General features: G+C 35.8%; 1 protein-coding gene across 1 annotated transcript; it reads right to left on the bottom strand.

The window, feature by feature from the left end:
* Nucleotides 1-71,084: 71,084 nt before the first annotated feature.
* Nucleotides 71,085-129,898, bottom strand: LOC120248743 (spermatogenesis-associated protein 31D4-like). Its single transcript, XM_039257203.1, is given in 12 exon segments — nucleotides 71,085-71,647; nucleotides 71,649-71,798; nucleotides 71,843-72,412; nucleotides 72,414-72,588; nucleotides 72,590-72,888; nucleotides 72,919-75,405; nucleotides 75,407-75,419; nucleotides 75,680-75,805; nucleotides 76,199-76,332; nucleotides 77,355-77,478; nucleotides 109,915-110,210; nucleotides 129,845-129,898. Coding segments are annotated over 12 exon segments (4,557 nt in total). The 3' UTR covers nucleotides 71,085-71,518.
* Nucleotides 129,899-144,179: the final 14,281 nt, after the last annotated feature.

The raw sequence follows: 144,179 nt of genomic DNA, 5'->3' as shown, positions 1-144,179 counted from the left end.
ATTTGTAGTTACATTCCAAGGCATGTTAGAAGTAGAACCATGGAAATGAAAAAGAAGAAATGACATTTTAAAGCATACACAGTAGAATATATGAGGATATGATAGGATCAAATAAAACAGAAAAAGCATCATAACATAAAATAACATAGCATACAAACTGATAATAAATTGAGTATAAGGAATGACCCAGAGTGAAATCTGATTATGACTTCAAAGTTCCCTGACTAAAATTCTCTTCAAATATCAGCTGTTCTGGGAGGAAGTAATACAGTAGAAATTATTGAATTTTTTTCGAAAAGAGATAATGAATTCTGTTCTGCATATGTAGAGAAGTTTGTGACTAAAATCATAAGTTATATTTTAATTTGTCCATGTTCATTACCTTGGCTTTGTTTCAGAACACAATGCCTTTGTTGTGCTGAGTTGATTGATCTAGTAGTCTGTCACCAAGCCAGTATTTCCAGAACCATTACCCAGTTAATGTCTTTCACTAGCTTTTTTCTCTCCATCAGCATGTGTTGGGTAATGAAGCACAAAAATTGCATATGGTGCCTTAATTTTAATACACAAATATATAGTACTTTACTACTCATTTATTGTCTTTCTTTTCCTAATTGAGGCTCTAATTGAGAAGATTGAAATAAACCAGTTTTTACCTTGAATAAGGACTTTCCAGTATTTGCTCTTCTTGAATAATATGAGCTATATAGCCGATGAGAAAGAAATTAAATTTATTTGGGAGATTCTGAACAATATGGCTAGGATTTATTTTCTTTAAATAATAACTTTAAATATCTAAAGAGAAAAAGAGAACACCAAAAAAAAGTGTATATTGTAATAATGAGTTTTACATGAAGTTACTTCAGATTTGAGACTTCTTCATTTATTCCATCAATGAAGTAATATACTGCCCTGTTAGACAAGGTCTTTAAACCAATTATATAAGGTTAATTGTATAAATTAGCATACCTAATATGATAGCAACAGCACTAAGCGGGAGAAAAATTAGTGCTACCTAACTGACTGTATTAAATTCATCTCTGTGGGTCTAACAAAAGCAATAATCTCTTAAGCATTAAATAGAATAACCATTATTTATAAGTATTTGATTTTTAGAGAATGAGAAGAGCATATATGATTCATGCTACTTGTTTTTTATTTCTAATTTTGTATACTATAATGATGTTCTCTTAGATCACAATTTCAAAACTAAAATCACTATCCAATGAGTATTGCAAACTACATTTAGAATTCTCTTTATATATTGTGTTCTTAACAATGGTTTGCTTGATTTAGGCAAACCTAAGACCACTGTATTAAAATCTGTCAAATGCTATAAAAGGACGTTCAAAATATTTCCCAGTTTCTCCAAAACTGTTTCTTCTCTATACCCCTATGTTCCTGCCCCAACTACTTCCTTCCCACTGCCAGAAAGTGGCTTGTTCTTTCATGACTATGAATTTGTTGAATGTCTTTACTCCTTCTTGAATTGCCAGATCTCCCGTTTTTCTATTTTGAGGTCCTACTCCCTCCTCCTTTCCCATGCCATATTTCTATTAAGCTTCTTTCCTCCTTCTCATCTTCATCTTTCTCCTCCTCCTTCTTTACCTCACCAAAGATATCTTTTTCAGATACCCAATTCCTTTCCTAACAAACCACCTAATTATAAATAATTCTGTACCTCTCTGTGCAAATCCAAGGCTGTGATTTTATTATTCTTAGGGCATAAATCACCATCTCCCTTGCTTTGGGCTATAATTTATTTTTTTAATCTTCATTTATTTTTGAGAGAGAGCACATGCATGGGAGGGGGTGGGGCAGGAAAAGAAAGAGTCCAAGGATTGAAGACAGCTCTGTTCTGACAGCAGAGAGCCTTATGTGGGGTTCAAACTCATGAGACTTGAGATAATGACCTGTGCGGAAGTTTTACACTCAACTGACTGAGCTGTCCATGTGCCCCTCTGCTAAGCTGTGATTTCTTATATAGACACGAGCTTCTTGCTGAAGATATATATATTTATTTATTATAAATAAATGTTTTTATTTATTTCTGAGAGAGAGAGAGTGATAAGGGAGGGTCAGAGAGAGAGGGAGACACAGTATCTGAAACAGGCTCCAGGCTCTGAGCTAGCTGTCAACACAGAGCCCGACATAGGGCTCAAACTCACGAACTGTAAGACCATGAGCTGAGTCAAAGTCGGACACTTAACTGACTGAGCCACTCAGGCGCCTCAAATTTTTTAATCTTAGTTGAAACATTAGAAATCAGAGGATAGAAGACTATCAGCCAACTATTATCATTTGAGTCATCATCATTCTCATTAATATTTCCTTACCCTTAACTCTAATTTCACAACTCACTCCACCCAAAATACTCCTCTGCTATATCTCTTGGAAGTACAACTCCAGAAGCAGTAAACTTCAATTTATTCCAAAACTTTTTTGAAACAGTATGATCAGTAGTTCTTTTCTGAACATGCCATATCCATTGTTTTCCTCTTAAGTTGAAGTTTTTATTATCCACTACTTTATACTTCAGAGTTAACAGAGGTGCCCTTGCTCCCCATTGATTTTATAATTTATTATTTTCCACTATTTTGTTGAAAGCAATTTCTGTTCCTTTGATGCCCATGCTAATTCCTTTGATGTTTATTTGGCTATACAAACCTTTCTCTTCCTAGCAATTATTTGTCAGTATCATTATTACTCTTATTCATCAAAATCTTTACATTTGACTTTAAAGTTTTTTTTTAATTTTTAAAAATATTTTATTTACTTTTGAGAGAGAGAGAGTATGAGTGGGGGAGGGGCAGAGAGAGAGAGAAACACAGAATCTGAGGCAGGCTCCACTCTCTGTGCTCTCAGTACAGAGCCTGACACGGGGCTCAAATTCGTGAACCGTGAGATTATGACCTGAGCCGAAGTCAGATGCTCAACCGACTGAGCCACACAGGTTCCCTGACTTTAAAGTTTTCAACAACACTTTTCATTTCTCAACTCAAGTCATGTTTTCATCCTAGATGCATTCAATGTCCACATAGATAATTATCTAATATTCTTCTTGTTGGATTCTTTATCTCCTTAGTACAAGGGATCTTTTCCAAATAAAAGGTATGCATTGGTGTTTTAATAAACACTGTTGGAACCCTAAACAATGGCTTCCCTTTACATATTTTTAGTTAAATGGATCACAAGATCACACTTAACAATAATAAAATCATGGGAGATGAGTATTTTTAACTGGGAATATCACCATGCTAAATAATTGAGAATCTGGTTGTGTAGAAGAGAATGGAGCCTGTGTCAATCACATACTTTCATATCTCAAAAAGTTTATACTACTGATATTCTTTCTCTCTTAGGTTTACCCCAGCTATGTAATTGAATCTTATTTGTCTTTTTTTAAATTTGAATATAGTTGATACATAATGTTACTTTCATTTTGTGTGTACAATATAGTAGTTCAACATGTCTATATATTATACTATGATCATCAGAAGTGTATCTCCCACTCATCACATAAAACATTATTATAATATCATTGACTTTGGTTCCTATGTTGTATCTTTTATTTTCATGATTTATTCATTTCATAACTGGAAGTCTGTATCTCCCACTTCCCTTTATTTCTTTTGTTAATATGTCATTCCCTCCCTTCTGGCAACCATCCAGTTTGTTCTCTGTATTTATAGGTCTGATTCTGCTTTTTGTTTGTTTATTCATGTGTCATATTTTGCATTATACATATGAGTGAAATCATAATGGTATTTGTCTTTCTTAGTCTGACTTATTTCACTGAGGGTAATGCTCTCTAGATCTATTCATGTTGTCACAAGTGGCAAGATCTCATCCTTATTTATGGCTGCATAAGATTCCATTTATTTATGTAGAAAAAGAAGAACTCTCCTGCATCTTTGTTGAGAATATAAACTGGTAAAAGTGCTGTATAAAATAGTATATACTTTCCTCAAAAAATTAAAAATATAAATAATATATGATCCAATTCTTCCACCACTGGGTATTTACCACCCCCCAAAAAAACCCACTAATTCAAAAAGGTGTATGTATTGCTATTTTATTGCAACATCATTTAAAATAACCAAGATATGGAGATTTCCCATTGTATTTTAAATATTCTCACATCTATCCCATTTGTATAACATAAATTCCATATTCAAGCACTTAATCTTCTTAAGCTACATTTCCTGCCTCCATTTGCATTCAAACATTCCTGAAAGGGTTTCTGAATTTGAGTCTCCACTTACGTGGCTCTCATTTATTCAGAAGCCTAATTCAATCAGGTTTTACAAATTTTATGCAACATCTCCTACTGAATTTATCAATGATATCAATGTCACAAAGTCACACATGATATTTCGTTATTCCTCTTTCTTTACACTTTTACCTCTTGACCATCTTGACCACTGCCTTCTTAAGAAAAAAAAATCTCTTCCCTTGGCCTACTTAACAGAATAATTCTCTGAGCTTTAAGCCCACATCTCTGACTTAAGTATCTCTTTTTTTGGAAGCTCTTATTCTTTTATATAACCCTCACATTTTCTTTTTCCTTCAAGGTTACATCTGTATTTCCAGCTACATTATCTTCATAAGCCATATAATACATTCACTTTTTCATTACACATTTACTTAACTAACTATTCTGTGCCAAACAGAAAGACAAGAAGCAAAAATAAACAAATAAAATAAAATAAAATAATAATAAAATAAAATTAAAATAAAATAAAATAAAATAAAAATAACAAGCACCAGGGAGTAAGAAGAAAGTGGGGACATGGAATAGGTATTTTCAGGATAGAAAAATTAAATTTTAAAGGGAAAAAACTGCCTCAAAGGAAACATGATATTTGAGAAATTTGAAGGAGGTAAGAGAAGTTATATGAATATCTAGAAAGAGATCATCCTGAAAGGGGAAACCTGGAAGAAATATTAAATAAATCATATACAGAGCTTTTGCTGCATAAATATTGATTATATTCATACATTTATTCTTGAATGAATACATGAATCTTCATGGTTACTATTCAACATTAGAAGACTTAAAACAACTATTTTATAATCAATGAAATATATTTTATTTCTATTATTTTTAGTCATTCTTTCATTGCTAATAATCACATCTCATTATAGTTTTTAATTTCCATTTCTCTCATGCTAGGTGATATTGATCTTCTAATCATGTATCTGTTAGCCATCTATATGTCTTCTCTAAAGAAATGTCTGTTCATGTCTTCTGCCCACTTTTTTTGAATTATCTAACTTCCTTTTGAATTATCTCCTTTATTATTACTGCCCTACTTTATCTCTTTTTTCCGTTTTTGTTTTAAAATCTATTTTGTCCAGGGGTGCCTGAATGGCTCAGTAGATTAAGCGTCCATCTTTGGGTCAATTTATGATCTTATGATTCATGGGTTTGAGCCCTGCATCAAGTTCTGTGCTGGCAGCTCGAAGCCTGGACTCTGCTTCAGGTTCCTTGTTTCCTTTTCTCTCTGCCTCTCCCCAACTCGTACTCTGTATCTCTGTCAAAAATAAATAAAAATAAAACATTTAGAAAATAAAAATAAAATAAATAAAATCTAATTTGTCCAGAATAACACTGCTAGTCTGGCTTTTTTTTTTTTTTTTCCTTTTACATTCATTTGCTTAATAAATGTTTCTCCATCCCCTCATTTTCAATCTGGAGGTTTCTTTATTCTTTTTCACATTTCAAATTGTTATTTAAATTCTACTTACTTACAATATAGTGTCATATAGGTTGCACGAGTAGAATTTAGTGATTCATCACTTACATGTAGCACCCACTGCTCATCACGATAACTGCCCTCCTTAATACTCATCACCTATTTAACTCATCTTCCACCACCTTCCTCCAGCAATGCTCACTTTGTTCTCTATACTTAAGAGTCTATTATGGTTTACTTCCCTCTTTCTTCTATTTTCCTGTTCCCCTATATTCATCTGTTTCATTTCTTGATTTCCACATGTGAATGAAATCATATGATATTTGTCTTTCTCTGACTGACTTAGTTCACTTGGCATAATACACTCAGGCTCCAACCACATCATTGCAAATGTCAGACTATAATTTTTTTGATGGCTGAGTAATATTTCATTGAATATATATACCACCTCTTTATCCATGAATCAGTCAATGGACATTTGAGCTCTTTCTATAAGCTGGCTCTTGTAAAAAAATGCTATCATACATATCAGTGTGAATGTGCCTCTTCGAGTCAGTATTTTCATATCCTTTGTGTAAATACTTATTACTGCAATTGATGGGTCATAGGGTAGAACTATTTTTAACTTTTTGAGAAAACTCCATACTGTTTCTCACAATGGCTGGACCAGTCTGAATTTCCACTAACAGTGTAAAAGGATTCCTCTTTCACCACGTCCTCATAAATATCTATTGTTTCCTTTTTTTTTTTTTTTTTTTTAAATTTAGCCATTTTGGCAACGGTGAAGTAAAATATCATTTGTATTTCCCTGATGATGAGTGATATTGAGCATCTTTTCATCATCCATTGACCATCTGGATGTCTTCTTTAAAAAAATGTCTACTCATCACTTCTGCCTGTTTGTTAACTGGATTATTTGGTTTTTGGATGTTGAGTTAAATAAGTTCTTTAGAGATTTTGGATACTAACCCCATATCAGATATATCATTTGCAAATAACTTCTCTCATTCCGTACGCTGTCTTTTAACTTTGTTGATCATTTTCTTTCCTGTGCAGAATTTTTTTTTTTTTTTGATGAAGTCCCAGTAGTGTATTTTTGCTTTTGTTCCCCTTGCCTCCAGAAACCTGTGTAATAAGAATTTGCTACAGCCAAGGTTGAAGAGGTTGCTGCCTGTTTTCTCCTCTAGGATTTTGATAGCTTCCTGTCTCACATTTCGTTGTCTTTTTTTAATAGTTTATTGTCAAGTTGGTTTCCATGTAACACCCAGTGCTCATCCCCACAAGTGCCCTCCTCCATGCCCATCTCCCCTCCCCCCCACATCCATCAGTCTTCAGTCTTTGTCAGCATTCAAGAGTCTCTCATGGTTTGCCTCCCTCTCTCTCCCCACTATTTTTCCCTCTTTTCTCTCCCCCACGGTCCTCTGTTAAGTTCCTCCTAATCCTCCTATACGTGCAAACATATGGTATCTGTCCTTCTCTGCCTGACTTATTTCGCTCAGCATAACACCCTCAACTTCCATCCATGTTGCTACGCATGGTCAGATTTCATTCTTTCTCATAGTTGTCTTTTTTTTTTTAATCCAAGTTAGTTAATATATAGCGCAATAATGATTTCAGGAGTAGAGTTTAGTGATTCATCACTTATATATAACACTCAGTGCTCATCCTAACAAGTGCCCTCTTTAATACCCATCACCCATTTAGCCTCTCCCCCCACCCAACACCCCTCCAGCAACTCTAAATTTGTTCTCTGTATTTAAGAGTCTCTTATAGTTTGCCTCCCCTTGTTTTTATCTTATTTTTCTTTCCTTTCCCCAGGTTCATCTGTTTTGTTTCTTAAATTCCATATGTGAGTGAAATCATATGATATTTATCTTTCTCTCAATGACTAACATCACTAAGCATAATATATTCTGGTTCCATCTACATTGTTGTAAATTGAGAGATTTCATTCCTTTTGATCACCAAGTAATATTCCATTATATACACACATATTTACATATATATCACATCTACTTTATCCATTCATCAGTCGATGGACATTCTGGCTCTTTCCATAATTTCGCTATTTTTGATAGTGCTGCTATAAACATTGGGGGTGCACGTGCCCCTTCCAATAAGCATTTTTGTATCCTTTGGATGAATACCTGTTAGTGCAATTGCTGGACACATTTTAAATTTATTTTGTGTATGGGTTAAGAAAGTTGTTAATTTTCATTCTTCTACATGTTGCTGTCCATTTTTCCCAACTTCATTTGTTGAAGATACTGTTTTTTTTTTCCCACTGAGTATTCTTCCCTGCTTTGTAAAATATTAGTTAAAAATATAGTTGTGAGTCCTTTCCTGGATTTTCTATTCTGTTCCACTGATCTGTGTGTCTGTTTTTGAGCCAGTACTGTACTGTCTTGATGACGAAACTTTTGTAATATAGCTTGAGGACACGAATTGTGATAACTCCACACAATTTGCTTTTTTTAAGACTGCTTTGTCTATTCAGGGTCTTTTATGTCCCATACAAATTTTAGGATTGTTTGTTCTAGCTCTGCAAAAAACGCTGATGGTACTTTGATAGGGATTCCATTAAATGTGTAGATTACTTTGGGTAATACAGACATTTTAACAATATTTGTTCTTTCAATCCTTGAGCAAAAAATGATTTTCCATTTCTTTGTGTCATCTTTAACATATTTTAAAGATTTCTATCGTTTTCGAAGTATAGATCCTTTATCTATACTTTGGTGAGGTTTATTCCCAGTATCTTGTGGATTTTGGTGCAATTGTAAATAGGATCCATTCTTTGATTTCTCTTTCTGCTGCTTAATTATTGCTGTATCAAAACACAGCAGATTTCTATACATTGATTTTATGTTTTGTGACTTTGCATACTTTGTGTATCAATTCTAGTGATTTTTTGGTGGAGACTTTCAGGTTTTCTACATAGAGCATCATGTCGTCTGTGAATTGTGAAACTTTGCCTTCTTCTTTACCAATTTGGATGCCTTTTATTTCTTATTGTTGTCTGATTGCTGAGGCTAGAACTTCCAGTACTATGATACATAAAAATGCTGAGAATGTACGTAACTGTCTTGTTCCTGACTGTACAAGAAAAGCTCTAATTTTTTTCCATCGAGGATGATATCAGCTGTGGGTCTCTCATGCATGTCCTTTATTATGTTGAGGTATGTTCTCTCTATCCCTACTTTGTTGAGGATTTTTATCAAGAATGGATGCTATATTTTTTCAAATGCATTTTCTGCATCTCTTGAGAGGATCATATTGTCCTTATCCTTTCCTTATTAATGTGGTGTATCATGTTGATTAGTTTGGAACACTGAACCACCCTTGCAGTCCAGGAATAAGTTCCACTTGATTGTGGTGAATTTTAGTGTATTTTGGATTCAATTTGCTAGTATCTTGTTGAAAATTCTTTTTCACATTCATTAGGGATATTGGCCTGTAATTCTTCTTTTTATTGGTTCTTTGTCTGCTTTTGGATTCAGGAAATGCTGGCCCCACAGAATAAGGTTGGAAGTTTGCCTTCCATGTCTATTTTTTTGGAACAGTTTGAGAAGAATATGTTTCTTTTAACTCTTTTTTAAATGTCTGGTAGAATTTTCCTGGGAAGTAATTGGGCCCTGGACTGCTATTTGTAGATTTTTTAGTACTGATTCAATTTCTTAGCTGGTTATGGACTTGTTCAAATTTTCCATTTTTTTTGGTCAGTTTGAGTAGTTTATATATCTATAAAAATTTATCCATTTATTCCATATAACCCATTTTTTGCATAATTGTTTGTATTGCTGCGATGTTGGTTGTGATCTCTCCTCATTCATGATTTAATTTATTTGGTCCCATTCTCTTTTCTTTTTGACAAGTCTGGCTAAAGATTTATCAATTTTGTTTATTCTTTCAAAGAACTAGCTCTCAGTTTCATTGATCTATTCTACTGTTTTGTTTTTCTCTGCTTCTTTGTTTATTATTTCCCTTCTGCTGTTGGCATACTCTTTATTTGCTGTTCCTTTTCTAAATTTCAAGTTTCATAGTGTTGTGTTTTCAAAATATACGTGGTATGGTCTCAATCTTTTTGTGCTTGTTAAGGTGTCATTTGTGACACAGTCTGTGATTTATTCTGGAGAGTGTTCCACATGCACTCAAAAAGAATGTGTATCCTGCTGCTTTAGAATGAAATATTATGTGTATTATGTGTTAAGTCCATCTGGTCCAATGTATCATTCAAAGCCATTGTTTCCTTGTTGATTCTTCTGGTTAGGTGATTGTCCATTGCTGTAAGTGGGGTGTTAAAGTCCTGTACTATTATTGTATTATTATCAATGAATTTCTTTATGTTTGTTATTAATTGATTTATATATCTGGAGACTTTCAAGTTGGGTCCATAAATATTAATAATTGTTAGATCTTCTTGTTGGATAGACCCTTTTATTATGATATAGTACACGTCTTCATCTCTTGTTAGTCTGTGGCTTAAAATTTTGTTTGTCTCATATACATATGGCTTCTGTGACTTTCCTTTGATATCCATTAGCATGATAAATGGTTCTTCATCCCCTCACTTTCAATCTAGAGATGCCTTTAGGTCTAAAATGAGTCTCTTGTAGGCAGCATATAAAGGAGCCTTGGCTTTTTAATCCATTATGATACCCTACTACTTTTGATTGGATTATTTAATCATTTACATTCGGAGTGATTATTAACAGACATGAATTTAGTGCCATTGTATTACCTGTAAATTCATTTCTGAAGATTTTCTCTGTTGCTTTCTACTCTTTGTTGCTTTTAGTCTTTCCTTCCCACTCAAAGAGTCTCCTTTAGTTTTTCTTGCAGGGCTAGTTTAGTGGTAACAAATTAGTTTTATTTGTCTGAGAAACTCTTTATCTCTCCTATTCTGAATGACCGCCTTGCTGGAAACGTACTCTTAGCTGCATATTTTTCCCATCCAACATATTGAATATGTCATACCACGCCCTTCTGTCTGGCCTGCCAGGTTTCTGTGGAGAGATCTACTGCTAAACTTATATGTCTTCCCTTGTAGATGAGAGATTTCTTTTTCCTTAATGCTTTCAGAATTATTTTCTTAGGTCTGTATTTTCAAATTTTTACTATGATATCTCTTGCTATTGGCCGATTTTGTTAATTTTGATGGGAGTTCTCTGTGCCTTCTGATTTGGCTGTCTGTTATTTTCCCCAATTTAAGGAAGCTCTCAGTTATAATTTGCTCAAATAAAACTACTTCACCATTCTCTCTCTCTTTTTCTGGGACATCTATGATATGAATGTTATTGCTTTGTTATGAGTCAAGAGTTCCTAGCTCTACATTTGTGATCAAATTTTTCTGTCCCTCTTCTTTTCAGCTTCATTATTTTCCAAAATTTTATCTTATATATCACTTATTTGTTCCTCTGCTTCTTCCATCCTTATGATCATTACATCCAATTGTTTTTGCATCACTATTATAGGACTTTTGATTTATTTTTTAAAATGTTTTATTTATTTCTGAGAGAGAGCGTGAGCAGGGGAGGGTCAGAGAGAGAGGGAGACACAGAATCGGAAGCAGGCTCCAGGCTCTGAGCTGTCAGCACAAAGTCCAATGTGGGGCTCGAACTCATGGACTGTGAGATCATGACCTGAGCCAAAGTCGGATGCTCAACTGACTGAGCCACCCGGGTGCCCCTAGGATTGTTTCATTTAGCCTGACTAGTTGCCAGGTCTTTTATCTCTGTGGTAAGAGTCTCTCTGGTTTCTTCTATGCTTTTCTCTAGCCCAGCTAGTATCCTTTTATTGCTGTTTTAAATTCTGATTCAGGCATATTACTTATATCTGTTTTGATTAGATCTCTGGTCTTGAGCTTTCCTTATTATTTCTTTTGGAATGAATTCCTCCATCTTCGCATTTTGTCCAATGTTCTGTCTTTTGTGTGTTAAGAAACCCTATTGCATTTCCTGCTCTTGAGAGTAAAGGCTATATTAAAAAGAGATCATATATTGTCCATGGTCTGACACTTCAGGAAGTGTTTCTAGTGTAAGTTGTGTGCACTCTGCTGTTGTTTGGTTATTTCCCTCAGATCAGCCCTCTGTAGAGTTTCTCCTTGCCTGCAGTGGAGAGTCTTTGGACCTTGTCATGTGTGTGGTGGGTTTTAATTACATATGCTTTTATCTGCTTGTTAAAATAAGCCTGATTCTATTTCCACAAGAGCTGAAGCTTTGAGCACTCTATGATAGGACCTCGTGGATGCAGAGGCTTTGCGTTGAGTTTCTGGATGAGGGACTCTGTGGTGAAATGTCTCTCAGGCACGCTTGCCCTATTAAAAAGGCACCTGCAGAGTGCAAGGGGGCAGGGTTTGGCGTATAAGCAGCTCAAGCTTCTAGTATGAGTGTTGTGCCACTCCTTGAAGTCTTTCCATGCTGATGGGAGGGCTGAAAATGGCATTGGTCCACTTTCTTCCCCAAAGAGGGGAGTTCACACCAGACACTCTTGAGGAAGTCCTTACTGAAATGCGAACAATCACCTTTTCTGTGCCTGAGCCATCTTCTTTCTTGGTGGTACAGAGCTCCTGTGTTTTATTCAGGTAGATGGCTTGGTTTCAAACCTCCAAATTTTAGGGACTGAGCACGGTGCAGACCTGTGTTGATCCTCTGAGTGAAGGCCTTGCCATGCTATGGCTAGTACTAGTCTGTCCCAGAAAAGCAGTCACATGACCATTCAGAGGCTTTGAATTTCTAGTGAAGTGTAGCAAAAAGCCAGTGTCCAGGTTAGCTGCCCTCAGCAAATACCCCTGCCGCTATGCTAATGTATGCTAATGAATAGGGCACTTCAGTGGTGACTATAGGCTCTTTTCTCATTTGAGAGGCAGTACCACCTCTCCCAAATTCATTCCAAGAAGGGGAAATGTCTTTCCAGTGCTACCCAGGGGATTCTCAGAGCACATTGTCTTCTTCAGAGTCCCTGCCCTCCTTCTCCAAAGGAGCACCACTATGCTTGCCATCCTCGAAACTCACAATGACACAGAATTCTAAAACTTCATATTTTGAGCTCTGTTGCTTGTAAAAATGTGTGTTAATGAGTTCCTCTCATTTTTCCAGTCAATGATTTTGGAAGAGTTTTGTGTGTGTGTGCAATCCCCTGTACTGTGCTTAATCTCTCTCTGTCCCTCTCTCTCATTCTGTCTCTCTCTCCTTGATGTTCAGGGCTCCCTCTTCTGCACAGCACTTATGATTCTTTTCTCTGCCAAATCACATCTATTCACCTCCTATTTTCAGGAATGTGGTCTCAATTTTCATTCTAGTTATGCTGTCTGTTCCCTCAGTCTCCAGAACGACTTCTTGGATGTTCAGAAGACTTTTAAATTTATCTAGATGTGTTCAAGGGATGACGCAAGCATAAGTCCCCCTACTACTCCACCACCTTCACTCCCTCTCCTCATGCATGTATCTTTAAGTCTAAATTGAGTCTCTTCTAACCAGCATACAGGTGGATATTGTTCTGTTTTTCTATTGTTTTATTTCAATTCATTTTGTCACCTTATGTCTTTTGATTGGAGTATTTAATCTATTTACATTCAAAGTAATTATAGATAGACATGCATTTATTTTCATTTTTTTATTGTTTTTTGGTCATTTCTGAGGATATTTTCTGATCCTTTCTTGCCCTTCTCTCTTTCCTGGCTTACTGAATTTCTCTAGTGGTATATTTGTTTTTAGTGGAAATCTAGTGGATTTCTTTGTCTTTATTCTTTGCTTATTTATTAATGTATTTTAATTCGTCTTTACCATTAGGTTTGTATATAACCTCTTCTGCCTATAACAGTATATATATATTTTTTAATTTTTAATTTTTAGTTATTTCTGAGAGAAAGAGGGACAGCGTGAGCAGGGGAGGGTCAGAGAGAGAGGGGGACACAGAATCCGAAGCAGGCTCCAGGCTCTGAGCTAGCTGTCAGCACAGAGCCTGACATGGGGCTCAAACCCACGAACCATGAGATTGTGACCTGAGCCGAAGTCGGCCGCTTAACTGACTGAGCCACACAGAGCCCCTGTAACAGTCTATATTAAGTTGAACACATTCTTTATCCTCTTCTTCACATCTTTTAAGTAAATGTTATTATAATTTATATCTTCTTCTTTTATTAGTTCTTTGAATGATTTTTTACAGAAATAAAAAATCCACTTTTACTGCTTTTGTGTTTCCTACCTCCATACTGGTCTTTCCATCCCTTCAAAGTGTCCCCGTTAATATTTCTTACAACTCTGGTTTACTAGTCATGAATTCCCTTAGTTTTTGTCTGAGAAACTTTTTATTTCTTCTTCTATTTGGAATGATAGCCTTGCTGGATAGAATATTTTTGGTTGTAGATTTTTCCATTCAGTACTTTGAATATATTATGCTACTCTCCTCTGCCTTGCAAAGTTCCTGCTGTAAAATCTCCTGGTATACTTAAGGGTTTTTCCTTGTAAGTTAGTGTCTTCTTTTGTATTGGTGCTTTAATTTTTTATCACTGTATTTTTCAAATTTAATTATAATATATCTTGATTTGAATCTGGTTTTGTTGGTTTTGATGGGAGTTTTCTGTGTCTTGTGGATCTGGATATCTCTTTCCTTCCCAAGATTAGGGAAGTTTTCAGATATTGTTTCCTCAAATATATTTTCTGCCCTCTTTTCTCTCTTATTCTGCAACTCATATAATACAAAAATTATTATGTTTAATGGAGTCACTGAGTTCCCTAAGTCTGTTTTCATTTTGTATAATTCTTTTCTGTCTCTTTTGTTTGGCTTGATGACTTTTTTGTTAACCAGTTTTCTAGGTTACTAATCCATTCCTCTGCTTCTTCCATTGGCTGTTCATTCCATCAAGTTGTTTTTCATTTCATTTATTGAGCCCTTTATCTCTATTATGTCATTCCTTTATTGCAATGTCAAGTGTCTCACACTCGCGTCTTCCACTTTTTTCTCAAGTCCGATGAGTATCATTATGATAATTGATTTAAATTCTCTATTAAGCATGCTACTTATATCAATTTCACTTAGCTCTCTGGCAGTGGCTATGTCTTGTTCTTTCCTTTGGGATTTTCTCTATCTCTTTTTTTTTCCTTGGTCTATCTCTCTCTGCTTCTCTGTGTTAGGAAAGTCAGCTGTATCTTCTGGTCTTGGAAATCATGACTTTGTAAAGAAGAGTTTCTGTAGTACCTGGAAGTTAGTATCCTGTATGTGTAGTTTGTGCCCTTTTTTGTGTTTGAGAAACTTTTCCTTGTTGTGTAGTCATCTACATTGACTCTCAGGCTTTTGTGGGCTCTGTTCGTTCTCTATGGTGTTAGTGGTAGCCAGGAAGGCCAGCTCTGAAGGGGTATGCCTACAGAGGATATGGGCAGCATGGTGGTGGTGTTAGCAAAATTTGCACTGGGCCACTAGTCCTATCCCAGATCCCTTGAAGTGCTGTTCGGGCTGGGAGCTGCATTCATGTCAAAATAAAAAGTTATTTCAAAGTTAGTTTTTAAACAGTTGGGAATGAGATCCTATTTCTAAAATCCAGGAGATAAATTTACAATTTTATCTAAAAATCTGTAACATTAATTATATGGTTTTTGTAAATAAAAATGTGTATCTGAGTGAAACTTACCTATTATAATGACTTAAGAACATGCTGTTTTTAAATATAATAATCATGTATAATCATCAAGGACTATCTCTTTATGTGGATTATAAAATAACTACTTACTTTTTTAAATTTTTATTTCCTTATTTTGAGTGAGAAAGAGAGAGTGGAGGGAGGGACAGAGAGAGAATAGAAAGAATTCCACTATGAGAGTGCAGAGACTGATATAGGACTCAATCTTATGAACTGTGAGATCATGACCTGAGCCAAAATCAAGAGTCAGATGCCTTACCGATTGAGCCACCCAGGAGCCCCAGTTATGTAGCAACTCTGAATAATTTACATTTAATATCCATAGTAATACAGACACTATAGAGTTTTTCAAATTACCCAAATTTGTGCTGGCCCAATAATTTTCAGATAACCAAAAAATTATGAAAACACGCTGTTTGAAATATATGAATAAAGAATAATTTAAGTAATAGTTAATATCTTTTAATTAGAATTGATTGAACTTATTTTATTTATTACTTTCTGAAATTGTATACAAGGATATTTTGCATATCTTGTTCTAATCTGTTCTGAATTTGCTGTTAACCCCAAATTGTACTGTTATGATTTGAGGTCTCTGTCTTTGGTTAAATATTAAGTGAGATATTATGCATTAATCTCATTAAGTAAAATGTAACACTAAAGTTAACATTTTGGGGAAAGATTTATATAATAATGTACATTTGAGTGGTTGGGGATACATTTTCAATTGAAAAGTGAATAATCATTATATTGATATTTCTAATGTCAGGGTGAATAAATTGGTACTGTTGACCCTCAAGGTGTGGACAGGAATGATTCTCTAGAAAGGAAAATGGAAAATACACACACAGAAAAATGTAGCTACAGATGCTTCAACTTTATTTTAAGGAAGCCCCAATATTAGACAAATGTATAAAACATACATTATTATTGATACTTCCTTTAGACCAGCCTGTGGGTTGATTTTTAATCCGATTAAAAATGGAAATATAATTTGAAAATGTAATCAACAAAATTGCCTTTCTTAAAGGAAATATATTTGACAGTTCCTTAGGCTACTTTATTTGTGACTTATAGATCAATGAAATTAAGTTTCTTGGAAACTAGACACTTTTAACATTTTTTATAGTTTTATTTATTTTTGAAACAGAGAGAGACAGAGCATGAGTTGGGGTGGGGCAGAGAGAGAGGGAGACACAGAATATGACGGAAACTAGACAGTTTTAGAAACTGAGGGCAGAAAGTAAACCTGGAGGTTATCTTGTCTACCTCATCTACCCAGAAAGCCAGCCTTATGTCAAACAGTGAGGAAGTACTCCTTGAGTGAAGAAAACAGTCTTTGTCTTATTAAATTGTTACTGCTCTAATGAACAGATGTCTGCACAAAAGTCCATGACAAATATGGGATATTTATCTTGAATGTATCCTTTTCTACATCTAATAGTTTAATTAATTTAAGCATATGTCCTAAGTTTATGGGTAACTTTTGCCTTTAGCCTATAAATGTAATTATAAAAGGCTTAACTTGTCTTTCAATGTAAAGTCAAAATTTATGTTACAGGGTTAACATAAATATACACTAATATAATAAGTATACATAAAGTTCAAATGGATTAAAAGTCTATATAGTGAAAGTAAACCTCTTCTGGCACCCAAAATTCTTCCACAGTCCCCAGAAATAATCACTATTAACTATGTCTAATGTTTTACTACAAGTGTTGTACACATGCATGGGTACTAGTGTGGTCATTTTATCATGAAACTTTATATTTCAAGTCTTCTGCTCTCAGATATATTCTATCTATTAGCATATATTATTTGATCTCATACTCATAACAATAATCCTATCATATAGACATGAGATTTCATATTAAAATTTATATTGAAGCTATATTCTATCAATGGACATTTATGTTCTGCTAATTTGTTTACAATTGTAAGCAGTTCTCCATAGCATTCCTATACACACATTTTTGTGTCTTTTACAACCTGTGATTATACTAAATTCCTACAAATGGAACTGCTTAATCAAAAGTAATGTGAATTTATTACATAGCATATTGGCAATAGACTTTAAAAATTGCAACATTTTACAAAAATACCAATAATATATGAGAACTGTTTTACCAATAATCTTGACAAACCTATCATTAATCATTTTAATCTTTGCCAATTTTATAGGTAATAAAAATAATCTAGTTGTGATTAGTACCCTTAAATATGTGTGAAACCAAAAATATTTTCATATGTATAACATCTATTTTTATTTATTTTTTGTGAACTGCCAATTTATTTTGTCTTACACCTTTCTCTCTTAGGGTGTATGTCTTTTCACTTAATTACTTTTGAAATATTAAAAGTGTATCTATTTATTTTTTATGAATTTTACAACTCAGTGTTTTTACTTGATATTATCTGTTATTGATCCAATCTTACATTTCTTTTTTTTAAGTTGTATTTATTTAAGTAATCTCTATCCCCATGTGGGGCTCAAACTTGGCTTTTCTAACATCATCTTCTATATCTCAGGTTCAGAAACCACTGTGAGAACCATTCCACCAGCTACATATGTCCATTCTAAATATGTGTTAAAATACAAAGTTAGTAAACACTAATTGTATCTAATGTGAGATCTTTGTGCTAGAACTCAATATACTATCTTATCCCATAAGTTACTTTCTAACAATGAGGCCATAACAGCAATTCAGGACATTTGGTATCAGGGTTTAGTGAGATTACATTTAACAGACAAAATATCTGGTATTCCTCTTTCCCAAAGTGCTCTCCTTGGGGGAAGAATTGAAGGGCATTGAAATGTTCCTCCTCAAAGAATCCAGCCTCCACTTTAATCAGTGTGCTTTGGATCTGGTTACAGAATTGGGTCTAAAAAGTAAAGGAAAGTTTGCAATTTTTCTCTTGTAGCAGCTGACGACAGATTTTATCACCTGTATTATAAAATTTTTAGTCACATAAATGAAGCAACATCCTCAATGGCAGCCTATTTTTATCATCAGCTCTTAATTCTATTATCTCTGCTCTTTGTCCTTCTAAATAACCCTTGATTTACTTGGCTAATTTCTAATGAAAATTTAAGATTGAGATCTCCTATTTTGTCTCCTCTAGTTTCTCACTCACTATAGCCCCAAATATTTCATCACATATTTTTTTTTAGGTATTTATAAATAGGATTCAGTGAAAAGACCTCAAATAATCACTCAACAAATTGGTCACTGGCATCTTTTACCTATTACCAATTTTCAGCAGTTTTAACCTAAATCTTACAGTATTTTAATGTTTTTAAATGTTTATTTATTTTTGAGAGACAGAGAGAGCATGAGCAGGAGAGGGTCAGAGAGAGAGAAGGAAACACAGAATCTGAAACAAGCTCCAGGCTCTGAGCTGTCAGCACAGAGCCTGATGTGGGGCTCAAACCCACCAACTGTGAGATAATGATCTGAGCTGAAGTTGGACACTCAACTGACTGAGACACTCAGGCACCTGTAAATCTTACACTGTTTTGCTTGAAAATAAGTCTCATACTACTGCTTCACTATGATATTCAAGAAAAGCATTCAACTAAAAAAATATGTAAAATCGTATTTGGAACAGCAAATAGTCACTTAAAGTATGTTCCTGTTTTACCTTGTAGAAATAATCCAATTAGGAACAAGGAGAAATTATATACAATTAGTTTTTTAAATATGTCCAAATAATAAATCATTTTAAATTCACAATTGTGATAAATTATCATGTATATACAATTATGATGGCAACTAGGTAATTTAAACCACTTAGTTTCAGAAGCATCTGTGTAGATCAGTCAGTTAAGCTTCTGACTCTGTTTTGGCTCAGGTCGTGATCTCATGGTTATGAGATGCAGCCTTCCATAATGCTCCATGCTGATAGCACAGAACTTGCTTGGGATTCTTTCCTTAATTCTCTCTCTTCTCTTCCTCCACTTGGGCTCTATCTTCTGTATCTCTCAAAATAAACTACAAAAATAAAGACTTAAGATAATTGCTTTCTTTTAGTGAAATATATTAGTGTGTGGTATAAATCAATAATTTTCTACACATATTAGGTTCTCATCCATTCTTTTTTTTTTTTTCAAACTTATTTTAATAATGCTTGGGAGGTTTTTTTTTTGGGGGGGTGGGGGGAGTTGTTGTTTTAGAGAGATAGAGAGCATGTAACCAGGGGAGAGGGACAGAGGAAGAGAAAGAGAGAAAAGAAAGAGAGAGAGACAAAGAGAGAGAATCCCAAGCAAGCTTGATATTCAGCACAGAGCCCAATGCAGGGATCAAATCCATGGCCCTGGACTCATGACCTGATCTGAAATCAAGAGTCAGACACTCAACAGACTTAGCCACCCTGTCTGCTACTACTTTAGCAAGTTCTTTCCATATGTTCACTCTCTGTGATTAATAACATGTCCTAGAAAAACATACAATTCTGGCCTACTTAAAATATATTTTATTTTCTAGATTAGAAACACAGCCACTTGAATTTTAATGCATATTTTGAGAAACATGACCCCTTTATTTAATATCACTAGCTGAAAATGAAAGCTGTTGCTGGAGATCTTCTACTACATAAAGAGTATCAAAGTTCACATGTTAAGTGTAATCGGTTTGTACAGTTGTCATCCCCTGCAAGTTGAAGAAACCATACAGAGCACCTCTAGCCATTGAAAATAATTAAGTGTTCAGTGCATGTGGTATCAGTACCCACATTTATTGAATACATATTGATTGTTATTTTATTTCCATTCTTAAAGGAAGCCTTGTAATGCCTTCTGCATTAACCTCTGGTCCTGGGCAATGGTTATCTGTTTTACTTTCTTCTATATTTAAAGCAGAAAACTAAGAGATAGCCTAGTGTGTCAGAGCTGAATATTTACTTCTTAGAAAAATGCCATGTGGAAGCAAACGGCAGTAATACTTTAACATACTTAATTTTAAGTATCAAGCTGCAGCCTACTTTTCCCTAATACACTTAAAACCATATGGTTGTTTCTGTTTTTGGTGTCAATTTGGTTGGGTGGGCAATACTTAGGCACAACATGAGACATTTTCATTGATTCTTAAAAGGTCTTTATTCACACTTGAGCTAAAGCAGCTGGTGGAGGGTTAGAGAGCACTCAAGTCACCAAATCTCTGGATATTGCTTTCTGCTGTACCATCTGTGCCCGGTTAAATATTCTTGATTTTTGCCAAGTTTGGGCCAATTTATATGTTAAATCAGTTACTGAAATCAGGATCCAAGAAGCTTCAGGGAGAAAAAAAATGATTTTAAACTGCACAACTCTTATACATTAATCATTAGTATTGGAATGGGAAATTCAAGTACTGCCACTCAAAAGACCGTTGTGAGAAATCAGCCTCCCTGGACTTTGGGAGGACTGTGAACATGAATTATTTTTCAGAAGCATTCACCCCAGAGAAATGTTCCCCATCCTAATCTTTCAAGAGACAGAGTGAATTTTGTTCAGCTGCAGACTCCAGTCTGTTCACAAATGCTTTTTAATCTTCTATGCACCACAGCCTGGTAAGACCTAATACAGTGGCTAATTACTTTGGTGGCTTAACAATTTTACAGTCTTGTACCTGACAACAGCTTCAAGTAACACAGATTAGCCAGTATGTAACTTCTCCCTTTAAGGAGTACAGCATTCTAAATTGCCACATGAAACAAAGTCTCAAGTTGGAAGTCCTACTCCCGCTGTCCTGATTTTGAGGTACTGATTTTCAACAGTGAACAAGAATATGTTGTTATTTCAAAATTAAAAGGAAGTCTTAGGACATAAAAGTCAAATTATATTACAATTTTAGTTACCCTTGATTAAATAAGATATAAAATTTCATTGAGATTAATACTCAAGAATGGAAAACTCCTGGTTTGAATCCAGAAATTTTAGAGAGTGAATAAAGGGAAAACAAACAAACAAACAAAGAAAAAAGGCCAGTGGATGGTTAAGAAATAACAGGAGGAAAAAACACAACTTGTGGACACAGTTCCCCAAAATATTTAGCAAAACTACATAACATAAAACAACACTTAATCTAATCAAATTTTTGTTCAGTGAAATATCAAGTATTCTAGCATAGCTAATGAGACTGATGTTAGCTAATATTTGCCAATTATCTTCTATGTGCTCAATGTTGTGCTCAGTGCATTAATTCATTATCTTATTTTATCTACTCATCCATACAAGTGTATACACTCTTTAGTATACCTTAAAAATCATGTAAGACATTTCTGTGTCTTATACACAAAAGGCAGTAACAATGTATTTACTGACATCAAAGCTATTTCAAATTCATTTACTACCAAAAGTGTCTATTAAATTACATACACGTGTCTTGATCACAGTTTCAACAATCATCTCATATTATCTGAGACTACAACTTCTTATATTTCGTATTAAAAAGGACTGATATTGTATTTTATTTTTTCTTTATGTTGCTCTGAAATGAGTAGTAACATATTCTGCAAAGAGACAGAGTTCAGTACTTTGTCCACATATAAGCAAAGATAAAAATGATGGCCTACTGCCAAAATATCAAAGCAAATTGGAAAAGCATTATATTTAGAATTAATTAAAACCCTGCCAAGATTTCAAAGCTTGCAGCTAAAACAACAATATCTCAAAAATTAAATGTTTAAGTTTTATTTGCCACAAGTCAAGTGAGGAATCATTTAGTCCGTACTGGGATGTCCAGGCATCTCTGTCATGATTGTCAAGATTCAAATAGTACTATTAAGTTTCAAAGTATTCTTGGAATCAAGGAAATTGTGATAAATAAAATCTGAATAGGTTAAAGAGGGATTTTTAAACTATTTTTAAAATTGAGAAAGAGAAACACATGAATTTTCTTACTGGAAATAAATATAAGTTCACAAAATTCAATATGATCTTAAAGTTTCTGAGAACATATCATAATTTGGGAAATTTTATTAAGTTTACATCATGCCCTTCAAGCTGTAAAGCAGGATCTAAATTAATGACAACATACCTAATCAATAAGAACCAAACATCTAACAAGGAGAGTGAATTACAGTTGATGGTGGTGATGCGAAGATTATTTTCCATATTAATCACAGTATCAATTAGTATTTTATTAAAGAACTCTTGAAGATCATCTCTAAAACTCATATAAAATTTTTAATTATTAAAAATTTATAGGGGTGCCTGGATGGTTCAGTCAGTAAAACGTACAACTTTGACTCAGGTCACTATCTTGTGGTTCATGGATCAGAGCCTTGCATCAGGCTCTGTGGGACAGCTCAGAGCCTGGAGCCTGCTTTGGATTCTGTGTCTCCCTCTCTCTCTGTTCCCCTTTCCCCACCCCCTTGCTCATGCTCTGACTTTCTCTTTCTTAAAAAAAAATAAATAAATAAAAATTCGAATCCACTAACGGTGAGATCATGACCTGAATCAAAGTCGGAGGCTTAACCGACTGAGCCACCCAGGCACTCCTAAAATTTTTTTTTTTTTAATTACACTGTTGACATTCTATTATTAGTGGAAAATTAATGGCCAACTTCCATGATATTTACTGAGGTTAGATGTCTACCTCTAAGGAATTTCAGTTTGGTTTTATTATCACTATATAGTAAGCCACTAAACTTAGTATGAAGATAATCCAGTGCCATGAACACTCCATAAATCCCGCTTCTATAAATTAGTTACAAAAACTTAGATAAGAAACAGAAAACTTACTCTATTTTAACTAGCTATAATTTTTAAAATACAGACATTTAAATCCAAGCCAATAAAGAATATGTGTTTGATAATCTGTGTATACATACACATAAATATTATATAACTGATTCAAAATTAAGACATATATTTAAATTTTTGAATGTATATATCAAAAGCTAAATTTCCTTTTCCTTCTTCACTACCTTTTGACTATTCCTCTCTTCTCTTCTCAAAACTATAGGTATTTTTTTTCTATACCTTTCCTCTAATTTTTTATATTTTTTCTCCAGAGGCTAAGTTATATTACTTAAAATACAAGAAACAAAGAAAAACAAGGAACAACCATCTAAATACACTAAATCTAAAAAGGGACTGAAAATGATCCATATTCTATATAATCATGATAGCAAATGTAATATTATTTAGAGACTTTAATTTATATCTGTTAGTATACAAATATTCACCATCTTTTTCAATTTTTATACCTCATATAATTTTGAAAATAACTTTAGAATATTATTTTCATGTTTAAAGACTCTCGTCTTAAAGCTACAGACTAGATCTTCACAGATATTGAAAAACTAAATAACTGCTACTATTTAAAAGTTATGTTCTCTAAAAATAGGAATAAATATTGATATTTTAGTAAAAAACAACTTACTGATTGAATAGTTTATAATGTTCTACATGTCTTAACAATATAGACTTCTGAGAAAATTTGACTAATTTAAATATATATTTTTGTATATTACAAGAAAATTTGGGGTATTATTAAGAAAATTAATTTCAAAAAATTTGATGTTTTTATTTATTTTTGAGAGAGAGAGAGTGAGCAAGGGAGGGTCAGAGACAGAGGGAGACACAGAATCCGAAGACAGTCTCCAGGCTCTGAGCTGTCAGCGCAGAGTCCGATGAGGCTCGAACCCAGAACTGTGGGATCACGATTTGAGCCGAAGCCAGATGCTCAGCCGACTGAGCCACCCAGGCGCCCCAAGAAAATTAATTGCAATATTACAGTATCTAAGACTTTGCTTTCTTTGCTGTTTTTGTATACAAATAATTAAAAATTAAGTTTATTTTTGAGAGAGATAGAGTGCAAGCAGAGGAGGGACATAGAGAGGGAGACAGAGAATCCAAAGCAGGCTACTGGCTCTGAGCTGTTAGCACAGAGCCCAACACACAGCTCAAACCCGCCCCCCCCTGAATACAATTAATTTTTAAAAGGAAGAAAATATTTCAAAATAATCATGAATGTAAAAGTCTCAAAATTGAAAGTTACATTGTTCCAAAAAGACATTTTTATAGAAGTGGATTGGTCGATGCCATAATTTAATACTAGTATGTTGTGTATAAAAAAAAGAATCATTTTCTAAAGAAATCAAAATGATTCTCTGAATTCACTAGACCTAATAGTAGGAGAAAATTGGTTCATCTAATGTGTAATTTCTACATAGATTATAGATACTGATTGAAATAGTGAGGTATAATGGATTTGTTCAAAGGTGACTTTAGATTACCAAGAAAAAGAAGCTAATGGCTCAAAATAAAAATTTTAAACCACTTTCAAACTAATGTCTTTCTTAAAATAACTTAGAATGATGTTCATTCTAAGTTACTTTTAAGTAAATAATCTTTATGTTGAATTAAAAATTTTTAATGTTTATTTATTTTTGAGAGACAGAGAGAAACAGAATGTGAGCAGAAGAGGGGCAGAGAGAGAGGAAAATACAGAATCCAAAGCAGGCTCTTGGCTCTGAGCTCTCAGCACAGAGACTGCTGCAGGGCTCCAACTCACAAGCCATGAGATCATGACCTGAGCCAAAGTCTGATGCTTCGACTGAACCACCCAGGCCCCTCATTGATTTAAATATTCGAACATGAGTGCTCAGGAATACAGACTGATGTTTACTTTTCCATAGTTATTAATATTCTCACTGATATCTGAAACACAAAATACCTGATAATGATAAGAATTTGTTTAAAAACATAAATTATAAAAGTTCTGAAATAATGGCTAGCCCTCCTGCTAATAAAATTTTAAATGAATTAATTTCTGTGCAGTCTATTTTAGTGCAAATCACCATTTTCCAATAATAAAACTTTTTGTTTTGTTAAAATATCAAGGTAGAAACAAAAATATTTTGAAGAAATATAGACAAGTTCATTATCTATAGAGTATTAAAAAAAACACTGTCATTTTTCTCATTTAGCAAAACCAAGACCGAAAATATTTCCAATCATACTCTTACTTTTAAATGTCTCCAAAATTAAAAGTGAGAGTCTCATGGCTTAATTCTTAAAGAAGTTAAAATATCTAAGCAGTGTTATGTAAACCAACAAACAAAAGCTTTTCCTAAATGTAGATACTCAGTAGCCTTTAAAGTGATTTTATTTTATTTTTTAAATGTTTATTTATTTTTGTGAGAGATAAAGAGAAAGAGAGATTGAATAAGCAGGGGTGGGGCAGAGAGAGAGAGAAATAGAGGATCTGAAGTTGGCTCTACGAACAGTAGGGCTCAAACTCAAGAACTAGAAGATCATGACCTAAGCCAAAGTCACACTAAACCAACTAAGACACACAGACACCCATAAAATTTTTCTATAGAGTTGTAATGTGTCTGCAAATAAGGTAATTAAACATAATAAAACTAGAGGAAGAATATTTTGAGATATGTGAAAAAAATTATGTTGTACCAAGCAGAGTATTGGAATGAATGACGGAAGTATAAAACTTAACTCAGGTCCCACTTTAAATAATTATAAAAGTAGTAAAATAACATTGTCTATTAGGTGAAACTGAGTAGAGGCAGTTTTTACTGAAAGAAAATGAGTATGATTAATACAAAGAAATAAAAATTTAGATGCAAAGTGTGGAAGTGGCATCAGGATCAGTGATACAGATGTAAGAGAAATCAGAGTTAACATTTGAAAACAATGTAGTGAGGTGGAAAGACCTGAACAAAAAGCTTCAAAAAGGTGAGATCTTAATTATTACCTTTTCTTATATTTTTTTCAAATATACCTTATAAAGTAGGAGAAACCCTCCCCCCCTACACACACACACATACCATGTATCATAGGAAACTAAGGCTCAGAGAGTCAAATTAACAGCTCAGGTTTATGCAGATAGTACGAGTAAATCAACATTTAAGATTCCAAGACTTCAGCTATTTATAACACATCATTACACTATTAAAATTTTATTTAAAAGTAAGGAAAAGAACTAGTGTAAAATATTGTTATTCTAAAGGTTTAGCAAATATTACTCAAATGAATAAAACAGCCAAGAAATGATACAATTTAATGAGTCACTACTTGTAAAACTAGACTTAAAAAAATTCAGATCTTATATGTAATATGATCCAAAGGGAGGTTGGAAGTTCATCAACATTTATCTAAACAAATGCTTAGAAGTGAGAGTATATATAGATATTGATTCAAAATTAATGAAGATCTGATTTATATTTTGGAGAGAGTGAATTAAAAGTTGATATATGTAGGTTTAATGCAGCTACAGGTGATGGCATTTGTACAGTCAGATCTTAATTGAAATTTTCAACAAGGTTATTACTGAGTACCAGCCACCACACAGCCATGGGCAGATGCCAAGTCTGTCTCCAAATTCAGATGTAAAACTGCTTCTTGATAAGATTGAAGACTTGTCTGTATAGACAAGTTACATTGAAGAGTCCTATAGCGGATAAGTTTAATTTACTTATTTATTCTTTGAAAGATGTTTTTTAAAATAAGAAGATATTTTTTTCCTTATAGCTACTAGTATTTTAACACAATGCTATTATTTCATAGTGTGTTGATGATGTTAGTAACTAACTAGAAGACCAGAATTTGAAGTGGATAACTGGTCTACTTGTTTCAATCTGTGCTGTATCTGAAATATTCTGGCTCTGACTCCATTTCCCTCCTGGAATTTGGAAATCAAGACCTGCATTAGGATATGGGGAAATGTTCTTCCCACATGATTCACTAGACTGACAATGGGTAATAAAACCTTACAAAATCTTACAAGGCAACAGAAGTACAGTAACCAGCACTAAGCTAAAAAAAAAAAAGAAAAATGAGCTCCAACAATATACTTAATATATTTGTGTATGCTTGCAGAATAATGAAATGAAGGAAAGACATTGTTTTGAAGGACCAATGAAGGCAGATAATTGATTTTATCATTAGCATACATATTTAGCATAATTTAATGAATACAAAGCAGATATGTTTATTGTACAGTCACAGTGTAATAAAAGCAATACAACAGAGAAAACAAGAACAAGAAAACCAACAGATTCTGAAATCAAAAACTCGAAAGTTACTAAAATTAAGGAAAGTAATAAGCTCTTTAGTTTTTATATGTAAGTATAAATGCAGATCAAAAATAATTTTAGAATAAAGGAAATTCTAAGCGTAGACTGAAAGACTCCAGAAGACTTATTAATGTGTTTAATTTTTTTAAAAAAACATAAAAACCCTTTTTGAATTATGGGTCAGAATCTCACTTAGGCTATATTAAAACGTGTTTTAAGAGAGGCCAAGAACTCTTAGCATAATAAAATAAAATTACTAAAAACCACAAAGATCAGCACAAAAGCTGGATCTCCTCCAAGAAACCTTGGCATGACAAAGTAGATCAATTTATAAACTGAATCTCCTTTGCTAGAATGCCAGCCATTTAGACGGAACATTTTCTTGAATATACATTACAGTTTTACAGAGGCAAAAATATGAAGCACTTATTTTATCAAGCAAGTTGAGAATTTTTTCTTGAAAATCTGATTAATGGCTACTAAAATCACACTTTGAAGCTTTCTAACCTATATAGGGCTATGAGTATAGGAGTTACACTGGGTCATTTCCTGGCCCCTATTCTATAAATATGAAGGTATTACTTAATTCTTGTTCAAATATATTTTCACGTCAATGTATTGTAAAGTAACTTTTTATTAAGTATAAAAGTTTTATCTAAAATCTTCAATTAATAGCTTTGAGAAAATATAACATGCTAAAAAGAGAACCACAAGTATATTAAATATGAGCAAATGGAAGCCAAAGGCCAGTTATAAGTGTCTGTGTTATTTCCATTCAATTCGGTTATTTATTGAGAACCATTTATGTGTCAAGAACAAATAGGATTGTGATGATGAATAAGGCCATATTTATTGTATCTACTTTAATTTTAATTCCAAATAGCTGTATTTGAATTAGTCACAAAATGTTGGTAACTGGCAGCAAAGTTTGCATCCTGTACACTTATTTCCCTTATCCAAATTAAATCTGGGGAATTAACTCATTTTTTGAAATTTATATTTTTCATCTTTCTATTATGAAAGTTTCCAAAAATACAGAGCAGGTTAAAATAATAAAATTATCATATAAACACGTTAATTTTGTTCACATTTCCTTTACCATCTATTGCTATCTCTCTATACACATCATCATCATCATCTATTTAAGCTGTTTATACTTATTCATCTGTCCATCCAACTTTGCTTTTTTTGTTGTTTTATCAAGTCATTTGCATTAAGTAGTCCATATTTAAATTTGTTGACTTTTTCACTCAAAAATCACACATTACATTTGACTCTTAAGTTTCTTTAGATTCTTCAAAAGATTCTTCAAATGTAATATAAGTATTACTACATTATTCAGTTTTTGAAATGATCAAGATAGCTGCTTTGTGGACTATACTAAAGTATTTGTCTGCTTCTATCTTTGTAGTGTTCACTGAAGCTAGTTCACTGAATCTCATGACTTCCCATTTACTGTCAAATTGACCTGCTACTAATCATGCTAAATTGGTTTGCTTGATTTTGTTGGAGACAGTGAAATCCTTCCATTGTAAAGGTTCATTTTCACCCCTGATATTAGTAAATAGCATTTAGGATGTTGCCTAACCAATTAATGATATATCCTTGAATAATAATTCTTTTTGAGGGCTAACTCATAAAATCTTCTTAATTCATCTTGTTTCCCTATTTATTAATAAATGTTCTTTACAAAGGACTAGAGCTAATCTCATAAAGCTAATCTCATCAACTGATAAACCACAATATTTTAAGTAAGGTACAAGTTTATTTCTTTTTCTTTAAAGTTTCTTCAGTAGAATTTGTTTGAGTCATTTATTTTCAGTTTATTTCTTTATGAGCATCAATGTGTACTTACAAATATTTATATATTTAGTGTATTACAGTCAAATAGAGTAATATGCTTTTTAATGCTCACAGTATTCCTAATTTGTCCAGGGAAGTCCAATTTAACATCTGTGCCTCAATTAGTCTTTAAAAGCTTTTTGTTTTCTTTTGATGGACAAAAGCGCCAGTTTCTCTTGTAATTTCCCTGCTTTACATATAGAAATATCTATTTCTCCAAGATAATCTTTGTGCTGTTAGTGAAGAATGCAGTGGTTAACTCTAACATTTTATTTTTCATGGTGGAAATACTTCAGTTTTTCACATCAAGAAAGATGTTAGTCCAAAATAAAGTATAAGTGCTTTATCATGGTAAGAAAGATACTATCGTTTAATATATTATTCTGCATGTGTGTATTAATCAGAAATGGGTATTGTTGAAAAGTTTTCTTTGGATTTTATGAAAATAATCATAATAATTTATCTTGGGCCTATTAATATAAAGATAATTTTTAAGTTTATTTATTTATTGAGAGAAATGGGGGAAGGGGCAGAGAGAGAGAGAGAGAGAGATTTCCAAGGAGGCTCAGTGCACAGAGCCTGACTTCAGACAGATCTCACAAACTGTGAAATCGTGACCTGAACTGAAATCAGGAGTGGGACACTTAACAGACTGAGCCACCTCAGTGCCCCAAAGACAACAGGGTTTTTTTAAATCTTCTATTTTCTTATTGGAAAACCTCATAATTGTGTTACTAGGTATTTTTTTTAAATAATAGATTTTAGGCCAAAAAACAATGTCCATATCACTTTCATAAATATAAAAAATAAATAGAACTAATAAATTATATTTTGTGTTTCACAAATAAGGTCAAGATGGACCTCATTTGTAAGTTAAATTGGACCCATTTTCTGAATAAGACATCATAATAATTTTCAGTTGTATTTAACAGATATGGACCATAAAGCATCATTTTATACTACTAAAAAGCTATCCTTTTTGTTTGATAGTTGTTCTGTATTTTGGAGTTCTGATTTTCAGTTAAAAATTTATATTTACTAAAAATATTAGCAGGTCTCACTAAAGTTACCATAGAATAACAGCAACTGAAACTAAATATAAGAATCTGTCTATATCTATAAGAGTGTTACATGCATATACATTTTATTTCAGCAAGTTCACTTTTATAGTGTCATAAAATATAATAAGTAGGTAAAAATATATTGACAATATTGTACATTATACCTCATTCCTTTTAACATATACCAAAAACTAGGGAGACTCAATTTATTCATCCAAGATTTCTTTTTTTTTTTTTAACTTATTTAATGTTTTATTTATTTCTGAGGGAGGGAGAGAGAGAGAGGGAGTGAGCCTGAGCAGGGGAGGGTCAGAGAGAGAGGGAGATACAGAATCTGAAACAGGATCTATGCTCTGAGCTAACTGTCAGCACAGAGCCCGACACGGGGCTCGAACCCATGAACTGTGAGATTATGACCTGAGCCTAAGTAGGACGCTTAACTGACTGAGCCACCCAGGCACCCATGTTCATCCAAGATTTCTTATGTAAGTTAAAGAATATCTATATAATGGAATACTATTGAACTGTTGAAGTGAAAATTAGCATCTGTTGCATGGAAGGATCGCAGACAATTGGTAAAAATGAAATGAATCTTAAAATATGTATAATATAACCCCATTGGAAAATTAATATATGTCCCCATAGAATATCTGAGAGGGGGAAATGCAAGAAATTTTACCCTAAAAAGAGGAACATAAGACAATGGGAAAGAAGTCTTTTTAAAAATTTATGAACATTTTAAGTGTGCATATATTGCTTCTCTAATAAGCAGTTTAAGTGAAATAATATATATGCAAAGGTAAATCCTTAAATGTTTATAAATTTAAAAAATAATGCATAGAAAAGCCATGATTCAATTTTTTTCATAAATAGTTTATTGTCAAGTTGGTTTCCATATAACACCCAGTGCTCATCCCAACTGCCCTCCTTCATGCTCATCACCCAATCCCCTCTCTCCCACCTCCATCAGCCCTCAGTTTGTTCTCAGCATTGGAGAGGCCCTCATGGTTTGCCTGCCTCCCTCTCTGAAACTATTTTTCCCCTTCTCATCCCCCATGGTCATCCATTAAGTTCCTGGTATTCACCTATACGTGAAAACATATGGTATCTGTCCTTCTCTGCCTGGCTTATTTCGCTCAACATAACACCCTCAGGTTTCATCCATGTTGCTACACATGGCCAGATTTCATTCGTTCTCATTGCCATGTAGTATTCCATTGTATAAATAAACCACATCTTCTTTTTTTTTTTAATTTTTTTAATGTTTTTTTAAATTTATTTCTAGGAGAGAGAGAGACAGCGTGAGCAGGGGAGGGTCAGAGAGAGAGGGAGTCACAGACTGAAACAGGCTCCAGGCTCTGAGCTGGCAGTCAGCACAGAGCCCGACGCGGGGCCCGAACCCACGAACCGCGAGATCATGACCTAAGCGAAAGTCGGACGCTTAACCGACTAAGCCACCCAGGCGCCCCAATAAACCACATCTTCTTGATCCATTCGTCCGCTGATGGACACTTAGGCTCTTTCCATGATTTGGGTATTGTTGAAAGTGCTGCTGTGAATATTGGGGTGCATGTGCCCCTATGCATCAGCACTCCTGTATCCCTTGGGTAAATTCCTAGCAGTGCTATTGCTGAGTTCTATTGTTAATTTTTTGAGGAACCTCCACACTGTTTTCCAGAGTAGCTGCACCAGTTTACATTCCCACCAACAGTGTAGGAAGGTGCCCGTTTCTCCACGTTCTCGCCAGCATCTATAGTCTCCTGATTTGTTCATTTTCACCACTCTGATCGGCGTGAGGTGGTACCTAAGTATGATTTTGATTCATATTTCTTTGATCAGGAGGGACGCTGAGCATCGTTTCATGTGTCTGTTGGCCATCTGGATGTCCTCTTTGGAGAAGTGTCTGTTCATGTCTTCTGCCCATTTCTTCACTGGATTATTTGTGTTTTAGGTGTGGAGTTTGGTGAGTTCCTTATAGACTTTGGATACTCGCCCTTTATCTGATATGTCATTTGCAACTATCTTTTCCCATTCTGTCAGTTGCCTAATAGTTTAATGGATTGTTTCCTTTTCCATGCAGAAGCTATTAATCTTGATGAGGTCCCAGTAGTTCATTTTTGCTCTTGATTTCCTTGTCTTTGGGTAGTGTCAAGTAAGAAACTGCAGCAGTGGAGGTCAAGGAGGTTGTTTCCTGCTTTCTCCTCTAGGGTTTTAATGGTTTCCTGTCTCACGTTCAGGTCCTTTATCCATTTTGAGTTTAGTTTTGTGTATGGTATGAGAAAATTATCTAGTTTCACTCTTCTGCATGTTGCTGTCCAGTTTTCCCAGCACCATCTGTTAAAGAGGCTGTCTTTTTTCCATTGGATATTCTTTCCTGCTTTGTCAAAGATTAGTTGGCTGTACACTTTTGGGTCCAAATCTGAGTTCTCTATTCTATTCCATTGGTTTATGTGTCTGTTTTTTTGTCAATACCTTACTGTCTTGATTTTGACAGTTTTTTAGTAGAGGCTTAATTCTGGGATGGTGATGCCTCCCGTTTTGGTTTTCTTCTTCAATATTACTTTGGCTATTCAGTCTTTTGTGGTTCCATACAAATTTTAGGATAGTTGGTTCTAGTTTTGAGACGAAAGCTGGTGCAATTTTGATTGGGATTGCATTGAATGTGTATATTGCTTTGGGTAGTAATGACGTTTTAACAATATTTATTCTTCCAATCCACGAGCATGGAATGTTTTTCCCATTTCTTCGTGACTTCTTCAATTTCCTTCATAAGTTTTCTATGGTTTTCATCATATAGTTCTCTTATATCTTTGGTTAGTATTATTCCTAGGTATTTTATGGCTTTTGTGCAGTTGTGAATGGGATCAGTTTCTTGATTTCTCTTTCTGTTTCTTTTTCTATAATTGTGTTTCTAATTCATCTATTCTCCTGTCTGCCTCTTCAATCAGTGCATTGGACGCCTCCATTTTATTATGCACCTCATTTATAGCATTTTTGAATTCATCACAACTATTTTTAAGCTCCATAGTCTCTGTAGCAATAGCTTCTCTGATGTCTTCCATGTCTTTTTCAAGCCCAACGATGAATTTTATGACTATTGTTCTAAATTCTTGTTCAGTTATGTTGCTTATATCTGTTTTGAGCACTTCTTTAGCTGTCATTTCTTCCTGGAATTTCTTTAGAGGAGAGTTCTTCCGTTTTGTCATTTTGATCAGCTTTCTGTCTCTTGTAAGTTTGAAAACCTTGTTATACACTCTGCACCTGCAAGTACTGCTGTATTAAATAAGGCTCATTGACTGTCCAGGAAGTGTTCTTTGAATGGTGTCTCTTGGTCTCTCTTATTGAGACTTTGGTTATTTTATTTCCCTACTTGTAGTGGTATTTGGGACTCTCCACCATGTGTACTTTGGCTTGTTTCTTGAGGTAGTCCTATGAGGTTGTTTTTTCAACGGACTCTGTCTCCTTTCCCTCACAAACTCCTGTGGTTCAGTGTCCTATGTTCTCAGGCCTTCTGTGTTTGAGAGATGGGGGTGAATGAAATGTACAGAGCTCTCTATTCTCCACCATTTGCCTCCTTGAACATGATTCAATTTTCATACTCAATTAAAGATTTGATTTTCTTCAATAGTTAGATTTAACACACATCCAAATTGTATAAGCTTTAGAAAATTTGTCATTGAATAGTCAATTAAGTTGTTCTTTTTTCTCTTTGGATTGTTTGTTATTCCTCAGAATCAGAGAATTCAAGTTAAATATATTGGGTAGTTTGGGAATGCATCATGCAGAGGTGAACCTATGTTGTTCTTCCATCAACTCTTGTTTCTCTATGAAATATATTGCCCATGGGAGCTCAGCAGAGGAACAAAAGAGCCCTAAGTATGTTCTCTCCATATATTACAGATATAGTAATCAGAGGTGTTCCTGATACCCCATTGGCTAGGAAACATTAGATTCTATTTCTGAATATCTAACTTTCTCAGCACAATTCACAAAGATTGCTTACCAAAGAGCCAAATTAGGCTATGAGGAGCCAAACCCAAGTTCAGAAGTAGCATATACATATCTAGAATCCACTAAGTCCCCACATAAGTGCATCTTAGGTCCCAAAAGTGAAATAAAGCTAATAAAAAGTACCCTCTGGTAGTAACTTTCATTAGCTACTCTGGCTTCAAACTTTTTAAAAAATGACATTATTGCTCTCTTCTTTCCTCTCAGTGCAGAAGCTCTTAACTAAGTATACTTTTTTACCCAAAAAAGACAGTTGATCTCATCAATATCTTTTGGAGTTAGTTATTGGGCACACACAATTGGAATCACTTTTAAATAACTTATTTTTTTGAGAGTCCAAGGTGGGTGAAACAAGAACATGTTATGAAGTTTAAACTAATAGATGAGTTCCTGTAAAAATAGATAGTTTCTATGTCATGTACGAATAGCCCAAATATATATAAAAGCAAGTTTGTTTACTCAAGCAGTATTAGAAGAACAATGATTTGGTTGAATATCTAAGGTGCAATGCATTTTTGGCCTTAGATGGTGCAATGAATCATAAAAATATGTAACATTTTACTTTGAGGGTGGGCTTTAGAGGTCATAGAGTGCTAGGCAAACTTTCCTTCTAAGTATCTCTTAACCTTGGAGAAATGCTGGAAAAAATGAGAATTTATTTTAAACATGAATATTTCCAGTAAGAACATCACCATATATAAGATTGGCATAATGATTAGAAACATCTATAAGCTAATTCTGTCTCTTCGTATCTCTACTTAGTCTGGTTTTATCCTCTGAACAACATAGAACCTAGTCTCCCAATTACATAATCAATACATTTAATAGCTGACTATTACTACCCTGTCTCCGCCTCTATGCTACAACTTAATCATTTCCATTCCTTAAATTAATCTCTCATGAACATGATATCGATACACTTCACTGTTAAATGTACACCTTTCTTTTAGACTTCTTTTTCTTCTGTTTTTCAAACTCTTAGCCATTCTTAAGGATCAAGATAAGCTATTTCTTGCTCTATAATACTAACTACTTTAAAATATGACTTTTTGTCCACCTTAGCATCATAAAAGTTTCAGAACATCAAGGATTCTGTATCTAATTTAAAATTTCACATGAGTTTTTATTTACTTTCAAATAAATATTCTATAACTATTATTCACAGTTTAGTTCACAAACCCATTACCACCCCAGGACACTTTCAGGAGATTTGCAATGTCATAATTATTTTAAAAATAATACTAAGATGTTATTTGTCTTTTAATGGATTTAAATTTGCACTATTAGTACAAAAATAATTGTAGACACATATGCTGACATCACTCTATGAATCAAACCATACTATTCATTATTATTGTTTACCACCGTACTCTTAAATTTTCTTAAAAAAGACTCTTTACCTCAAGATTATCTTTATAGGGGCACCTGGGTGGCTCAGTTGGTTACGTCCAACTTTGGCTAGGGTCATGATCTCACAGTTCGTGGGTTCCAGCCCCACATCGGGCTCTGTGCTGACAGCTAGCTCAGAGCCTGGAGCCTGTTTCGAATTCTGTGTCTCCCTCTCTCTCTGACCCTCCCCTGCTTAGTCTGTCTGTCTATCTGTCTGTCTCTCTCAGAAATAAATAAAACATTAAAATTAAAAAATATATATCTTTATAAAGCAGTGAAATTATTTTTATTAAATCCCAAACAGTATTATTTTATGTATTGTTTTATGTATTGAAATGAGAAATAGATATAACAAGGAAATGATATAAAAATAATAGATATGGCCATCCTAAGATGTGATCATGACAGAGATAGATGAAATGAAGAAAAACTAAATTCAAAGTGAATAGTTAAAGAAACTGAGGACACTTGTGCTCTCTCTCTCTCAAAAATAAATAAACATTAAAAATATTTAAAATGTGGGGCGCCTGGGTGGCTTAGTCGATTAAGCGCCCGACTTTCGCTTAGGTCATGATCTCGCGGTTCGTGGGTTCGAGTCCCGCGTCGGCTCTGTCCTGACTGCCAGCTCGGAGCCTGGAGCCTGTTTCAGTCTGTGACTCCTTCTCTCTGACCCTCCCCTGCTCACGGTGTCTCTCTCTCTCCTAGAAATAAATAAAACATAAAAAAAAATAAAAATTAAAAAAATAAAAATGTTTAAAATGCAAACCATTTATATTACCTGCTTCTCAAAACATCAGCTTCTTTGAACTTCATGCCATCAGACTACTAAAGCAAAAACATTAGCCTTTCTTCTAATTTGCCATTTACCAAAACCTTAGGTATCAACACTACCCTTCTTAATCACTGAAGGTTATTTTTTGTTCTACCTCACGTTTTCCTTCTTTTTCTGCTTCTGTCACCACTCCAATGACCTTAGCCTCCTTGGGGAGAGCCACAAACATGGACATTTTAAATATTTTTAAATGTTTGTTTATTTTTGAGAGAGAGACAAAGACAGAGCACAAGTGGGTAAGGGGCAAAGAGAGAGAGAGACAGACAGACAGACAGAATCTGAAGCAGGCTCCAGGCTCTGAGCTGTCAGCATAGAACCCAATGTAGGGCTTGAACTCACAAACCGTGAAATCATGATCTATGCAGAAGTTGGACGCTCTACCCTAGCACCCCAAAAGTGTTTGCATTATAGAGTAGAATACAGGAAAATATCTACACTACTCCTGGTATATAGTTATAAAAATAAAAGGAACAAAACATCTTCCACTGGAGAAGTCTATAAGTGAAATTGTTTGTCAGGAAGCAAGAGAATTCCAGTTCTCACTAAGAGTGAGAAGATTAAGAAAACATTTAGAAAAGGACTTGGGTCAGAAAGGACTCTTTAAAATCACATGTCTAAAGAGTTTGGAAGAAAGATAAGAGTGGGACATTAGATTTATGAGAATATGAGTATCCTCTGGATAACTGATGGCCTGAGATGAATAGGGATAAAAGAGATGGTAATATAAGCCCTGATCGATGTCTTGCTGTAAAGTAAGCAGTTCAATTGATTCAAACTGTGGTCATGAGCAGTTAGCATGGGGAGCTCATAGTAATTTCTCTCTCTGGAAGCTCGCAGAGATATGTCTGTGAGGATAGGAAAGTGAAAGCACCTTTACTGATGGCAGGGGAAAACAATTTTCTTTCCCATATCCTGTGTCTCACCTTCATATGCTAGTGAAATATTGCAAGGTGAAAACTATTCCCATTGTTTCAAGTGTGTCTCTGCTCCTGGTGATGACAAGGCCCTTGATGTGATGTAACAGAGTGGCTGACAAGGAAAAAAGTCTTCACTGCTCAGATCAGTGTGGTAAATGAACACAGGTGGAAAAATAGTGCCATGATGTACTTGATTGGGAGCTGAAACTTGGTGCTACTATGCAGTGGCTTACCTAAGAGATGCTGACTAAGAAGAATGAAATTGAAAGCAATGAAGTGATATTTAACAAGCATGGGAACATGACTCAATGAGGAGTAGAAATCAATGAGGCAGAAACGGACTCCTCTTGAAAACAAATGAGGCAAAAATGGACCAACTCCCAGCCCTTTTCAGGATCTTTTTTTCTGTTTGCAACTAAGTCAGCCAAGCTGAGTTCTAGTCATATTTCTTCCTGCTCTGAATTGCCTATATTTATGTCCAGTTATGGACATGAAAAATAGCCCACTAGAAGCATAATTGCCCATCCTCCTTACTCCTCAGCCACAATTGCTGTTTATACTGCACTAGTTCTAACTCACAATGCGCTTAAATGTCATCACTCAGTCAGTGTCTAGCTTAAACCAAATACATCATCCCATTTCTCTTTTCAGAATATTGGGTTTGGAGTAAACAAGGACATTAGGGAGGACACTGGGCTAATAGATAGGAGTAGAATTCACACAAAAATATCAGTATCCAAAGGAAATCTTCAGACCAAAAGTTATGTTGTGTTCCCAGAAATGGTTTTGCAATTTCATAAGGCTGCTGAGAATGGTATTTGTAGTTTGGATCAGTGTTAAGGGGCCATCTCCCAAAATGATTGAAAAGCATGGGATAAATTCATTTTTTTTTTCTGGCAAACAATCAAGCAAGGGTGTGTGGAGAGGGAGTTAGTGTCTTTAGAAACAAACTATGTTATTTGTAAGAAGGCAAGAATAATTCATCATAAAGTTTATGGTAAAAGTTCAAATTCTCTTGCATGGTTTCCAAGGCTTTCCATGATCCACTGTTACTATCTCACCAGACTTATTTTCCACTGTAAGCACCAGCCATACAGATACTGTGTACTCCCTTTTGCAACTTTTATCATGCTGTTCTCAGCATGTAATGCAAACTTAAAGAGCTTAGGATGTGAAAATCTTACTCTCCAAAGAGAAACCCAAATATTACTTCTATGTGTACAGTCCTTATAAAATCATAAATCACTTAAGGAAAATGCTGAACACATTTTTTTGACCCTACATTGGATCTAGCACAGTGATTTGAATCAACACATACTGAATACCTTCTAGGTACTTTGAGATGATTTGTAACATGAGAGGACATGCGGATTTGGAGACACAGGTCTGATAATTAATTCTGCCTCCACTATGTGCAAACTCTGATACATGAGAACAAAATAGATTCTGTGAGTTTATAATAATGATAGCAAGTCAAATGAAATATAGCATATAAAGAATTTTACCACAATATAACACTAAATGGTCAACTGATATTAATGCTTTTTTATTTTCCAGCCTAAAAAATTTCTTCCAGAAAAGTAAAAGGAATTCAGTGCTCTGAAAATAGATATCAAATTTGGCAAGCTTTGAGACAAAGTTGTAGGGATAGAATGTCTCTGAGAAGAAAGAAATTTTTTACTCTTTCAAAGCCATTTTTATCCCTAGCATTGCAATGGGAAAAATAAAGACTGACAAGAGTATTTCTCTACCCCCCCCCCGTTTTTATGTGTAATGCTAATATTATTCATACAACTTGGGGCAAGGATGGCATGACACCACCTAGGCCTCAGGGTCTCTTTCACTTTATGTGAGGAATAAAGTGGTCCTATAGTTCCTTAAAAGGCAAAGAATACACCTCTTTATGACTACATCATCCCTTATGATGTGTTAGTGTCATTGAGTAAAGAATACTGATGCAACTTATGGAGTTAGTTACAGAGTTGTAGATGCAGAGATAATGATGTTTCTCAGTGATTTTATTACTTAAAGGGCAACTTTCTTTAAGGCAGGTATATCTTCAAGGATATTTCTGATCATTTTAATTCAGAATGGACTAGTTTAGGGCTCAGAAGCAGATACTACGTAAGAAAGGGAGTAAGCATTGCAATTTACCACTTAACGTTGTCATTGATTTTAACATGATTACCTTTATTTGAAACACTAATGAGATCAATTTGTTTACATGAATTGAATCAAAGTTTACCAAACCATCTTGATGTTTAATGTTGATGGATAAACAAAATAAGGCATCACCATTCTCCCTTAATCTGAAAATGTAAAATTCTAATGTGAGATTACCTTGACCTATGTGGTAGTTAGAAGTACTTTTTATCAATAGTTATTGCTCTCCTCTATCTTGACACATGATAGGATTGCACTACTGGAATCCTGAAGGTAAATATGATCAAGTGACTTACTTGGTTAATGAAATGTGAGTGGAAATAATATACATTGCTTCTAGACAGAAGTGTTTTAAGGTACATAAGTAACTGTTGAGGTCCTTATGCCCTTCTACTCTATATAGTCTACATGTGTGAGTGAGGAACACATAAACCATACTCCTAGTTACACATAATGGACTTGTATGAATGAAAAGTAAAGCTTCTTTTTAAGTCACTCATATGGTAAAGCTATTTTTAATTACAGCATTAGACTATTCTCGGTGGTCAGGAAACAGACCAGAGATTGAGAATCTTCATAACAAAATCATAAGATGTGTTACATAAGATTAATATTTATATGGCTGATAGCAAAGAAACTAATGCAGGGTGTGAAAGGCATCCTGCAAGTTAAACAGTAGCAGATTTTTTGGTAATACTGTTGTCTTTGTTTATTAAACATGTGCTCTGGGAGAAGAAGTCAGATAACAGAATATTAATTGTATATAATGTTTATTGGAGCCTCTCATTGGTAAGGTATAAGAAAGAATTGAATTCAAGACATAAGTGGGAAATTTGGAAGCAGTAATAAAAGGGATTAGAAAAAACTTAATACTGGTAACTTTTAGGTTTGGAAGACACAATAGATTTTCATTTTGGCATAATAATTTTAAGTAAAAAACAGCCTAAAGCAACATCAATTTATCAAGGCTGTCAGCAAAGGCCATTATTCCACTGTGAAAACATCTGAAAAAACTAAAGCTTGGGAGAGTAAACATCCAACCTAGGGTGTATTGGAAGTGAAACATTACCATTGCAAATTGTAAATATGGCTCATAGAAAATTAACTAAGGAGTTGTGATTTCCACCATCATATTGATGAGCTCAAGACATTCATAGTTCCCACAGAGAAATGGGAAAAAGAAAAAAAAATAAATATAATAAATATGAGAATTATAACTCAAAGAATATTTTGATTGTGGATATTGGTATATGGTGCTGTTTGGAATCAGATAAGTTCATTCAATTTTTGAAAGAGATATAAGGCTAAAAGAAGCATCAGTCTGGACTTACCATTATTTTAAGTCTAAAAATGACCATAGGGAACCCAAATATTAGACAGAGTTGGGGTGAGCAATCAGCTGATATTTTTTTTTTAATAAGGGCAAATTTATCACCATCCACTTAAGGATAATGTAAAAGAAAAAGTTCCCAAGTGTCAGTGCCAGAGATATGAGAAGTAATGGATAGAGATATAATTAATTAAGGAAGTAGCCTAATTAAACATCATCTTTTCCAAGATAAGAAGGAAATTTCTCAAAATGTCCGCTCGTGGAGATATTATAATTCCTACTGACCAAGATTCAAGCACCAATATTTGTCTCTCCCCTTTGTTTCCCTTTTCTAAGTGGGTATTTGTTGTACTTCCTTCTTTTCCTCTGCCATTGAATATGAAGAATGGGAACATAAAGCCTTTGCCACCCCCTCACACATACTTTTCTTGTTTGTTTAATTCGTAGGACTCCAGACCAAGTAAAACCACATCTAGAATTCTAGGACCAGTTTAGCACTACTTTACAGCAACCCAATTCAGAGATTGCCATGAGCTCTTAAAAACACTGTTCTCAAGTATGGATATAATGATCTTCAGAGGAGTTGCAGATTTCTTCCTTAAAAAAGGGGTGCATTTTGGTCTGGAAAGAAGGAACTGAATATATACTGGCTAGAAGCCAGATTATGGTAGTCACTCATTTGTTTACCATTACTTCCAGTTCTTCTCTGAGAACACAGTCAGTTTACACATACTTACAATTAGGTGATGCCATGAAACCTTGTCTTGAAGAAAATTGAATAAGAACTTTCATATTGAAGATTTTAGGAGTAGATACATAATTTGCTGTGTTCTTTTTTCCTGATATAGCAACTAATGTTGCTCAAGAGAAAAATATGGAGAAAAACTGAAAATAAATGATAATATACACATGTCAAATGAACAAGTGAACCTGGGATTATTTATATCCTAACGTGTTCTAACTGGAAGTTTGAACGTTAAAACACACACACACACACACACATTGATCTATTTGTTTTAAATTACTTCAAAATATTTCTAACTGAAATGAATTTAAGATGTGGTAAAAAAAAAAAAAACAAAACTAGGCACATGCCTGCATTCAATATATGAAAATACTGGGAATCAGAAAAGAAATTGGGCTGGGATTCAATAGGTATTGGCCTTAATCCTGAATTTTTTATCTATAATCTACAATTATAGATATATTGAAGAAATTATTTGACTCTGTCCTTTGTTTCTAAAATAAGGAATGTTAACTAATTTAGTTTAAAGATTCCATTATATTATATTTTATTTTTTTAATGTTTTATTTATTTTTGAGTCAGAGAGAGATAGAGCATGAGCAGGAGAGGGGCAGAGAGAGAGGGAGACACAGAATCTGAAACAGGCTCCAGGCTCTGAGTTGTCAGCAAAGAGCCCGACGAGGAGCTCGAACACACAGACCGTGGGATCATGACCTGATGGGTGATACCCATCCACATTGGTGATGGAGATCTTTACTCTGTCTGTTAATTCAAATGTTAATCTCTTTCAGGGACACCCACACAGACACACCCAGAAACAATGTTTTAGCAACTATCTGGGCATTCCTTAGCCCAGGCAAAATGACTTATAAAATGAACTACCAAACTCCTTCTTTATACTATATTCTCCACATGTCTGTATCAATATTAATTTGGACTTACCCAGGTACATAGCTTCCTCTACCTACTCCCTTGGTGATGATTTTCTCTTCAAGTCCTTATACCATTGGTCTTAGATGTAAGATAGGAATCACTATCTTCACTATTGTTTCTAAACAGATAATTCTTTTTCTTCAGGTAATTCACCTTATTTCTTGGGTAGTGTAGCTTCTTGATCACTGTAACTATTTCTAAAATTCATTTTCTCTCTCTCTCTCTTTTAGTTTTTACTTATTTTGAGAGAGAGAAAGCACGAGCAGGGGAGGAGCAGAGAGAGAGGAGAGAGCAAGTATCTGAAGAAGGCTCCACACTGCCAGCGAAGAGCCTGGCATGAGATTATAAATGAGCCAAAGTTGGATGGACACTTAGCCAACTGAGCCACCCAGGCGACCATAAAATTCCTTTTCTTAATATTTAGTAAATTCAGAATATATATTCTCATAAAATGACTACATAAAAGTTGTGAATTTGGACTAGATGTCTTCTGGTACTTTTTTGTAAATGATTCTCTTTAGATATTATATTATCAGCTTGTTTCAGAGACATTATTAGGAGAAGTAACTGGTCACTAAATAACATATTAATGCTAACATACTGAGTATAATATTTACTATATTATATAGACCTCCTTTAAGGCCATGCTTTCCCAAACAACTGGTTTGCATTATATTATGAACAGGATAACTTTTATAGACGATTATGATTCTCTTTTGGTTTTCCTAACAAGTCCCAAACCCATTTGGAATCTACCTTCATACTGTATTATATGGAGTCTTAGTTCCAGTTTCTTCTTTTTATAGCATTATTTTTCTTATGCTCCAGTCCATTCATCTATATGTCTGCTTTACTTTACAGTAGTGTGGCTTATTTCTCTGTATCTTGACTTATATTTTCCTTGATCTGTGCAAAATATCTATCAGTTAATCCATTTAAAAAACAACAACAAATAGCCTGGCATACTGATGATATGTTTCAAAGAAAACTTTATATGGTATCAGAGATCATAAACTATCAAAACAGACCTGTGTACTAAGAAAACGACAGAGATTCAATCTCCATAAATGGGGTTCATGACTAAGGAACTCCTCAAGAATTAGGCGAAATTCTATTTATTGGGAAAATGAAATAGAGGTATTTAAATAAATGCTGTCTATGGAACAGGTCCTTAGGAAGGGAAAAGTGAGATACTTAGATGGGGCAAATAGTACTAAGAAAATTGTTGATGGAACTCAATGCATCAAGAGGAAGGAAAATCCTGACACAAGCTGAGTTTTTAAAGGACATATTATAATGGTTTCTCCTCACCATGAACCTGTACACAGGTGCCGGCTCCCTCATTTAAACCATCATGAAACTGATAATTTTAGCTGTAGTACCAAGATTATAACCTCAGAATGTTCCTATTATTTCATGGAGAGATAATACCAGAATTAAGTGGATTTTATCTTGCCTGATCACTACGCTTTCACAAGCAAGGACACCCAAAATATCTTTGTGTGTGCTCTAATATATTCAAACATGTATTCAAAATGAATAATTTAATTTTATGTTCAGCAATCATAGGACGTTTGTCATGATGTATTTTGAGAGATTACTTACTTCTACACAGATTATTTATTGTAACCAAGAATGGAAACTATCTCTTTCAACACCAGTTGACTATTCCAAAATTATTTCTTAAGAAGATAAGGCTATCAACCAAGAAATAATTTCATTACTTGGTGTTGGAAAATCTTGCAAATCAATATACTCAGACAAAAATTTGCTCACATGGGCAAACAGTTTGCTTATCAAATAACATTTATCAAGGATAACTTCAAGAACCTCTCCTTACATGAATTCTAAACTACTAGGTTATTAAATTTGCCCAGTGCTAAAAGATGCACCTTAAGGTTGCTTGAGTTCAGAGCCTGAAGCCTATAGATACACTTTTCTTACTTTCCCTTAATAGATACCACTAGTTTTTTTCAAGATTGTGTAAAGCATTAGCTGTTGTAATCAACCTAACTTTTCTTGACTGGTATTTTTCCATGGTCTTTGATGGGAGGCTGGCAGCTGACAGTATATGCCGGAAGGTACTGTATCCTTGTAAACGTGCCAGAAAGCATTGTCTGCAAACTTATGAGTAACACTAGGGGATGATGGATAGATAGAAATTAATAAACTTTGGAAAACAACAGGCTTGGTTTGAAGTCTATATTGTTTACTAAATACCTATTATCGCATATGTGTGATAAATACAGCATATTATCATTGTATATTCTGGTAGCATGTAAATCCAGAAGTTTGAAGTTAAATAAAATAAAAGGTTATAATTAGCGGGATGGAATAAAGAGTAAGAATAGGCACCCTTGGGAATGAGTGGTCTGACAGGCAGCAAAAGTGAGCATCTAGGGAATCAGATAAGGAATAAATAGCCAAATTGATAGTACACACCAAAAGACATACCATCAAAGAGAGAAGTAATAGCTATAAGTAGGAGTTTTGGTAACAATAACCTTGAAACTGAGCCAACCTCTTAAAAGAGGATCTTTGTTATCTTCCTTAGGCAGAGAGAACAAGTTGTGATAACAAACTTGCCACAGAAAACTGTACATTCTCAGAAGGAGTTTAGGGGCAGAAAGTAAAGTGTGTTCTGACAAATGCCCAAATAACATCCAGCTAAAGATTAGAACAAATGAGTCCTCTTAGCTAACAGTAATTTGACATACAGTCAGAAAAAAAGACGCAACTTAGAATGTGTAATGATTTGCTCCCTTCTTTTCAAACATTTAGCAAATTTCATGAGAAGGGAATTTGATAACTTTTCTATGTAATCTTTAATCCTCTCCGTGAAGGGATTCAAAATAAATTGTTTTCTTTTTTAGCATCTTTACTTGCCTAGGCAAGTTAAACATTTCACATGACTGACATATTTGACAGACATGACATCAATGAGGGAGTACTTTTCCAAAAGCATTATTGTGAATTTCTATTATGCCAGTTATTATTTGAAGATACAATGCTTTCTCTTCCATCAACCAAGTTGTCAGCTTTTTACTTTCATTCCATTTCCACGAAAGTAAAGGGCATCACTGACAATTTCCATTAGGAATGTTGAATAGGAGCTATTTATGCTTCTTAGCTGAGAAGTGTTAATGCTGTAAAGTTCATGTTTCATCTTATCACTATTGAGAATGTCTTGCAATCGTTTTTATCTGAAAAAAAATGAACATTTCTAAAATGAAATTCTAAGTGTAAAGCTATTTCTGTTTGTTTTATTAATAAATTCTTAATAGTAGTGGTCATCTTCAAAGAGTTTCTATTCTACATCTTTTCATGTGTCACATATTCTTGTTGAAATATAGTTTATTCATCCCAATTACAATTTTAATGTTTTAAAGCAAATATAGAACTGTGATGTTTAATTTACCCTGGTTAACCTTAGAGAAATTACTATTTTAACCATAAAATACAGAAAATTAAAAATATATAAAAAATCAGGGATGCCTCGGTGGCTCAGTTGGTTAAGCATCAAACTTCAGCTTAGGTCAGGATCTTGCAGTTTGTGAGTTTGAGCCCCACATTCAGCTCTGTGTTGACAGTTCAGAGCTGGAGCCTGTTATGGACTCTGTTTCCTTCTTCTCTCTGCTCCTCCCCTGCTAGTGTTGTATCTCTTTTTCAAAATTAAATGACCATTAAAAATATTTTAAATATATATACATAAAGAATAAAAATGCAATTTTGAGCCAAACTATACGTTTTTATATAAAGACAAATATTTACATCTTAAATTATTTACCAAATGTGACTTTTTAAAAAATTTCTTTCTTTCTACTGTATTTTGTAAAAGTTGATCTTAGGGCTTTTGTACAAGCTATTTCCATCCCTCAGAACACATTTTCATCCTATAAAATATGACTCCACTTTATAAATATACCACAACTTATTTTTTCAATTTCTTTTCCAGGTTTGTGGTATTATAAAGAGAGATGTTGCTTATTTTCTTTTTTTTTAATGTCTTCAGATCTATATGGGACAGAGTAACTTGTTTTATATTCTAGGAGTATAAATGTTGAGTCATAGGGTAGGAGGAGTTTCTCCCTTTATAGATGATGCCAAGTATTTATAACAATTCACACACCCATCGGTGTTGTATTAAATTTTTATTTCTGGTTTTAGTCCTTTCTTTAAGTCATCTTTCAGCCTAAACTAAGAACGTAAACTTGTGTACATGCTCAACCCAGAGGCTCCTCTGTTTGACATGTTGTATAGGATATTCAGTCTTAGTTGGGGTCTAACTTTTTAAATGTCTGATTTCCTTGAACTTTTTGTTTAATGATAATGTATCAATATGTGAGGTAGCTGCAAATGTAGAACAGCAAATGCAGAAAATATATATGTGAGGAATGCAACACAGATAATGATTAATATAAGGATTCTATTCATAGTGGGTATTTCACCTTTAAGCCAAGATTACAGTGTGCCCAAATAAAACCAAGATTCTTGATTTTATTTTCAAACCGAAACTCTCAGCACTAGATATGGTGGTATTACATTGCCATGGAAATAAAAAATATGAAGATTAAACCTGATAGTATGTGATTCTGCATTAGTTTCATTTTATTTATGAAGAAACTACTTCAAATACTGGGATTTGCTGGATCTAGAATGACTGGATCTGAAAGTCCTATGGGGGAAAATGCCTTGTCCTAAAAATCATTTGATATTTAGGTTTGAAAATTCTAGCTAGAACAATTTTGCAGTGTTCCATGAATTCTTGACAAATATTAATGCAATAGTCACTGCCTTATTATTTTCTTACTGTGCCTTTCTTGATAATATCCAATAATATCCAGGGTTGGCATTCAATATCTTTCTTTTCAGGTCTCTTCCAGAAGACACTGTCTCTAGATTTTAAATAACATAGAAGTTCTTTAGGAGGACAATTAAGGAAAATTTCCCTGTATTAATTGGTAATAGAATGTGGATTTCATAAACTACCTGAAGTGTATTGCCATGTCAGCCTGCAACCGAGCAGGGTATAGTGTCAAAGGTAGTATTCCTAGATGCACAGATGGCCTGTTACTAAGTCATAAAGGGAGAAAAAGTTAAACAGAAGCAGATAATCTCATTGTTCATAAAGCCATTGACACTACTTTTTGGACATGTAAGTTTGAGAGTTCTGAATGTTTTCTTAATTCATAATTCCATTTGTTCTATTGTTTCAGAAGATTGCTGTAATATAAACAGTCAAGTTTCTGAGTAAATGTCAAGGTTTTTAAAAGGTTTTAAATGAAACTTCCAGTAAAATGGACATATGGTTCTTGGAGAATTGGATTGAAATTCTTCAGGACAAGAACACAAAATCAAGCAAGTTTGTTTTGGTTGTTACTATCGAAGCCAAGGCTTTCCTGAAAGGAACAGCTTTAATCCATTTGAAGAATAAGAAAAATAATGGACAGAATATATTAAAAATCTAATGCATGAGTATAGTTCTGTAAAATCCACATGGAAATATTCAAAGATACTCTCAGCTGTGGTCCAGCTGTGTCTAGCCTTTACAGTTTTTCAATGATTTATGTTGGGACAGGATGATAACAATGATGATGGAGTACATTGGTTATTTTGTGTGTGTATGATAAATGATTTTATGTACCTTTTTTTCAGGATTCCATGCGAGACCACCAGCACAACATAGAGCACCATCCTGAAAGTACTAGAGGTGATCATCAGGTAATGTGCATCAGAATTAGTTTCTGATTATGAATTCACTGGTTCACATCCCATTACAGCTTCTGGGAGCTTCTTCACAGATTTAGCTCTTAGGCTTACATGGGGAAAGGGCTGAATCTTAGTTATAAACCTAGTGGATAAGCTAGGACATTGCTTTAGCCTCCAAGTTGCTCTTTTGTATTGGTCACTTTCTTGAAGAAGCAACAGATTTTTCTGTATGAGGTTTCTGCAGAGGTCAAGAACAGTCACTCTTTTCAAAGCATTTCAAAATCATATATTAATTTAAAGGCATATTAGCTATTATTGTATATAAAACTGTGCTTTTATTGGCAATCTTTAGTAAGGCAATGCATTCTGTCTTCTCTCCTGACTTTGCTTCTCTTCATTTTTTGATGGATGATTTGAGGCTTTTTATTTATTTATTTTTAAAATGTTTAATGTTTATTTTTGAGAGAGGGGGGCAGGGAGAGAGAGAGAGAGAGAGAGAGAGAGAGAGAGAGAGAATGGTGGAGCAGAGGCAGAGAGAAAGAGGGAGACACAAAATCCAAAGCAGACTCCAAGTTCTGAGAGCTTGATGTGGGGCTTAAACTCACGAACCAAGAGATCATGACCTAAGCCAAAGTCATACGCTTAACTGACTGAGACACCAAGGCGCCCCTGATTTGAGGCCTTTTATAATTTATCTAATAGTTTACTGTTTCAGTTGTATACAAATAATATATTTGGATTTTCTTAGGGGTTGTGTGAGTTCTTTGGAATTTGGATAATTCTCAAATACAATCAAGTGTAAGGTTCTTCTTCAAATAATGTTCATTATACTTCGTTCCTTATAACATATACCAAAAACTAGGGAGAATCAATTTGTTCATCCAGGATTTCTTTTTTTTAAATTTATTTAATGTTTTATTTATTTCTGAGAGAGAGTGAGAGAGAGAGACAGCCTGAGCAGGGGAGGGTCAGAGAGAGAGTGAGACAGAATCTGAAACAGGCTCCAGGCTCTGAGCTAGCTGTCAGCACAGAGCCAGATGCGGGGCTAGAACCCACGAACTGTGAGATCATGACCTGAGCTGAAGTCAGACGCTTAACCAACTGTGCCAACCAGGCACCCCTAGAACGCCATATTTTAAAAAATGAACTCTTTGACCATTTCTCACCCTTGTCCTTAAGTATCATAAACCATTCTTCCTATTTGATGTGAATGATGTGAGCATATCTTATGTTATGATTCAACTTCATGGAAATGATTAGAAATAAGTAGACTGTTATGATCTTTTTCTTAATTAGTAGTAAATCAGTCTCTCAAATTTGATGCTCCTTCAGGTTGTATACTAATTATTTCTCAACAAAAATATAATATCACAACTCTTAAGAAGACCATTTATGAAGTTATGTTGCTTTCTTTAATAAATTTCCATCCATCTTTGTGAAAATATAAACTATGTTCCACTTCTTCCATTATTGGAACTCTTTGCCTATCTCATACAAAGTTGGCTTGATTCTGCATTTTCTTTTTTTTTTAAACGTTTAATTATTTATTTTGGGGAGTGGGGCAAGGGCAGAGAGAGAGGAGAGAGAGATAGTTCCAAGAAGGCTCTGCACTGAGAGCATGGAGGGTGACACATGACTTGAACTCACAAACCAATGAGACCAAGACCTGAGATGAAACCAAGTCCGATACTTAACAGATTGAGCCACCCAAGCACCCCTAATTCTACATTTTTAATCCAGACTGATGATTATTGTCTTTCTTTCTAATCTAGTATTTTTAATTTGCTTGCACCTGGCACTGTTACTGATAATATGGACTTCTTTCTATATATTGCATACTTCCAAATCATATTTCCTTTTTTTTATATTTCCTTTATTCACATTTATTACCACCTTATAAACTGATTACGATTACCCATGCCATTTTATTTCTTGCTATCAATTTGGATGTATTTAACTTAAAAAAAAAAACTATTTTACTGTTTAATGTTTTTACCTTGCACATTTTTAAATTCTAGAATAAACTGATAGCTCAATCTTCCTTTTAAGTAATAGCAGACTTTAAAGCATTGTAATAGGGGCGCCTGGGTGGCTTAGTCGGTAAAGCGTCCGACTTTCGCTTAGGTCATGATCTCGCGGTTCGCGGGTTCGAGCCCCGCGTCGGGCTCTGTGCTGACTGCCAGCTCAGAGCCCGGAGCCTGTTTCAGTCTGTGACTCCCTCTCTCTCTGACCGTCCCCTGCTCACGCTGTCTCTCTCTCCTAGAAATAAATAAAACATTAAAAAAATTTAAAGCATTGTAATATGTTTCCTCCAAAATTACATAATTTTGGTTTTGTTTTTGCACTGTCAGATATACATGACACATTTCTTAGCCTTATATTTTTTTACTGTTTTGCATTAACATCAGATAAAAGTTAGGTATTTTTAGAAAGTTCTAAATATTTAGCCTAAAGTTTGATTAGAAAATGAGTTAAAACTTATTATGCATTTGTAAGATATAGTTTCTTCTGAATTATGTATCTTTTTTATGGGTTGTGTGCACATGTTTCTCAAATCTTGTTTCCCATTAGAACCATCTCGGAGTATTTCAGATCATAGCATTCTCAGTCCCTGTCTTCAGATAATGATATTTAATTAGTCTAAGTTGAAACTTTATCATCTATATTTTATAGATAACTTCCCATTCCTACCATGTGATTACAATAGTAGCCAGATTTAAAACAACCAGTTAAGTTGTGGCTCTTTGAAATCCAAACATCTTGCTACTCTTTGTATTGCTAGTATTTTTATACATCAGATACAGTAGATGGATGTTAGAAAAATAAGTGAATAACCACATATCACAATGACATTCAGAGCTTATAGAATACCCAATTCTACATGTTGACACAGTCCTTCAATTGAAGTTAAAAATTAAAAAGTAAACAAAACCATATTCATTCAGTTTTCTCTTGAAGCAATTGTATAATTAGCAATTCCACAGTTTTATTTGCTTTTTTAGAGTCACATCCACCAATTATAATCTTCCATTTCTCTATTTTACCCATCATTTGAAACCATTAGCCATTAGTTTTTCACAATGCACCTGTTTATCTGCATTATATGAAATCAGCTTATTCTGCTGATTCTGCTTATTCTAATCGAATAAAGTTAAAGTTAGTGATATTTTTAAATGGAAGCAGCAGTTTTGTCTTATAGCTTATTCCACATGACAGCTGTGAACTAAGAGTTTTTAGAATTGCTAGAGCTCTTATGAGGCAGGTAGACTTAATTAATGCCAAATGATGCTCACACCAGGCAAGAGAGTTCTTGCAGTGAGGGAGGAAGCAGTACATTTAATTTGTTATCACTAAAGGAAATGTGATACTGGGACTGGATGATGTTGAAGGCATAAAGACCTATATGGCAGACTGTCAATTTAGGCTCATTTGCATTCAATCAATAATAAAGCTATATTTAAATATCTAAGTATATGCTATATTTTGTGTTGGATCCGTTGCTCTTAATTTCATTTCTAGCATTCTTTGAAAGTCAAATTCAGTGTGGAGAACTTCAGGGGAAATATAGTTCAGTTGCAACTCTCCAGCACTTTAGATTATTCTGAATCTTCAGTGATTGTAAGCTTAAGTATTAAATTTTCTATTTAATCACGAATTCATATTCCCAGTTGAACATACATACACATATATATTAACAGAGTGTGTATATCTTTTTATATGTGTATGATACCTATTGTGTTTTCTTTGTAAATTCTTTGTGTCTTCTCGTGACCTGTCTTTTTAATCTCCTCAGTGATTTTTCCTTTAAAGTCTTCATTTTCTGGGGTGCCTGGGTGGCTCAGTCAGTTGGGTGGCCGACTTCGGCTCAGGTCATGATCTCACGGTTCGTGGGTTCAGGCCCCGCACTGGGCCCTGTGCTGACAGCTAGCTCAGAGCCTGGAGCCTGTTTCAGATTCTGTATCTCCCTCTCTCTCTGACCCTCCCCTTCTCACACTGTCTTTTTCTTTCTCAGAAATAAATTAAAAAGGTAAAAAAAATCAAGTCTTCATTTTCTGTCATTGTTATGATTATTTTAGTGTGCATGACATTTTTTTAGGTACTGTTCCTTTGAATGACACCTGCATGAAGGAGGAAGAAGACATTATTGTGCAAGGGAGACACCTACTCACATTAGAGGCCCAACAGCACGTAGTTCACCCTGTAAGGAGTGTTGATGCTGAAATGACCCATCAGAGTTATTTTATATTCACAAATGGCTATACGTTTAATCCTCCATCTTGAACAGTCATTGTATGTAAAGAATATGTGCCCAAAATGCCACAGAAGATGTCAGTTGAAGGCTGTTCACAGACAGCTCTTCTGCTTTGAAGGAGAATCAAGGTGGAATACCACCTTGTCCACCACAAATATTTTTATAAAGAGATAACAGTACCATTTTCTTTGTTCTTCACATGTTGCTGAAGAACCGTTTCCATACGTTATCATTTCTGTGTAGCCTCAGGAACATCCCTTAATATATCTTGTAGCTCCAGTCTGCTGGTGAAACATTTCTTAGATTTCTTCCACCACATATGTCTTATTTTCTCCCATTCGTGAAGCATATTTCTATTGGATGTAGAATTTTTGGTGGAAGGATTCTATTTGTTTTAGTATTTGTTTGGAGGTCCTTTCAGCATTCTAAAGCTGTTTCATAATTTTATAGCTCTATAATCTCTGGTGAGGTGCCAGTGGTCAACCATGTTGCTGTTCCCATGTATATTTCTTTATCCTTTCACTGCTTTCAAGATTTTGTCTTCATCTTTGAATTTCATCAGTTGGACTATGATGTGCATAGGCGTAGTTTTATTCATGCATATTTTGTTTTGACTTCACTGAATTTATTGAAATTCTAAGCTTATTTCTTTCAACAAATTCCAGGTAATTTTGTCATTATTTCCTCAATTGCCTTCTCTGCCCTAATATCTCACTCCTCTCCGGAGAGTCTTATTACATGAATGTTACATTTTTGATATTGTTCCACAGTCTCCAAGACAATTGATTTTCACATCTTTTCTCTCCATTTTTCAGAAAGAGATCATTTCTATTAATTTATCTCCAAAGTACTGTGATATTTTCCTCTGCCTTTTATATTCTCCTTTTTAGCATATCTAATGTGTTTTTAATTTCAGATATTTTATTATTCAACTTAAATATTTTCCATTCAGTCTTTTTGTTCATTTTTTATATGTCCCACAAAGATTTTCTAGCTTTCTTTTCATTGTGATAATGTTTTATTATACATTTTAGCGTGTATATAATTGTTGCCTGAAGATTACTGTCTGATAATTCCAATAGTTATGTCATCTTGGATATTTGCATTTGAGAATTTATCACATATTTCTTTACTAATTTTTTAATGTTCATTTATTTTTGAGAGAGAGAGAGAGAGCTTGCACAAGTAGGGGAGAGGCAGAGAGAGGGAGACATATAATCTGAATTAGGCTCCAGGCTCTGAGCTGTCAGCACAGCTCTAACCACAAGGTCATGACCTGAGTCGAAGTCAGACACTTAACCGACTGAGTCACCCAGGTACCTCTATAAGATTTTTCTCATTTTTCAATGTAAACTTACTTTGGATTGCATTATGCACATTGTCAGTATTATTAAAAATCTGTACTCTGTTATATGCCTTTGAAGAGTGTTGTCTTACTGCTATTAAAATAAATAATTTTGTTGCTTTCAACCTGCAACTAGCTAACTGGGATTTAGATCTGGTTTCTGGAAGTATTTTAAAAGTTAAGAATCCCCAGGTGGAGAGAGAGCTAGGAGATTTTTACTTCTCTGGACTTGGCTTGTGAAGGGAGGTTTACTGTAGAACCTGTGTTGATGGTTTCCTGTTAATACACATACAGAAAGGTTCTTTGCTCTCTAGGCTCCCTATCATTTCAGAATTGGGTAAAATTCTACCTACCTATATGGCTTCTTTCTGATTTTGAAAATCAGAGTGTCCCCCAACTTGCTAATTCCCACAATGATCCTTGTAGTTATAGACCTATAATAAAAGGCATAATTTGTCACTTTTCTCAAACCTAGACTCTAATGAACTTCTCCCGATATTTTAACAGGTAATGAGGGAGAATGCTTTGTCCTATCTGCCAGTTAATCTGCCAGCACCATAAGAATGCTCCACTTCATTACACAATTTTGCTGTGTAAATCCAAGAAATCTTTTGGAGAGAGCGGGGGAAGGATACAGAGAAAGGGAGATAGAGAATCTAAAGCAGGTTCAATGGTTTGTGTGTGAGCCTGATGTGGGGCTAAAACTTATGAACCATGAGATCATGACCTGAACCAAAATAAGCAGTCACAAGTTTAACTGACTCAGGCACCCAGGTGTCCTTGACACCTTTTTATTCTTATGACAGTTTGTCCTTTTCTTTTCTCTTATTTGCCATAAACAGATAATTATGCCTTTTCTTTCATCTGCATTACCATAAATCATTCCCCCAGCCTTAGATGTTTAGTCTTTTTAAAATGTCTTAGGGCCTGATTTTGATCCTGTTACTTAAGATATATTCTTCAATGCTGACTCCTTTGCAGTAAAGGATGATATAATTCTTCCAGTAAGAGATGAAACTTTCTGGACTTCTTCCTTAGTATTTAGGCATTAGCAACCTTTCCAAGACCATATGGTGCAGATGGCCATCCCATTTCATTTGGCACCCTCCCAAATTCAGTTCAAATTTAATACCAAATTATTCAAAGTCAACTTATTGCAAGGAGTTAATCATCCTTCTTTTTAGTAACAACTGGTGTGTAGCTATAGATAAATTTAGAAATGTGATTACTAAGTAGAGTGAAAGATGCATATATTTTGTTGTATCTGAAGTAATATATTTTCTAAATTATTATATATAGAAACTATAATAATATCAAGGCTTTTTCTTTTAATTTTTAGAAAGTAACATTCACTATCACAAACTAAAACCATGAGGTTTTATATTTAAAGCAAATATCTAAAATCTTTAATAAAAATATATAAAATAACACTGGGTTAAGCCTATGGTAAATAGTGGCTTGTTTCTGAAACATTATAATAGACTCATCTTTTAACATTATATAAATATATATCTTTAATAAATTACTAATAAAACAATAAATATTTATGTAGTTAAATTCTCAAACTATTAACAAAATCTGAAAATATAAAAGGTTGATTAAATACCTACTATGCTCAAAGATCTGGAAATACAATAATGACCCAAATTTTTCATCTTCAAGGAGATCACAGTCTAATAGAAAACACAGATGGATAAATGAATAATGACAAATAATCCAATATGTTGAATGCTAAAATATCTATTAAAGAGTAGAGTTAGAAAAAAATAGCTTTTATATCTGGCTAAGAGAATGAGGGAAGGTCTGAAAAAAGAGAGGATAGGAGCTAGTTTTTGTTGTAACCAAATATCCTAAGTGCCAAAAACATTAAATGGGGAAGAAAAGGTACTAAGAAAGTTATGAACAAATGATACATAAATAATGTTGGTAAATGTCAAGAGTATAACTAAGCTACCACATGGTATTGCTGCCTTATCATTCATTTTGTGGGCTGCCAGAAACCTAACCCTGACATTAGCTGCTCACGCATGGGCATGTCCTAAATAACAGCATTCAAAGTCACAAGTAAATGTAAGCTCCTATTATGACCAATTCAACAATGGTCCTTGTGATAAAGAGTCTTTCTCATTCCCCAATGGCTTTCTTCTTGTGTGCCCCTTAGGTAACACCTTACCATAGTAGAGCTTACCAAAACCCCACCTTTTTATTAGTTCAAATTGACCAATCCAGGCTTAGCCTGGGAATTCAAAATAACAAAAAACAACAAACAAACAAAAAACACTTGGTCAACAGATCCTAATTAGGGTATGTGCTCCAGGTCCAGTGGCTCTGCTTGCACCCTGCCTTGACCTCCATTTGTGTCCCCTTGAGGCATGCCTTGTGTTTCCTCCAAGACTTATGAGTAACAAACTCCTTTATTTCAATTCCCTTGTTGCCTTTTGTTGAACACTGGTTTACCATCTGACACTCTGGGCTCTACTTAACAAGTGTTAATTTGGCAAAGTCACAACACACAGAAAAATAAGTTTGGAACATTTTGAGATCTTTTCCCAAAACAAGAGACATCTTTTCTCTCATTGTAGAGGGCTTATGTTTTATCTTTGAAAACAGCAGTTGAGTTACGGTTCTCAAACAGTAACATGACATAGTAAAATTCCATTTTCTTTTTTGGTAGAATTCTATTTTTATTTTTATTTTATTTTTTTTTTTTATTTTTTTTATTTATTTCTAGGAGAGAGAGAGAGACAGCGTGAGCAGGGGAGGGTCAGAGAGAGAGGGAGTCACAGACTGAAACAGGCTCCAGGATCTGAGCTGGCAGTCAGCACAGAGCCCGACGCGGGGCTCGAACCCACGAACCGCGAGATCATGACCTAAGCGAAAGCCGGACGCTTAACCGACTAAGCCACCCAGGCGCCCCGGTAGAATTCTATTTTTAACAAGAAGATTTTTGTAATTCCTCTTTCCTGTGGAGGAAGGAAAGAAGACACAAGAGATACTTAGAAGGACAAAATAAGATAGTGATGTAATAGAGAATGTTGGTGAAGTAGAGAGGTAATGCGAATTGGAAATAAAGGTGAAGAGAAATATTCAGGAGCTTTCTTCCCCACCTTTGGTAAAAAAAAAAAAAAAATACAAAACACACACACACACACACACACACACACACACACAAAACCCCTGGGTGTTTGTTGTTGCACATGGAAAGAGAAAAAGAAAGATCTCTGTTATCTAGATTGGGGGTGATTTGTGATAGAATTTATACTGGAAACATCTCTGACTTTTTATTTACTGCACTGGATAAGTTATAAGATTTTTTTCCCCTCTGATATTGTTCCAATTAAAATAATGGTAAGTCAAATCCTGATTTCCCATAAATGTTCTCTTGTTGTCTCAGAGAACTAACCTTAGATTCTATCATAGGGGCACCTGGGTGGCTCAGTCGTCGGTTAAGTGTCCAACTTCGGTTCAGGTCCTGATCTCACAGTTCGTGGGTTCGAGTCCCGCATCGGGCTCTGTGCTGACGGCCAGCTCAGAGCCTGGAGCCTACTTCAGATTCTGTGTTTCCCTCTCTCTTACCCTCCTCTGCTCACACTGTCTCTCTCTCTCAGAGATAAATAAAACATTAAATTAAAAGAAAAAAGAATCTATCATATATCTGATGAAGACTAATTTCCAAAACATACATAAGGTACTCTTATAACTTAACAGCAAAAATTTAAAAAAATAAAATATGGACAAAGGACCTGAGTGAATATTTCTCTATAGAAGACATACAGATAGCCAACATTTACATGAAAAGATGATCAATATTACTAATCATCAGAGACATGCAAATCAAAACCACAATGAGATATTACTTCATATCTTTTAGGATGTCAAAACAAAACAAAACAAAAATAGAGCAAGTTTTGGTGAAACTGAAACATTTAAATACTACTGGTAGAAATGTAAATGGTACAGCCATTATGGAAAACAGTATGGAAGTTCCTCAATAAGTTACCATATGATACAGCAATCCCACTTCTGAGTATTTATCTAAAATAACAGAAATCAGGATCTCCAAGATATATCTTCATTGCCATGTTCACTGTAGCATTGTTCATGATAATCAAAGTGAAAAACAACCTAAATGCTCATTGGTGTATGAATGGATAGAAAAATGTGCATTTACATACCAAATGGCATATTAGTCAGCTTTTAAAAAGGAAACTCTACAATATGCAACAGCATGCATAAACTTGGAGGATGTTATGTTAGGTGAGATAATCAATCAAGGGAGAACAAATACTGTTTGATTCCACTTATAGAATATATCTAAAAGAGCCAAACTCATAGAAACAAAAAGTAGATTGGCGGTTGCCAGGGTTTAGGGGCAGGGGAAAATGGAGAGTTGCTAATTAAGAGATATAAAATTTCAGTTATCCAAGATGATTAACTTCTAGAGATCTGCCTCACAACAATGTGCCTGAAGGTAACAATATTGTATGATACACTTAAACATTTATTTAAAAGTTAATATCATGTCAAATGTTCTTACTACAGTAAACTGGCATTTTCTGTTTCAGCTTATACTATTTGTATTAAAATAATGCAATTAGATCTTTGTTCTTTGGTATGAATAAGTTAAATTCCACAAAAATATGATGCATGTAAGTTAGCATGTGAAAACTATTAGAGAAGCATGCATTCTTAAACATAATACTGTCTTAAAGTATGTGTGCTTTAAGATATTGGGCAATTCACATTTCTTTTTCTCAGTATTCATATTCTGTTGTCAGAGAGAAAACACGTAAAACTTACCATCTTAAAGGGCTTTCACCTACAACTCTCTGTCAACATAGTGCTCTGATCTCAAGTAATAATTTATCAGTCTTGACAGAATCTATTAGAATTTTCTGGGACATTTAGAAATATAATACCTGGTTTGACACCTAGTTGTGTCAAAGGTTGTGACCACAGTCTTCGCAATTTCTTTATGGTCAAATAATACCCTGTTAACAATGTGTTTTGCCTTTGTTCGGGTTTAGATTCTATCAGTACTTATGTTATAATGTATGAATATAAAACCTTTCTTTTTCTCTCTCTGGTTATTTTGTCCCTATTATCCAAAAATAGCCTTGTTAGCTTAATGCTAATTACCTAACGGTATTCATTTGGCCTTATTCACTATAATTATCATCACCTAAACTACTATTGCACATGCATTTCATTTACAAACATAAACAAACAAATAAATGATTGTAATGGGACGAAATATCCATTGAATTTTAACTCAAACTAATGTCTTCCACTTTCTATTTTTTCTTTTTTTTAAATTTATTTACTTTTGAGAGAGAGAGGTGGGGGAAAAAGAGAAAGAAAGAGAGATAATCCAAGCCGACTCTGTACTGTCAGCACGGAACCCAGTGCAGGGCTTAATCTTAGGAACTGTGAGATCATGACCTGAGCCAAAATCAAGAGTCAGATATCCTGGTAACCCAGAAGAAAATAATATTTAAAACAAGTATAAAAATGGAATAATTTTGGCTCATATAAACCTGCTATAAAATTTAAGTATAGAAATATGTAATTTTGTGAAAATATTGACTTTAAGTGGCTCTATAAACTTACAACAGATACCAATGTTTTGCACTCTGTTTAGTAAATTTTTTAATTAAAAATGTTATTTTTTAAAATCATATCCACATCCCTTTGGCACTATTTCTATCCAAGTAGGCTTTAAAATCAAAATTCATTAAGAGCCAAAGCAACAGAACTGTTGCATCCGCATCAGCACAAGAGTCATCCTTTTACACAAACCAGGATCACTATGTACTCTCCCCGTGTAAGCAATTTGTGAGCTAAATGGTTTGACCTGTTTTCACAGACTCATATCTGACCACATATGAAACCTACGTCTCTGGTACACAGTTGTACAGGGACTTTGATTCTTCCCTTTATTGAGTCTTGAGGTATAAGTTTGACCACCCCATTAAAAACAATGGATGATTGTTTTTTGAAATCATTAAGATGGTAAAATATGAAACAGTTATGAAGGCAATAACATCAGTAAGGACCCAACATGTTCAAAATAGGAAAAATCAGCTGATAATGAGTTAAGGATAGTAACTTCACAATATATTTGTAGAGTTAGCTCAACATTTACAATTTAGTTTTAACACAGTATCTTTATGCCAAGAATGTTATTAAGAAAATTATGTTTTTTAATTTAAGTTGTATTTAGTTTATAATTTTGTTATCCATAAAAACATGAACTATAAGATTGAAGAAATCATATTTAGCTTACATCAGTATATGCTTAAGTTATAACAAAAATTATATAAAAAATACCTAGAGGAATATCCTTCTATTAAAAGGTTGAGGAATATTTAATAATAAAAAAAATCCTTCAATGGCTGGTGTTAATCAAGGGTATAGTGTCAGTTTTCTTTTTCTCTTACTCTACTGAGGTGATACACCCAAGCCTTCCATTATAATCTATATGAATTGCCTGTACTATCTGTTATGTATCATAAAAATTGAGGCATTTTATGATGTAGCCTTTAGGAAGCTACAGTGCAGGACTCCTGGTTGGCTCAGTTGGTTCAGTGTCCCACTTTTGCTTAGGTCATGATCTCGTAGTTGGTGGATTCAGGCCCCACACTGGGCTTTGTGCTGACAGCTCAGAACCCAGAGCCTGCTTCAGATTCTGTGTCTCCCTATCTCTGTCTCTCCCCCACATGAGCTCTCTCACTCTTTCTCAAAAATAACTGTTAAAAACATTGTTTAATGCAATTTAATAAAAATGTATAAGATTCATCAAAAGCAATAGTTGGAAGTTGACAGCTTTGAATGCATCTATATACAAAGAAAAATTTAATAGCATTCAGGGACTGTATTTACCTGATTGATGTCTCTGTGTTTACAAAATATTGGCAAACACAGATTCCTCTGTAGGTAGCACAGTGCCAGAAGAAAGACCCCTACCCCACCCAGGAGGGCAAGGATGGGAATACCTAGGAAGTTGAATTGGAGTTTAGCCATGGTACAGTAAGGCTTCTCAGACAAAGACGGTTCACATCATTGGAAAGGTATTGCTGCCTCAAACAACTGGGTATTGAAGAGTACATGTTCTAGACTAGAGTTCCAGGCCCACATCACAGACCTTTAGTACAGACACCAAAGGTTCTTGAGAGTGGGGGAGGTGGCAAACATGGTAGACAGAAAGTCAGATGCAAACTTCTCCCCACCATCCACATGGCAGATGTGTCCATCCTTCCATGATCTCTTAGACGCCTCAAACTTACCTTCCAACCCCACCTATTCACTGTTTCATATATTTACCTTTAGTAAAATCATCATATTCTACCTGTTTCCCTGATATTACCTGAGACCCTTTTTATTGCTTGGTGATCTCCTTTTGGACCCCACATTATCTCTGAAGGTTTGTTATGCACAGAGATCTACATCCCTAAGATCTGCTCTGCCTTCAGCTGCAGTTTTCCCCAATAATGCATTTATGATATCAGAAATATATACTGAGAGGCAGCCCTAACCCCCATATTTTCTCAAAAGAATCCACATTCATCAAACGGAATAATATCTGTATCATAGGAATTCCAGAAGAGGAAGAGAGAGGGAAAGGCACTGAGGGAGTCCTTGAACAAATTATAGCAGAGAACTTCCCCAATCTGGGGAAGTAAACAGGCATAACTCCCCTCAGAACTCCCCTCAGGCATAACTTGAATTGATCTTCTGCATGACATATCATAGTGAAACTGGCAAAATATAAGGACAAAGAGAGAATTCTGAAAGCAGCTAAGGAGAAAAAGGCCCTAACATACAAAGGAAGACCTATCAGAGTGGTGATAGACCTATGTATTGAAACTTGGCAGGCCAGAAAGGAATGGCAGGAAATCTTCAATGTGATAAACAGAAAAAATATGCAGCCAAAAATCCTCTATCTAGCAAGCCTGTGATACAGAATAAAAGGAGAGATAAAAGGCTTTACAAATTAAAAAAAAATTGAAAGAATTTTGTCACCACTAAACCAGCCCTACAAGAAATCCTAAGGGGGACTCTATTGTTGCAAGGAACGCAAGATACCAGAGACACCACCACAACTATAAATCCCACAAAGGACACGATGACTCTAAACCCATATTCTTCAATAGTAACACTGAGTGTAAACGGACTAAATGCTGAAATCAAAAGACAAAAGGTAGAGGAATGGATAAACAAATCCCAAAACCCATCTATTTGCTGTCTGTAAGAAACTCATTTTTGACTGGAGGACACCTTAGATTGAAAATAAGGGGATGGTGGAACATCTATCATGCTACTGGAAGTCAAAAGAAAGCTGGAGTAGCTATACTTATATAAGACAAACTTGACTTTAAAGTAAAGACAGTAACAAAGGATGATAAAGGGTATTATATAATAATTAAAGGGTCTATACATCAGGAAGAGCTAGCAATTATAAATGTCTATATACCAAATATGGGACCACCTAAGTATATAAAACAATCACAAAGATAAATACTCTTATGTATAAGAATGTGCGACTTTAATACTCTACTTACAGCAATGGATAGATCAACTAGACAGAAAATCACTAAAGACACAATGGACTTGAATGACACATTGGACCAGATGGATCTGACAGATATATTTAGAACTTTACATCCTGAGACCATGGAATTCACTTTCTTCTCAAGTGCACATGGCACATTCTCCAAGATAGATCACATTTGGGACATAAAGCAGCCCTCAATAAATATAAAAGAATTGAGATCATACCATGCACACTCTCAGATCATAATGCTTTGAAACTTGATTGAATCACAGGAAAAGTCTGGAAAACCTCCAAAAACATGGAGGATAAAGAACACCCTACTAAGGAAGAATGGGCCCATCAGGCAATTAGAGAAGAAATTTAAAAATATATGGAAATAAATGAAAACAAATATACAACAATCCAAACTCTATGGGACATGGCAAATGCAGTCCTAAGCGGAAAGTACATGGCACTTCAGGCCTATTTCAAGAAATTAGAAAAAGCGCAAGTGCAAAATCTAACAGCACACCTAAAGGAACTAGAGGCAGAGCATCAAGAGAACCCCAAACCCAGTAGGGGAAGAGAAATAATAAAAATCAGGACAGAATTAAACAATATACAACCAAAGAAACAATTGAACAGATCAATGAAACCAAGAGTTGGTTTTTTGAAAAAATAAACAAAATTGACAAACCTCTAGCCAGGCTTCTCAAAAAGAAAAGAGAGCACACTCAAGTAGACAAAATCATGAATGAAAATGGACTGATTACAACCAACCCTTCAGAAATACAAGCAATTATCTGGGAATACTATGAAAAATTATATGCTAACAAACTGGACAGCTTAGAAGAAATGGACACATTCCTAAACACACACTCACTACCAAAATTCACACGGGAAGAGATAGAAAACCTGAACAGACCCATAACTAGTGAAGAAATTGAATCAGTTACCAAAAATCTCCCAACAAATAACAGCCGTGGGCCAGATGGCTTACCTGAGGAATTCTACCAGCATTTAAAACAGAATTAATACCCATTCTTCTCAAGCTACTCAAAAAAATAGAAATCGAGGGAAAACTTCCAGACTCATTTTATGAAGCCAGCATCACTTTGATTCCCAAGCCAGACAGAGACCCAGCAAAAAAAGAGAACTACAGGCCAATATCCTTGATGAAAAAATCCTCAACAAGATACTTGCAAATCGAATTCAACAGGACATATAATGATCCACCAAGATCAAGTGGGATTCATCTTGGGTTACAGGGCTGGTTCAATATTCGCAAATCAATCAATGTGATCCATCACATCAACAAAAGAAAAGAAAAAAACCATATGATCCTGTCGATAGATGCAGAAAAAGCATTTGACAAAATACAGCATCCCTTCTTAATAAAGACTCTAGAGAAAGTCGGGATAGAAGGTACTTACTTAAACATCATCAAATCCATCTATTAGAAGCCCTCAGATAAAATCATCCTCAATGGGGAAAAACTGAGAGCTTTCCCCCTTAGATCAGGAACATGACAAGGATGTCCATTCTTCCCACTGTTGGTTAATATAGTATTGAAGTCCTAGCATCAGCCATCAGAGAATAAAAGGAAATCAAAGGCATCAGAATTTGCAAAGAAGAAGCCAAACTTTCACTTTTCACAGACGACATGATACTCCACATAGAAAACCTGACAGACTTCACCAGAAGCCTACTAGAACTGATCCATGAATTCAGCAAAGTTGCAGTATACAAAATCAACGTACAGAAATCGGTTGCATTTTTATACACCAACAATGGAGCAACAGAAAGAGAAATCAAGAAACTGATACCACTCAGAATTGCATAAGAAACCATAAAATACCTAGGAATAAACCTAACCAAAGATATAAGAGATCTGTGTGATGAAAACTATAGAAAAGTTATGAAGGAAATTGTGAAGACACAAAGAAAAGGAAAAAAACATTTCATGCTCATGGATTGGAAGAATAAATATAGTTAAAATGTCATTACTACCCAAAGCAATCTACACATTGAATGCAATCCCCAATAAAAATTGCAGCAGAATACTTCTCAAAACTAGAACAAACTAACCTAAAATTTGGATGGAACTACAAAAGTCCCCCTATAGCCAAAGTAATATTGAAGAAGAAAACCAAAATGGGAGGCATCACCATCCTAGACTTTAGCCTTTACTACAAAGCTGTAATCATCAAGACAATATGGTATTGGCACAAAAACAGACACATAGACCAATGGAATACAATTGAGAACTCAGAATTGGACCCATAAATGTATGGCCAACTATTCTTTGACAAAGCAGGAAAGAGTATCCAATGGAGAAAAGACAGCCTCTTTAACAGATGGTGCTGGGAGAACTGGACAGCAACATGCAGAAGAATGAAACTAGATCACTTTCTTGCACCATACACAAAAGTAAACTCAAAATGGAAAAAGGACCTTAATGTGAGACAGGAAACCATCAAAACCTTAGAAGAGAGAGCAGGAAACAACTTTCTAGTCCCCAACTGAAGCAATTTCTTACTTGACACATACCCAAAGACAAGGGAATCAAGAGCAAAAATGAACTATTGGGACCTCATCAAGATGAAAAGCTTCTGCATGGCAAAGGAAACAATCCATAAAATATTAGGCAACTGACAGAATTGGAAAAGATAGTTGCACATGACATATCAGATAAAGGGCTAATATCAAAACTCTATAAGGAACTCACCAAACTCCACACATGAAAAACAAACAATCCAGTGAAGAAATGAGCAGAATACATGAACAGACACTTCTCCAAAGAGGACATCCAGATGGCCAACAGACACATGAAACGATGCTCAGCTTCCCTCCTCATCAGGGAAATACAAATCATAACCACACTGAGATACAACCTCACACCAGTCAGAGTGGCTAAAATGAGCAAATCAGAGGACTCTAGATGCTGGCAAGGATGTGGAGAAACAGGCACCCTCCTACACTGTTGGTGGGAATGTAAACCGGTGCAGCCCCTCTGGAAAACAGTGTGGCGGTTCCTCAAAAATTAACAATAGAACTCCCCTATGACCCAGCAATAGCATTGCTAGGAATGTACCCACGGGATACAGGAGTGCTGATGCATGGGGGCACATGTACCCCAATGTTCATAGCAGCACTCTCAACAATAGTCAAAACATGGAAAGAGCCTAAGTGTCCATTAACTGATGAATGGATCAAGAAGATGTGGTTTATCTATACAATGGAATACTACATGGCAATGAGAATGAATGAAATCTGGCCATGTGTAGCAACATGGATGGAACTTGAGGGTGTTATGCTGAGTGAAACAAGTCAGGCAGAGAAGGACAGATACCATGTTTGCACATATAGGAGGATTAGGAGGATCTTAACGGAGGACCCTGGGGGAGAAGAAGTGGAAAAATAGTGGGGGAGAAGGAGGGAGGTGAACCATGAGAGACTCTTGAATGCTGAAAACCCACTGAGAGCTGATGATGGTGGGAGAGAAGGAAGGGGGGTGATAGGCTTGGAGGAGGGCACTTGTGGGGATGAGCACTGGGTGTTATATGGAAACCAACTTGACAATAAACTATTCAAAATAGAAAACCAATAATGTCATTCTTGTTGATGGTGTATATGTATTCATCTCCCCATGCTAGATAGACATTTACTGATTGTGATCCTTAACAACAAGCTTCATTATTTATATTACAAACTGTTGAAATTAAGCCCTGTATCATCTCCTTACTTGACTTGCCTGCATTCTCTCTCTGATGAATCAGTCTTGGCTGCAGACACCCAATCCTTTCCCTCTGATTTGAGGAGGGTTTATCAGTATGGTAACTCCATTTACTTCTCTTCTCCTGCATCCACAGCTCCACCATTGTCTCGACCCAGAAGAAAGGTACACCTTAAGCCCAGCCCAGCTCATATAGCCTCTCTTGACTGCAAGAGGCTTCTCTCTTAAGAAAAATCCCTCCACATATCTTTGCATCTTAGTATTGTCTTTTGATAAAGTGTGCCTTGCAGTCCCTAAGACCCCTAGGACTCACTCACAACTATAAACGTCTCCTTTAACGTCTGGGTAAGATAAATTCCACCAAAAACAAGTTTCCAGGTGAGAAGAGGTTATGAAAATGGTACATTGAATATATTTTTGAAAAAACGGCCTTATTATAAAAGGGCTGAGAAACTGATACACATTAAAGGAAACTAAAGACACATAGCAACTATATGCATTATATGATTCTAGATTGAATCCTGTAGAGGAAATTTAAGAAATACTATACAAACGACATTACTTGATTTAAATCTACAAAAATTAGTAGCTTGGTGGCTCAGTGGCTTAAGCATCTGACTCTTGATTTCGGCCCAGGTCATGATCTCACAGTTTGTGGGATCCAGTACCCACTGAGGCTCTGCACTGATGGCTCAGGTCCTGCTCTCTCTCCTGCTCTCTCTGCCCCTCCACTGCCACATGCACGTGCACTCTCTCTTCAAAATAAACTTAAGAAACTTAAATTGATAAAAATGGAAAACGAACGGGAGATTAGTTAAAAGCTTTATGTCAGTGTTAAACTTACTGAAGGAGATAACTGTGCTGTAAAGAAACTTTTCTGAAGAAATACACAACAAAATATTCGGGGCGAAAGTACATGATGCATGAAATATATTCTCAAATATTCAAGAACATATGTATTTTTTTATATATGTGTATGGGCGTTCGTGTGTAGAGAGAAAAGGAAGTAAGATAGGAGACAGAGATTGTAAATAGCTCAAAATGTTAATCGGTAAATCGGAATAAAGGGTACATGGCTCTACCATTTGTGCAACTTTTCCACACTTTATTTTCCAATGTTTGCTTTAAAAATGAATTTAACTCAACTTTTGAGATTTCTGGCTTTGTTTCCAAGAGCTGCTGCTGCCACCGTACCCATACCTCAGAAGTGTGCATTGCCAACTTCAAATAAGTTGTCTCCTATTTTCTAAAACAGCTGCAGTATTTCCCATTTCCACCAGTGTTGTATGGGAGTTCTAATTTCTCCACATTCCCACCAACATTTGTATTATCTTTTTGATTCTAGCCATCCTTGTGGGTGTGAAGTGCTGTGAAATACTGGCTGTGATTTACATTTCGCTGGTAGCTAATGACATTAAGCATTTTTCATCTAATCTTTTGCTTTTAATGGCATTTTGGTAAAGACAGGAGTGTTTGATCTACTGTGCTTCACTTGAAAGACAATAGCTCATTTTAAAAGTGACAGGAAGGGGCGCCTGGGTGGCTTAGTCGTTAAGTGTCCGACTTTCGCTTAGGTCGTGATCTTGCGGTTCGTGGGTTCGAGCCCCGCGTCGGGCTCTGTGCTGACTGCCAGCTCAGAGCCTGGAGCCTGTTTCAGTCTGAGACTCCCTCTCTCTCTGACCCTCCCCTTCTCATGCTCTCTCTCTCTCTCTCTCCTCTAGAAATAAATAAAACACTAAAAAAAAAAAGTGACAGGAAAAGTTTTTCTTCTAGATATTTGAAAATACATAGAGCAGTGTCAAGTCTTTGTCTACATGTATAGTGTTCTTCTCTACTTTCTGCATGTTATAGTTACTGTGTGATGAACGGACAGTGAAATTGTGCCCTGAATTTGCTCTGTAAAATTACTTCTTGTGTGGAGTTGAGGAATTTATGCAAAGGGCTCCTCAGGTTTGACTGAAAGGCTGAGCAGAACTAAAGCTCAGTGCTTTTCTGTCACCAATGCTGCCTACATCTATTGTGAATCAGTATGTTCCACAGTAGATAAATAGCAAAGAATGATGAACACTTTGACATGGGTGCATAGCATATGTCTTAGAGATGAATGGCAAGATGTTTATTTTTTTGTAATATTGAAAGAGGGAGAGCACAAGTGGGGGAGAGCAAAGAGACAGGGAGGAGAAGGAGCAGAGAGAACCCCAAGCAGGCTCCATGCTAGTAACACAGAGCCCAAGTGAGGCTGGAACTCATGGACTGTGAGATCATCACCTGACTCTAAACCAAGAGTTGGATGCTTAAATGATTGAGCCACCCAGGAGCCGCTAGATGGGAAGACGTTTAAATGGGATTTTGCACTTTCATCATAATCAGACCTGCCAAATGATAATGTGCAAGTTGGATGATGGGTGTGTGGGAAGTTATATTGTTCTATCTGCTCTTGTGCATGTTTAAACATTTCTGTGGTAAAAAGCTTTGAAAAAGTAAAACAGGTTGGGTGTCTCATAAGGACAGGGAAGGGGTCAGGAGGAGACCTGGTGAGGAAGGCGCATTCCTATCAAGACTAGAATTTGGCTATCTCTCAATAAAGAGTAATTCTTTTGACACTGGGAGGGAAACAGGAATGGGGAAATGTGATTGGGAGGTTTTATTTTCTTATGTTTTGTTCTGATGAAAAGCTCCTAACTAACAGCTTTCTAGCTCGTCTATGAACTGTGGCCCAGCACATCTGCCAGGCCTAAGGAAAGTGAAGGAAATTTAAAATAGATCTAAGTAGCATTGGGAAGAAAACAGACTAAGGAAATAGTGACCTAACTCCATTGTTTTGTTCACATGTAAGCCTGGGATAAGTATTTGTAGTTTGAATGATTTCCAGGTAGTGCTGGGGCTGAATTTCTTGTGGCATCAATAGACTCAATTGTGAGATTTCCTATAGTGATCAGTAACTTAGAGAAAGGCATTTCTAGAAAAAGCAGAGATGAGATTTTGCCAGACAGGAAGGATTGAAAGGGATTGGATGAGGTCAATTTGTAGTAGAGCTTTTTATTTAAAATGTTTTAATGTTTATTTATTTTGAGACATACAGTGAACACAAGTGGGGGAGAGGCAGAGCGGAGGAGGGACAGAATCCCAAGCAGGCTCTGAAGCCTTGATACACAAGATCATAATTTGAGCTGAGATCAAGAGTCAGCTGCTTCAATGACTGAGCCACCCAGGCGCCCCTGTACTGGAGCTTTTAAAATGTTGGTTACCTGATAGATGATCAGGAAGACAAGGCCTTGGTAGATAGACAAGAAGTGGAAAAGTGAATGATGTGGAGTTGATAACAGGGGACATATAAGCTGGAAGGATAGGAGGAGGAGGTAAAACGACAGAATGTCAGATTATAGTATTCCTGATGGCAGAAGTATTCAGTGTACTAAGCTCTACAGAGCAGCAGTAACTGCATTGGATGGGCAGTAAAGGACTCTAAAATGAGATTATGGAGGACCTGGGAGACTAGGTTATTGGCTGGTCTATCTACATAGATGTTAGAGCCTCCAGTACCTTCTCATCTCATGTTTTCTGCCCTGGGCCCCATCTCACCTATTGTCCCTCTCAGGACCTCCACAGAATAAGAATCTGCATTCTTTCTGTGACCTTAATGTTCAGATGCTGCAGGGTCAATGATATAACCTTGGACAAGGATACCAGACTTGTATCTTCTTGTTCAGAGAGGGCTTTAGTGTTTTTTTGTTGTAACACTGAACGTTCACTAGGACACTCGGTTTTTGAGTTCCAGTCTCAAGTGGAATCGTCTTCTCTCCAGAACCTTATTCCAAGGGTGGGTAAGTGTGCTTTGTTTTGGCCAAAAACAAAACAAAACAAAAAACAACATTCCATGAAAAAAGCCCCCAGTTATCTGTACGCTAGTGCATATTGTAGAACTCACCTCTGATTTATAAAATGCAGGTCTTCTCAGGGAGATCTACCTTGGCTTCGCTAGGGCCATGAATATCAAAGGTGGTAAATCTATCCTAATGGGATAACTGTCTACACTAAAGGCAAGATCTTGTATATCGCCATTAAATGTGGATAGAAGGAAGTTACCAATATCCTCTTCTCCAAAGGGGAATGCCATGCTTGACAGTTTGCAGATATTGTTTGAGTGTTCAAAGACCAGCTCCATGCCATTTTAGTATAAGGCATCAGTAGGCTGCTGGTACCTGAATCAGATTGAGGAAGGTGGGGAGCAGGACGGTATCGTGATAAGGGGACCTTTGTTCTGCCATCAAGATGACTCTTTCATCTCCTCATTTCTTCTTAGACATCTTAGATGGGGAGGTGGTGGCTGCCTTGTCAACATCCCCACCCCTGACAGATCTAAGTGATACTTTTGCTTTGCAAAAACTGTCACCAGTCAGGCAGCCTGAAGTTCTCTTCGCTGGGCATTTCTTCAGGCTGCCCAGTTCCAGTAGGAAAGCCCAATGTCAAGTTTAACATGATTCACATGACAGATCTCTAAGCAGTATCTATGCTGTTCCTAGACCCTATCCCAACAAGCCTAAACTCTCCCATTCAGAGTTCACCCACCTGTAGGATCCTCTGGTAACTGGAAGCCACTGTAACACTAGCAGTAAAGGAGAAACAGTGGCTTATCATTATTTTCTGAAAACTCTATCTGTCTTTGATCCTCTTCAGATATAGAAGACTTGCTCTGAAGGGTGTAAAATGTTCAACGAGGGTAAAGGAGAGAGCTACTAAGAGGCAGCAGACAGAGCCCATCTCCTCAAACTTCATCAGAGAGGAAATGGGCATTGAGTACATGGTCTCCCAAGAGAACCCCCTCAACAGGGAGACTGGTCACCTTGAAGCAATCAGCAGCAACAGAACTAACACAAAGCCTTGAACTACCCAAAACCCATGCCCCCAAACAGTACACAGTACAGACATCACTATTAGAGAAATATTTATTGGAGAGAATCAAGGGATTATCTTGTGGGATTTGGGGTGGGATATTTCCCTCCCTTGGAAATTCTGGAGAAGGCTTTTCCTTCTAAATCATAGAGACAGATATCTGAATACTATGCCTTTAGCAGTGGTGAGAGTGGCTGAAGGCCCCTGGCCAGCTTGAGGCCTGCAGGTGTGGCATGTGTGGGGCACAGGCTCCCTGTGGGGCACAGACAGGCAATGGTTCTGACACAATAGCTGGTCCTTAAGTGCCACAGCTTAAGTGCCCAGGCTGACCTTGTCTCTGATCTAATACTTGGAGAATGACTGTGACCCACAAAGACAGCTTCTTGGTGGCAGGACTTGGTATTTATCTTGTTACAGGAGGAAGCCCTGTAGTTGAAAGTACGTCCCAGGACAGATTGTGTCTGGGCCTGTGCTTATGCTTCCTTTTGATTTTTCCCAAACCTGGCTGGGGACAAAAGGAGCTGTTGAGGGCAGATGCTATCTATTGCATACCGATGTTCCATTTTATCTTCTAGAGGCTTCTCAATATTTTTCTTGATTTTTCTGAGCTTCTGTCATCCCAGTAAAGGCAGCTCTACCTTGAACCATGCCTCTGCTTTGCACAGAGAGGAAGCTGCCCTTTTCCTGGGAGTTTTCTGATCTTTTGCACTTACTCCTAGATTTAAAGCATGTAAAATAGTGCTCATTTTTCTTCTAAAAGAGCTTTCATGGTGAGGCTGACCCTTCTGTCATAGGGTGTGGGAGGACTGGCTCCCAAGCTTCCCCTGCAGTTCTACATCCTGAGTAGGGAACCTCTTCCTTATGAGTTGGTATGTCCCCAACTCTGCATCCCCTCTACCAAACTTCTGTGCTTTAGAGCACGAAGGGCTCATTGTCTCTGTAGCTGGTGGGAAATACTTGTGCTGGTGCTTCCTTAAGACATGTTTAGGGACCCAAGGCTCCTGCTGCTGTCCCATACTAATTCCTGTGTCCTCAGGATGGATGTGCAGCACCTGGGAAGCTCCCCTGTCCCCACTGGAGTCAACCTGGTTATGAGTCAGAGAGGGCTTGTGAATCAAGAGGGGCAGGTCGTTGTGTTGGCTCTGGGCCCAGCTATGCTCTCTTTGCTCCAGTTTAAGCTTGAACTCCTTATACAGTTGTTCTTTAAGGACTGTTAATTTATGATCTTGCGGAATTGATATGTTTTGTGGATGGCTTTTAGTGGTCACAGGTCTGACCTTATTTACACTCACATTGACCATTTGGGGGCTTCTTGGTTTGCTGGTTGTCAAGATATCTCTAGTTTTTGATTGACACACACCAAGTTCCTCAACCCTGAATATCTCCCTGGGACACTTTGGGCATGGGAATGGGTTCTGGATTCTTCATTGTTTTGTGGTGGTGCATTTTTACTCTGTCATTGGGATTTATGGTCTTATCCTTTGGCTCACATCTGACCCCAGCTTGCTTTGTGGGCTGCTTTGAGAGCCATCTATTGGCTAGCAGTCAGTCTTTGACTCACTTTGTGTATGGTGCTGTGTCTGAAAGGTTGAAGAGTCTGTCTGCCATCCTTAATTTTCGGAGCATCCTCTGCCAGCTCATGGTTGATATGAGCAGGTGATTTTGCCAGGATTCTCTGGCCTTCCTTGCCCACAGTTGGGGTGGCAGGGAGAGAATGGCCCAGGATGGGGCCGAATTTGCTGTTTACTTTGTCTCCATGGAGAGATTTAGAGCTTCCTCTATGGGACTTGAAGACCCCAGATTTAGAGATGGCCTCAGAAATCCAGTTAGTTGAGGAGGGAAACTTTGAATGGGATAAGGACTAGGATTGGGCCTCTTTCAATATAAAGATATCTATGGATTCAAGGACCTTGGGGGGAAGGCCCTGTACCATCCTCCTATGAAATTGTTTGATATGGGATTCCAGCCTCTGTTGTGTCGTAGATTCAATAAAGGAAAGCTCCTGGGAGGTATTCAGGCCATAGTCCCCATCCACTGATGGTGGCAGAACTCTTTGCTGTATTTCAATATGGGATTTCTTAGAAGGAAGGAATGTCTCCTTCATAGTACGCCATGAAATATGTACAGTCTCGGGGAGCCGACCCTCATTGATCTCATCAGACTTTTTGCTCAAATGTGTTTTCAGGAGATTTTCAAGTTGTCTCCAACCTAGAATCCCCACAGATGCCCTTGAATTTTTCTCATGCAGGCTTTTACGTGCTTTCTCCACATCATACCCCATATCCTTATCTAAAGAGCTCTCTGGGTCACTAAACTGATGATCTTTTGGTCCATCCTCTGGGTTGTTTCCCAGATCCTTCCCATTGGCCTCCTCTAGCTGAAGCCTTTCCGAGTCCCTCTCATGGAAGCTTTCAGGTTGGCTCAACCCAACATTTAGAGTTTTGCTACTCTGACTCTTAGAGATCTGTGGGCGTCCATGAGAGTGCTGCATCTCAGGTCTCTCTGAAAAATTCCTCGGAGGTATTATCAGTGATAGAGACTCATGGATCCTGCGGGGAAGGCCCCACCGGTGTTGGATGAGCCTCTTTCTCAGGTGATGCTCTAGTTTCTTACGAACCTCATCACTGAGAGGAAACAGTCCAGGAAGGATAGAAAATGCACCATGGGCCTGGGAGGCCTGGCAGTTAGATAGGCTAGGAGCTGAAGGACAGAAGTCCTCATGGGATCTTTGAACCACACTGGGTAAACCCCACAAATGTTCCTGTTGCTTCTGCAACAAGTTCCATTCTAGGTGTTGAATTTCAGAGGAGATGAGAGACTCTGATTCACTCTGGGGTCTATGAAAGCATACTCCACAGATCTTAATCTGGGGTAGAGGATTAGATAGCAAGATTGGGAGTGGGGTTTGAAGGTACACCTCAGGCTGGACTTGAGTGAGAGGTAGGGGCTGGGGTTGGGGCTGGCTTTGAGGCTGTGCTTGAGTCAAGGGTTGAGGCTGGATCTCAGGTGAGCCTAGAGTAAGTGGATGGAGAAGGACTGGGGATTCCTGGTCTGTGGAGGTAGAGATTCTATTGAAAGTAAAAACTGAGGCAGAATCATCTGAGACATGGGCAGCAGAGGGCAAGGACTCGCTATGCAGAGTTGGGAGACCCCAGAAGAGCTGGATAGGTGTTTGCTGTAAATTGCCCTCTGCCAAGGTTGTAAGATATGGGGGCTGTGGATGCACATGGATTTCCTTTGATTTGTCTTTGCTGTTCCAGAAAGGAAGGGAGGCTGCCAAGTCATGTTTGTCAGCAATTGACTCTGACACTTTTCCTGAAGAATTTAGTGTGTAGTCTGGCCCAAGTTGTTTTGGAAAAGAACCCTTCTTTTTTTCCTTCCATATCAGGAAATCACCCCTCTTTTGGACTTGTTCCTCCAGAAGTGCCAGGACTTCAGGGCTCAGGAAAGAGAGGTTGCCAGGCTCTACAAGGTTGGCTGCAGGGTCTCCCCTGGAAACAGCCTTGGAAGAATGGAGGGCAAGAAACTCTTGGCTGAAATCACATTGAGCCAAGGTAGAAGAGAAGAAGTCTTTGTGATGAGCTTTCCACCAAGAGAAGTCTGAGGCAGACAAGGTTGCATGGTCAATGTCTTTGATTTTGGAAATATGAGTGGACAGCACAACATGGCCATCTGGAGAGGAGTTCTCTGGAATAGGCTTCAGGGTGATGGAAATGGATTTAGACTGAGTCACAGTTAAAGTGCAGTCTGGTGGTGGTGAAACAGACAGGGTTGGTGATGCAACATGACAAGCACAAGTCTCAGTGGGATTCAGTGTCTGGGACAACTCTGATAAGGAGTTGACATCTTGGGAAAGAGTGGGATCAAGAGAGAAGATGGTATTGAGAGACATATTGGCCTCTGGTTGAGTAACAGGGTCCTCTTTCTGAGCATGATATGGTGGGAGATGGGAAAAGGCAAGAGGTTGGGGTGGGAAGTGATCGTCAGGGAAATTGGATTCCAAGGGAGGAAAAGGCTCTGGTGGCAAAGAGTGATCCGGTGGTGAGGGTGGAAAAAGGTCAGCCAAGAGGGTCATTGGGTTAGGTAGGAAGGTGGAGGCAGGTGGTGGGGGAGGATCAGGCAGAGAAGCTGATATTAGGTGTCCTGGAGGGTCTGCTGAGAAAGCAGAAGACAATGTGAACGATGAGTCAGTCACAGGAGCTGTGGAAACCAAAGGAGTAGCATCTTCCAGGGCCTCTGGGTACAGCAGACAATTGATCTCAGCAGTGGTATTATTACACACCTCACAGAAGGGATCTGGACATAACAGTTGACGAATGTGGATGATATCATAATGCCGACCTAGGGGGCTGCAGGAGATAAGGAGGTACAAAGCTGCAGCCAGGGCCAGAGAACAAGGAAAGGAGGACCTACTGACATGCCAAAAGAGGGGCGGCCTGAAGCCTGCTGCCCCTTCACAATGCCCCACATTTATAACATCATAATATGGTCAGTAGCCTTCACCCCAAGGCCCTCATTCACATACCCATTTGTATGGCTCCCCCCTCCCATGACTGGCAGATTACATTGAATCCATACAATTGCATAAATCATGCTCTAGGAGGGATCAGGATAGAAGGGGAAAGAGTAGTCACCTCCTCCAATTAGACATCTGCTTCCTTAGCTCTTCCTCTTCTCTCTGACTGCATTTCCAACCTGGGAAACCAAGAGAGCGGGTTATATGTAGTGAAGGTAGAAACATAGGTGTTATATATGATTCCCTTTATGAGAAACCCTTGGGGTATTAGATTCTGAATATTCCAATAACCATAGATGAAGTCAAATGGTCAATGATGTGATACTTGTTAGTATTAAAGTATTTCATTTACATTATGTCATGTGATGCTCAAACTACCTCTGTGAAGCACAGAAGTCAGTGGTTAGTACCTCAGGGAGGAATCCTGAGTATCCTTGATGTTACAGGTCTTTCAAAAAATCAAGACAGAAAAGTTCTGACCCTTGACATCTCACAGGGCTACCATTGGGCAACACCCATTGCCCGGCTCCATCATGGCCCCATACTCAGGGGTGGGCAGAGCAAGGAATCTAAAGGCCTCCAGTTCTGACTGTTCTGAGGCCTCCATTTTTGGAGGGGATGATGTCTTTCAGCTGACATCCTCAGAAATCTTGGAACTGGAACTTCATGGAAAGGACAGAAAGGGTCATCCTTGGAGAGCTCAGGTGGAATAAGTAGAACCTTACCTTGCAGTGTACCATCATTCCTCCTCCTCTCGGCTCTGTCTTGACGCTAGAATAAAAATAAAAGAATGAGGGGTTGTGACTCATCTCTTACTTTTCTCTCAGAAATGGAGACATTCTTAGAGCTCCTGGGTGGTTCAGACAGTTAAGCATTCAACACTTGATTTCAGCTCAGGTCATGATCTCTGTTCACTGTTCATGAATTCAAGCCCCCTATCTGTGCTGTCAGGTCAGAGCCTGCCTGGGATTCTCTTTCTCCCTCCCTCTGCCCCTCTCCCACTCACGTGTATGTGTGTGTGTGTGTGTGTGTGTGTGTGTGTGTGTCTCAAATTAAACTTAAAAAAAAAAAAAACAAACCTGAGGATCAACAGTCACATCTGTGCTTCCCTGTATCCTGGGACAGAGCTAGGACCCTAGTCTCTGCTCAGTGTGTTTCAGAGGCTCAGCAGGCTTCTATCAGCCCAACATGAAGGCTTGATTGAGTGATACCTCACATGAAAAGGAGACCCATGATCAAATGCTGGGGAACCTTGTTCTCTTACACAAATCCCATACTCTCTAAACCTCAACTAGGACTACAGAATCCCTATGTTTAGGATTTTATCCAAGTCTCTCCACCATACCCAGATAGTCTGTGAGCTTCAAGTGGAAACCTGAGTACTTCTTTAGCCCTTAACTCTGCCAGATCTCTTTTCCTAGAGGAGAGAATGTTCTTTTAGACTTCCTACTTGAGGTGTGTCTGTTCCTATTAAACTCATTTTAAAATTTGGGACTAGAAGGGGCACCTGTGTGGCTCAGTCGGTTAAGTGTCTGACTTTGACTCAGGTCATGATCTCGTGGTTCTAGGGTTCAAGCCCTGCATTGAGCTCTGTGCTGACAGCCAGCTCAGAGCCTGGAGCCTATTTCAGATTCTGTGTCTCCCTCTCTTTCTGACCCTCCATTGCTCACGCTGTCTTTCTCTCTCTCTCTCTCTCAGAAATAAATAAAAAACTTTTAAAAAAAATTTAAAATTTGGGACAAGAAATAGAAACAATAATAATGTCTGTTGAGGGATCCCCCAGGATTCCTTACCTTTTGGATGGATTTCATGTTCCAGGTTGGAAATGGAATCTCTATCAGGTAGCACAGGAACAGAAGAAGCAACCCCAACCCACACAAGATGGTGAAGTTGGGGTCAGTCTCCCAGCATGTTGAGCTAAAGCACAACATAGTTTTCAGTAGGGCTATTCAGAAATGAGATAATCACTAAGCTGACTATAGGTAACTGAATCACAAAGCTGCCTATAGGTAACTAAGATCCCAGTGTACAGATGCTGGACCATATATACTCTCCAGGCTTACATCATAGAACACTGAAAAGTCACAAAAGGTTCTTGAGGGTGGGGGAGGGGACAATTGAAGAGAGTGTGCCCATAGCCCCTCTCCTACCTACAAGCCCAGAACATCCCTCTATTTCTCCTAGGCCTCCAGGTCTCTCTGCCCTATTCTGCCATCCTATTTTCCTACTTCACCTTTTCATCATATTGATGAGGGAGCATGAGGCTGTCTGAGGGACAAAGCACAAACAAGCATACAATCCCCACCACCCAGCAAGGAATATCACATATTGCCCCCACTGTGTGTGCCCCAACTGTGGGCAATGTGTGATATTCTTTGGACGCTCCTGGCTACCCAAAACCGAGAAATGCCAAAAAATAAATGGCTAAAATGATAAGAGTCTCCACCAGTTTACCAGAAAAAGGCTATCCCTTCAACAACCTCAAGTCCAAGAACTCAAAGATGTCTTAATGTTAATGCACTGTCTGAGGGAAAAACAACCTTATCTTCACAACAGCTAGGCCTCCAATAGCCTGAGTCTTTAGCATATGAAAATCCCTTTAGGAACTCCTCTTGAGTTTATCTCCCCCTACTCCATAAAACGCCTCCCTCAACACTTAACAGCACAGCTCTTCTGCTCATGAGTCCTGTCCCTGAGGTTTAACAAAATCACCTATTTGTACCAAAGACATCTTAAAGAATTCTTTCTTGGCCACTGACTTCCCTCAACACCTCAAAACTTCATCATTTGGCCCCCAATGTGGGGCTTCGAGTCTTTTCATCAGGATTCTAAGCCGGTACAAATTCAGTGAGTATATTTTATCTTTGCCTTTACTCTTATTTCAGGGGCTTTTCGAGAAATATGGTCTTATTGGAACACTTTCATGTTGATTGCTTGGATTGCAATCCTCTTCCCTGTGCTACTCTATGGAGAAAAGAAAGCCTTGGTTTTGGTTGGAAGTTAGTACCCTAGGTGGAATGGTAATAAGACCCAGAAACTGGATGCCCTCTCTTTATTCCTGTCCTTATACAAAGTTGTCTGTCATGGGCAAGGGAGAGCCACCTAAATGACCAGCACATCTGCCAATCTTAAGACTCCCGTGTGAGGTTTCCTCGTCATTGGTCTGATGTGATCCCCTCCACATCTCTAGTCTAGCCACTTCTGATTGGGAGATCTCCACTGGGAGACTGCCAAAATCTGTACCTGACTGAATTAAAACCCTACTGAGGACCATTTCCTAGGGAAGTTGGCTGTAAGACTATATGTGTTGGAATGTCACTTAAATCATAATGGATTCCAGTCTTTACTGTTTTGCATCAATGTCCTCTACTGACTACTTAAATTACCAAATTGGGTAGTTCCCCCACTGTTAAACTTTTCTAGTGCTTTCCATGGGCTAAAAAATGGCACTTTCTTCAAGAAACTAAAGCATAGCCTCCACAGCATGCTCATCAAAGGTAAAGTAATTACACAAGATTCACCACCACATCCAGATAGTTTGTGAGCTTGAAGTGGAAACCTTAGTCACTCCTTAACATATAGCCCTTCCAGATCTCTTCTCGTAGAGGAGTGAATGTCTTTTCTCTTAAATTTCCCATTTTAGGTGTCTCTCTGACCTGACCAAACTCTTTTAGAAATTTGGGATGAAAAAGAGGAAAATAAAGAGACACTAGAGGAGACAAAAACAAGGAACCTAGAGGAAATTAAAGCCTCTGACATGTATAGCTACAGTAAATATTAAACACAGCCCAACACCTAGCCAGGTTAACATAGCCTTCACACTAGACATCTGTTTATTTCAGTTCCTATTACTTTTAATATTCCTATTATAATACTTATAATACTCCTATTATTATTTGACTTTCAAAATAAAAATGCAAGGCATGCTAAAAGGTAAGAAAAAGGCAATCTGAATAGACAAACCAAGCATCAGGTGCACATTTGGGTATGACACAGATTTCAGAATTATTTTACAAAAAATCTAAAATAACTGTGATTAATACAGTAAGGGTTATAATGGAAAAAGTAGACAACACACAAGAATATATGAGAAATGTGATTTCCCACATATGTGGGATAGTGATTTCCCAGCTTCTATAGAGCATATCTGATAATATTTTACCAGATCTACACATTGCAAATTTTACCTTAGTGAGTCATGAGTTTTGTATTTAATTGTTTCTGAGATAAAGTTACAAGAAAAAAAATGATCTTTCACGTCTTGTGTTTAAAATTTGTTAGTGAATACTAAAATAGTATTGAATCTAGGGCCAAGTATAGGCATACCTTGGAGATATTGTGGGTTTGGTTCTAGATTACCACAACAAAACAAATCACAGTAATATGAGTCAAACGAATTTGTGGCTTCCTAGTGCATATAAAAGTTATGTTTACGTGGGGTGCCTGGATGGCTCAGTTAGTTAGGTGTCCAACTTTGGCTCAGGTCATGATCTCGCAGTTTGTGGGTTCAAGCCCCATGTCAGGTTCTGTGCTGACAGCTCAGAACCTGGATACTGCTTCAGATTCTGTGTCTCCTCTCACTGCCCCTCTGCTGGCACTTGAAAATAAATAAACATTAAAAATTGTTTAAAAAGTTGCATTTACAGTATACTGTATGCTATTAAGTGTGCAAAAGCATTATGTCTTAAAAAACAGTGCTGTGTACTTAAACTAAAAAAATACTCCATTGCTAAAAAGTTAACCATCATCTGGAATTTCAGTGAGTCATAATCACTGATTACAGATCAACATACATATAATAGTTTAAAAGCTTGAAATGTTGTAATAATTACCAAGATGTGACAGAAAGACACACAGTGAGCAAACGCTGTTGGAAAAATAGTGCTGATGGACTTGCTCTACGCAGCGTTGCCACAAACTTTCAATTTCTAAAACAAGATACAGTGTTTTGAAGCCCAATAAAATGAAGCACAATAAAACTAGGGATATCCGTGTTCCCCATTTCTGAGGCAAAACACTTCTGGTTACTCTAGCCAATGCTCCATGAATTGTGAGTTTTCCAGTCTGGTGAGAACAGACACTGTTCCTGACTCCAAGTGCCAGGTATTATTCCCTTTTATTACTTAAGGTGATTCCTTTCTCATTCTCAAATAACTTCCTGTTATGAGTGCATTCATGCATAATCTGCTGAATACTCTAGTGGGAGTCTGCAGTTTTCTGTAGTTATTTCTCAGTGCAGCTCTAGAACACTCTATTCTATAAAGTCTAGACACTTTTATCTTCCCAAATTCTTAACTCCTCAAATCAGATAATGAACTGGGTTATGCCTGGGTCCTCTCCACCTCTGCTAGGAGCTAGAAGCTTTCTTAAGGAAATATAGGGCTCCTCTATTTGTTTTCTATTTCTTAGGAATTATTGTACTCCTTCACCATTGTGTATCGTTCTCTCAGAGCTTCCTCCTCTCTAGGCCTTCACCACAGAAAAGGTTTCTTCAGGGCCCCTGCCATACTGTTCCATCCACCTTGAATATGTTCAATGAGGAGAAAAGGAAAAGAGACTACAATAGGTGTGAATTCTCCTGTCTGTGGCTTCAAAAGGTTCTATAATCTCCTGTTAAAACATACTTGGCCTTCAGCAGTTTCTTAAAATCTATAACTAAATTATCCTTTCTGACTTGTATTATGGATGGTCTCTGTATCAGATAAACAAGTGCTTGCATCACATTTCTTCTGGCAGATGCCTGCTTTTCCTATTTCAACCTAACACTTGAACATATGAATCTGAGATAGAACACAACTCAACCCATAACAGTATTTAAAGCATCAGTTTCACAAATGGCAAAATCTTATCCTCTCTGTTATGGTCATGTAAGGATAAGATCTTGCCATTTGGGACATGAAAGGACCCAGAGGTATTATGCTAAGTGAAATAAGGCAGACTAAGAAAGACAAATACCATAGGATCTCACTCATATATAGAATCTAAAAAACAAAACAAATGAATAAGCAAACCACCCAAAAGCTGAATCAGACCTATAAATACAAACTGATGGTTGTCCCATAGAAGGAGGTAGGGGGATAGGCAGAATGGATGAACAGGAGTATGAGATACAGGATGTCAGTTATGGAATGAATAAGTCTTGGAAACAAAAGGTACAGCATAGGGAGTATAGTCGATGATATTGTAACAGCATCAGCATCGTTCAGTGACAGATGAGAGGTACACTAGTGATGAGCACAGCATAAAATATAGGGATACTGAGTCACTGTGTATATACCTGAAAGTAATACAACATTATGTGCCAACTATACTCAAGTTAAAAAATAAAGCATAAATCTAACAATTTAGACTTAATTTTTATTGGTGTATATTGAAAATAGTTTACAAACAACTTTTAAAAACATTTTAATTTAAAGGAAAAGGCTACTTTTGAATGTTTCAGAGTCAATTGTCATATACAAGTGTAAAACCAAAAGAGTACCAAAGTAACATACTATAATTGTGAAATAAGTATTATCTACTTAATCGCTATACACAGTTCTGAAATATATATAATTTTATTTTTATTTATTTATTATTTATTTATTTATTTTTTATATCTAGGAGAGAGAGAGAGAGAGAGAGACAGCGTGAGCAGGGGAGGGTCAGAGAGAGAGGGAGTCACAGACTGAAGCAGGCTCCAGGCTCTGAGCTGGCAGTCAGCACAGAGCCCGACGCGGGGCTCGAACCCACGAACCGTGAGATCATGACCTAAGCGAAAGTCGGACGCTCAACCGACTAAGCCACCCAGGCGCCCCTACACAGTTCTGAAATAAACTAAACAATATTTCAAATCCACAATTCTAGCTGTTATCTTTATATTGAAAGATGAGATCCCTTTAGATTAGAATGTTTTTTTAAATAATCTTAAAGATGATAAAAACTTATCCATTCAGTATTTGTAACTATGGAGAATGTATATGCTACAAAGAAAGTTTCTGTAGACCAGCATAATCATATAAATTAGAGCTACAAATACCCAAGGTCTCAGAGGTAATTTAGATCTGCCAGTGATGGTGCTTTCTTATATTACTGTCAATGACATTTGGTTCTATTTCAAATGCAATACAGTTCTTCCTGCAAAGGAGCTTAAAATGTTTGCTTCTTACACAAAGAAATGGAAAAACATTCCATGCTCATGGATAGGAAGAATAAATATAGTTAAGATGTCATTACTACCTAAAGCACTCTACACATTCAATGCAATTCCAATCAAAATTGTACCAGCATACTTCTCAAAACTAGAACAAACTATCCAAAAATTTGTATGGAACCACAAAAGACCCCGAATAGCGAAAGTAATACTGAAAAATAAAACCAAAACGGGAGGGATCACCATCCCAGACTTCAGCCTCTACTACAAAGCTGTCATCCTCAAGACAGTATGGTATTGGCACAAAAACAGACCCATAGACCAATGGAACAGAATTGAGAACTCAGAAGTGGACCCAAAAGTATACAGCCAACTGATCTTTGACAAAGCAGGAAAGAATATCCAATGGAAAAAAGACAGCCTTTTTAACAGATGGTGTTGGGAGAACTGGACAGCAACATGCAGAAGAATGAAACTAGATCATTTTCTCACACCATGCACAAAAATCAACTCAAAATGGATAAAGGACCTGAACGTGAGACAGGAAACTATCAACACCCTAGAGGAGAAAGCAGGAAACAACCTCCTTGACCTCCACCGCAGCAACTTCTTACTTGACACATCCCCAAAAGCAAGGGAATCGAGAGCAAAAATAAACTGTTGGGACCTCATCAAGATTAAAAGCTTCTGCACAGCCAAGGAAACAACCCAGAAAATTAATAGGCAACCAACGGAATGGGAAAAGATAGTTGCAAATGACATATCAGATAAAGGGTTAATATCCAGAATCTATAAGGAACTCACCAAACTCCACGCCCGAAAAACAAACAACCCAGTGAAGAAATGGGCAGAAGACATGAACAGACACTTCTCCAAAGAGGACATCCAGATGGCCAACAGACACATGAAACGATGCTCAGCATCCCTCCTCATCAGGGAAATACAAATCAAAACCACACTGAGATACCACCTCACGCCAGTCAGAGTGGCTAAAATGAGCAAATCAGAGAACTCTAGATGCTGGCGAGGATGTGGAGAAACGGGCACCCTCCTACACTGTTGGTGGGAATGTAAACTGGTACAGCCCCTCTGGAAAACAGTGTGGAGGTTCCTCAGGAAACTAACAATAGAACTCCCTTATGACCCAGCAATAGCACTGCTAGGAATTTACCCAAGGGATACAGAAATGCTGAGGCATAGGAGCACATGTACCCCAATGTTCATAGCAGCACTCTCCACAATAGCTAAAACATGGAAAGAGCCTAAGTGTCCATCAACAGATGAATGGATCAAGAAGATGTGGTTTATCTATACCATGGAATACTACATGGCAATGAGAAACAATGAAATCTGGCCATGTGTAGCAACATGGATGGACCTTGAGGGTGTTATGCTGAGCGAAATAAGTCAGGCAGAGAAGGACAAATACCATATGTTTGCACGTATAGGAGGATTAGGAGGAACTTGATGGAGGACCAAGGGGGAGAAGAAGGGCGGAAATGGTGGGGGAAAGGGAGAGAGGCAAACCATGAGAGACTCTTGAATGCTGACAAAAACTGAGGACTGATGGATGTGGGGGGGAGGGGGGGATGGGCATGAAGGAGGGCACTTTGGGGATGAGCACTGAGTGTTATGTAGAAACTAATTTGACAATAAACTATTTGTAAAAAAAAATAAAAAATAAAAAATAAAAAAATAAAAAAACAAAAACAAAAACAAAAACAAAAAAAAAAAATAAAAAAAAAAATAAAAAATAAAATGTTTGCTTCTTTGTAGCTCATTATGAATACAATTATCATACTTCAAATTATTTTATTTTTCTTATTTGGCTTTTTTTATGAGTTTACATCAATTATGAGTTTACATATTTTAACTGTACAGAACATACAAATAAAAATATATATGCATTGTTTGTATACACTCACACAAACACACCCACATATACACATAGTCTCTCTTAAAACTATCTCAATCTGTGCTGCATAAATGCATTTTATGATTTTTTTTTTCCATCCATGATCGGTAGGAGGGACAGGCAGAATTCCCACATGCTATTCCAGACCTTAATGTCATAATGAAATTCACCAAAATTTAGAACTTCTTCATGCTCATATTAAATGTTTCCTAATAATAGATCCCAAATTTATATCTTTCCTGTATACTTTCTCCCTCATAGATTTTTCAATACTTTTTCAAGGCTTAGCCAATGACAGCTACTTAAATTTTATACCCAAAGCAAAAGTTTCAGGAAACCTCTCCAACACTAACTTATTCAACTCCATTCTTCTGTGATTTGTAGCACCACTCTTAATAAGCAAGTTAAGGGCAAGGAAGAGAAACTGGAGTCAAAAACAACAGGTCAAATTTTATCCAACCAGGATATCCTTTCCACTGTTTGAGAACTATAAACAATATCTTTGTGTCTACTGCATAACCGATTTGTCACTATTCTGTCAATCACTAAAGTCAAAGAATTCACACATTTGTACTTTTCCCAGTAGGTAATAGTAATAGTTTTTTTATTCCTTTAGCAACATTGGTTCAAGACCACACACATAAGTTAACAAAGTAGACACCATTTACCCTAACCAGCAGTAACTGATATCTATATACATTTACAAATAACTGATTACAAGCATATCTAAATATTGAACTATACATAATATTGAAATCTTATGTTAAGGGATGAAAAACATGACAAATTCTCAAAATTATTTTGAGAATAAATAAATGTAATATTTATTTTGAGAATAAATTAAATGTAAACATCAGAACTCTTATGTTTTTCCCCAAAATAAAAGGGTTTAAGTGTGTTGATTCTGATTTGAAGTGGTCTTCTAGGTCAGTCACATATATATAATCCTATATTCATATGGAAGTCGGCAAGATATATTTTAAGGAGTAAGCCAAATAATATTAGAATATATATTTCAACATATCTTTGAGAGATTACGATTATCTATAATCCTAGCTTTCACACCCAGAAAATACGGAAGTGATAAAGATCACAGATAGGGTGATAATATACAAAGATAATGGAAACATCTGTACTCCAAAAAACACCTTGTACAAGAAACAGATAGGCAATCTTTTCTATGGCATAGTACTGTGGGCTAGCTGACAGCCACCAAAAGCCCCTTAGTCTGTAATTTGTCCTGCCCTCAAAAAATGCTATGTAAACAATGACCACATATAATTGTTTCCCTTTTTTTCCTTTATATAATTTTAATATGTGGCTCTCACTTGAAGAAAAATTCTCACTAATTTTGAGAGACAGCATATACATACTTGAAACATTTAAATAATAACATAAAGCAATTTATGGATATAAGTCTGTGTAAAAAGGTTTGGACAAAATTACTTCTGAATTCAGCGTGTTGGATAATAAATATGACATTTATGGATGTTAAGATCAGCATAAAGACTTCCACATTTCCTCAAAGCACAGAGCTAACTTGAGACTTCAGAGTTACTGAGAATGGGAATGGAAATCAGATCACTAGGAGAAAGATATGACAAGGAAATCTGGAGTTGAAAACAGGTAGCCTTTTGCTAATGAAAGTATGAGACCAGGACTCCAGCTCTATTTTACCCATCTATGTTACCCTGGACAAGGAATTACATCTCTCGAGGCATCAGCCTTATATGTAAACTGGAAGACTGAATTAGACCAGATGTCTTCACTTTATGTTTATGGGGCTTTAGGAGTGTACAGTGTAAGGTGGAGGACACAAAGGCAGGGCTCAAATTCCCCAACACTTATAATATCAGTAAAGGGGTCCACTGTCACCTGTCATGTGTATCAAAATATACGTCTCCTTGAAGATCAAAATACAATTAATTAAAAAAAGTTATTAAAATATGAGAACCACTTTCTTAGTTTATCTCTTTCAGCCATTAACATTTTGCTGAAATGTCACTGAAAACCCTTGCTGATGATGGCAAAGTGTATTCTTCACACCGATAGAAAATTCTGGAGACAAATTAACTGACAAATTAAATTTAATAGTTTATTACCCTTAGTAAAGCCCAAGCTATACTTTCACTCATATTAGCAAACAGCATTCATGGCCATAGGAAATTGTACTGGAGAAAAGTGAATCAATTCAGCTAAAACCTTGGAAAGGAAGAAAAGCACATTTCTGTCTTTCTTGCCCTCTTTTCCTTCCTCTTAGCTCATGGATTAAGTCTCTACCTGTTGGCAACACATCCTCAAACAGTCTTTACAACCTTCTCTTACACTGTCTCTTCTGATGCTAATTCTGGGGGGTGATTCTAATGCCTATCAAGCTTCCTCACATCTCTCTTGGTCCCATTCACTTACAAATCTTCCAATGATTGTCTTGATGCTCAATAATATTTTCTCACCAGGTTAAACACCTTTTAAGCCATAAATTAAGGTAGACTTGTACTGTGTTAAAACTTCTATTTTAGTATTTTTTTTAACATAGCACAAAATTCTAGATGCTAGGTAAAATGATAATACCTGAAATTTTTTTTCAACATTGAATCAATGAATGTAACTCTAAATTTCTCGAATTTCAAGAAAATATCTTAACACACTGTAGTGAAAACAGAATGGACTGGGTAGCGTAAAAGTCCTAAGTTCATACTCTAATTTTTAATTTTCTTTTCCTTTTTTTTAATGTTTTATTTATTTCTGAGAGAGACAGCATGAGCAGGGGAGGGTCAGAGAGAGAAGGAGACACAGAATCCTAAGCAAGCTCCAGGCTCTGAGCTAGCTGTCAGCACAGAGCCCGACCTGGGACTTGAACCCATGAACTATTAGATCATGACCTGAGCTGAAGTCGTCGGATGCTCAGTCGACTGAGCCACCCAAGTGCCCCTAATTTTTAATTTTCTAACGATAGTCTTGGAGAAATTACTGAATGACTTACAGCATCTTCATCTGTAAAATAGTAATTTAATTTTATTTCACAAGATGGTGTGAAAAACAATTCCCTGCTGAGATGTTGGGAACATGGTAGAAATTAACAAGTTAAAATTTCAATTTCTTCTCCTGCCAATACATTGGTTTTGAGTTTAAGAGGTCAGGTATGTTCCTTTAATTTCCTTCAATACATCTGGCCAAGGTGCATTCTGGTTATCCTGTTGCCCTGCAAGCCGGAGGGGACATTATGCAAATTTCTGTGGTAGGGATAGAAAAAGCCCTTTGTGGCACCTTAACTATACTGTCCTTCCTGTGTTAAGATTTCACTTGTGATATCGTTCAAGTAAATATATGCCATTTTCATACACAGATTTTATTCTTTCTCTAGAAAAAGTTTTAGAATTTCTAATATCATCTTGCTCCTACAAGAGTAAATACTATTTCCAATTGTTTGTAGCCATACTTCTTACGCTGCTATTCTAAGCTTCCCATAACACTACTGTAAATCTCTCTACTAGATCTGACATACGTGAATGCTGGTTTTGAGTTATCTAAGTGAACTGAGCATTGCCTAATTATTCATTCTTCCAATGAATATTGTGGAGTATTTCCTACGTGCCAGGGATGATAAAAAGCACTTCTGATACAATGTTGAAAAAAGTAGGCAAAACTTCCTTATTAAAGTGGGGGAACTAAGGATAAACAAATGCTTAAATAGTGTAAATTAGAGCCCCTTATACAGATGAACATTGTATAGGGATCAGAGGTGACTAGGAAAAGACATCTTGAGGAAGAGACACTTAATTAAAACCTGAATGATGAAAAAGAGCTGACATAACAAAAACCTAGAGAATATATATATATGTATATATATATTAATGTTTATTACTTTTGAGAGAGACAGAGAGACAGAAAGCAAGTAGGTAAGGGGCAGAGAGAGAGGGAGCCACAGTATCAGAAGCCAGAAGGGCTCCAACTCAGACCTCGAGACCATGACCTGAGCTGAATTTGGCTGCTTAACTGACTGAGCAACCCAGGAGCCCCTGTGTTTTCCCTATAAAAGAATGTTATGAGCAATGCTGTTTGTTTTAATTCCAAGAGTATATTTTGTATGGTTCAATACTAAATACTTTATCTAAATTTACATTTATTTTTTATATATTTTCAATATTATAATTTTAAAGAAAATCACTATTAAAATCATAACAACTTATTTGTTGTGTGTTTTTTTTTTCTTTTTTGGTCTGGCACTTTTCTAATATTCCATATACTCAAATTTGAAATCTATGTTTGTTGGAGTAAATTATTTTCCCAAGAAAAAATTAAATTCCATGATTTACCCTGTATTGTTACATATTGAAACTCCTCTCAAAATTATTGTTTCAACTTTTCAACAACAATATATCCATCAATACAGTACTGGAAAAAACATTAAGTATAATTAAAGTCAAGTGGTTTATAATTTGTTGGTAGAATTGATTTTTCTCTGAAAACTCAGGCATATAAAATAAAGTGTGCTTTTCTGGAACTAGAAACTCTGTTTTTGATCCTATGTATCCTCCTTACTAATAAATGCTGACATGTCCAGTAATTGAGCAGTATGTGAGCAACATATTGCAGAATGGTTTCATTTCCTTAGATGTGGGGGCTCCTGGGTGGCTCAGTCGGTTGGGCATCCAACTTCAGTTCAGGTCATGATCTCACAGTTCGTGGGTTCGAGCCCCGCGTCGGGCTCTGTGCTGACAAATAGCTCAGAGCCTGGAGCTTGTTTCAGATTCTGTGTCTCCCTCTCACTCTGACTCTCCCCTGCTCGCGCTGTCTCTCTCTATCTCTCAGAAATAAATAAAACATTAAAAATAAGAAAAAATAATTTCCTTAGATGTGTATGCGATTGATGGGAAGAAAATTAAGCTACTTTTGTTGTTTTTAATTTTGATTTATTTTAATCTGAAATGACAAAAATCAGTTGGTTTTAATAATACAAACTCTGATGTCACTGTCAAAAAGACAAAAATTAGAAAACTTAGCACTAAGAAGCATTTTGTTACTTAGGAATAAGGTCATCAGAGACCACACTGAGAAATTAAAACAAATAAGCTCTTCTCAGCATGTTGTTTTTCAGCTTCACAGTCTTTGAGAACCACCCTATTCATGGGAAGACCACCAAAGTTATTCAAGAGGGCAAATGTCCAGGAACAAAGAAATTCATACACGTTCCTGGGAAATTGCAGAGTTAACCAAATGCCTTTTAAGATATGCTTGGAAGATTGCAAAGGCTTTAATAAGTTCCTGTGACCACTTCCCAACTGCAGGAATAACTGACTGAAAGATTGCTTTCTGGCAGTATAAAGGGGCCCCAAAGTTTGTGTTCGAGGAAATAATGTTTTGAGAGTTACATCCCTGCCTCCTTACTTGTAACAAGTAGTAAGAAGTTCTTTGTTTTCAGTACTTCCTAGGGCTATATTCAACTTAATATATGACAAGTGATGAATCATTTCAGTTCCATTACAATATGAAATAATTTGGATACATCAGCTAACTCTACTAAGGGGTGATATTTGTAGATGTAGAATAGGAATTCCAGTGTATGAATTATTAGAGGTTCCTGAGTCACTTTCCGGGACACTGTGAGGTCCAAAAATTTTTTATAATAGTTGAATCAGATTTTCTTTTATTATTGCTATCACAACAAATTACTACAAATATAAACAGCACAAAATAACTTACAGTTCTGTAGATCAGAGAAGGTTGACAAGGGTTGTACCAGACTAAATAAAAATCATTGGCATGACTGTGACCACTTCTGGAGGCTCTCTAGGAAAACTTGTTTCCTTACGAATTCACGTTCTTGTTGGAGAAGTTTCATTTTCTTGATGGCTGTCACCTAAGAGCCATTTTCAGCTTCTAGAAACTATGTACATTCCCTGTTTCCTGGCCCTTTCACTCAATCTTCAGTCAGTAATAGTGGGTTGAGTATCTTTCTTACAATGCAAATCTCTCCTCTGTGTTCTGGCATTTCTCTTTCACTGCAGCTAGGTATGGTTCTCGGTTTTTAAGGGCTCAGGTGATTATACTGGGCCAACCTAATAACCTAGGATAATCTCTCTAGCTCAAGGGCCATTAACTTCAACATATTCACAATTTCTTGTTGTCATGTAAAGTCAAATATTCATAGGTTGTGAGGATTGGGACATCAATATCTTTAATGTTATTCTGCCTACCATATGAACACTTCATCTTTTTAACACTGTTGCCATTTTCACTGATATAAAAGCAATAGTGTATAAAACTGTTGGCATTTTAGCACAATCAATGCATTGGCACCAAATTGTATTTGAAGTTACTCTATTTTTTAGTTCCAAGTGCTTGCTAATGAGAGGGAGAGAGACAGAGTATGAGGTGGGGAGGGGCAGAGAGAGAGGAAGACACAGAATCCCAAGCAGGCTCCAGGCTCTGCACTGTAAGCACAGAGCCTGATGTGGGGCTTGAACTCATGAACTGTGAGATCATGACCTGAATTGAAGTTGGATGTTTGACTGAGTGCCCCCAGGTGCCCTGAAACACTGACATTATTAATTTTAATAACTATTAATCCTTCAGTACACCTCTTTGTTATACTGTGTCATGAAAAGATGTGTTCTTAAGTCTTTCTGTTGTATTTTGAATTACGATGATTAACTTTAGGAAAAACACTTCTACAATTGTATGAGTTATATGTATAAGCAGACTTTCTTTTCATGAAGCTACATTTCTGTTTCAATGACTAACAGACAGATTATGGTCATTTAGATTTGTGTTTTTGGCTATGTAGCCTTACATGTGACACTTCAAGAAACCAACTCATCATTTGTTGCAAACAATAAAATTTAAGATTTTGAGCAAAAATACAAATGTGATAAATTTCTATGTGTCATCATGAAGTTGAAAACTATCTCCAGTGGTGATAATGATGAATGTTGTTTTTCTTTATATATTTTATAATAAAATGTGGCACCACTTTGAATATCTGTATACCTCAATGAAACAGTATTTTTCAAACAGTTTTTTTGGTTGTATCCAACAAGATTGTGAATAGTGAAAAAAAAATCCTTTTGAGGATCAAGTTATTTAAGATAGATTTTAGCATACAGTGATAGTTTCATATTTTAATGTTCACTGATATTATTTCATATTTTATACAGTTAATCTTTTAAAAACTACCACTTATCTGAGAAGGGTATCAAATTACTTTTGCATTTCCCAAATATATTTTTGTGAAGCTGTATTTTCTTCAATATACTTCAACCTAATTGACATAGCAACAAAATAAATGCAAAAGCATATTGTAAATCCAGCTATCTTTGGGAGAGGAAATACAGTTGTTTTTCATAAACATTTTACCAAAGTGTGTGAAAGATTTATTACTATCATTTATAAATGAATTAATAAATATTTTTTAAATCTTTTAATTTTAATGTCAATATGGTAAATAGGGTAAACACAATTACACACCCAAAGTTCTTTGGGGTTTCCATAATTTTAGGAATATAAAATAATCTTAGTATAAAAGGTTTTAAGAACTAGAAAAACTGATGGATGTAATAATATTTCACTTTAGTATATTCAGTCATGATATTCATTTATTATCAATGGCATTGTTAGATTTTGAGGTTAAAAAACACATTTATGTAGTTCTATGATGGAAATATATAGCTAATAAATATGCAAAAGGTATTAGTTGCTTTGTAAAAGTATAATCACTTTTTATATATATTTGGAAATATGATTTTGCTTTGTTAGAATATATATAACCAGATTTAAGAGTATATATCCTTTCATTTCTATCAGTGTTTTCCTCATGTATTTTGAAGATCTCTGTGTTAAGTGCACACATATTTGGAATAATTATATTCTTGGAGAATTAACTCTTTTATCATTCTGTATCATTATGTAATGGTCTCTTTATTCCTGGCAATCTTCATTGTTTAGAAGTTGCTTTGTCTGAAACTGATATAGCTCTTTCACCTTTCTTTTGATTCATCTAGGACCGCATATCTTTCTCCAGACCTTTACTCTTAACGTATATCATTATACTTAAAGTGAGTTTCTTCTTTTGTATCCATTCTATTGATCTCTGATATATTAAACCAGTCATACATTTAGAGTGATTATTGAGATAGCTGGGTTAGTATTCATCATATTTGTAATTGTATTCTAATCATTATATATTTCTAAATATATACATATACCATACATGTAATCATATATGTATAATATAATGCAATGCATTAAAAGTAAAGGCTCAGTGAAAATGTTTCAATGAAAGACACATAAATCTATGTCATTAAGCAATGAATAGGAATATTAAAAACATGGTTTATAGGGCCCACTCAATGGGAAATAATTATTTTGTATCACCATTAAAATAGCTATCATATAAAATTCTAATTCTGGGCTACTATTTTGTTTATGGTATTTAAGGCTATATCAGAACTTTATAATAAGTAATTGCCTATACATGATAAATAAAACAGAATATATATGCTGCAAGTCATTCCTTCTAACCTATTGCGTGGAAAAAATTGAAATATGAACTTTATAAATACGTATATTTGTAGCTTTATTGGAAACATTTTTAAGCTTCTGATATCAACAGAAATTAAGGTGGTATCAGATAATGAAAGAAATTTAATTGGTTCTTGATTTCAAAGGTTTACACATTCAAATGATTGAATTTTTATGCAAAGTTACTTGTTTACGAGGCTAATGAGAGACATCTCAATTATAAGATATTCTACTTGTAATACTTAACTTACAACATAAGAGTCCTAATTTATTCTATTTTGTCACTAGTACTAAAAGGAAAAAAAAAGACTATCATAATAAAAAGATTGTATTATTTAAGACCACTTACTCAGCAAAATGCTATTGTCAGTAACTGTCATCCATGTAGTTAAGAATATGGAGAGTCTTCTATATCTGTGTCATGTGAAACAGTACAGTGTCATGGTTAAAATGCAGTTCCTAGACCCAAAACAGTAAAAATTGAATTTTAATGCTAGATATCATTACTAGGGGAGTTGGATAAATCACACAATGTTTTACCGTTAATTTTCTCATGTGCCTAAATGGGAATAATATTTACTATAGATTTGCTTTAATGATTAAATGTAAGACTCTATGTGAATGACTCATCAGATTTGCTTTCACATAGTAAATTCCATAACAGGTATTAGCTACATATATGATTGCAATGTGCCTGGAAAACCGTAACCAAATAATTATTTCCCTTCCAGTGTCTTAAATTTCACAATTATAATAGAAAAGTTTATGAGTTAGAAAGGACATCAGAGGTCAGAAGGGCACTGCTTGACTTTAGTATTTTGTAAAATTTTCCTAAGACAGTGTGTGGTTAGAAATAAATGCTTTTGTGTTTCTCCCATGGTGATCTTATCTTAAAATGTAAATGCTCCAGGGAGGAGTAACTTCTTGAATTGGTTCTCACAAAATGATTAGTTTTTGATGAGGGCAACTATTTTTCAGGGGGAAGGCATATATGCATTGTAGTTTTAAGAACATGGGGCTTGAAATTGAATGGTGGTTTTAATTACTACTAATCTTAGGCAAATTATTAAATTTTCATTGGTCTCAGCTACTTCTTCGCAAAATGTGTGTGTGTGTGTGTGTGTGTGTGTGTGTTACCTACTACATAGGACTATTGTTAGGGTTAAACAAGTTGATATTTCCTTTATTATTTATTTATTTATTTATTTATTTATTTATTTATTTATTTAAGAGAGAGTACCTGTGAGAATAAATAAGGGAGGGGCAGAGGGAGAGGGAGAGAGAATTTTAAGCAGGCTCTGGGCTGGGTGTGGAGCCCGATGGATCTTATGATCATGAGATCATGACCTGAACTGAAATCAAGAGTTGGGCATTTAACCAACAGAGCTACCCAGGCGCCCCAAATAAGTTAATATTTCTTAAGCCCTAATAAGAGTGCGTAGGACATAGTAAGAACTACACAAGTACCTTTTATTATTATCATATCACTATTATTTCAGAAGATATATAAAGGAGGAAACCACCTTTAAAGAACTGCAACACCCACTAATAATCCCAATGATCTGGAAGAAAAATATATAAAGCCTCTTTGGAAGAAAAACCTTTATCCATAACCTCGAAAAATTCTACAATTAATATCACAAACACACTGTCTGATACAAAATAAAAAATAATTATCAATGTGAGAAGACAGAATAAAAGAAAATCAACATAGCCAACAGACAGCAGAAACATGCAAGAATATTAAAATTATTCTTGTTAATAGATACATACTTTAAAATATATGTTGAGCAATATAAACAAAATTGAACACTGCAACAGCAAACTAGAAATTATATAATTCAAATAAAGAATGGGGAAACTAAAAAATCAATAAGTGAATTTAGCAGGAGATTAGAAAGATCTGAAGAGAGAATTAGTGTATTTGTGTTAGCAAACAATCTATCACAGCCGCTAACTCAGGAAATGAACGGGTGAGCCTTAAACCCTAAGAGGGCTGGACAAAACAGAAGCATGGCTTCCAGATGAGTATGTGAACACTGTTGTCAAAAAAAAAAAAAGAAAAGAAAACCCACCCAAAAACAAAAAACAACAACAACAAAAACAAACAGCACCCCCAAAAAAGCCAAAATCAATAAACAAGAGGAAAGAAAAAAAAACAAAAAAAAAAACGGGTAAACTCATTGCAAGAGAAGCCAATAACTCAAAAGATGAGGGTTTGGGAGAGAGAAAGGGAAAGATTTATTTTAGGTGCTGGCAGCCAGAGCAAGTGGCAGGCTCAAGACTTAACAACTGACCACTCTTTCAACTAGAGGAAGATGTTCAGAGGGGTACAATGCAAAAAGGCAAGCAGGGAGCTTGTACATGTTCAGTCCAGGATCAGGCAGGGAAAGGCACCGTGGGGTGTTTTCTAGGCATTCTGTTGCTATCAGGGTTCTTCTGGTCTGGAAGTTGAAATATTCCAGTCATTGTCAATGTTTCAAGAAGGTGGGCTAAGAAATAACTGTTGAAGTCTATAGTTGAGCAAGAAGGTTCACTGAAACTTGAAGACAAACTTGCAATAAATAACCAGAAGGAATCTTGGAAAGAAAGAAAATTAAAAAAAAAAAAAATTGAAGGAGGGGAAGAGAGGGAGAGAGAGAATAGCAGTCGCATTTGGAAAAGAATGAACCGAAAACTTTCTGAACTAAAAGATAGATATCAAGGATGTATTAAATACATTCTAAAACACACAAACAGTATAAACAAAAAGTAATTCACAAAAAGTAATCCACTATTAAACAAACATAATTATTTTACTGAAAAGCAAGTCAAAGAGAACTTAAAAGGAACCAGAAAAATAAGGCAGATTACCGTCAAAGAATAAAAATTAGCCAACTTATCAATATTAGTAACAGAAGCTAAATTACATCCTCAAAGTATTGATAGAAAGTAACTTCCAAATGATAATTCACTAGGATAACTTATTCTATTTTAAAATAAAAATATCCTGGAACGCCTGTGTGGCTGAGTCGGTTGTGTCCGACTTCAACTCATGTCATGATCTCACGGTTCATTGGTTCGACACCACATTGGGTTCTGTGCTGACAGCTCAGAGCCTGGAGCCTGTTTCTGATTCTGTGTCTCCTTCTCTCTCTGCACCTCCCCTGTTCATGCTGTCTGTCCTGTCTCAAAAATAAATAAATAATGGGGCGCCTGGGTGGCTTAGTCAGTTAAGCATCCGACTTTCGCTTGGGTCATGATCTCGCGGTTCGTGGGTTCGAGCCCCGCGTCGGGCTCTGTGCTGACTGCCAGCTCAGAGCCTGGAGCCTGTTTCATTCTGTGACTCCCTCTCTCTCTGACCCTCCCCTGCTCACGCTGTCTCTCTCTCTCCTAGAAATAAATAAAAATTAAAAAAAAAAAAGAAATACTGCCTTTGATAATATGCAAAAATAAAAAGTATTGACATTTTTGGGTATGACACTTTATTCTAGATGTTTTTCAATATGGTCTTAATTATGTTCATACAATTTCAAGATACAATGAGCTCCAACAACTTTATTTTATGAACACTTGTAATTGCTGAATAATTGCCTATCCTGCATTTACTATAATTTATTTAACCATTTCTATGTCATTGGATGTTTCTTCCCATTTGTTATAATAAACAGTTTTCTCAACACTTTTTTGTATTCATATCTTTGCACATAAAATAGTTTGCTTGTGGATACCTAGGAGTAGGCTTACTGGATCCAAGGATACAAACATTTTAGGGGCACCTGGTTGACTCAGTCAGTAAAGCATGCAACTCTTGATCCCTGGGTCATGAGTTCGAGCCCCACATTGCACATGGAGATTACTTTTTTTTTTGAAGTTTGTTTATTTATTTTGAGGGAGAGAGAGAGCATGAGTGGGGGTGGGGAGTGGGCAAGGAAAGAGCACAAGGAGGCTCTGAATTGTCACTTCAGAGCACAATGCAGGGCTCAAACCCATAGACTGTGAGATCATGACCTGAGCAGAAATCAAGAGTCAGACACCTAGCCAGCTGAGCCAGTCAGGTGCCCCTAGAGATTACATTTAAAAAAGAGGATGTAAACATTTTAAATAAGGTTGTAAAAAATAAAAGTAATACTATTATAGAAAATAACAACTCATAATGTCACTTATCAGAGAGAAACTCTGTTTAACTTTTGATATAATTCTTTATAATCTTTTTTCTTTGTGAAATATGTATATAATTTTTTAAACAAAATTAAGGTTATAGTTTTGATCTTGTTTAGTTTAATTAAGATTATATTGTGGGGGGCGCCTGGGTGGCTTAGTCGGTTAAGCGTCCGACTTTCGCTTGGGTCATAATCTCGCGGTTCGTGGGTTCGAGCCCCGCGTCGGGCTCTGTGCTGACTGCCAGCTCAGAGCCTGGAGCCTGTTTCATTCTGTGACTCCCTCTCTCTCTGATCCTCCCCTGCTCACGCTGTCTCTCTCTCTCTCTCTCTTAGAAATAAATAAAAAACATTTAAAAAAATAAATAAATATTAAAATAAAAAAATCTTTAAGAAAAAAAATATCCTGAAAAAAAAAACCATCCTGAATTATGATGAAATATTGACATTCTCAGAAAAAAAATTAAAAAAATAATATCTACTATAACTACTATATGAGAGCATAGGGTATTTTTTAGACAGAAGGAAAAAGATCCCAAATGAACACAAAAAGGTTTCAAAGTAAGTGTTTCATTTTACACTGAAAGTTTTAGAATTCCATATGCTTCACATGTGGGCGAATAGTTGGTGCTTTAAGTTGATTTTCTTTTAGCTATTTTTGTGGTTACATAGTATACCATTTTTTGTATTTATTTTTATTTACCTGCTGACTAATGATGTTGAGAATTTCGTATATTTAACTGGATTTTTAAAAATCTTCTTTTAAGTGCCTATTTAAGTCTTCTGACAATTTTTTATTAGTTTATTCACCTGTTTGTTACTAAGGTCCAGATTTTTTAGTTTCTAAAATATATTGTGGAAGAGTGCCTGGGTAGCTCAGTCGGTTTAGCATATGACTCTAGATTTCGGCTGAGGTCATGATCTCATGGTTCCTGAGTTTGAACCCCACACTGAGCTCCATGCTGACAGTGCAGAGCCTGCCTGGGATTTTCTCTCTCTCCCTCTCTCTCTGCCCCTCCCCTGCTTATGCTTTCTCTCTCAAAATACTCTTAAAAAAATAAAATATATTGTGGATATAATTCCTTCACAGTCGTACATATGACTTACAAATATTTTCTACTAGATATCATATTGATTATACATTTTGATGAGAATGAAGTTTTGATTTTTATAAATTCCCATTTATCAATGTTTTATAGAGTTCATATATTGTATCCTAAGATACTAGCCTAACTCAGAATTGTGAAGATATATTCCTGTTTTCTTCTATTATCTTTACTGATTTCAAAATGAGGTCTATGATCAAACTCAAACTAATTTATGTCTAAGCTATAAAATAAGAGCCAAGAGCTACAGGCGCTGCTGCTTTCCCTCCTCCTTTTCCTACTCCTTGTAGGATTTCTTCCCTTCTCTTACTCCTCCCTCTCCTCCCCTATGCACAGCCCACAGGTTAAAAAAAAAGGTGGTTAATTAATGATCCCTCTTGAGGATACAGGATCTACATGAACTGTTTAAAATTCTTGGAAGATTTTTTTTCTCCTCTATTATTAAATTAACTCAATCATTTACTTATATCACTATGGATTCAGTAATTTATTATATACATTGGATTATAATCCAAATCTATTTATTTTGTTGCTCACATTGTTTTCATATTCATGAGAGGAGAAACTTCTCCAAATGTTTGATGGCTTTGTACCACAAAGTTAATTTTATTTATTTATTTATTTATTTGAGAGAGAGCAAGTGCACACACACACAGGAAGGACAGAGGGAGAGAAGAATCTTAAACAGGCTTTATGTTGAGTGTGGAGCCCAATGCAGGGCTCGATCTCACAGCCCTTGAACATAACCTGAGCCCAAATCAAGAGTCAGACACTCAACGAACTACATCACCCAGGTGCCCTGCATTGTAAAGTTATTAAGGGTTAACTTTTAAACAATTTGCTAGACTATTAAAAAAAAAAGTAGAAAAAGTTACTTTAGGTGAGACAGAGAACCCTGTGTAAATGATTTAGTCTAAAAATTAATCAATATAGCACCTGGCATGAAGGAGCTAAATTCAAATATTAATGCCTCAGTAATAACAATCAGAATTTATCTAAGCATAAGGAAAATAATGTACTTACAAAGAGAAGGAAAAATAACTGTCTTTCCTTTTCAGAAACTATATTTTAACAATCAAAATCATGCTAAACAAGATTTAAAATAATGCTTCACTCTCTGAAATCAGATTTAAATCAATGTAGGCTTTTATGGATGGCTGAAGAAAACACCAACAAGGAAGAAAACACATGTCCTTAATATAATATATAAAATACATTTCTAAAATATTTAAAAAGTTTCATTCTGTGAGACAATAATATAACATGAGATGCAATAGAACATTTTTGGCCTTTTTATTTTAAAAACACTATAGTCTAATTGAATTATGGGCACAACGGATAAACTTTATGAAGTTGTATATAAAAGTCTGCAATGCTTAGAGTGTCCATAAGTCAATAAAAGATGACTTACTGTTAAAGCATTCCTAGACATTCAAAGTAATATGAATAAATGTTTGATGTACACTCTTAAAATGAAAAATTTATCTGTTTAAAAGTGCTCTAAATTTTCTCCAAGGAGTGATGATAAATAACCCCTATGTATTGTGATAAGCTAATACAGATGACAAGAACATCTAGACTTTCCAAATAACATCATTATATTTAGCAACTAAGAGGAGTAATGTCAATGTTTTGTGTTTTATTTGCATTTTTTATTTTACCACAGTGCAAATTCTAAATGTAACTTTTGATTTGAAGAACCATCTATAATACTGTCATAGACTTTAAATAATTTTAAACAATTTAGCTATACACAGAAATATTTTAGTAGGATACAGAGAACCAGTATAATTAATTTACCTTAGAAATTTCCAAATCAAAATCTTTTTTCTATACCTGGGGGGAAAAGCTGTTACTATTAGCTACATGAATAAGTTCATTTTATACATTAAAATGTTAGTACTTAAAACTTTTTAATGATGTCTCTACCCATTCATACAGCAAAATCAGAATGAAAACTCAAGACCCTTCCCTTATTCACACTTCAATTTTTTAATTCAAATATGAAAGAGACATTTTAAAAAGCTAGAGGATTTATACATTTAAAAATGAGAATGTAATAGGAATAATCTAAAGTTATCAAAAATATTCAAAATTATTGTGTCTAGAAGTTGTCCAAATTTTCTTCTATTACAAAAAAAATAGAATTTTCATCCCTGTGTATGTGTATCAGCATGTGTACACAAATATCTTAATAAGTTGGTGATACATTCATAATAGGAAGGAAACATTATTCCATGCAATTTTGCTTACTATTTTTTCCTAATACATTCTGATATTTAGGTAAAAATGTTAATGTCTTAAAAGCTACATCAAAAATATGATTTTCAATTTTTATAAAATTCAATTAACCTGAATATAGAAGTTTATATTAAAATTTTCATATATTAAGAAAATATTAGGTAGAATCACTAAGACTTGTGTATTAGTAGTTATTAGGTATTCCAGACTTATACAATTTTAGAATAGAAAGTTATAAAAATATCTGAAATTTAGATTCTATAAATGTTTTTGGAAGGGCATTTAATAATTATTAACAACATGCTGTCATTAATGTGATATGCTTCAAAAGATAATCTAATAACATATAACTTGATTTTAAATGCATTTATATAATTTTTAAATATTGTAGGTATTGTTCTTATATAAAGAAACTTTTTATAAACACAAAGGACATAAAATTGTTTTTAATCTTTATTTATTTTGAGAGAGAGCCTGAGCAGGGAAGGGGTACAAAGAGAGGGGGAGAGAGAGAAGGACATATAAATTCTTTAAAAATGTTTAAAAGGTCAGGACTAATAAAACTGGATTCCTCAATATTACCTACCATATTAAATTCAGGGGAAATTATATCAATCATTTCTATGAATGAATTTCTGTCTTCCTCTTGTAGTCATGTTTTCTTTTGCATATCTCTACTCTCTTTCACTTCTTCAAGGAGAAAATGTATAACAATGCACACTGACAGAGTTATCCTTTAGTCAAATTTTATAAAAGCTTGGGGAATATTTAGAATTTATATGGCTGTCTGATTTGAAAGAGGTGCTTTGCATTAGTTGTCTAGGGAGTTATGAATCTCTCTCTAATAATGCAAAAGTAATGCTGAAACATCAAGGCAGAACAAACATTTGTCATCTAACTACATAAAGATGAACAGAAATATCTTTCAACATCATTCATAGGAACCACTAGAGGTGTAATGTAATGATTGAGTTGAAAATATACAGAATTTATTTTCTATAAATGGAAATGTCTTTTGTTATATGCCAAATATCAGTTTGATAAATGACTGATTATTTTAATAAAACTGTAAAATACTTTAACGTCTCACAGGAAAAAAAAATGCCAAACCACTACTGTTTTCATATATGTTCAAAATGCAAATTGATTAACTTTTAAATATCTCTATAATAAAGCCAAAAAAAGAAAAAAAAACAACAAAAATAATCTTTACTCTCAATCTGATTTAGACAGGTCATATAAGATTCTTTGGGATATATTCATACTTAGTGAAAACCCAAGTTTATTTCTTCATTGAGTTTTCCATAATAAACTGCTTTTCTTGATCCTGAAACTGACTTTATTTCTGCTGCACTATGTCCCTCAATCAAACCATTTCTATGTATCTTTCAGGACATCAAAGTAAGAAAGAAAAAAAATAAAAAATCCAGACTCCCTTGCAGCTAGGATGCTGATTCAACAATGACAGACACAGGCTTGAGATACTGAAGCATAGGGCATCCTCTAGCTGCTGCTGTTAATGAGTGAGGCTATAAGAGTGGATATGCAGCTAGATTTTGGAGCTCAGTGTTCAAGAGACAGAGCATAATGGTCAAACATAGCGTTTGCTGTCCTTTTTTTAATTAGTTACCAGTTTTGTGATTATGAAATACAACTCTTACAACACTAGCTATTTGAGATGCATGAGTTAATTTCTTATAGCTCATTGGTAGTTACAGAGTTCCTGAAGTCTAACACCCAGTTTTAACTCCACTTGTTTCCAGTCTCTCAGCCTTTTCAAAAGATTTTAAGTACATGATCCATTTAGTAGCCTATTTTTTAGTTAAAAAATCTATGCTAATCCTTGGCAAATTATATAAACAAACCTTGATAGTATAAATGTGCCATTACATGACTAAGTCTCCTCTGCTCTGTTTTTGATAGAAAATTAACATACCGTTATGAAGTACCTGAGTGGCTCAATCAGTTATGCATCCGATAACTTAGCTTGGCTTAGGTCACGGTCTCACAGTTCATGAGTTCGAGCCCTGTGTCGTGCTCTGTGCTGGCAGTTCACAGCCTGGAGCCTGCTTTGGATTCTGTGTCTCCCTTTCTTTCTGACCCTCCCCTGCTCATGCTCTGTCTCACTGTCTCTCTCTCTTAAAATTAAACAAACATTGAACAAAACTTAAAAAACAAAAAGGAAAATAAACACACCACTGAAACTCTCATTGAATCATTAGAATAACAAAATGAGGCAACTATTATGTGATCCTCAAATTAGGAAAATGTTCTAACTCATATGTTAGAGAACTTCATATGTTGTGAATTTTACATTTCATAACCTCTGAGTCATTTGATGTTATAAAAACTGAGGTTTTTACAGGATACTCCAACCTCTTTCTTCCTTGTTCACTTAGACTTTAGAAGCAGGGGGAAAAAAAACAAAAACAAAACCAAAACTAATTTCTTACCTCCCTTGAAACTGAGATGACCATGCACTCAGCTTTCATCACGGAGATATAAAGATAAATCAGCAAATCTTCTAGAGAACTTACCTGAAATTTATTTCTGATTTTAAAAAAAGGTAATGGAATATCTCACTGATAGTTCTGTTTCCTATTCTTCCCTCATTAAATAGTGCTATGATGTTTAGAGCTGTTGAAGTCACATTGTATTCATAAGTAATAAACATAAGGAACCAAAGTCAACACACCAAATAATAGCTGAGCAAAAAGATAACAAATGAATATGAACTTCATAATATCAATAAACTACTGAATAAATATTGGAGTTTCCTAGCTCCAGTTTTCTCATGAAGTAATGTCATCTTACTTTTTTAGAAAACTGATTATCAAGCATTCTGCTACTTGTGGTGGAATGTATCACTTAGCAGTTTTGTGAGTCGAGGCCTTTTATTTTAAATATATTTTTTTACGCTTATTTATTTTTGAGAGAGAGAGTGGGAGTTGGGGAGGAGCAGAAGGAGAAAGAGGGAGAGACAGAATCCGAAGCAGGCTTCAGGCTCTGAGCTGTCAGCACATAGCTTGAAGCAGGGCTCCAACTCATGAAGCTTGAGATCATGAACTGAGCCGATGTCTAACGCTTAACCGATGAGCCACCCAGGTGCCCTGAGCTGAGGCCTTCTCTAAGGGTCCAGTAGTTATACCTAAAAATGAGATGTAGTTCCAAAGATATGGATTACATTTAAGTAAACATGAAATTATACACAGAGAATACTATGCTTAAACAAATGAAACCTCTGGCCTCAATTTTTCAAATAAGAACGGAGTTCACCACGACTGTATATAACTTCAGGGCTATTGATAGCATTTCTCTCTTTTTGTGCTTCTAGACTTGCCGATAAACACTAAAAGATGGCTCCTCACCTAAGATTCAAAACAAAAAACAAACAAACAATAAAAACTCAGAAAAAACTAAAAATTAATCATTGTGTCACAAAATAAATCAGAACAGTATATGGGAAAAGCACCTTTAGCCTCAATAAATTTAAAGAACTAATGACTGCTCTAAAGGATATATTTAATTCTTTGAGTCAATTCCCAGAAGTTGTAATTATTCATCCAGTTACATTTGGCATATAATTAAGCAAAAAATATTAGGCATGACATTGCTGGATTAGCTAACAATTTAAATGTTCACATTACAATTATACCTTCAAAAGTATAAAAATGTATGCAGAGGTTAATAACCTAGATGATGTCTTTTCTAAAATAAAAATATAAGAGGGTTTAAAGTTCTAAAATATGAGAAAGTTTCTTTTAAATAAGTAGGAATATTTCAACTTTTGTGCCATTTTGTAAAAGATTCTTAAATAAATGACTGCAAATAACATTTTCCCTCTTAACACACTTATGATAGGTTTAGTACCTATACTTGGCAAAAAGATTGAATGGAAACTTTTAGACCAAACCTATAAAGCATAAATTTGGAATAACTAAACTCATTAAATAGGGCAGAAACATTTTGCATGTAATATTTAACATTATGAACATAATTATGTTATTATGCCTGTGTTTACAATCTATCCAGCCAAGTATAATGCTATTTATATTGGTATAAATTGGGTATTTTCACTTTTTTAAATCATATTTTCCTAGGACTCAACTAGAGTCAATCCTTCACTGTGCAACAGCAATAAATATAGGTCTTAGTTCATGTGTGATTATTCTAAATGGATCACTTCACTGCTTGAAGTTTATTAGGTTAATTGCAGTGATAGCTCAACTCACTTTAATTTACCAATATTTTTTTCCTAGGGTACTGGTTCATTTTTTATTTTTTTCTACTTTCATCATTCTTCCCTTTATATTTCCTTCCTAATTAACAACAGTAAAAGTAACTATAATTTATTGCACACTGCTTTCTTCTAGGCCTATGTCTACATTGGTAGGCATTTTTTTTAAATGCTTATTCATTTTTTGAAAGACAGAGAGAGACAGAGTGTGAGCGGGGGAAGGGGCAGAGAGAGAGAGGGAGACACAGAATCTGAAGCAGGCTCCAGGCTCCAGACTGTCAGCACAGAGCTAGATGTGGGGCTCGAACTCACCAACCTGCGAGTTCACGACCTGAGCCAAGGTCAAGCATTTAACCAACTGAGCCACCCAGGTGTCCCTAAATTGGCAGGCATTTTTAGAAGTTGTCATTTTGTTTTAGGTGGGAATAATTTTATCTTGTTGGTTAAATGATGTGAGGTAGTTCAAACACTTCTGTGTATACTGTTTTTTGTTAGTTAAAACTGCTTTTCTCCTACCCTCCCCCATTTTAACTGACTATAGATAAATTGTACCTACTATTGCCAAAATGATATAAAAATTGTGACATGATGCTTAACCAGTGAAATATGTATTTATGGCTAATCATATATATGTGCAGAAATGACAGACTTATATCCTGCATTTACTATTGAAATGTTTCAAAATACTGCTTCTTTCTTTAAAATAAAGTTTAAAAATAGTTTAAAAACAATGGAGTGAAAGAAGTATAAAAATTTGCAAAGTTAGTAGAGATTGAGAAAACAATTCCAACCAATACAGTTTAGATGTACGGTATTGAGAAAGTCATTTTACATGTGAATCCTTAATACCTTATCTCAAAATAGACATTATTAAACAAACATCTCTAATAAATGGCTTGAGAAAAGTAGCAAATGTACATGAAGCAAAAGCTTTGGATAGAGTAGTCACACAGTGTCTGTGTACATAAGCTATATATTGTCATAAATCAAATAACGATGTCCATAAACATGCAAAAGGCTATTTATGTATCATGAGCTTAGACTCTTTTTGTTTGTTTGCTGATGATGTTGATGATTGGGGATACATGATGGATATAACAAGGATTAATGATAATAATAACAGTAGTGTTTTAACTAAACAGATTTCTACATGGTAATTTTATTTGCAAACATACTTTCACTACATATTCAGATACAGAATTAGATTTTTCACACATGATTTTATAATGTGTGTCTGTTAAAAAGGGCTGAAAAGATAAAGCTGGCTTTGTTTTTAAATACACAGCTATCTAATGCTGATCCTGTTTTAAAAAAGAAATCTTCAAGATTATTTGTACGTTACATGGCCCCAGAGTTAATATGCTGCCAGTGTTAAGACACTGAAAATACATGTCTCTTTTTCTTTGTTTTTGAATATACATGTATTTTTAGTTGAAAATGTTTAGGCAAACATTTGGTGCTGGCTTACATAAAATTATATTAATATACCTATTAAAAGTATATTATTAATTAAGAAAAACCCATAATGATCTGCCTTGAAATAAGAATAAATAGGTAGATACACTTGACTGAATATATTTATTCTTTTCAGAAACTAATTTGTATTCAATAAAGGGCTGAAAATGGTTGATAGCATAGTTTTTGTGTGTGCCTTTTCAAGTCCTGACAATTGATGTGGTCATAAAAATATCCATATATCCATGAGGCTAATTTAAAATAGAGGGGCCCAATTTTAATATAGAACAATAACCAAAAGAACCTAAACAAATAATCAATGTGGACAAAAAGAGAACAATGGGTAAATCATAGTTTACATACAGGTGGAAGAGAGTACAAGTATTTTTTATATTATAGATGATCATGTTTTAAAACCTGTGAACAAAAAGCATGTTTAAATAATAAGAAATCCCTTTACCACCAGGGAAGAACATTACAATTTGATGTTGAATCCTTTTGAAGAGGGTCTTGATACAAATCTAGAAATGTAGGCAAAAGTTGCTTTGATGGTTATTCAAGTTTTGTTTGCTTTCTTGCTTCTTTGATCAAAATGACTATTCATTACATCTGAAATTTCCCATATTATCCTGAAACCATATTAAGAATAGCAGTGAAAGAGATAGGGTTTGAAGTAACAGAATAGCAACACACCGTATCAATGCATACTGGAACACTGGGTGCTGTCTGTATTACTCTAACCTGCTCTTAATCAGACACTGACAACACCTAGGAAGAAGGAGCAAGTTCACCTCTTTCATTTCTTACAAACAAAATGCAACAAGCAACATATGTTCCTGTTCACACTAACACAAAAGTCCCATTTTTGTTATTAATACTGAAAATACTCAGAGTAAGTTAAGCCATTAATTACAGTGACAGCATTTATTCTCCCAGTGGCTTATATATGATTACCTATAACATATGTTGCACTGCTTTAAAAAAAAAGTAAAACAAAGAAAGCATCAGTGAAGAAAATTGCAATTCTTCTGTAGAAGTGATGAAAAGCACACCTGTACTCTCTCCATTTGTCTCTTTTACTCTAGGTTCTTGCGGATCTCTTAATTTGTGTGTCAAGAAGTTTTGAAAATAGCTTAACTGCTTCTGCTTTGAAACAGAACGTACATTTTACCCAAAAGATTTTGATTTCTGCATGCCAAATATTCAGAAAAGAAATATGTTGAATTCAAGTATTAGTTAAAATCTCAAGGACAGCATACTCATCAGAAAAATAAAGAGTAACATTTTGCTTTAGGGGTGAAGTTTTGTTTACATTATTTAAGAGATGATGCTTTGCATCCTTTTAAATATCAACACTGGGTATATTTAATATATGATTCAGTTTATCTGTGAAAATCAATCTATGGATCCTTATTCATAGGAAAAATTTAGGGTAAAGTACAAGTTCAGGAAATAAGGAAGGCACATGCATATCTTAACCTACAAACTGTAATTTATATTAATGTCCTGGGCTTTTTCAATTATTAGTTTGCCAAGAGAACTTATGACTTTTGCAAGCTATATGTAGAAACAGATCTCAATTGGAAAAAACTCTTTTTCATGAGACTTATTTTTATATAATGACATTTTCAAAGTAAGTAGCTTAGGAGTGAAGTGATGCAAACTTAGGAGTGAAGTGATGCTTTTACACAATTTTCACAGGACTTTTATTGCTCTAAAGATGTATCTTGCGATTACTAATGGGCAAACAATGAGGTTACTGACCCCTTTTGGCAAATTTTAAATTGTTTCCTTCTGACTCTGCTAATTGCATCTGGTGAATTCTGGAACAAGAACTGCTGGGCTGGAAGACATTGCTGTCACACAGCCAATCAAGTATACACACAGCCAATGGGAGTCCTCTTCCCACAGCCTACTGCCCTGAGGTGGTTCCAAGCAGCTGGTGCCCTAGCAGAGCCACCTGTCACGTGGCTGGAGCACAGAGATTCCCTGCAGTAAGCAGGGCTTCCCTGCAGCTTTCTTATTTCTGTGCAAAATGCCCACTTCTTATTGAGAAAGTGCTGGTAAATGTCTATGACTGCAAAGCTATCGAGAATTGAGGAAGCAGAGAAAAATTGCCCTCTGTTCCTGGTACCCTGAACTTTGAGCAATGTTAATGTGAGTTATGGGAGCATTAAAGAAATGCAAGGGCAGCAGGATTGCACCCTCAGTGGTTTCCAAAGAGCAGCCTGAGCTGCAAGACACATTACAAGTTAGTTGAGCAGTATCACAGCCTATTTCAGGGCTGAATACATTTACCATGAGGCTCCTCACTTACACCAGCTGTCTCCAAAGTAGTTCCACTACTATGAGATGAAAAAACAATTCTGTTATTAAAAATAGCTCCCCTTCACTTAAAAAGTAGTCTTAAATTACAATAATAAGGATTTGTGCTTTTTGGATTATAATGCCATGATGAAAAGGTATATTTTTTTGCTAATGATTTTTTTTTTCAAAGAGGAACATAGATTGTATGATTACATGCAATAGATTACATGAGAACTAGAAGCATAGGGCCTGCCATTTGTCAAGTGTCTTGTGAGAAAAACCACTAACCTTTCTGAATCTATTTCCTCACCTTCCAACATAAGGCATTATCATATAACTTTATAAAATCATTCTAAGATCTTAAAAATAAATAAAGCATTTTATAAGTAGTGAAATATTATCTATTATTATGATTGTCATCAGGAGCTTAGTCACTTTCAAATCAACCACAGTAACAAGGGCTATTTAGACACTGTTTTGTTGAGAGATTTACATTTAACTTGTATGTTTATAGAAATACTAAGGAGGTGAGTATTGTAAGTTTTGGTTTCTTACAGGTTTTTTTTTTTTCAGTTACTTCCATTAAACATATTACTGTAACTGCATACTTCACAAATAAACACAAGGATTAGAAGTGAAAAAGGGAAATCAGCACCCTCCTAAATAAATCTCAGTTTTCGAGGTAAAAATACACACAGAACAATTTATGAAAATTTCCAGGATGTAACTATGTGTGGCTCTCCTCCTTAAAAGCAACATTCCTACATGACTCATTGGTGAAATGGCCACAGATCATTCCATCCTCTCGTTAACTAGTCGGCTTGACCTCTGCAGTGGTGTTTCTAGTTCCTAAAGGGCCAACAGTCTCCTTTTTGATATAATAGTTGTTATACTTACTACCCAAGGCTCTCGTGTCAGCTGGTCCAAGTTCAGTCTCCTTCAGTATTGTGAATTTCAAACTTTATAGACTTCCTAGCTCTTCCTCTTTCTACTATTAGACAATCCGAGTACATGCCTTGAAGTTAAAAGGCACTATTCTCCTTAGCAATATTTTTTTCTCTGAAAATACTTTCTACAAATAGCCTCAAATAAAATGTGTCCCTGAGAGGACATTTCTGCAGTCAAACGCTCCACCACTGGACGGACGCCATTTATTTCTGAATCTCTACTTAGGTGCGGCTAGTGACGTAGAGGTGGGAGCACAAAGAAGGTTGCGATCTTGTGTGAGCCCAGGTAAACAGGAGCTAGCTGCAGAACTGACGTGAAGCAGGCGAAAGGTAGCTGCAGACGTGTCGTGTCACGTGTCATGCCGCATATCGTGTCGCGTGTCGTGACATGCATGACATGTGTGACGTGCGGGACGTGATATGACGTGAAGTGTGTGGCATGATGGGACGTGACATGCGTGACTTAAGGCATAAGCAGGACTTAAGGAGAACGTCAGATAAACGTAGATGCGGAAGTAAGACTTTTCAGGTCTGTTATTTACAGTTGGGCGGACTTCTGTCTTATCCTCGGCTCTTGGCTGAGAACTTCCCTGTACTGATGTCGCAGAGCCAGAGCCGTGGGAGCTACTTCCAACTCTTCCACGGTCTAGCTTTATGAATTTAGGCAAGTTACTTAAATTCTTTGAGCTTCATTTCTCTATTCTTTTAAGGACTTAACTATACATAACTAATTGAAAATAAGTTATAATCAAGGGGCATATGGGACCAGCCTTCCAATGGTAATTGTAGTAGTTGTTGTTGTTACATTCCTGCTATTAAGATAATGCCTCCATTCCAATGATGAAGGTTAAAAAGATAGCTATCTCATTGGTGGTTTTTTTTGTTTGCTATTTTTCTGCTTAGTGCACTTATTTTACAGATGAGCCTTTATCTTCAGAGAAAGACACCTTAGGAAAATCTAGTACTTTTTAGTCTGTGTCTACTAGTTCTAAATCTTCAACTTTTAAACTATATTACTTATATTATTGAATTTGTTGTTAAGAGTTTTTAAAAACAAACATTATGTTAAAGTGGGTACTAGATTTGCATTGTTTGGATTTTTGATAAACAATTAATGACAAATGCTAAGGTTAGTGAATGATTAATGTTGGGCTAAATGTGGAACTTAAGAAATGCTAATTTTCTCCAGCAAATTCATGACTTTGCCCCAGCCATCATCCACAGAAACGCACAGGGTAGTAAACATAAATAATAGGTGACATAAATATAGTATGGATGTTTGATTTTTCATCCAAACATATTCACATTTTTATATTAGGTTTCCTCCTTCTCTCCTCCTCCTTCCCCTCTTCTTTTTCTTCTTCTTCCTCCACTTCACATAGAGGAATTTTGACAAAATTATGTTTCATCATTTTTTATTCTCCTGGAATGCTATTAATGTCTGAAATAGTAAATAATACATGAATAGCATAAATGAGATTCTGACTTTTCAGGGATAGTCAAATCGCAACTGAGTGGAAAATAATTCTGTATTGTCTTTACAAATGTGACATATTTGTGTCACTGTTCTCTTTAAATGCACGAACCTGCCATTTGCCCTGCATCTTATCAGACCAGGAAAGCTCCAAACAGGGAGTTATTGTAAAAGTTAAAAGAGATATCAACTGTGATATACCCATAAAATATATTTCTTTTTTTAAAAAAAATTTTAATGTTTATTTATTTCTAGGAGAGAAAGAGAGAGACAGCGTGAGCCAGGGAGGGTCAGAGAGAGAGGGAGTCACAGACTCTGAAACAGGCTCCAGACTCTCAGCTGGCAGTCAGCACAGAGCCCGATGCGGGGCTCGAACCCACGAACCTTGAGATCATGACCTAAGTGAAAGTCGACGCTTAACTGACTAAGCTACCCAGGAGCCCCCATAAAATATATTTCTAAAGAAAGCTTTGATAATACATTTCAAATGTGGTGTAGCAATTACATTTTAACACTGCTTGCGGTCAGTTGAGTTTTCCAGCAGAATGAGATGGACATTGGCATGCAAGATATTTATTAGAGATCAACATCTCTAGCTTGCAACTGTGTTGCAGGATAGCTCTGTAAGGAGGTCTTGAATATAATGGCTAGAGTGCCCTCTGACTTTTGTTGAATTCTCTGATAAAAGTGTGCCAGATGTGGAGACCTGGGCCTCAAGCACTGCAGAGACCAAAATGTAGGGAAATGTAGGGATCCAAGCATTTTTCCTATTGAAGACACAGCAGCATACAACAGCATAAATAGTCCTCCATGGTGATTGGCTGAAAGCTTGTTGGGCATACAGTGCTTTATAGGATTTTTCAATACTCAATACTTCTTTGGTCCCCTCCTAACACAGATGGTGATCCCAAATTCATAGCCCACATACCAAATTCTGTCTTGTCTTTTCCTTAGCAACAACACAACTGCAACAACTGTTAGCAGGACTAGTCTGAGTAAGCAGGCTATCAGATAGGATTTGTTAACCTGGTTGAAAATAAAGACCTTGTCAGGAGTAACAGGACTTCAGAAAGCCCTGACATGAGTTCCCATTCTTAAAGTCCTCATCAATGGTGAGTTGTAATAGCAATTATAGAGGAAGGCCTGCGGTAACTGGCGCCATTTATCTGGTGTTTGAGAAGTACAGGGGAATAATAACTATAAGGACAATGGAATTGGATGGCTAAATGTCACTGATAGATTCCCAAACACATGTAAAAAAAAAAAAAAAAAGCTGCTGGCCAATAATAGACAATGAAAAGTTAATTTTAAAAGTCAAAAGCCCTACCCGGCAGAACAAAAAGAGGGTTTTATCTTGTATTGCTGAAATGCAGAGAGAGCTGAGGACTAGAACAGGGACTTAATAGTCAGAAAAGGTGAACTCCCAAGGAGGGTGGACGCAGAGCCATGGCATTGTCTATTATGGAAACATTAGGGCCCCACTTAGAACAAATAAGGATCCTGGAGTTTATTAAGTAGATATCAGGATTTTCTTTCCTTATGATTTTGAGTTTGGGTTCTCAGCTCACACAAGACTTTTTGTTCTAATTTTTTTCTTACTCTGATCTAAAAAATTTTCCAGTTAACCCTAAGGATTTACCTTCTGCCCAAGGATCCTTAATCATTGCAGGTGATGTGTTAACACCTGTTCTACCCACAGTTCTGATCATAGCAGATCTGAGATGAGCAAGGAGACACAGCAAGACATAGGGGATGTGGGCTATAGGCCAGAACATCCTGATTGACTTTGGAACATCACAGGCAACCTGGAAAGGATGAGAGAAGACAAAGACAAACAATTTTGCTTGCTTTAGTCTTGATGTTTGGTGTATGTGTGTGCGTGTGAGTATGTATGTATGTATTTTGTGGAGGTGGAGACACAATTAGGTTTCTTTACCTCCCAAACAACCGCTGTCTAGAGTCAGTGTCATGAGTCATCTATTGGTTCAAGGGCCTGGGGTCACCATTCTGTTCATCCATTGTCCCCCTGGAATGGTGTTTATTATTCATCTGGCTGCAGAGGGAAGTTGAAGGGTGTCAGCTAATATGACTATAGAAGAAGGTTATGATTTGTAAAGGCTCATGACAAAAATCAGATTGATAACAATGAGTTTAAATGAAATAACTTATTCTGTAAGGATAAAAAGCAAAACAAAACAAAACAAAATACCTGCCTATGTCTGATTCATTCAAAGAACAGAAATAAAAAATTAAATATACAAAAAAATCAAGAAGACATCTGTGAGAATTCCTCACAATATTTTGAAATGGGTGACTTCTCTGTTCATTTTGAACCTGCTTATTAAGAGCTAGCATATGACCCTGACTGAGGACAATAGAGAGGGCTCTCCTCTACAAGGTGTGTGTTTCATTAACATAGTTGATCACTTCTGGTTACTGGATCTGTAACTAAGATTAAGTTGGGAACATGTTGGGCCTGATAAAGGAGGTATTGGACTGTACTCCAATGGAACTGTAATTCCTACCTACACATACCTACAGGAAGTGAAGTAGCACATACAGGCTTCTATCTGAGATGTTTGATCAAAGGAGATGGTACATTGAAATTGGATTAAGGTAGAGATTATTGATATGGGAGTACCATTTCAAGTTATAGGATGTAACAGCCTAACACGGATCCCAAGAAATCTCTGAGAAGCAGGGACAAAGGACTGGCCCATATCATGTGAAGTTAAAATGCCAGAACTTCTATGGCTAATGGTTTTTGAAAGAATTAAAAGGCTCAGTGGAAGACACACAACAAAATTATGTCCATGAAATGGCTCATGATGCACCATTTACTGAGACTTTAAGGTCTGTACTGGTAAGAGGGGCACTGGCATAACTCAGAAGTCGATGGTGGCTCTCCTCTCTCAGTGAGAAAAGTCATTATAGAACTAGACTAGCTGATAGGAATGGTCACAGTAGGATCTCAAAACAATAAAGGCAAGGTTTAACTTTAACCGTAACATTAACGTTTAACTGCCAGAATACAAGAACACTAAAATTTCATGATCAACAGGTCTGAATTGTAAGGGAGGGTTGACCTACAGAGAATTATAAGGGTGCTCTCCTTAGTGTCTTTAGAAGAAAAATAAATGAGTAGCCAGCAAAGACACTATTCAACTTGTAAATTCAGAAAAAAAATCAAGGTCAGATGACAAGACTGCTGAGATGAGTTAACCCCCACCCTCAGGGGAAGACAGGGTCACAAACTCTTGCCAGTTTTCAGACACAAACCCCATTGCTTGAATATTTAGCTGGACCTTTGGAGAAAAGACCCTGCAATACCACAGAAAATACTTTGATAATAATTCCGTGCATTTCCTCAAAGTTCCCTATAGTCATCCACTTAGATAAATGTGCACAAGTGAATGGGAAATATCCAAAAACATTAAGAGATGTTAGATAAAAGATTGACATTGATAGCAATTAATATAATGTTTCATTATGCCCCTCTCCTTGCCCCAGTCTACTCTGACAAGAGACTAGCAGCATTTAAGGGACAAGTAAAAAAGGGAGTTCTGGTTAAGATCTGGATTATTTAGGTTCCAGTGAATCTAGAGATCTATCAGATTTTAATTTTTTTATTCCCCAAACGTATAATTGGAATTGGTATGCGTAATAGTTTGTGCAGGCCACACACTGGGTCCTAGGCCTGCAGGGTAACAGCTATTATGTAGAAGGCCAGATGGCAGCCATTAAAACTACCCCATATCCCAGCCAAGATAATAATTCAAAAATAATATCACATCCCAAGAGATGAGAAAAATCAAATCCATTCTTAAGAATCTAAAATATGTAAGAGTAGTGGTTTCCATTTAATTCAAAAGCCAAATTGGGCCATATGAGTAGAAGGTGGCTCGTTCACTGGATGTATTAGTTAAACATGTGCACTCCAACAGATGTAGGTAAACCCTGCAAAGATTCAGGGGTTTTCCATGTCAGTAAATTTTTTAGGGATCTAATGATCACTGATATGCTAGAACGTATGTTCCTAAGCAAACACAGACAATTGCGTATTGTTTTTTTTTTAAATATTTTTATTTATTTCTAGGAGAGAGAGAGACAGCGTGAGCAGGGGAGGGTCAGAGAGAGAGGGAGATACAGACTCTGAAATAGGCTCCAGGCTCTGAGCTGGCAGTCAGCACAGAGCCCGACGCGGGGCTCGATCCCACGAACCGCGAGATCATGACCTAAGCGAAAGTCGGACGCTTAACCGACTAAGCCACCCAGGCGCCCCGACAATTGCATATTGTAACTTCAACCATAATGAAGGAAATGTATCACCAGGTAGGGACCTTCAGATTCTAGAGGATTACATGCCACATCTGGGAATTCCATCCAGGCTCATATACTGTGTGACACAAAATTCTACTAGCTTTGGGTGGTGCCCAGAATAGGAAAGGGCTCTGTCACAGATCCAGGCTGTAGTGCAAGTAGTTCTGTCATACTTTCTGGCAGACCTTATGGTATTTGAGGTAGTAGTGGTGGTGGGACACAATGCCTCATATATCTGAATGGAATGTGCTACCAGAAGTATCACAAAAGCCTCCAGTGTTCTGGAGTAAGGCCACAAATATGAAATGTGAATTGTAAGCTATTTGAGGAAAAAGTTCCTGGTATACATCTGGTGAAGAAGGAGTGCCTGATGACATGATAGCAAGGGACCATGAGACTGAACTATCTACACAATGTGGGTCCTGTCATGTCTTAAGATTTTCAGATCCATCTCTCATCAATCCATCATATTAAAGTTGTACCTCTGTGATGAGATATGATTAGAGCTAGAGGTTACAAGCAAGCTGCTTGAGCACATTGCCCAGATATACATATCATTTATCACTGTTGTAGTAGTGCTGCTCTTTCAAGTCACACTTGACATATAAGGGATTTTGTGTGCACAGTGATGGAGGAAGTAAAAACTGGAGGTTTCTTTATGGATGTTCACTATAGCTTTCTTCAGGAGCAGATGTGATATTTAATTACAAAGAAAAATTATCCAAATGGAAAGCCTCATGCTATCCATCTAGCCATCCATTTTGTTGTAAAAAAGAAAAGTGGCCTGTGGTTAGAATATGTTTGGTGTCATGGGCAGTAGGAAATGGTCTGGATGGCTGCTTAGGACCTTGGGAAAATGTCTTGATGTCAGGAAACCACAGTCAGGAGCCACAGTGGTATTGGCATGTTTGATACATAAACAGAGTGGTTATCTTGGGATAAACGGAAACTACTCATGAGACCAACAGTATGGGCTCCCACTTACTAAGGGTCATTTATGTACTTCTGATACTGAATATTCAATCTGTCAGCAATAGAGGCTAATGCTTACTCTCTGATATGACTCTGTCTCTCAAAGAGACCAACTGGCCACTTTGTGGAAAAATTATACATTGTAGTCTTTTGATCTTGGACTGACAAAAGTAAAAAAAGGAAAAATACTGAGATTATGGGTTTTTCCAACTACTGGGCTTCACCACCATTATGCAAGGGCTTTTAGATTGGTTGATTCATTGGCATGGAACCCTGTGGAATATTCATGATCCATCAGGTATCCTGCATTAGACCAAATGGTCAGGCCTTTATACAACAACTTTATGAGTCATTGGATAAAGGCCACACTCCCTTAAGTGAGGCACCTCAGAGTGATGACGACAAGCTCTGAAGGTGGTACTAGTTGGAAGCTGTTTTCTTACAGCTGGATAGCAGTTACTTTCATGAGGGCGGATCTCTGTGTCCACCACACTGTGCATAAATCATTCAACAAATACCTATCAAGTACGGTACTAGGTATCATTTGTTGTGTCAGACAAAGAAACTACAACAAAGGAGGGTGAAAACACATGTAAGCCTCAATTCCTAAGACCTTTATGTGAAAAGTGGTAGATAAACCAATGCTTCTATCAACATCTGAAGAGATCAATGGTGATATGAAGTGATATGCTTTGGTAGTCCAAAGCACTTATGCTTTGGGCACTTATACTGTGGAGAATAGTTCCTAAAAATGGAGTGTTTGAAATAAATATTGTAATAAATTTAATGTAGATAAGAATTAGGTGGAGCATTCAAAGGAATGCATAATCTTATGAAAGTGGAAAAAAATCTGGTTTCTGGTCTATTTGAGAAAATATTTCAGCATAATTGGAACATAATATGACAACAGAAAATTGGTAAGAGATAAAGCTGGAAATGTAGGCAGGATTTGGATAATGAAGGAACAAGAATGGCCTGCAAAGGGATATAGCCTGTGGGCAACACAGGACCACTGAAAAGTATTATTCTCGAAAGTGAAATGATCAGAATTATACTTCAGGATACTCACTCTGGCAACAATACATAGAATGATTATAGTATAGTGAGCCAAGGTACAAGTTACTATAGTAAGACAGGTAAGAGAAAATGGAGACTTAAAACAATATTTTTTACTATATAGAAATGTGTTTTAAAATACTTTAAAAATTGTATTTTAATTTTAAGATTAAATATCATATAATGTGATTTCTGCACATATTCCCAAACTTCTAATGCCTCAAACTCTAAAGCTTACTTTGGATGCTAACCACAGATAACTAGTAATATCATTACTGCTTTGAATGAAGATCAGAAGGGGAAGAGAGATGGTTTTGTTTAGGTAATTAGTGTCATGTCTGCCCCCCCGACGTGGGCTGTATCTAAGTTTGTTTCATGAATATTTTTCATGGCTAGGAGACTCTGTAAAGAAACTGCTTTCTTTTCTGTGTTTCTAGAGGTCAGGAGAATTTTCTATCCCCTGCCATCCACATTATTTTGAAATTCTTTCAAAAGATTACTCTTCCCTATTCTTTTTAATCTCTACTCATAATTTCACATACTCTCTCTGGAATATAAAATGGTTTCTTTTTTAGCCAATGTGCTCAAGTTCAACTAAAAACAATAATTTTCACAAATAAGATATACTTGTTATATTTAATGCTTGTGAAATCATAGGCTCTCTTATCTTTGTCTATCTTGAATCATCCTCAGTCTGTAAGTGTGCCCTCCTTGTTTTAAGTTAGTGCTGTGCCCCAAGAGCCTCCTGAGAGGTCACTACATGAAAAGACCCTTTGGAGAAATGTTTTAAAAGATCTATATATTGTATTTTAAGCAAATACTTGACTGAAAATGCTCCTTTTCCTAAGTACAGCAAGGTTAGAGATGTCAAGCTCTTTTCTAGTTTATTGCTACCAAATTCACATGTGTATCTTCAACATTCCATGTTTTATTTTCAACAATTAGCACATTAATCATGCCATGTATTTTATAGGAATTGATAGATTTTTTTCAAATGTCTGTAAGACATTTGGATTTGAGTTGTACTCCATTACTTCTTCCTCTGGGCCTGCAAAAAGAATACATTTTCTAGTCTACATTGTAATTGGTGTGACATCCAGACTTTATTCAACTCAGTGGAAATGATCTGTGCCAGCTCTGATTGAACATTTTTGGAGAGTATGTGTGTCTTCTTCATGTTCTCTTTCTGCTTGCACTAGTGGGATGCAGCGAGAGCAGGACCTCAGAAAATGGCAGAGCCCCAAGATGGAGCCTAACCCTGTAGATGATAGCTTGAAGAGAGCTGCCCTGCTTATTGAAACTCTCACATGGGCACATTAGAAGAGCAAGAAATAAAATTATGGGCCCTTAATCCACTGAATTTTGGGGGGATATTTATTTATTTAGGTTTAGTTGATCAACACAATGTTCAAGTACACTTTTGGCTGGAGCATATTTCTGTAACATTATTCCATTCTCAGCACTTAAAACTTCAGTGGTCCAGGAGTAAGGCCCAGAATTCCTGGCCTGATGCCCAAACGCCTACGTAAACTGGTTTCAGCCTGTCTTTCTAACATCACCTTTTACCACTGTTTCCTCCTGACTTTAAATTGTTTTCTACTCCTTTGAAGTATCATGGTTTTACAAGCTTCTTTACTCTTGGCACATGGTATTCCCTCTGAATTAAATGTCTTTCTCTATTTACTTAGGAATTCCCATTTCTCCTCTGAAGCTCCAATATGAGGAGTTCATTGGGAGGTCAATTGCAGCATGAGTTGCTCTTCCCTAGGTACTTCCAAGTCCTACATGTGCAACATTACTGTAAGACTTAAAACTCTTTATTATAGTTATTTATGTACCTATTTTTATTCTGTACAGTGAATTGCTTAAGAATGGTCCATATTCATCTTTATAAATTAGTAGTGCCTGTTTAAAAGAGTGGGTGACCTACAAATTAATAATTTAAATTTTCTTTTATGTGAATGTTTAATTGACTCAAACTTACATATATTCAAACTTTGCCTCTGTAAGCCCTTTTTGGACAGTCACGTAGAGTATCCTTAGAGAGTAGCAAATAAACTCATATTTTGCAATTTCTATCTACTCACCCTGTAAAATACAGTGATTTTCCTCTTACCATTTAAAAAATTCTTAACATGAGCAACAGAGAATACTTCTAAAGTGAGTAATAAAAATATAACTAATACGTCTTTCTCCTCAATAACTTCAAACCCTTCAGTACTTGAGGCCGTCCAGTAACTTGAGATTTATTTAAAATTGGGTTGGCAATTATTCTTCATATGGTGGAAAACACAACAGTCATCTTAATATCTCCAGGGGCAACTCTGGAAAGTGGACACAAAGCAATATTTCTCTTAAGGACTTTTGTCTCAAAGTCCATATTGAGATTGTAAATAACTATCTTCCTTTTTATATCAGGCATATATATCTCTTTTTTGTATCATGACAGCCTGTTGGTCATACTGTGATCCCTTCTCTCCTCAAAATATGATTCAAATCATGACTAGTTGAAAGGCTTCAATATTAGAATATGATATTGCCACACAAAACTTTAATCTGAAAATTAGACATACTGATTTTAATAGGTTACTAATCATTCCTGCCCCTAAAATTAAAATTGATCACTTTTGTCTATACAGTTTTCATCTCTCAGTATGTTCTTGGATTATGCCCTTCCTTTTTGATCTTCTCCCTTTTTCCATCTAGACACTTGCCTATAATACCCCAAATTCCAGCTTTTGACTTTTTTATAGGAAAGGTATATATACTGTTCCACAAAATATCCTCTGTTCCTTAATTCTTATGATTAAAAATTTAGTGATTCATTGTATCTTTCATGTATCTTATTAGTATGAAGTCTGGTATTTCTTAAGACTGAGTCCCTACAAAATGGCTAAGAAATTATAGCTCCCACAAACTAAAGGGTTGGTGGCTCAGTTTATTTCTGAAGGCAGTTATAGAATAAACTGGAGTATGTTCATCTATGGTGTGGTTGGCTGTTGAAGCCATATGAATTCACTGCTTTAGTTTAGACCTACACAGTCAGTGGACACTTCACTCTGAAAGATGTCAGGCTCAAATCCATGTAGAAGCTTAAAGGAAACTAATGCTTAGGTTCTAAGACAATATTACTTTTATGCCCACTCTGATTTGCCATTGTTCCTCAGAGCAGTACACTCTGCCAGAGTGTCTGGGTATCTATAGGTTTTGAGATGTACATGAGACAGACCATGATCAGTTCTCTTAAATAAACAAACAAACAGATAAGGCCTAGCAAAATATTAACAACAGTAATTATTAGTAAAGTAGGACAACTGTAACAATACACTCTAATAAAAAGTTATGTGAATGTGGTCTTTCTCTCTCAAATACTGTATTGTATTCATCTTCCTTCTTGTGATGATGTGAGATGATAACATATCTATGTGATATGATGAGGTGAGGTGAATGACATAGGCATCAAGATAGACCATTAGGCCACTACTGACCTTCTGATATGTTGAAAGAAGGATCATCTGCTTGCAGACCATAACTGACCATGAGTAGCTGAAACATGAGAAAGCAAAATTGTAGATAAGGCAGGGGAGACTACTGCATCTCCACACTTTTTACATATGACATTTCCTATATGGGTGATTTATATGTACATATACATAAATGTGTTTATTAGTGGAGTTTCATTCTGATTTAATACATTTCCTCAAATGACTTCATTTAGCTTACTTAAATAGCAAACTTGATCTCATACCCGGGCTTCCCATTGACCCAAACTTTAAATAGTTCAACCTAGTGAGGCCATGGAATGATTTCTTAACAAGATGTTATATTCTACTTGGCCTGTGGTTTCCAACTCTAAATAGAAGTCTCCTCTGTCCCCAAAAGAGAGAAAAAAGAAAAGAAAAATGCCTAGAGTTAAATAGTGTTGATATTTTCTTGTGGGTACCAGAATCTGTTAGGGCCTTGCAATAATATTCATGTACAATGAACAAATCACAGTGTGTAAATAGCATCTCTAATATATTATCAAGGTGGTAGGAAGTTCATACCACCTCTAGGCCTAAAGGGACAAGAAGAAAGAGGGTTTGATTTATTACCAGGTAGAATGGCTGTTGGAGAGAGAGCTGCCTAATAAGAGTTGTTGTCTTTGATAGAGGTGGCAGCAGACCTACAATGACCTTACAAGGAGAAAACAAGAGAGTAACATCCCCACCACTCTCCTCCAGCTCTCCAGACTCCTGACAAAGATTCCATCAGCTAAATGAACTCAAAGTCAGAGATCTGTGGAAGCCATTAATGGACCATATTGATCAGCCTCCCAGACTCAGAGGAAAAGTGGGATGGTGAAGAGTGTATCTTGAAGTCAAACAGAAAATATTCAATGCAGCACGTTTACTAGGGGTCCGAGAAACAGCACTGGTGAGTACTGTTATTGAAATTTGTATCATAGAAAATTTCCAAGTGGATTATCTATCCATTCATGAGGTCATCTTTTTCAAGTCGTAACAAGCATTTGTCGTCCAACCTTAGTCTCCAGTTAATGCCTCTGTATTCTTAGAATGTCTTACCCTGTGACTTTGGTTCCCTACTTTAGGAAAGAGTTGCCTTCAATTTAAAACTTCTCTGATGTTTTATTTTGGAATAATAGGGCACAAAGTGTGGCATACATTGCTCCTAAGCTTTAGAAGACTGACAGTGAAAAAGACCATATATTGAGTCTAGACAAAATACAAAAGCAAAATTACTTTGCACTTCTTTCTATCTCCTATAATCTCCTATGTATCTTGCTTCCCTTCCTTCTGCTTCTTGTCCCTATTTTTCTAGGTTTTTGCCACACAGGCGATTGAAAGCATATGTATTTTTTTAAAAAACCATTAGTGTTTATTTTTGAGAGAGAGTGAAGGAGAGCATGAGCGGGGAGGGGGGTAGAGAGAGAGACAAAGGGAAACAGGATCTGAAGCAGCTCTGTGCTGACAGCAGCGAGCTCAATGCAGAGCTTCAACTCAGGAACCAGGAAATCATGACCTGTGCCGAAGTCAGATACTTTAACTGATTGAGCCACCCAGGCACCCTGAAAGCATCTATATTTTTAACTGATCCTCTCTACCTATGTGACTAGGTACTTCTTAAGTACTTCTCACATTTCCAGAACACTACTTGAAAAAACAGGCAACAATAATAAAATATGAATATGAAAATATATATGTAAAGAACATACATAAACATAATAGATAACTTTACTGTTAGGCTAGACACTACTTTATCTAGTATTAGAAATTTGGATATTCCCTTCAGAACAGTGCTCTGTGTTAAAAGGAAACTGGTAGAGCTAGCTCCTAATGCTATAGCATGAATCTTAGTGTTCTTTTTGAAATCAGTCAGACTTTGTTCCCTTTTTTAGGACTTGAGTCTCTTTCTCTTAAAGTTTTATTACAGATATGGGGAAAATTGGTGCTGTTTCCTAAAGTTGAGTGGTTCACCAAAACTCTTGATTAGTAGTGTCTCTAGGAAATATTTACTGAGACAGCCTTATCAGCATTTCCCACCTTTGTCAACTTTTGTTCTGTGACTTCCTGGAACAAAGTTTGAACAAGAGCACAGAGAATAAAACTAAAAGGAAGTGTATATTTAGCAATCACATTTGGGTGATTCTTCAAGATTGTCATAATTCATATTGTGTCCTCTTTAAGAATCACCTCAAAAGTTGGACTTTGATATGAGAGTCTGTTGATTAGAAGCAGAAGACTGAAATTATTCTTTTTAAAAAAATACATATTTATTTTCGAGAGAGAGAGGGAAAGGAGCACGTGCATTTGCATGTGAATAGGGGAGGGGCAGAGAGAGAGGGGGAGAGAGAATCCCAAGCAGGCTCCATGCTGTCAGTGCAGAGTCTGATGCAGGGCTTGATCTCATCAACCTTGAGATCATGACCTGAGCAGAAATCAAGAGTCAGATGCTTAACGGGCTGAGCTACCCAGGTGCTCCAGACTGCAGTCATTCTTAACTAAAAAATTAACAAATTTTAATGAGGGAAGAAACATGTATATATGAAGTATAAGACTAGCTGTAGTTTGAATACATTGTTCTGTTGTAAAGTCTTTCTAGGAATAATAAATCATAGCACAAATTCATCACATAACATCACAGAAGATGAATGTTCTGTTTTGCAAGGTATAGCAAGCAAACATTTTATCAAAGATCTGTCATTTCTAAATAAGGTTTACTTATTTCTTAGCCTGGGACTATGGGATACATACTATTTAGTTCCTTACCTCCTCCATTCCTCAGTCAGATAACTCACATTTTAGATTATGTCACAGCATGCACTTCTGGTGTAAAAATATCCATATGCATTTTATATTCTGGAGATAACATAAAGCCCTACTATAAGCTTAAAGAAAAAGAAATCTATTTGTTTCACACAGTAAGTTATCCAGTGTAATCCAACATTATCAAAGAACATAGGTCCTCCCATCTTTTGGTCACTCATTTTTAGTATACAAATCTTCTCTTAATATTTGACATATTATTATCACTTAGTAAAAGCCATGACTTTGCCATTTTTGTCTAATTCCTGAGAGAATGAAGAACATTGAATAAAATGCAGAAGGTGAATTAGTAGAGTGAGTGGTAAAAAAAAAAAAAAAAAGATACATTTCTCTTGCAGGAGTTCTGTTTACATATTATAGACCAAAACTGTGGCCTTAGTTTGGGCCAAAAATGAGGGAAAATGAAAAGAAGAGGTTGTAATATTGCCATTGGGTATTTATTTAGCCAGCCTAGGGCATCTGCCTCAGGAATGAAATTATAAATTTTATAATTTTATCAAGGAGACTAATTTCAAAGCAATTTCCAATACAAAGAAATTGCACAATATACAGGGTGATTTTTAATACTTTATCCTTAAGCACTGAATTTCTTTAAAACTTAGGCAAAATTTATATACATTCTGATAATTTAATGACACTGATATCTAAGTTTTTAAGAATCACATGGTATCAAATACATACCTTTAGCCCAGACTTGTGCCTGTCACCAAGAAATGGAAAATAATTTTCAGAAAACAGTGAATCACTATTCAGTCTGTTTGGAGGATAATAAATTATGAGAAATTGGAGTTATTTTCTCAGAAACAGCTTATATCCAGGAGATATACACTCACATGTTTTGGGTACAACTGTTAGTGGGTTGTGAAACCAAAGGTACCAAATAATTTATTATATAACATGAGAAGCTTTCGAGAGGAAAGTGAAATGCCCCCAGTAATTATACTTTGCCAATAGATATAAACCGGAATTTTCCTAGGACAGCTGGTCACTGTAGTCATGACCAATATTTAATTTTTTTTCATGTTTTATTTATTCTTAAGAGAGAGTGAGAAACAGAGCATGAGTGGGTGAGGGGCACAACAAGAGAGGCACACAGAATCCGAAGCAGGCTCCAGGCTCTGAGCTATCAGCACAGAGCCTGACACAGGGCTCGAACTGACAAGCTGTGAGATCATGACCTGAGCTAAAGCTGGACGTCCAACTGACTGAGCCACCTAAGTGCCCCATTATTTTTAAATGAGATTTATAAAAGAATAAATATCTTTGGTAAAGTAATCAAAAAGAGTAAAGATTTTTCTTGTTGTAGTGGTGGTGGTGGTATCTGCTCAATATACATAACTGTGGAAGCCACAGAGAAAATTCTAGTTCTTGAGCTAGAGTATAACCACAAAAGCTTTCAAAAAATTTTTAGAGAAAGAAGAGTGATAAAGATTTCTTAATGGCTAACTAGGGATGTTAATTTTCTCAAATAAAACCAACCGTTGGCTGTGACTGACACTTAACTAGTCTAGAAGAGACTTTTGAAAGTGTTAAAATTTTGAAGACCTCATTAGATAGTTTTGTTGTTATTAGTGAACACATCTATCATCTCACATGTATCTCGTGTGTGTGTGAGAGAGAGAGAGGAAGGAAAAACAACCAGTGGGTCAGAGAAGAAATCAAAAGATAAATCACTTTTTTTGAACATCATCTGGAAGATTCAAGAAAAAGTAATGGCAAAAGTAATAAATCCTAAACATCAATTCAACTACACAGACAAGATTGCACAATCTTGAGGAACAGACATCAAGTCCATTTAGAATCTGTGTAGGCAGGACAAATTTAACAATTCGTTATTCATTGAACTACCAAAAGTAGTCACTTCTTCCCTTAAACTTCTACTTCTCCCTACTACAAATATTGAAGAAAGAGGTGGAGGAAAAATGATTGTTTACTCACTATGAGTAAAAGAAGTCAGAGGGAGAAGACAATTTTACTTACACTGTCTTAGAACCAGCTGGAGAGGGTAGGAGAGGACTTCTCAGAAATGTAAAACTGTTTTTTGCCAGAGTAGCTGAGACTTAATTTAGCCCAATCTTCTTTACCTTGGAGTCACTTCTAAATGTTGGATGGCTTGCATGGCACCAAAGCATGTGTGTGGGTTGCTCCAGTCTCTGATCATCTCATACCTGTGTTTGCATGTATTGAGTCATCCATCATCTGTCCTGCATTGATCAGCTTAGACCACTCTGGGTTTGGTATCTAAACTAGACATTTCTGTGTGATGATTGAAGGAAATGAAATGATTCAAATTCTCTCTGCCAATCTGGGTTATTAAAATTTCTGTGCCGAGATACTCTCCATGAAGCTAGAAAAAGAATGAGAAGTGTAGGAATTTTAGGCAGTTATTTCCTGACATCTACATTTTCAGGAATTTACTGCAGTTCTCCCTTCTCCAAACCTGGGAAAACCTTTACTGGCTTTGAGAGATGAGAGAGGAAACTAAATATTTCCCTCCTACAACCTCAGATATTTTGACTCAGTAAAAGAGCTTATGAGACTTTATTTTGGACACTGAAATCAGAAAAATTTGTGTGTGTGTGCATTCTCATATCATTCCTTTGAAGTGATAAAAATAGAGTTGATTTTCAAAAGGGAAAAGACTGAGAAGGAAAACAAGTGTTAATTTATATTTTAGAAATTTTAAGTATATATTTAAGTTACATATGTATTTATAGAATAAAATTACATATCATGATCTATATGTTTTATACACAGATTTATAGATGACGTAATGGATGTTACACATTTATAAATACCTATCCATCTATCTATCTATCTATCATCTATCTATCTATCTATCTATCTATCAAATACAACTGTATTATATGACTTGCATATCAACTTATTTCCCAGTTTTACCTATAACACCCATTCCAATATTTTCTATCTCTTATCTTTTTGGTGATGCCCATTCTAAAAAGCATGAAGTGATGTCTCATCGTAGTTTTAAATTGCATTTTTCTGATGACTATTATATTGAGATTTGATATATCTCTTGCCCTTTTGTATATCTTCTTTGAATAAATGTTTATTCAGGTCCTTTTTTTAATTAATTGGTTCATTTGTTTTGTTTTGTTTTGCTATTGAGTTATGTAAGGTTTTTAAAATATATTTTGGATATTATGGGGCGCCTGGGTGGCTTAGTCGGTTAAGCGTCCGACTTTCGCTTAGGTCATGATCTCGCAGTTCGTGGGTTCCAGCCCCGCGTCGGGCTCTGTGCTGACGGCCAGCTCAGAGCCTGGAGCCTGTTTCAGTCTGTGACTCCGTCTCTCTCTGACCCTCCCCTGCTCACGCTGTCTCTCTCTCTCTCTCCTAGATATAAATAAAACATTTAAAAAATATATATATATATATATTTTTTGGATATTAATCCTTTATCAGACACCTGGTTTGCAAATACATTTTCCCATGTCTAATGACCTGCTATTGTGGTCTGTTTCTCGGCAAGGCAACTGTTTGAGCTTTGAGGACAGAGATGGGGGTGGTGGTGGCTGAGAACAATTGGATAGGACTGGTGGGCTTGGTTCCATACCCAACTGAAACTACAGGTGGGGCTCCAATGTTGCCTGAATTCCCTGGTTGGGACTAGGTACTATATTCAGTAGTAAATAGGTCTATTAATAAGTTTCCCTTTTGTGGCTTGTACAGGATCCAGGGACCCAGGGCCTGTATAGCTCATTGTTTGGAAGCTGACTCAGGCAGAGTATATACTGAATTCCTTAGTCAAGTGAGGTCACTAGGTTTGCTCTGCAGATTGTGGAAACCATGGCTATGCTCTCTGTTTAAGTGTCGATGTATGATGTATGTGGAGCTGTTGAATGGGCTGTGAAGCTTCCTGTGTGCTCTGGTTAGGTCTGACAGTCTGAAGGCCGTATTTATTGGTAAGAGGGACTACAAATTAGATACCCTGACCTGGTACAGTGGGAGAAGAAGCTGTAAAGCCAGCGAAGTTTTTTGTTTGTTGTTTTGAATCAAGCCAACCTACACTGTAAGTTCCGTGACTGAACAGGGCCACTGGCTTTGCTCTGACTGAACAGGGCCCCTGGAAAGCCTGCCCACCTACCCCTAAGCTTGAGCAGCACCAGGACCCACTGCTTCCAGGGGCTGTCACCAGCCTTTCTGGTCAGATGGGGTGGAGAAGATAATCCACAGAAGGCAGTTTCTTGCTAAGGCATGGGCAAAGGCTCTAGGGTTGACAAAAATCCTCTTTGGAGGATCTTAATCAGATAGATCTTCACCCTACTGAGTTCTTGGTCCATCTGTGACCTGACTTGTTTCAACAGGTAAGCAAAGCCACTGGTTGGGATTCCTAGCTGGGCACTGCAGGTATGAACTCAGTCTGCCGAGATCCCTGTGCTGATTGTTGCAAGCTGCCCTCCTCTCCTGCCTCTGTCTTCATCACAGTCAGATGCAAAGTGGTTGACCCCTGTAGATTCCCCTGCAATCCTCATAGCACAAGATCTGAGTATGGGTTGCTACAAAGTGACCTACAATGCTGGGGAGAGTCTTGTTATCCCCTTGGGTTCTCTTTTTTTCCACTGGAGGACCCAGTCTCAGGAGAAAGCTCTTCACATGATGGGGTGCTGGCCTGAGGATGGTCAAAGTGGTCTGTTTGCAGCTGCTTTTCTTATACTTCTAATGCATTCAATTCTTGGTCTCTGTAGTGCAGGATGGTGCTTTAGCCTCACCCCATGTCTAGGACCTTCTCAGTGATGCCTTACTTTTGAATAGTTTATTCTTTTCGTGAGGGGGAATGAAGTCAGGAAAAACTTATGTTATCATCTTCCTGATATCACTCTAACATTTTTTTAATTCTATTGAAGTATAGTTAATACACAATGTACATTAGTGTCAGGGGTACAATATAGTAATTTGATAAGTCTATATGTTGTGCTATACTCACCCCAAGTGTAGCTACCATCTGTCATCATACATCAAATACCACTGACTATATTCCCTATGATATACCTTTTATTCCCATGAATTATTCACTCCATAACTGGAAGCCTGTGTCTCCCACTCCCCTTTACCCATCTTCCACCCTTCTTCTCTCTGGCAAACATAATATTGTTCTCTGTATTTATAAGTTTGTTTGTTTTGTGTTTTTAGATTCCACATATGAGTGAATTCCAGTAGTATTTGTTTCCCTCATTTCACTTAGCATTGTATGATTTAGATCCATCCATGTTGTCAAAAATGGCAAGATCTCATCTTTTATGTCTGAATAATAGTCCATTATGTGTGTGCGCACGTGTAAACATGTATATGTACATATACACACACTGTGCCTTCTCTATTGGTGGACACTTGGGTTACTTTCATATCTAGGTTTTTGTAAATAATGCTGCAGAAGTCATAGGGGTGCATATATCTTTCCAAATTAGTGTTTTCATTTTCTTTGGGTAAATACTCAGTAATGGAATTGTTGGATCATGATATATTTTGATTGTAAATTTCTGGGGTATATCTATACTATTTTCCATAAGTCTGTACCAGTTTACATTCCCACCAACAGTGCACAAGGGTTGTCATTCTCTACTTTTTAATGTAACAATATTTTATCATTTTCTATAAGAAATGAAGAAATTACTAATTCATAACATTTAACACTCAAAGAATAAAAATATTTTCTTTTATAAATACGCAGTTCTTCTAAATAAAAACTAGATTCTTAGTAAATGCTTGTTAAACCAATAAATTCTTGCATGATCGACTTTTGGTTGAGCTCCTATATTAATTTCATAAGCTTTGCTACTGGTAAAGTTATGTTTTAACATTTTCTCTTTTGAATCACTCTAAAATAATTGATGTACAATTGGAGTTGGGAACTTTCTTTATATTTCAATTTTCTTTTCATCTTATGATGAAGAGCAATCTAGATTATAATAGATTCTTTATTAAATTGTTGCTGTTACCTGTTTTTAAAACCTGCTTTGTTCCTGTTTTAATTTTTTCTAAGTTTTCATTAAAATCTTTTCATTAGTTATTTTTTAATAACTTGATTCAAATTAAAAAACAATTAGATTATATTTATAATCTCAAAAATTCAGAATTGTTAATGAAAGGCCAGTTGAGAAATAACCATATGACTTACCTTGCCCTGGACCTCTTTCTTGCTAATTGTTGAGAGTGGTGATGATGGTAACATGTGCCAAAATAATTGGTAAAAAATATGTAATAGAATTTAACTCCTCTTTTCCTGTGTTGTGTCATCAGGGGAATATAGAATATAATGGGACAGAGATATGTCAATGACTTAGAAGTTCAGGTGAAGTGGGAGACTACCTTAATAGAAGGAATGTATCATTTTAAATGCATCTCTGATAGAAAAATGTCAGCTCTCATATAAAAGACATTTAAAATGGCTCTCATCCTAATAGAAGACTGCAAACTGCTATGGTGCAAACAAGGGAAGGATGGCTATCTTGTGCTGTCAGGGAAGATTTCTTAGAACTAGGTTTTAAAAGATAAACAGTAATTCATCGTTTTTAAGTTTTTCAGAAAGAATTTGCACATGTAGAGATAAAATACACACAAAAATACATGGAATTATGGAAGCGCATAAAGTATTGGTTGATTCTAAATGGATGACATAGTGAAAGGGCATATGTGAAGAGAAAGTGGTAGTAAATCAATCCAGATAGTAGGCTGACTGCAGATTTTGAAGAACACTATGTTAAGTGCTAAAGTTTTAACATTTGATTCTAGTCATATTAAGAACTCAGAATTTGTTAAGCTTGTTCCTTCTAATTACAGTGAAAATAACATAGTTTTTCAAATAATAAATTTGAGATCCTGTGTGACTGCTTCTAACGTAACCCCTGGCAATGTTTTGAGCATAATTACTATTTAGATTACTATTCAGTAGTTTTCACAAGTGACAGAATTCATTTCAAAATAAGCCTTCAGGGTTGATCTTCAGCAAGTTGTACTGAGAGTTGTATCAGTGGGCTTCATTCTTTGCTTAACATCTATGTAAATCTATGGAAAGTCTTAAGGTTACAGAATATTAAGAGCTTACATCATTATCAGTAAGACTCTCCTTTATATTTAATGTTCTCATTCAGTATGTATATCTTTTCAGGAGGCAAAAGAAATAATCTTGCTATTTCCCTGCTGTGTGACCTGCAGAAAAACTTTTTGTAAGTTTTTAATTTGTACCAAATGTTAGATGAATGTATAAGAAACATGTGATCAGGCTGTAGTTTTACTACAGATACATTTAATTTACCTGTGTTTCATTATATATCCTAACCCTTTAGCATAGTTTCAGTTCCATGGTGTTGACTATTTTTACTCTTCTTAATAAGACATTGCATGTTGAACCACCTACAGGATTTAACCTCGAACTGTGGTGTTAACAGAGAAAAGAATTTTCATGGGATCCAAATGTCAATCATTTTCCAGTTTGCAAATTGAGTCCCAAAGATTGCAATGATAATGTCATTGTGACTTTTATCCATGCAAGTACCTATGCCATAGTCAATATGTAAATATCTAGTGCTGTTGTAGAATTGGACAAAGAGATTGCGTTAATGAAAATCTTCCTAGGACAGACAGCTGCTACACTTCCACTGCCTTCCCTATGGTGTTGAAATTCCTGAAAATAGCCTGTCAAAAATAAGACAAAGAGTTGGGAAAACTTTATGGCAAATTTAACTGCGAAATAACTGTTTTCTCCATCAAGAGAATTGCGATAAATGTTTTGCAGAATTTAAAAGTCATTCCAAAATTAGTTTCAAAGAATTGACTGCAAATGACAGTCCCCAAATGTGTTTTTTCCTTCTTTTACCCCTTGTCATTGCCAACTCAGAGCATTAAGAAAATCTAACACTGAAAGGACTACTCCTGTGAGATGTGAAAATAATTATATGTTCTGCCTGAACTGATAGGCAGAGAAACATTCCATCTCAGATTCTGCAAAGCATGTCAATTTCAAGTTTGCATGTTTTCTGTTTCTACTACCCACCAGCCGTAGAAGGAGTGATTGGAAAACAAAAGCATTATCCCTACAGCATGGGACCTTGAAAATTGGATAGATGACATACTTTTCCACTTTTAGTATAAAAAAATGGAAAGTGATGTTATTTCTTGCTGTAGGTTTTAGGGTAGGTAATAGAAACAGTTTTATAAATCTAAGCCTCAGTAATTTTGCTGTAACAAGTGGGTTTATTGCATTAAAGATAGGATATTAAAAATACATATTTATACAGTCAATATAATTTAGAAAAATCGTCTCTAGAGTGGAATTGCATGAAATGAACCTGGTTTTTCGTTGACTTCAATTTTTAAATCCAAGTTTATTTCCTATTTAAAAGAAATGCCCGATAGAATCAGTTAGAAGGATTTGAAAATAATTTTTTCTTTAAAATTTTTTTACATTTATTTATTTTTGAGAGACAGAAAGAGACAGAGCATGATCGGGGGGGTGGGCAGAGAGAGAAAGAGACACAGAATCTGAAACAGGCTCCAGGCTCTGAACTACCGGTAAGCACAGATCCTGACGCGGGGCTAAAACCCACAAACCATGAGATCCTGACTGGAGTTAAAGTCAGATGCTCAACTGACTGAGCCACCCAGGGGCCCTTCAAATTTTTTTTTTTTTTTTAAGATTGATGCTGTCATACTAGTAGTGATTTTGTAAATTTCCCTTTAATTCACAGCATTACAATACCTATTCTCTGCTTGACAGTTCCCAGGTCCCACCATGACTTTTTCTCTATGTAAAATATGTAAATGATTTACCCTTTTTTGCCATCCAGAAATCAACTCTTATTCTCATACTTTATTTTTTTCTTTGTCTTGCACAATGTAACCCTTAAATTAAAAAAAAAAATAAAGCAAGTGTTAGCAAAAACAGATAAACCAAAACCTTTGTATTTTCCCATGGAGTGAGAATACACTGATGAATGTGATTTTTTAAAATAACATATCTGATTATAGCAGGAATATATTTTATAGGGAAAAAAGGAAAATTCAGAAAGGCATTAAAACTTTCTATAATAATGTCTTTTTAAAATATTTTTATACATTTTAAGTCTTTTTTTTTAAGCTGATCTCTACAATGTATTATTAGATAAGACTTTATATGTAACATTTTCCCCCACTGGTGACTATTTAGCTTTCTTTGTTATAAACTAGATACAAATGCATGAATCCCTATTACTAAAACATGAAAGACTAGTAATTGCTTTTACAATTTACAAATATTTTCATATTTAGTTTGTTTTACAAATTATTATTAACATGAAGGAAATACAGATAACTCTGGATTTCATGTTAATATTAGAAACAAATGAACAAAACAAAAATTAGAAATAGAAAAAATAGAAACAATAAAAAATAAAGAACCTAAGTCTCTGTTTCAATAACTGTGAGAATTACAGTGCTTTTCTTAAAATATTTGTTTATGCTTGAGGAGTTACACTGGCATATTTTCTCACACTCTAGTTTCTTTTTACTTCTAGCCTCTCAATGTCATTAATATCATGCCCTCAGTGACTGACATTTCCCCTCCTAATGTATCCTGTAATTTGAGAAATTTGTCCCATTCTTCAGATCATTACTATCAGGAGATTCTTCTGTTTGAGTAATTTTTGTTAAAGAAGGGAAATAAAGAAAATTACATATGGCAGAGCAAATTATTTAAACTTGAACATCATATACTGCCACAATAAAATTCTTAAGAACTCCCACAACATGGATTTCCCCACTTGTCAACAGTTTTTTACAGACTCCCTAGCATCCGCACTGGGACTGAATATTATTACCTCCCCACCCTCACCTCTGCTTTCCAGCCGTTTACTCTTCCACTCATAGTTTCCACTTTTTTTTTTTTATTACTAACTACATTATTTCAAGCCCTGCGTCAGGCTCTGTGCTGACTGCCAGCTCAGAGCCTGGAGCCTGTTTCAGTCTGTGACTCCCTCTCTCTCTGACCCTCCCTTTCTCGCGCTGTCTCTCTCTCTCCTAGAAATAAATAAAACATTAGAAAAAAATTTTTAAAAAAAGAAGTCTACTTTGCTCTTTGACTGTAGCAGATGTGAATAGGGACAGACACTCTAAAAGCTGGCATTCATAGAATCAGAATAGTACTCAAGAGTGTAAATGTTAGCATCATACAGTATTGCCACACAGCATCACTGATGCTGAAAATGAAAGGTCATTTATGATAACTTTCATGCCTACTTATACTAAATTGCATCCAGGAGTTGAAGATGCTCAACTGAGACTGAGTACTGGGGGTACTATGGTTTCCAGGTGAGTATAATGTACTCAGATTGCATCCATGCCACATGTAATCAGTGACAATGACACTTGTGTGGACTTAACTTACACTGACTCCTGAGTAGGTGCCAATGTAACCAGTAAGGTCTAAAAGCTGAAGAGACTCAAGAGAATGACTGAGCTGAAATAATCCATACCTACTCAGCATTGTATGTTGTGACTACACATTTCCTCAGTATACCAATAAAGCATTTTATAAAAGTTTGCTATTATCATTTAGGCAAAAGTAATTTCCCCATCTTCCTTTTTTATCCAAAGCATCTCTTGTCAAACTTTTATAAATATTTTTGTTAAAAATACTTATATAGTTCTTATGATACTCAAGAAACTTTTCAAGTACTTTACAAATATTAACACTTATTGAATACTCATTGAAACCCTGATAAACAGACATTCTTTTTTTTTTTATTTTTTTTTTTTTTATTTCTAGGAGAGAGAGAGACAGTGCGAGCAGGGGTGGGTCAGAGAGAGAGGGAGACACAGAATCTGAAGCAGGCTCCAGGCTCTGAGCTGGCAGTCAGCACAGAGCCTGACGCAGGGCTCGAACCCACGTACCGTGAGATCATGACCTAAGCAAAAGTTGGATGCTTAACCAACTAAGCCACCCAGGCGCCCCTAAACAGGCATTCTTATCATCCCCATTTTAGAGTTCAGAAAACTAGGGTATGTGAAAAAGCAAAATTCAACTGAGTAAATTTTAAAGATCTTATTGACTTTACTTAAAAATTCATGAATTGGGCAGCATCCAATCTAGCAGATAGATAGAAGCTCCAAAAAACTGTACAAAATGAAAGACTTTTACAGGCAAGAAGGAGTAGGACGAGGCCAAAAAATAATAATAATAAAAAGCTTGTTGGTTATTGCTTGATCACGTTCCTTTAGGGGATGGCAGAGGTCTATTAGGCAGATTACCTAGCTGTGCTGATTATGCAGTTCCATATTGATAGATTTAAGATTCCATTTCTGGGAAAGCTGAAACTGTGATTAAGTCTTGGTTTGGTAATGTGAGTCTTAGCATAAGTGACTCAATTTTGGGCCTGTTGTCTTGTTTTAAATAGGCACCAAAAGGTTAAAGGCTGTGCATAAGTCTTCCTACTAGTGAGTGGCTAATCCAGCTTTAAGCCCAAGATATTTGTCTCCAGAATCTGCTTTCTTCATTGTGTTCTTATCAACTGTTTTTCCATTTTGTTCTCCTTTTGACTTCCTATCTCCATTTAGCTTCACATACAATACCCATTGCTAAATTCACATATTCCTTCTTTTTCTTTTTAAATGTATTTATTTATTTTGAGGGGATGGGACAGGCAGTGGAGAGGCAGAGAGAGAGGAGGGACAGAGGATCCAAAGTGGGTTCTGCTGAATCGTGAGATCATGACCTGAGCCGAAGTCAGATGCTTAACCAACAGAACCACCCAGGTACCCCCCCCCCACATTTATTTTGTTAACATTCCACTTTGAACATGCATGACATTATATCTGTTTTTCTAAAGTAAAAGATTGTTTCACTTCAGGAAATTCCTCACAGCTACATGCCTGATTCTCTAGCCAAGGGGGTGGTTTGTTGTGACAAAACACACAACCCAGGGCAAGAAAAAAAATCCACATTGAGATATAAAATGATGTGGAGGTTGTCCTAGAATATTAAGGTTATTTTTTCTACAAAAAGGGAAGCTGTATATTTTTTTCCAGAATGCATGCCTCAAGTGCTGTAACTGGGCCATTTCTCTCCATGGTAGGCACGGAAGACTTCACATTTGTAAGTGTGGTACAGAAGGATTGGTAGTGCCCTTAATTTAAACACATAACTTTTCTGATATTTGAACACCTGCTAACATTAAGTATAAATTTGAAAGTTTGGACAGACCTTTATCTGCTTAAACTTCACTCCTAGGATATCTCTTAAGCATCATCACAGTAACCAGTAATTTTTTCTAATAACTGATGGTAGTACTGGAGGATGCACATGGCACTCTTTTTCACAGAATCAGTGTCCTTCTAACACCAGTGGAAAGTTCTGATAGAAATTTTTCACTTACTGAGGCTACCAACCACACTTTCAATTAGTATGTAAAAGACCTTGAAGTCTGTATTTACTTTTTCCTACCTAAGTACCTAATAAAATGTATCAGTCTTGTAGGAGGGAAATGCATTTGCTGCAAGACTTCCTATGACAGATTCTATTTAAGAACTATCTATCATAATCCACTTGTAACACCTCTCTCCCTTTTAGAACAACTATAGCCTATAAACCAAAATTTCATATTCTTCTTGATTTATCAGTATTCTGGAAGCCAGTCTGTAATCCACAGAACCCCTGAGAGAATGTCTAGGATACTGTTTTATATATGTTAGCAGTAGGAGAAACTCCAGGCTTGTCCCTCCCCATGTATATTTCCCCTAGTTCTACAATTTTGTCATATCCAGTCTATGCAGAACCTTCCTGATGCTCATGACCTACCCAGTGACTATGAACAAGTATCATAAGTTCATAACAAGTATCATAAGTATTATCTATAGAAAAGCTTCCATATTTCTCATGTGATTGCATCATCCTATAGTAACCTGAGAGGGATATGAAGCAGGAGAGTAACCATTGGATTATGCATGTCGTGTCAGGTAAGTAATGGAGCATACAAGGGCCTCATGAGAAGTATGCATAAACCTCACTCCCAACATAGTAATGCTGGTGTGGGGCAGAATATATAATATACTGTCTCTTAAAATGTAACATGTATTTAAAAACTAAGTGTATTAGATGATTCCTTTGTTTTTGGTTACCAAGTATTCTACTACTTTTTCCAGACCACTCTCCCTGCTTCTCCCCTTAACTGGCCCATAATTTTACCCCTCCTTATTTCTGAGAATACATCTAAATATACAACTAAGTTTCAACCAGGAAATTAAGAAATAAAAATTATACTTCCTCTCCATTTCTATGAATGAAAATATGAACAAGGGACTCTGCCAGAAGAAAGAGATTAAACAAGTTTAGCTGACACTATGGGGAGTGCTTAGGTAGTCAGGTACTAACAGGAGGCATGGCTCTATACTAGCAGAGATATGATTCCTGGCCAAAATTCAAAGCAGATATTCAGCCACTAATCTGAGAAATAAAATGGCAGATTGCTGTAATTATTGAAAATTAAGAGGATCAATTTCCATTGTCATTTTAGGGGTGGAAACTGAGTGTGCATGTATAAAATAAAATGGAACTTTCTAACATTATGATTTTTCTCCTTTTTGAAAGGCATGAATATGATCAGTATTGCAGCAAAAGATAGATGTTTTATATACAATGCTGTGTTGGTCTATTTTACTTTCATTTTCTTTGTCTTCCTTAATCTTCATATAACATACTTAACAAGTTAATGTTCTCATGTTAAAAATGAAAAAAAATACAGTTCAAGCACAAATAGTCTCCTTTTACATTTTAAATTCTAGATGTCATTATTGAATATTTTTATTTTAGTTTGATTTATTTATTTTGAGAGGGAGCGAGAGAGCACAAATATGGGAGGGGCAGAGAAAAAGAGATTCCCAAGAAGGATTGAGATTCAGTCCTAGGAACTATGAGATCAGGACCTGAGCCAAAATCAATAGTTGGATGCTTAACCACTGAACTACTCAGGCACCTCAGCCATTACTGGATCTTGAGCTCAGATTATCTGGCTCTGGAATCACAGTTGTTTCCCCTTTGGCAAATGTGCTTCAATTCTAAGTGCACCAGAGATACAAACTTCCTTATTCATCATGTCTGAATATCACAAAGCATCTTATTTGAATATATTCCATCCCTACCAGCTGATTTAAGGCCAAAGAGGGGTTTGATTAAAAGAAGCATATAAAATCTTAGAAGTATTACCCAGTACCATTTATTAATGTGCTATAGTGTGATTTGAAAATCTTATAATATAAAGATTATTATAATGTATGTTTCAATATTTTTTGAGTATGAAAAAACTGGGTTGGACTATTTGTCCATCTACATTTATAATTATAAACAAGAATCTCTTCCATATTATAAATAAGAACTATACATTTATAATTTGTACAATAAATGTTAGCTTGTCTAAAGTTGGATATATTATAGTCAGACTTTTTTAAAATTCATAATTGTAGGAACTTGCATTTATAGTAAACTTTAATCTAGAGAAATAGGATTTCACTTTAATCATGTCTCTCCTTTATCATCTTAATATTCACTTTTTATTATTTTTATGTAGTAAGAGGAAAATATCAATGTTGCCTTGGTAGCACTTTGCTAGGCCTCTATACCATTTCCTAAATTCATTTCATGAAAAGTATTCTCCTTGAGCTTTTAGAATCAAATATCTTTGCAACTGTTTTTTCTCTGTCATAGTCCCAACAGTTTAAAAAATTATTCACTCACTCTTAATATTTTGCCTTCTTTCTTGAAAAAAAAAAAACGATTTTTTAGGGGTGTCTGGGTGACTCATTTGATTAAGTGGCTCACTCTTGGTTTTGGCTCAAGTAATGATCTCACAGTTTATGGATTCGACCCCACATAAGACCCTGCACTGATTGTATCTGTCTCCCTCTCTCTCTGCCCTTCCCTTGCTCATGTGCATTCACACTCTCTCTGTCTTTGTTTCAAAATAAATAAAAAAAGGATATTTTATTAAAAATAGGATATTTTAAAAACATATCTTCTAGGTTTAACTTATTTTTTCTTTATTGTCAAACATTTATATTTTTTTCTTATTTTGTCTGGCTTCACTTATGATTCTTCTAGCACCTTTAAAAATATATATCTTCTGTTCTCAGTTTCTCAGTTTGTTCTCAGCATTCAAGAGGATGAGGGGGCCCGATGGGCATGGAAGAGGGCACTTGTGGGGATGAACACTGGGTGTTATATGGAAACCAACTTGACAATAAACTATTTGCAAAAAAAAAAAACCAAAAAACAAAAATCCCAAAACCAAATCAAACCAAAACAAAAAAAATTATATCTATCTTCTTCTTTTGCTAAGAATTTACTTTGCAAGTGAGTTGAAACCTCATCCATGGTACTCTAAAAATCAACCTTAAAGATTCTGATCATAAGAGAGGGCAAAGTAAATATTATTGTAATCCTCATTTGGTCATTGAGAAGCAAAACATTTGAAGAAAGATTGAGTCTTTGAATTTGTCTCCCTCTGCATTTCATCCAGGGCTTAAGAAAACTTGATGTCCTTGTGCTATTGATTTAGACCTGTAGGCCCCATGACCTCATTATAGGAAAGAAGAAGAAGGAAAAAAAAAAAAAAAGACTTTTCAAATATAGTATATACCAGATAGGATTTTCCCTCTTAAAACAAAACAAAATAAGGAAAAAAAGCTAGAGAAAGTGTTTGAAATATTTTCTTATGCAAAGTAAGAAGAAAGAATGAAGGAAAGAAAGAGAGAGACAGGGAGGGAGGGAGGGAAAAAAAAGTAGATGGTTTGGTGGAGTCCAAAGTTCCTTTACTACTGTTGAATGTTAAGTTTAGACAGAGGAGGTTTTCAATGACATACCCCATAGCAACCTAATTAAGACATAAGCTATTTCCAATGGATGTAAATCCCTTATTGGAGTCCATGTGAACAATGGAGGTCTGAATCTAAGAGTTCATTTCTCTAAACAAAATAATGATACATTTTTTAAAAAGTAGTCACATTTGTAAATGGACCACACAAAGTGTGGCTTAACAACAAAATTTATGAATCAGTAAAGTTAAAGAATTACAGTATTATCTTTAAAGTAGGAAATTTTTATACATCAATGATAAACTAATCAACAAAAGATCCTAGGCAGATAAATTACTTCAATAACAGACCTCAGGAGTTTTAAATTACATTGCTTACCAAGTCTTGTTAAGTCCTCCCTCCACACTAGGTCTTTTAACTTCCAACTCATCCTTTTTCCTCCTGTCCCTCAGATTGGGGGACAAAAAAAAATAATTGTTTTTCTATCTTGTTTTTTGTTTTTCCTTCAGCTTTTTTTTTTTACTTCCTTTCAAAATTCTAGACAGTTTTTTCTTAAACATGTCTCTCTTCATTCTTTTCATCTGTGCATGTTCTACCACTACTTCTTCAGGCTTCTCTCCATCCTAGAGGTGAGTTCTGAGTGTAAACTGATACCATCTACCTTCATCAAGCCATTCCTCATATTACTCCAAGTTAGGTCTTCTAAAGATACTGTTTTCCATGTGCTAGTTCCCTCACTCTGACTTTTTAAATCACTGGCTGTCTGGTATGCCATATCAAATACATAGTTTCTTTTCCTCCTTTGGAGATTTCCCAAAGCTTCATGCATGCTGTGTGTCAGGAACTGTGCTAAGCAGGAAAGAAGACACAGCTTTGGATGTTTTGATTTTACAGTCCAGTAGAAAAGACAGCCACTGAACAAGTAATTACAAGGACATTGAGTTTTATAAAAGAAAAGTGCAGCAAACCATGTGAATATTCAAAGGGGACCTTATTATTTTTATTCTACTTTACACACTATTCCCCCCAGCATATTTTTTCCCTAGCATGAGAGCATGCCTTTGCATTTAGCTTGCTAAACTTCTTAACATTCACTAAACACATCTTGCTATTTTGTAACTGTGTATTACTCTCCACCCTTCTGCTATACTAAATCCTTAAACACCTAGGGAAGACAGCATCCCCAGATACAAAACTTTCTTTTATGGTTCCTGTGTATCCTCTACATACTTCTCTTATGTTACTTATCACATTATAGTTTTATGTGTCTGTTTCCTCTACCAAGTTGTCAGTATCTTGAGGGAAAGGACTATATTTTATAAATGTTTGTACCATTCTAGCAGCTAGCATAATGCTAATCATTTTATTAATCACTTAATAAGGAGTATGTTGAATTGCATTGAATTGTTTTTATAGAATGGTTATTTTCTATCTTTCAAATAAATTGGCAGGTAATTAATTAAAAAGAATTATTATAATTCATGCTATTTATGGTTGTACACTAATGAACCTGGCACAGGTACATGTGTACCATATTTCTCACTTATACAGAAACCCCAAGCCCATTTTTGCCCCCATGGCCTTATTATTTTTTCTTAGATTGTGTTGTTTTGTGCTCCTCAAACTGGTACACATATCTCTATAATTTTGGGAGTACAAATATCTGTAAAATTATCGGACAAAATAACAGAATAAACAGTATAACATTTGGGAACTTCAATTTATCTCTAATTAACTAAAAGTAATTTTGAGGGGCGCCTGGGTGGCTTAGTCGGTTAAGCGTCCGACTTCGGCTCAGGTCATGATCTCACAGTTTGTGCGTTCGAGCCCCATGTCAGGCTCTGTGCTGACAGCTAGCTCAGAGCCTGGAGCCTGTTTCAGATTCTGTACCTCTCTCTGATCCCCTCCTGCTCACGCTGTCTCTCTCTCTCTTTCAGAAATAAAGAAAAAAAGTAATTTTGAATATTTTTAAAACAACTGTAAATGTATCATATACTGTAATACAAAATGTAAATCATTTCCAGGGTGAAGCATGAGACTTCCATAAAATGTTAAACTTGCAGGGAGCTATTTAAGCTAAACATTGACATCTGTGCATGATTAAGGTACTTTGGTGGAAGACTATAAAGACCTGAAATTTAGTGGAATGAGCTTGTTGGCTTTTATCTAAGTCTTTGTAAAAAAAAACAAAAACAAAAAACAAAAAAGTAAGTGTCTATTTCTTAGTAGATATGAATTTTCCAAAAAATTAATTGGTCTCTTTGAACTGTAGTTACTTCACCAATAAAATGGTGATGGTAATTCAGCATATTATTCTGAATATTAAATGGTATGATGAATATAAAGTGTCTGGTCCATAGTAAACAAAGTATGACTGACTTTCAATAAGTAATTTGTAGAGAATATCAAAGTAACATCTAAAAAATAGAGACTTTCTTGTTATCAGTGGTATATTATAATTAGTTATAAATTAGAATTTCTATAACTGTAGGTTTTCTTTGGACACAATATTAAGAAAATTAGTAAAGGAGAGCCATATGTCATAAGGAAATGTGCTATGGAATAGTTCACGTCTAGATATAAGCTTAAATTCAGTTTTATTTTAACTAAAAGAAGTACCATCTGGTTGGTGTCCAAGGTCTCTTGGAAATGAATTGGAGGTTTCAGCTCAATTCTTAAGGGACACAAATACCCATAATAGGATAAACCAGAGGCTACTACCAGATTTAGCACTCTTGTCAAATGCTCTATTGGAAAGGCCAAGGTTCAAGTGGCACAGAACAAAACTCTTCTCACATTAATTACTTGTCTCTTAAGCAAGTCCTTTGAGAGCATTTCAGCTCCTCAAAAAAAGAGTGTTGCAAACCATTCCACACTTAACTATGGGAGCAAACAGGAATGCCAAGTGATCAAACTAGTAAAGAAACTGAATAAAATTAGGTAGCTAAAGATAAAATTATGCTGATCTGTTTTACCATTTCAGAAATAAATTAATAATCCAAAATTAATAATCAACTTTCTTTACTTCTCAAGGGAAAAAAAAGCTGACTAACATGCCAAAGTAATTTATAAAGAATGTATGAAAATGTAATGTATTTTTTTAATGTAGAGAATTTTCAATTTTAAGTATTTCCATAAACACTTAAAATAGAAACCTACTTTAGCAGTTTTATTTTTTTTTCTTAAATTACCTCTCCTACCTCCTCTTGTGAAATTGGCAGGATTCCAGACTGACAATTATATTTGCATTTGAAACCATAGTTAATCCTATCATTGCCTCTTGGAGAGCCTACAGAAACTATTGTTTATACGGCTTGATAGTAGGAATTGTAAGAAAATCACTGGAAACACAACGACATGATATGAAGTAAAATGGTTCTTTGGATGTTTATTTCTTGAACATGTATTATAAGTGGAGAGTTTACCATGTATATCAATAGCATTCACTAGTGATGTGGAGTAAATTGATTTCCCCGCAGTCACTTAACCAACTGAACTATAATTCTAAGTACAAGTCCATTAACTGCAAGGGCTTAAATTCCTTCTTCTGTTGTGTTTTCTATAAGACATGTGTGAAATTGTTTTACTAAAGAATGATTAAAATATCATTGCCAAGTAAAAGAATTCTCCATTCATTGGGGCCACATTCTGAACCAGATCTTTGTGGAACTGTAGTTGAAGAAAGAACATTACTGGGTAGAATATCTGACTTTTTTTTTTTAATTGAAAACAGAAGTATGTTTGTTCCTCCCAGAACAAAAAGATGCTTGACACATCTGCTTGCCTTAAAAAAAAATGGTATAAATAAACAAACCTTAAACCACAGTATATCCAGACAGTGGAATATGATTGAGTGCTAAAATCACATGAGCCAGCCCTAAGCCATGAAAAGAAATAGAGGAATGTCTAATGTATATTACTGGTGAAAGAAGGCAATCTTATCTACATAATATAAGATTCCAACTATACAATATTTTGGAAAAGGGAAAACTATGGAAAGAGTAAAATGACCAGTGGTTTCCAGAGGTTGGGGTAGGAGGTGGGTTGACTAGGCAGAGAACAGAAGATTTTTAAGACAGTGAAAATATTGCATATAATACTATAATGATGGTTACATGTCATTATACATTTGTCAAAACCCACAGAATGTAAAATACCCAGAGTGAACTATAATGTAAACTGTGGACTCTGGGTGTCTGTGATGTGTCAGTGTAGGTTCATCAGTTGTAACAAATGTACCACTGTGGTGGGAAATGTAGATAATTTGGGAAGCTATACATGTGTATAGGTATGGGGTAAATGGGATATCTCTATCTCCCCCTCAAGTTTTCTGTGAATTTAATTGCTCTAAAAGGAAAAATCACAGTTTAAACAATTAAACATTAAATAAGGTGGTTCAACAGAATACTATTTTTATTTTTTTAATTTTAATTTTTAAAATTTTTTAATGTTTTATTTATTTCTAGGAGAGAGAGAGAGACAGCATGAGCAGGGGAGGGTCAGAGAGAGAGGGAGACACAGAATTGGAAACAGGCTCCAGGCTCTGAGCTGGCTGTCAGCACAGAGCCCGACGCGGGATTGAACCCATGAACTGTGAGATCATGACCTAAGCGAAAGTCGGACGCTTAACCGACTAAGCCACCCAGGCGCCCCGTGAATACTATTTTTAAACTGTA

This window comes from Hyaena hyaena, unplaced genomic scaffold (genome assembly GCF_003009895.1).
Source record: "Hyaena hyaena isolate Hyena2069 unplaced genomic scaffold, ASM300989v1 scaffold_609, whole genome shotgun sequence".
Taxonomy (NCBI): domain Eukaryota; kingdom Metazoa; phylum Chordata; class Mammalia; order Carnivora; family Hyaenidae; genus Hyaena; species Hyaena hyaena.
The sequence above is the reverse complement of the archived record's forward strand: the minus strand, read 5'-3'. Positions and strand labels throughout refer to the sequence as shown.